The sequence below is a fragment of the Geotrypetes seraphini genome, chromosome 3, assembly GCF_902459505.1.
Source record: "Geotrypetes seraphini chromosome 3, aGeoSer1.1, whole genome shotgun sequence".
In the NCBI taxonomy this organism is placed as follows: Eukaryota; Metazoa; Chordata; class Amphibia; order Gymnophiona; family Dermophiidae; genus Geotrypetes; species Geotrypetes seraphini.
Window position 1 is genome coordinate 229,593,366 of NC_047086.1, and position 136,876 is coordinate 229,730,241.

The 136,876-nt window shown below is 46.2% G+C and overlaps 1 protein-coding gene and 2 non-coding genes across 3 annotated transcripts; all 3 read right to left on the bottom strand.

Moving 5' to 3' along the window:
• Positions 1-49,985: 49,985 nt before the first annotated feature.
• ATP5F1B (ATP synthase F1 subunit beta) lies at positions 49,986-117,432 on the bottom strand. The gene is made up of 10 exons (XM_033939775.1): positions 117,173-117,432; positions 115,889-116,071; positions 115,511-115,685; positions 114,112-114,233; positions 105,653-105,837; positions 92,874-93,032; positions 87,147-87,269; positions 83,046-83,258; positions 73,140-73,341; positions 49,986-50,251 (listed from the first exon to the last, which is right to left on the bottom strand). The coding sequence occupies exons 1-10, from the start codon at positions 117,303-117,305 to the stop codon at positions 50,154-50,156; spliced, it is 1,593 nt and encodes a 530-aa protein (XP_033795666.1). The 5' UTR covers positions 117,306-117,432; the 3' UTR covers positions 49,986-50,153.
• LOC117358338 lies at positions 105,913-105,985 on the bottom strand. Its single transcript, XR_004539032.1, has one exon. It is a non-coding gene; the product is annotated as a small nucleolar RNA SNORD59 (small nucleolar RNA).
• LOC117358339 lies at positions 115,772-115,843 on the bottom strand. Its single transcript, XR_004539034.1, has one exon. It is a non-coding gene; the product is annotated as a small nucleolar RNA SNORD59 (small nucleolar RNA).
• Positions 117,433-136,876: the final 19,444 nt, after the last annotated feature.

Sequence of the window (136,876 nt, forward strand, 5' to 3'; positions counted from 1 at the left end):
GAAAACATTGTTTATGAACAAGATAGCAAATTTTTAAAATAAACTTGAAAACTAAAAACTTGGGTACCACACACTACAACTAGAGGTCATGGAGACTGTTTTGATCATGTTGTTGCTAGGGTGTAGGAGTGAATGGAGTTTTCTCTTTCCCCCAGTTGCCTCATTCAAGTTTCAAGTTTATTTAAAATTTCTTATACTGCCTAATCAAATTTTTAGGCAGTGTACAAAAATAATGCTAGATAGTATACAGAGAAGATACCATAAAATCAGATTTAAAAATTAACAGTGCAAGACTTACAGACATACTCCAAACAAATAGGAGATAGGCAAGAACTACAATCTTCGGAGAAAAGAACACAGAGAAGGGAAAAACAATAGGTAGGGGAAAAAAACGGAAGAGAATTGTTTTAGTCCTTAGGAGGACAGTTATTGTCCAAACGCATCTTGGAACAAGAAGGTTTATAGTTTAGATTTAAATTGTCTTAATGCGGATTCTGTGCTTAAGTAATTGGGTATCAAGTTCCAGAGAGAGGGTGCAGTGACAGCGAAATTATTAAATCTCAAGGTGTTGATTAACTTTAAGGATGGTATGGTGAGGAGATTCTGTGACATAGAACGAAGTAATTTGAATGGGCTATAAGGGATTAGGAGTCTATCAATGAATTCTGGCTGGTTACTCAAACAGATTTTAAAAGTTAGAAGTAGGACTTTGTAGCCAGTCGTCCAGATAAGGGAATACTTGGAATCCATGAGAACAAAGAGTTGCTGCTACCACAACTAGACACTTTGTGAAGACCCTGGGAGAGGAAGCTGGGCCTTGTATTGAAGATGGCAATTTCTAACATGAAATCGAAGGAACTTTCTGTGGGCTGGATATGTGGAAATATGTGTAAGCCTCTGAGGTCTAGAGAGCACAGCCATTCATCTATCTAGGAGTGGGTATAATGTCCCTAAGGATAGCGTGTAAAACTTCTCTTTGACTAAATAATTGTTGAGAGCTCGAAGGTCAAGAATTGGACAGAGGTCTCCCATCTTTTTTGGAATCAAGAAGTATTTGGAATAAAACCCTTGATTTTTCTGGCAAGGGGTAACTGGCTCTATGGCGTTGAGTTATAAGAACATAAGAATAGTCTTACTATAAAGAATTACAAAAAAAAAAAAAAAAAAAGAATAGTCTTACTGGGTCAGACCAGTGGTCCATCAAGCCCAGTAGCCATTCTCACCTGGCCAATCCATGTCCCTAGTACCTGGCCAAAACCCAAAGAGCAGCAACATTCCATGTTACCAATCTAAAGCAAGCAGTGGCTTCTCTCTCTGAAAAACAGACTATGGACTTTTCCTCCAAGAAATTGTCCAAAACTTTCTTAAAATCATCTACGCTATCTGCTCTTATCACAACCTCTGGCAACGCATTCCAGAGCTTAACTATTCTCCCAGTGAAAAAATATTTCCTCCTATTAGTTTTAAAAGTATTTCCCTGTAAGTTCATCCAGTGTCCCCTAGTCTTTGTAATTTTTGATGGAGTGAAAAATCGATCCACTCCACTCAGGATTTTGTAGACTTCAATTATATCTCCGCTAAGTCATCTCTTTTCCAAGCTGAAGAGCCCTAACCTTTTTAGTCTTTCCTCATACGAGGAGTTCCATCCCCTTTATCATCTTGGTCGCTCTTCTTTTAACCTTTTCTAGTTCCGCTATATCTTTCTTGAGATAAGACGACCAGAATTAAATGCAATACTCCAGGTGAGGTCTCACCATGGAGTGATACAGCGGCATTATAACATTCTTAGTCTTGTTAACCATCCCTTTCTTAATAATTCCTAGTATCCTGTTTGCTTTTTTGGCCACTGCCGCATGTTGGGCAGAAGGTTTAATTGTATTGTCTACAATGACACCCAGATCCTTTTCTTAGAAGAGCTGAGATTTCCTGAAGAAGGGAAGTCTGCTGAGAACTGAAAGAGGACTCTCTTGGAGGGTGGTTTGGAGAAGTTTTGTCAAAACGTAGGGAATAACCCTCCTTTATGACTTTTAAGACCCAAGTATTCATTGGGATGAGAATTCAACATTGATGGTAGAATAGGAGATGGCCTCCGATAGGTTGAGGAGGAGGTAGAGCAGATAAGATGCTGGCTATGCCATGTAGCAGCATGTCAAAAGGACCATGTAGACTTTTGTTGATTGAACCTTTTGAAAGCATTGAGTTTTGTCTCTCTTTTGAGGTGGAGCTTTGGAGGATGATAAAGTAGCTGGGTAGCACCTTTTGTAAGAAGTGCATGATTGCTTCAAGTGATAGGATTTCTAAGGTTGAGCTTTGGCAGATTTAGATGAAGACAGAGTAAGTTTCTGTGTAGTTCCTTCCATTTTGTCTCCAAATAGCTCCTCGCCTGTACATGGAATGTTCACTAGGCGATATTGGACTTTTAGGTCTAAGTCTGAAACTCTGAGCCAGGCTAGATGTCTCATGGCTATAGACATAGCTGATGCTCTGGAAGTGACATCGAATGCATCAAAAACTGATCTTGCCATTAACTTTCTAGTTTGTAAGAGACTGTGTGAATGGTTTCTTGAAAATCTGGAAAGTGATCAGGAGGAATGAATTGTTCAAATTGAGTAAGATGTTTTACTAATTGGAGTACCCGGCTAGTAAGCATAGCATTTTGAAACAGGCAGCGCCTCTCTTCCTGGCAGTATGCCCTAGAGCTGGAAGATTTCTTAAGTGCCAACTCAACTATTAAGGACTGGTGTTAAACTGTGGCTTATCGAAGCCTGGGCAAGATTGAACCCTGTACATGGAGTCAATTTTCCTAGGAGGCACTGGAAGCAAGAAAGATCTCCCAATTCTTAAACATAGCTTCCATCACAATTTTTATTTTATTTAAAAAATTTCTATACTGTCTTAAACCTAGACAGTTTACAAAATATTACATACATAACATTTAAAACAAATCAAAAGACAAATGAACATAAGATGATAAAATAGCAATTTGAGAAGTTCCTTGGGTACTTCAAAGTCTAAAGCATCAAGCAGTTCTGCTCTTGGTTCTGTCTTCATCTTTACTGGTAAACCTTGACCCATGAGCCAGTTGCATCTGTAGCAATGTAGCAAGCTCCCATTGAAGCAGCTGTTAGGTTGGTCCTATAGGGATGACATGGTACCGTTTGCTGTACAGCTGGTACCTCTGGTACAGCAGGGCATCGAGGCATTGGTGACCTCGCTGAAGAGGCATGCCTCAGTGGCGACACAGCCTGCACTGATGGGGAGCGATGACAGCATCAACACTTCACATGCATTGACTGTCTCAATTCAGAGGAAGCCTGCGACATTTGTTGCGATGGTGAAGATTGCCTTTTAGCAGGTTTACCCGATGCTAGTACTGAGTCCAATGTCGAGGGAGGCGTCAATGCTGGTATTGCTAGTACCACTGATATAGTCTTGTCTTCCAAAGACATGGACGAAAGTTCCCTGAAAAGTTTCTCCTACTGGAGATGTTGAGTCTTAAGGGAACACTTTTGCAGCTTGAGACAGCGGTACAAGAGTCCACTTGATGTTCCGGCCCAAGACACTAGACAGTACCGTTAACTGTTAACACTGGCTTCAAAGCTCAGAAACTACTCCCTAATAAATTAAAATATATATTAATTCTTCCCAGCCCACAATGGCTCACAGGCATCCAAGAGTCAACTTGGAGAAGCAAAAAATAGAAACAGTAGACAGGCACAGGAAGGACTGGGTGGGAGTCTAGAATGTCTCACCACCTATCTACTGGAAAAGAGATTACCAGGGTAAATATAGAATTTTTCCAGTGCAATAGGTGAGACATTCTAGACCAATATTCTTCAACTGCTGGTCCATGGACTGGTGCTGGTCTGCAGAAAATTCCTGCTGGTCTGTGCAGGGCCAGCAAGAGCCTCCGAAGTAGCTTCCTCCCCTCCACTTCCTTCCCAGCAGCTCTCAGTACTTGCCTGCAGCAGTGCAGCGATTCACTTCGTCAGCCTTGGGGCTTTTGCAGAGTTGCAGCCCGCCTCTGATGATGCAATTTTATCTTTCCTCAGAGGCAGCGCGACCCAAAGGACCCAAGGCTGCCTAATTGCTGCTGGGATGGGACAGGAGAGGAGGAAGCCTCTGTTGGAGGCTGGGAAGCTGCTGGATAAAGGGAGAGCTGCTACTGGACCTGGAGGGGGGGAAGGCTTGTGGGCCGCCCGCATGCAAGTGACTGCATGCACCATGGCCCATCCCTGCTTGGTTGCTGCTGGAAGGAGGGACGTAGCATGCCGGCTGTGGCTTGGTGGCAGGGTCAGCTTCGGAGGTGGTGCAGCAGACAGGCAGGGAAGGATCCCTGGCGGCGACAGCTTCAGTGGCAGCCAGGCTGCATACCCCCAACAGGCAGCCTGCGTATTCCTAAGGGTACACGTACCGCATGTTGAGAAACACTGCCTTAGGACACTCAACCAAGCTAGGTGTTTACTATTATCATCAATGAATCAGGAAATAAATACACGCAAATCTTATGTACATTCCTGTGGATACCTGAAAACCTAATTACTGTATATACTCGAATACAAGTTGCTCCAAGTATAAGACTAGGTACTCTTCCCCCACCCAAAAAAAAAGGTGGAAAAAGGGTTGAATCGAATATGACGGAGGAGGGGGGTTTAATATTCATGTGCCCTGTTCCCTCTCTCTCCCAATGCTCTGCAGGCCTCCACCGAGCCTGCTGTATGACTTGGTGAGCCAGAACAGGAAAGATCCCTCCCATCCTGGCCAACTTTCAATATTTGTTTTACTTCCCTCCCGCAGCATACCTTTTTGAATCCCCTGGTGATCCAGCGGTGTAGCAGGCAGGAGTGAACTTTCTGCACTCCTGTTCTGTGCTGAGCTGAGCACTGATAAAAGAAAACATCGATGAACATTTGGAAAGAAACAAACTTCTGATAACAAGCCAACATGTTTCTGTAGGGGGAGATCGTGCCTAACTAACTTATTACACTTCTTTGAAGGAATTAACAAACGGATGGATAGAGGAGACCCCATAGACATCATATACCTTGATTTCCAAAAAGCCTTTGAGACAAGGCTCATAAACGAGTGTCTACTCCGGAAACTGAAGAACCATGGGGTGGACGGAGACATACACAGATGGATCAGAAACTGGTTGGCGGGTAGGAAACAGAGGGTAGGGGTGAAAGGCCACTACTCGGACTGGATGAGGGTCACGAGTGGTGTTCCACAGGGCTCGGTGCTCGGGCCGCTGCTATTTAATATATTCATAAACGATCTAGAAACAGGGACGAAGTGTGAGATAATAAAATTTGCGGACGATACAAAACTATTTAGTGGAGCTGGGACTAAAGAGGAATGCGAAGAATTGCAAAGGGACTTGAACAAACTAGGGGAATGGGCGGCGAGATGGCAGATGAAGTTCAGTGTTGAGAAATGTAAAGTATTGCATGTGGGAAGCAGAATCCCGAAGTACAACTATACGATGGGAGGGATGTTATTGAATGAGAGTACCCAAGAAAGGGACTTGGGGGTAATGGTGGACATGATAATGAAGCCGATGGCACAGTGCGCAGCGGCCGCTAAGAAAGCAAATAGAATGCTAGGTATAATCAAGAAGGGTATTACAACCAGGACGAAAGAAGTTATCCTGCCTTTGTATCGGGCGATGTTACGCCCGCATCTGGAATACTGTGTCCAATATTGGTCGCCGTACCTTAAGAAGGATATGGCGTTACTCAAGAGGGTTCAGAGGAGAGCGACATCTGATAAAAGGGATGGAAAACCTGTCATACGCTGAGAGATTGGAGAAACTGGGTCTCTTTTCCCTGGAGAAGAGGAGACTTAAGAGGGGATATGATAGAGACGTATAAGATCATGAAGGGCATAGAGAGAGTAGAGAGGGACAGATTCTTCAAGCTTTCGAAAAATAAAAGATCAAGAGGGCACTCGGAAAAGTTGAAAGGGGACAGATTCAAAACGAATGCTAGGAAGTTCTTCTTTACCAAGCGAGTGGTGGACACCTGGAATGCGCTTCCAGAGGGCGTAATAGGGCAGAGTACAGTACTGGGGTTTAAGAAAGGATTGGACAATTTCCTGCTGGAAAAGGGGATAGAAGGGTATAAATAGAGGATTACTGCACAGGTCCTGGACCTGTTGGGCCGCTGCGTGAGCGGATTGCTGGGCATGATGGACCTCAGGTCTGACCCAGCAGAGGCATTGCTTATGCTCTTCCTGAATGGCCATCTTGAGTTCTCATGGCCCAGTGTACTGGGCATAAGCAAGTTTCAAGTTTAATTAATTTTAATGTACCGACCATCGACTTGCATCTGGAAAGTTTACGATGCTAAAAATGAAAAGTTAAAATAAATTATAATAGGAGTGCTGAGCTGCTCGCTAAATGGCAGCTACGATTTCTTGTGGGACTCGTAAAAGCTCGCTCATGCCCGGTACACTAGGTTGCAAGAACTTGAGGTGATCATTCAGGGAGGGGTTCAGCGCAGAAAGCTCACTCCTGCCTGGTATACCACTGGATCACCAGGGATTCAAAAGTTATGCATGGGGAGGTGGGAGGAAGGTAAAAAGAATTGGCAGAGTCAGCCAGGACAGGAGATGGGAAGGGTCCCTCCTGTCTCAGCCCACCCCATCAGGCCATACAGCAGGCCCAGTGGAGGCCTGCAATAAATCCAGGAGGGGGGGTGATGACCCAAATAAAAGAAAAGACCCCCATTTTTTTGGCCAAAAATATCATCTTAGAATTGAGTATATACAGTAGTTACTACACTTGTGCCCCAAGGATCAAACTAAGAACCACTATGCTAGAACAGGAGTACACAACTCAGTTCTTCAGTACAGTATTTGAATACCAGAGCAGCAGACCCTATGGTGGAAGGACTGGAGTAGCAGGGCACAAGATAATGTCCCAAATGGAGTTTCTTAAACTCTGGCCAAGACATGAAAAGTTTTTGTATGCAACAGGACTACGATACGAAAAGAGGTATGGGGAGCAGTAGATGTAAAGGAGGACTATCAGAGCCAGAGGGAAGACTTTGGTTAGGGGAGGTATGAGGATAGGAGATGTTTGCAGCAGTGTAACAGATCATGATTTTTCTTTTCTTTTTTTTTTGGGGGGAGGGGGGTTGGAGGGAAGCAGATACCACATGTAGATTTATAGCCCTGAACCAGCACTGGAAAATCTCTCTCATTGGGGCAGTAAATATTCATTTTTGAAATGGACAACTGTTTTGGAATCTGCCTTGAGAACTGGGAAATATCCACTATCACCTAAATCAGTGCGTCTCAAACTTTCTTGAGCTGGGGCACACTAAAAGGTAGTGGCCACGGCTTGAGGCACCCAAATGTCACCGATGACATCACGTGTATGCGTGACATCATCAAGTTGACATCTGCACATGTGCAGTGGCCCTCCAGATGGGCCCTGAGATGCCAGTATGGGGTGCTAGCAGGGAAGAGGGCCGAAGAGAGGTGCTGGTGCCAACTGATTGCCTACAGCAGTGTTTCTCAACTACTTCAAGCTAAGTACCCCCAAGTCTAACAAATATCAACTGAGTACCCCAACCAGACCTTCCTAGGCCCAACCATGCTCTGCCCTAGAACCCATCCCCTTTACTAATTGTAATGCAATTTTTTTCCATTCATTTTTCATACACACACAATATACACAGCAGATATAAATTCTCAAAACTGACACATTTCAATCACTATATTGAAAATAAATAATTTTACCTATGAGCAATCCTCTGCAGGCTGCTGTAATTAGCTTTAAAGGTGAGACCAGGAGGCCAGGGTGGAAGCTGGAGGATGCTAGAGAGAAAGGGGAAACATGCAAGCCTTTGCGAATCGGGTAGTGCTTGCGCCGCACCGGGTAGGGAAGTCAGCTGGCACACGCCTCTCTTCCTCCTCAGTGTGTCGTGGCATACTTGGAATCTCAGGAAGTACACAAGTGTGCCCCAGCACACAGTTTGAGATACACTGACCTAAGCATAACTAACCTTGAGCTACCATTGAACGATAGAGTATGGCTCATGGTGTGTATCTTAGAAAAAGAACAGCTTTGAAAAGAGAAATCCCCAACTGCTCTTTCACTTTAGGTGCAGAAGATGGAACTTTTTATTTATTGGGGGGGGGGGGGAGTCTTCTGGTTTGGTCCAACACAATCTCTCGCTCAGACCAGATCAAGTACTAGATATATGGTCATATTCCCATAAATTTCATCGATAGCCCTTGTCCTGCTGCTCCCCAACTTCTCACCCAGTTTAAGGAGAAATTAGTTTACCCGCTAATTTTCTTTCTGTTAGCCTGTAGACTGATATAATCCTTACGAATGGGTTATATGCCTCACTGCTACCAGCAAGTGGAGACTGAGAACAAACTTATATATCAGGCTAGATTCCCCCCTAGCAATCCAGGCTGCCAAATACCCAAGCAAAACCTAGGAAAGACTTCAACTGAAAACAGTATAACACTCCGAACAGGAGTGGAAAAACAACAAATACAGTGGTACCTTGGTTTACGAGCATAATTCATTCCAGAAGCCTGCTCGTAATCCAAAGCAACTTTTCCCATAAGAGTTAATGTAAACTAGAACAATTCGTTCCACATCCCCAAAAACTTAATTACCATTAGTGACGCCTCCACCGCTGCCTCTGCCACAGACCTATCCACGCAGCTCCATCAGTTCTCCTCCTCTGCTGCTGTTCACTGCCTCTCACTGTGGGTTGTGCGGGTGGTGATAGTGCGCTGGCTGTAATCATACCGCCGCTGCCACCGAGCTCGGATAGGCACCGTTGGCCCTGCCATTCCCGGACGCTGCCCCCCCAGATGCCACTACCCCCTCTGCTGGGACTCTCAGGTGCTGGCCCACTCCTGCTGGACTCACCCCGACTCCCATGCTCTCCCCGAGGCCACAGGAGCTGCTATCACTTCCTCCCCACCCTCGACCGGCCCTGTCCTTACCCGTGCGCCGCCGGTGTTAGAAAGTGCCTGCCGCCGGTTTGCTGCTGAGCCTTGAGCATCTGCGCATGCTCAAGGCCTTCTGGATCTCACCCTCACCGAGATTCTCATGAGATCTCGAGACTCATGAGAATCTCGAAGATGATGAGATCCAGAAGGCCTTGAGCATGCGCAGATGCTCAAGGCTCAGCAGCAGACTGGCGGCGGGCACTTTCTAACACCGGCGGTGCACAGGTAAGGACAGGGCCAATCGGGAGGGGGGGAGGTGATCGCGAAGGGAGGGAGCAGCGCTGGTGGCTCGGGGGGAGCAATACTGCCGGTTCCCAGGGTCGGGTGAGGTGGGGGCTCGCAAATCGAGTCAATGCTCGGTTTGCAAGTTAGTTTGCTTGAGTGTTTTGCTCTTCTTGCAAAACACTCGCAAACCACGTTACTCATAAACCGAGGTTTGACTGTACTTATGTTTAAATGATTTTTATTGAGTCAAGAGAAATACACAAAAATCAATCAATCCATCCAATAAATGGAGCTCAAACAATTTTCAAATATACAAACACCCTCCAACCCCCCCTTCCGGAGTCCCACTGCTAAGAAATAACAAAGAACTAAACAGTGTACTAGAAAACAGTAAAACAAAGGGGCAGTACAAATATGGAGAACCACACAATCAGCAATTCAGAATCCGACTCCTGGCCACAGGAGTCATGGTGTTCCAGAAGGGTAGCTGTAAAACAGAGGCCACGTGCAGAAGAGAGGTCTAGGACGCTCCGACGTTCCCAGGTAAGCAAAGTAATCATCTGGATCCTCCACAACGACAGTGTAGGAGCTTCTGGCTCCAACCATTTCAGTAGAATATATTTGAGGGCAGACAATTTGACCACCGCAGGAAAGCCTTCGTGCCCGGCTGTCAAGGGTGGTGGGGAGGAACTCCAAAAAGAAGTTCAGGTGAAAAACAGACAGTTATCCTCCAAATATGTCCAATAAATGCGACAGGCTAGTTCAAAAGGCCTGAACCGCAGGGCAAGACCAAAACATATGGCCAAGAGTAGCCTCCAAATGGCCACATTTATCACAAACTGCAGAGGGGCGAAACTTTGCTCGATATGCTCTCCTGGGCAAAACAAAGGTGGAATAACAATTTGTATTGCATTTCAAAAAAATATAAATATTTCTGTAAAGCAGGCAGTCTAGTTACAGCAGTTAAGATAATATCATCAGGCAATACTACATAGAGATCTTGGGCCCCGGAGGTCTAATATCTGGCATAGTCAGGCAATGGGGTCTCATCCTTCAAACAGCGATGATGGAATTTGAGGGGCACCGGCATTTGAGAACCAAGGGTATAGGCCGTAGACAGTAGTTCCTGTCTACCAGTACACAAATTTGTTCTCTGAAGGGAAGCCACATAATGGTGAAGCTGCAAATATGCCAACTGACACAGCTGTGCAAAAGGTTTCATAGTGCCATCCCTATGACCAAATGAAACAGATAGGTCAACCCCTTTGCCTCCCATTGAGTGAACCACGAGACCACCATTCCAGGCAAAAAGTGTCTGTTAAATCTAATAGGCAGAAAGGGGGAATCGTGGGCACTGATGCCTTGAAAACAGCACACCCACATCCAGACCCATCTCAGGGGAAAACACCAGAAGCCCTGGGTGAGGTAGTGTAGGAGGGGAAATGGAATGAAGATAAGCACTGAAATGATCCCCCAGAAAGCAAGCAAGTTCCAAAGTGGTGTTGGGAAAAAAAAAAAAAAATGACGTCCCCCTAAAGTAATCATTGATATGGTGCATACCACATCCAATAGTAAGGTAGCGGAGGTTAAGCAAGGCCAGACCCCCTTAATAGAGTGGGCGTGCCGCTTGCAGAAAAGATAGTCGCGCACGGCAGCCTCTCCACAGAAAATACTGAATGGAACAAATATACTTAGTCTCATCTCGATGTAACAAATACATGTAACAAAGGAAGGATTTGAAAGATATATAACCAAGATGGAATCACAATCATAGTTGAGTAATGCAACTCTGCCCAGGAAAGAGAGGGGAAAGGCGTGCCACATACGTAACTTGGCAGAGAACAAAACAGGGGCCCCACGTTGATAGCGTACAAAGTAGAGATCATGCGGAATTAAGACTCCAAGGTTCTTAAAGGAAGCCTCGGCCCATTGTAGCGGAAACACCCCTCCCAAATGATGGATGGAAAGATGAGACGGTAAAGCGACTGATTTATCAAGATTGATGACCAAGCCGAATAAAACCCATATTCCGCTATCAGGTCCAAAGCCACCGGGAGAGAACGGGCCGGGTTCATGAGTATAAGCAGTAAGTCATCCGTGAACACTAATGTTTTAAGTTCCTGCTCCGCTATACACAACCCTTCCACCTCCGCGAACTTCCGCAAAGTACATAACAGGGGTTCAAGGGTAAGAATGAAAAGCAGAGGAGGCATTGGGCAACCCTGATGTGTCCCCCGGCAGATAGAAAATTTCTCAGAGGGAGTCCCGTTGACCAACAGAGAAGCCATGGGGTTCACATAAAGGTAAGACCAGGAGACATTATCAAATGATTTGGCCGCATCTAAGCTCACGAACAATGTTGAGACCACCACATGTTGAGCATGAGCCAGGGCGAGTAAGATCTTATGCATGTTCAACACCAATTGCCGCCCCGGAACGAAGCCCACTTGGTCCTCATGGATCAACGTAGGGATGTAAGGAAGAAGTCTATTTATCAGAATATGGGAAAAAAGCTTGAGAGCCACGTTGATCAGTGAAATAGGTTGGTAGAAACCTAGGAGATCAGCGGCCTTACCAGGCTTAAGAAGAGCAGATATAAAGGCTTCATTAGAAAAACATGGGAAAGAGCCACACTGCATGGCTTCGTTATAATAAGCAAGTAGGGGACTACAAAGCTGAGTCTCTAAGATAGATAGAATTCCCCAGAAAAGCCATCAGGGGCAGGAGCAGTACTTGCCTTACCCGCCTCGATAGCCCTCTGCAGCTCAGACACCAGCAAGTACTCCCTGGTGTCAACATGAAATCTTCCCCCCTTAAGTTTTAGCGGATGCCCTCTTGTTGCCGTGGGACCCGTAAGAAAAAATATTTCTTCCTCCACTTCAATGCGACCCGTGATGTATTTGAATGTTCTATCATGTCCCCCCTTTCTCTGCGCTCCTCGAGAATATAAGCGCAATCTGGTCAGACGTTCTTCATATGGGATGTTTTAAGTCCTGAGACCATCCTAGTGGCCATTCTCTGGATTGACTCCATTCTCTTCACATCCTTTTGATAATGTGGCCTCCAAAACTGGATACAGTACTCCAGGTGAGGTCTCACCATGGATCTGTACAATGGTAGTATGACTTCAGGCTTTCGGCTGATAAAGCTCCTTCAGATGCAACCCAGCATTTGTCTTGCCTTAGCTGAAGCTTTCTCCACCTGGTTGGCAACTTTCATATCTTCCCGGATGAGAACTCCCAAGGCCCTTTCTGCAGTGGTTCTTGCTAAGATTTCACCATTCAAGGTGTATGTTCTGCATGGGTTTCTGCTCCCAAGGTGTATTACTTTATATTTTTTGGCATTAAAGTTTAGCTGTCAAGTACTTGACCATTGTTCCAACAAAAGCAGGTCCTGTTCCATAGTGCTGGGCCTGGTTGCATTATCAGGTTCTGTTGCTCTGCCCACAATATTGCATAGTTTAGCATCATCAGCAAACAATGTAATTTTGCCTAGAAGTCTCCGAGTTAGATCCCTAACAAAGATATTGAATAGCATCGGGCCCAAGACCGAACCCTGTGGCACACCGCTGGTCACTTTTGACATTTTTGAGGGAATACCGTTCACCATTACTCTTTGAAGTCTGCCGCTGAGCCAGTCCTGTACCCATGCTGTCAGTGTTTTTCCTAGTCCTAACGAGTTCATCTTGTTCAATAACCTACGGTGTGGAACACTATCAAAAGCCTTGCTAAAGTCTAAATACACGATATCCAGGGACTCACCCTCATCCAGTTTTTTTGTTACCTAGTCAAAGAAGCTTATCAAGTTGGATTGACAGGACCTTCCCTTTGTAAAGCCATGTTGGTGGGGATCCCTTACATAAGAACATAAGCAGTGCCTCCGCCGGGTCAGACCATAGGTCCATCCTGCCCAGCAGTCCGCTCTCGCGGCGGCCCAAACAGGTCACGACCTGTCTGAATCACCAGAAGGGGCCCCCTTGCCACCTTGGTTTCCCATTGAAGTCCTATCTTCCCATCGAAGTCCTAACCCTCCGGTCTTGCACATTCATGATCTGGTTGGGTTTCTATACTTATTACCTGGTTAGCTTTCTATACTTGTGTTACATCCCAGCTCCTCCCTCAGTATCCCACGATCCCTTTATCCCTCAGGAATACGTGGCTGTTCTCCATAGGTCCTCTCCCATTGGCGCCCAGATCTTAGATAAGGATGCTGAGTGCAGATACTTACTATTGTGCATGCAGGTGGGAGATTCTTATTATCTTTTGTTAGTGGTGTATGGGCCTAATTCATCTGAATTGCCCGGAGAGAAGACCAAGCCAGTCCCCTATCCAGGACATCCTGCAAGAACTCTAAGATGTTAGACAGGGAAGCGCGAAAAGAGACCACTCCACACGCATTACACCACTCCTCAAATAGACGCCAAACCCTCACATAAGCCCGAGAGGTGGATAGCCTCCTGGACCCCATGAGAGTTGAGATCACTTTATCTGAATACCCCTTCTCACCTAGGTGACCCCTTTCAAGGGCCAAGCCGTAAGACAAAAGGGACCTGGATTGAATTTTGGAATGGGACCCTGAGTCAAAAGGTTGTCAGAGAGGCAGAAGAAGAGGATCTACCATCAGATGCCTCACCAGATCGGCGAACCATGGCAACCTGGGCCAATCCGGAGCCACCAGAACAAGGCCCAGATGTCGAATTATGCGGAGAACTCTGCCCACTAATGGCCATGGAGGGAACACATACAACAGCCCCTCTGTTGGCCATGGTTGAACCAGAGCATCTTGGCTCTTGGCCTGACCATCTCTGTGATGACTGAAGAAGCAGGGCATTTTGGCATTGACACTTGTGGCCATCAGGTCCATGAGGGTCTGACCCCAAGACTACACTATCAACTGAAAGGCCATGGGGTATGACACCATTCTCCGGAATCTAACACATGACGACTTAGGAAGTCCACTTGAACATTCTCCACTCCAGCTATATGGGAGGCTGATATTTATTGAAGACAAGACTCCATCCAGACCATGAGCAGAGCTGCCTTCTGTGCCACCAAAGTGCTCCTGGTGCCCCGATGATTGACATAGGCCACTACTGTGGCATTGTCTGACAGAACCCTGACGACTTGCCTATCAGAAAGGGACTAGAAGGCTAACAGTGCCAGACGGATGACTCTGGTCTCAAAGATATTGATCGACCAAGAAGCCTCCTCCGTGGACCAGATGCCCTGAGCTGACTGACCTAGACACTGAGCTCCCCAACTGAGAAGACTGGCATCCATGAGCAGCACCGTCCATTATGGCTGGTAAAAACTCGCCCTTTGTACAAGATGGAAGGTCTGGAGATACCAACAAAGACTGCGCTGAGCCAAGCCCGGAAGTGGAACAGGATGATCCAGACTGTGTTTCTGAGGCGACCACCTCCGAAAAAAGCACAGTTACTTATCGTAACAGGTGTTATCCAGGGACAGCAGGCAGCTATTCTCACATATGGGTGACGTCATCTGACGGAGCCCCGATGCGGATGCCTCACAAGCAGACTTGCTTGAAGAAACTAGAAGTTTTGAGTCGCCTGCACTGCGCATGCGCGAGTGCCTTCCCGCCCAGCACAGGGCGCGTCTCCTCAGTTCAGATAGCTAGCATGAAAAGCCAACCAGGAGAGGTGGGTGGGTTGTGAGAATAGCTGCCTGCTGTCCCTGGATAACACCTGTTAAGGTAAGTAACTGTGCTTTATCCCAGGACAAGCAGGCAGGTATTCTCACATATGGGTGACCTCCAAGCTAACCAGAATGGGATGGTGGGAGTATTGGCAACTTAGGAGAATAAATTTTGTAATACTGTTTGGCCAGACAATAGTAAAAAGTGAAGGTATGAACCGAGGACCAAGTAGCAACCTTGCAAATTTCATCAATAGGTGTAGATCTGAGGAAAACTACGGAAGCTGCCATTGCTCTGACTTTATGGGCTGTGAATTTACTGTGAAGTGGTAATCCAGCCTGGGCATAACAGAAAGAGATACAAGCCGCCATCCAGTTAGAGATGGTGCGTTTAGAAATTGGATGTCCCAATTTATTTGGATCGAAGGAGACAAAAAGTTGAGGAGTAGTTCTGTGTGGTTTGGTGCGTTCCAAGTAGAAGGCCAAAGCACATTTAGTCCAGAGTATGAAGAGCTGATTCTCCAGGGTGAGAATGAGGCTTTAAAAAAACACTGGAAGTACGATGGATTGGTTGAGATGAAATTCTGAGACCACTTTAGGTAGGAATTTCGGATGAGTACGAAGAACCACCTTGTCATGATGGAACACAATGAATGGTGGGTCAGTAACTAAAGCTTGCAGCTCACTGACTCGTTGAGCAGAAGTGAGAGCAATGAGAAAGACCACTTTCCAAGTGAGATACTTCAGATGAGCCTTATCAATTGGTTCAAATGGAGGCTTCATGAGTTGAGAAAGGATAACATTGAGGTCCTAAACCACAGCAGGTGGTTTGAGAGGAGGTTTGACATTGAAAAGTCCTTTCATGAATCTGGAAACCACTGGATGAGCAGAGAGGGGTTTCTCTTCAATAGGCTGATGAAAAGCTGCAATTGCACTGAGATGGACTCGTATAGATGTAGACTTGAGGCCAGAATCGGATAAGTGCAAAGGTAGTCCAAAACAGAAGATAAGGAGGAATGCTGAGGCTTCTTATGAGAAAAACACCATGTAGAAAATCTAGTCCATTTTTGGTGATAGCATTGTCTAGTGGTAGGCTTCCTAGAAGTTTCTAAGACATTTCTAACAGATTGAGAAAACTGAAGAGGAGTTATCTTGAGCAGTACCAAGCTGTCAGGTGTAGAGACTGCAGGTTGGGATGAAGCAGAGATCCTTGACTCTGTGTAAGCAGAGAAGGAAAAAATGGTAGAAGGTATGGCTCCCTGCTGCTGAGTTGAAGTAGAAGGGAGTACCATGGTTGTCTCGGCCACCGAGGAGCGATTAGAATCATGGTGGCATGATCATTCTTTAATTTGACCAGAGTCTTGAGAATGAGAGGGAATGGAGGAAATGCGTAGAGGAAAAGATTCGTCCATTCTAGAAGAAAAGCATCTTCCTCGAGGTGGTGAGGAGAGTATATCCTGGAGCAGAACTGAGGCAGTTTGTGGTTGTGAGGAGCTGCAAAAAGATCTTTTTGAGGCGTACCCACTGTGAGAAAATGTGTTGAAGAGGGGAAGAATGGAGAGTCCATTCGTGAGGTTGCAGGAGACGACTCAAGTTGTCTGCCAAGCAATTCTGTGCCCCTTGAATGTAGACAGCTTTGAGGAAGGTGTCGTGATGGATCGTCCAGTCCCACACTTCCAGAGCTTCTTGACAAAGGGAGGCAGATCCCGTCCCTCCCTGTTTGTTGACATAATACATTGCGACTTGATTGTCCGTCCGAACGAGGATTACTGTGTCGTGAAGCAGATGTTGAAAAGCATGGAGAGCTTTGAGGATCGCTCTGAGTTCCAACTGATTGATATGACACTGACAATCCATACTGGTCCAGAGGCCTTGAGTACGGAGACCATCGAGATGAGCGCCCCAAGCGTTTGTGGAAGAGTCTGTCATAATGACCTTCTAATGAGGGGGCGTTTGAAAAAGCAAGCCTCTGGAAAGATTGGAAGAGAGCATCCACCAACGGAGAGACTTCTTCAAAGAAGGAGTGACTGTAATGTGTCGAGAAAGAGGATCGCAAGCCTGGGTCCACTGAGATGCCAGGCTCCATTGAGGAACTCTGTGGTGAAGTCTGGCAAAAGGAGTCACGTGTACTGTGGAGGCCATGTGACCCAGAAGCACCATCATGTGTCTCGCTGAGATGGAAGAGCCGGAAGACACTACAAGACAGAGTTGAAGAAGAGCTTCCAAGCGTTGTTGTGGAAGGAATGCTCCGAGTCGGACAGTGTCCAGAACAGCTCCAATGAATTGTAGATTCTGAGAGGGTTGAAGTTGAGATTTGGGAAAGTTGATTTTGAATCCCAAACTTTGTAGGAACCAGGTAGTCCGTTGGGTCGCTACAATAACCCCTTGAGATGTGGAATCTTTGATAAGCCAGTCGTCGAGGTAGGGAAATACTTGAAGACCATGATTCCGTAGAGCTGCTGCTACCACTACCAGGCACTTGGTGAACACTCTGGGAGACGAGGCAAGGCTGAAGGGTAGAACTCTGTATTGGTAATGCAGATTCCCCACCCGAAATCTGAGGTATTGACGGGAGGCCGGATGGATGGGAATATGAGTGTAGGCCTCCTTGAGATCCAGAGAGCATAACCAGTCATTCTGCTCAAGAAGGGGGATAAAGGGATACCAGGGACAACATTCAAAATTTTTCTTTGACTAGAAATTTGTTGAGAGCCCTGAGATACAGAATGGGTCGCAGATCGCCTGTCTTCTTCGGGACAAGGAAGTAACAGGAGTAAAACCTCCTGTTCTGCTGTTCCAAGGGAACTGGTTCGATGGCATGGAGACAAAGCAGAGCTTGAGCTTCCTGAAGAAGAAGGGCGGTCTGGGATGGATTGGAAGGATTCTCTTGGAGGAAGGTCTGGAGGAACCTGAGTGAAATGAAGAGAGTATCCTTCTCTGATGATGGTAAGTACCCAAATGTCTGATGTAATTATGGTCCATCTGTTGTAAAAATGATGGAGATGACCACTGGGGTGGGCAGAGTAGATGGGCCGTGGCCCTTATCTGTCGTCTATTTCTATGTTTCTATGACCTCCTATAGGGGGAAAGGGAGACAGAGACAGAACAGTGGAGGCTATGCCCTGTTGTAAACAGTCAAAAAGGCTGAGAAGCCTTAGGTGCAGCAGAAGGTTGGGATTTCTGTTGCTTCTGAGGTGGCTGCTTTTTCAGAGGAGGGTGAGTATAAGGAGCTGGCTTTAGAGCAAAATGCCTTTGATAGATAACAGCAGGACGTGCAGGCTTGGCAGGTATTGGCTTCAGTTTAGGTATGACAATTGAAGCAAATGAAGTTTCATGGTCAGATAATTTTTTAGTGGCCGCCTCGATGGACTCGTCAAAAAGGTTGTTGCCTTGACAAGGGATGTTAGCCAAGCGGTCTTGAAGATTAGGGTCCATGTCAATGGTACTAAGCCATGCAAGACAACGCATAGTCACAGGGCAAGCAACCACTTGGTCAGGTAACTCAAAGGCATCGTAAGATGATTGCAGGAGATGGAGACGCAACTAAGAAAAAGATGCAATGACTTCTTGAAACTCAAAATGCATGTGATTATCCATATAAGTCAAAAACTTCGGTAGGAGAGAAAGAAGAAATTCAAAATAAGTGATAAAATAAAAATTATAATTAAGGACTTTAGAGGACATCATAGCATTCTGGTAGATGCGACAACCAAATTTGTCCATAGTTTTCCCCTCCCGTCCAGGAGGGACTGTAGCATAGACCTTGGAAGGATGGGATCGCTTCAAGGAAGATTCAACTAGTAGGGATTGATGAGATAACTGTGAGTTGTCAAATCCCTTATGATGCACAGTTTTATACCTCGAGTCCAATTTTCCAGGAACTGCTGGAATGGAATAGGGAGTCTCTAGGCATCGAGTAAAAGTCTGGTCCAAGAGCTTATGAAGTGGAAGCTTGAGACTCTCTGCCGGAGGCTGAGGAAGACGCATGACTTCGAGATATTCCTTAGAATATTTGGAGCCAGTATCCAATTTAACATCCAAGTCTACAGCCTTCTGTCGTAGGAAAGATGAAAAAGATAGCTGATCCGGCAATGCCTTGTCTCGAGAAGGACTCGAGGACGTCGAGGCAGCATGTGTCGAAGAAGAAGCTTAGGCATGGAAAAAAGTCTCATAGGAACCTGGTGACTTGGTCGAGGCAATCGAGGCCTGGAAATCCTCGAATTCCGGCATCGGAGACCTTGAATGAGGAGTCGGTGATCTGGTCGAGGTTGGAGTAGAATAAGGCTTCGAGGAAGATGGAATATCCTGCGAGGAACGATGCCGGGAAGAATGCCTCGATGAAGGCCTCGAATGATGGTGAGAACTGTGTCTAGAACCAGACCTTGAGGATCGAGATTTTGCCTCGGAGACGGAAGCAGCCGATGCCAATGTATGAATAGGACTAGAGGCTGTAGATCAAAGCTCCAGAGGCTTGAAGGAGGAACCTCAATGCAGTCACAAAGACTCTGCTCCCTGCTGAATGTGAGGAATCCTGTCGATGCACTCGCAAAGAATCTGTTCCTTGCCTTTTGTGCTTAGGTGGCAGACCAGACACTCGCAGAGACTCTGCTCTCTGCAAAGAGTGTGACTCCGACTGGGACATAGGAAGCGGCTCAACCTCGCGGGAGTCTGAATGCCCAGGCAGGATAATAGGAAGCAGTTTAGGACCCATAATAGTAAGGTACTGAAGAAACTGCTTCTTTAAAATGGTCTGGAAAGAAGCAGGCAAAGTGGGATCCGCGTCTGAAACCGGGCCACCTGCCTTGGCTGGAGGTTCCTTCGAGGCAGTGTGAGTGTGTTTCGACTTAGTAGTCTTAGACACTTTAATCACCACCATCGGAACCGACTGCTGAGCTACCTGACCTGAGGAAACAGGGGAAGAGACAGCAGATGACATCGAAGAAAGAGCCGCTGCAAACGATGAAGGCTTGATGATGCTCGAGGTAGAAGCAGGAGGCGCGGAAGGAGGCCGAAGCCGAAGACGCCTTCGGAGTCAAGGGATCAGTCGAAGACTCCATCTCGAAGAGCTTGTCCACTTGAATGCAATGACGCTTAAAAGCACGAGGCTGATGTGTTTGGCAAGGCAGGCATGACGTGGGATGATGTTTAGGCCCAGGTACTTGAGGAAGCGTCTATGAGGGTCTGTGATCGAGATCGCGCGCCTACACTTGCTACACTTCTTAAAGCCTGTAGCAGGCCGGGATGTAAGCCGTAAAACAGCCGCTGCAAGGTCGAAGCTCGTGGGCTGCGGCCAAGCGGCCCGTCCCGGAGAATGGACGGAAGACGAAAATTTTTTTTTTTTAACTAGATAAAATTAAATAAAAGAAAATAAAACAGTGATTTGTGAAGAAAAGACACCAACCGCGGTTTGAGAGAAGGCAAAAGAGAACAAAGTTGAACGCAGAGAGTCAAAAACGGACTTCTCGGCTCCGCGGAAAACTAAGAACTGAGGAGATGCGCCCTGTGCTGGGCAGGAAGGCACTCGCGCATGCACGGGCGACTCAAAACTTCTAGTTTCTTCAAGCAAGTCTGCTTGTGAGGCGTCCGCATCGGGGCACCATCGGATGATGTCATCCATATGTGAGAATACCTGCCTGCTTGTCCTGGGATAAAGAACATACTGAAGAGGACGCATGTGGGCCTGTGACCACCTCACTACATCGAGGGAAGCCACTATCGACCCCAAGACTTGGAGGAAAACCTGTGCCCAAGGACATGGGATGCCATAAGCAGGCGAATCTGCGATTGAATTTGCTTACCCAGGCCTCCGGAAAGAATACCTTCCCCAAGGAGGAGTCGAACAGCACTCCTAGATACTCCAGGCGCTGAGATGAAGACCACCGGCTCTTGGAAAGGTTTACAACCCATCCCAGGGACTGCAAACTCCACCACCTGAACTGTGACTCGGGTGCTCTCCTGGAACAACTTTGCTTGAATCGAGCAGTCGTCCAGGTAGGGATGAACTAGAATGCCCTCTTTGCACAAGTCCACTGCAACAACCACCATTACCTTGATGAACGTCCACAGAGCTGTGGCAAGACCAAAGGGAAGAGCACAAAACTGATAATGTTGCCTCAAGATCGCAAAGCGCAGGAAGTGATGATGGGAGGCCCGAATAGGAATGTGCAAGTAGGCCTTGGTCAGATGTACAGAGGTCAGAAACTCCCCTGGCTGAACCGCCAGAATCACAGACCACAGAGTTTCCATGTGGAAGGAAGGCATGTGAAGAGCCCTGTTGACCCTCTTCAAATCTAGGATGGGTCGAAAGGTCCCTTCTTTCTTTGGCACCACAAATCAAGTACCAACCTGTGCCCCACTCCTGCAAGGGAACTGGAACCACTGTGTGGAGCTTTAACAATCTTTGAAGGGTCTGGCGACAGGCCTGCTGCTTCCACACCACCTGCGAGGGAGAAGAGCGAAAACAATCTGGCAAGGAACAGGCAAACTCCAGAGCATAGCTGTCCCGAATCACCTCCAGAACCCACTGATCAGATGTGATGTCTGCCAACTTTGGATAAAAATCCCTCAGCTGGGTGCCCAGCAGAATCAAGAAGGGCACTGGCAAGGAGTCATTGGGCAGGACGGGCAGAGGCGCTACCTGCACCCCGGCGGGCACCATGAAAGGACTGCATACGCTGGAAAAATCTGCCTCTATAGAGCCCAGGAGACTGAAAAGAGGCAGCCCCTCGACCAGGGCGGAAGTGGCCGAAATCATGTCCATGTCCACGAGCAGCACCACCTCGAGTCAGCGGCCTAGGCCTATCCTCAGGCAATCAGAATCAGAATCAGTGAGAGTCTGAATCAACCTGTCCAGGTCCTCACCAAACAAGAAAGATCCTTTAAAAAGAAACTTTGTCAACTTAGCTTTGGACGCAGAATCCACCGACCAAGTGCGAAGCCACAAGATATGGCGAGCTGCCACAGCAAACGCCAATGATTTGGCAGAAGTTCGCAAGAGGTCATACATGGCATCTGAAAGATAAGAAACACCCAATTCAATCTTTGCCACCTCACGCTTAAACAATTCCCAATCCTCAGTTTTACAGTCAAGCATATGTTTGGCACACGCTCGAGCCACCAGCTCACCACACATTGCCGCCTGGACCATCAGAGTTATCACATCAAAACTCTGTTTAAGGGGGACTCCAACTTATGCTCTTCCGGGTCCTTCAAGGCTGCACTGCCCTCAACAGGCACGGTATACCTTTTAGAGATGGCCGAGACCAGCGCATCCACCACAGGCAACTTCAGAGTGTCCCTATCCCCTTCAGGAATGGGATACAGGCGGGCCATGGAGCGCGCAAAATAAAAGGGAGCTTCTGGCACCTGCCACTGTGTGAGCATAATATCCCAAATATCCTGATGCAAAGGAAAAGAGCGGGAAGCAGAGCGGATCCCCTTAAGCAAGAGGTCCACCGTACATGGGAGCTCCAACACGGTGTTCTCAAAGTCAAAACCGAGATCTAAAGAATTAGCTCATGAAGCTTTTCTCGCTGAAAAACGCATACCACAGATGCATATTCGCCAACTGGGGGGTGCTCAAACCCCTCGCTGGCAGAATCTGACCAAGAGGATCCTGGAAATCTTCCCAAGGGTACAGGTCCTCATCAACAACGTCTTGCTCCTCTGGGCAAAAATCCTCATCCCAAGAGACCCTCAGGCGTTTGGATGAGAGAGGAGTAGAGGGGGACAAAACCGCCACTGTATGGGGCCACACCAGGGAAGACGTCAAGGGTAAACTTCACCCCATCAAAACCCCCGGAGTGGACATTGAACCTCCTGCCGCCAGCACATAAGCTTTACAAAGTGCTAACAAATTTAGGGGCCAGCGGCACAAAGAGATTCCCTGCTCCAGCAGGGGACTCTGCCATACCTTGCCCCTGTATTTCCAGAACAGGGGGAAGTTTACCTGAGATAACTGAAATGAAGGAGGCTCCTGCCGAAATTGGACCTGAAACCTCTAAAATTGGAGCTCCTGCAGCCTGCTGCGTCTGCCTGAGACTTTCTTAACGCTGAGGCACCGACCGACGCAAAAATGAAATCCCCAGCCATTCCGGCGGCAAGGGAATCCTATTCTCCCGGTTGGGGAATCCTCCGTGTGGGCGTCGGAGGGAAGCCCAGGATTTCCTGCAATCTGAAGCTGACTCGCGAGGTACATGTGGTGGGGTGCCCTGGCCGCCTGGCATCTGATGCCGATGAGGCTACCCCACAACTCTGGCCTGCACACTTGCATAGGCCGGCTGCGAGTACCTCACGTCTAGAGCACAATGAGTACTTTTCCCTTTAAAAGTGCTCATTGTACCGAAAAGCGCTCTAGCTGCATGGAAAAGTGCTGGTTAGTTGAGAAAACAAAGAAAAAAGGCAGTTGTAAAGGGAAATGAGCCCTTTAGACTGGCACACCTCAGGATTTTTTTTTTTTTACTTAAACAGAACATACTCCACGGCTGACCAACCAGGGAGTCAGGCCACTGGCTGAGGCACCTCTACAAAAATATGGGTAAGTGGAGGAATATGGGAACACTCTAGAGGTTGGATGGATCCCCAAACAGGACATGTTCAAGCTCTATCCGGCACAAAAGGGGAGTCCAAAACAAAGTTCTAACAGTACTAAGAGGGGAGCTGAATTAGTCTTACCGCCTGCTACGGAAACTGAGACAGACTGGATTGCTAGGGGGGAGTCTAGCCTGATATACAATTTTGTTCTTTCTCCACCTGCTGGTAGCAGTGAGGTATATAACCCATTTGTAAGGACTATACCAGTCTACCAGGCAATATAGAATTTTACTTTAAACTCCAGTGTGACTAACTTATTATATTTAATATATGGACAAAGATGTCACTGAAATTCATAAAAACCCTTATCTTCCTTCCAAACTGCTTTCTGTAACATGACCTGGACATCAAAACTGGTATCACAATTTCCTCCACTTCTAATACGCCAATAAGAATCTGGTGCCGTTTTCTGCAGATAAATTCAATGTATATTTTGAATCAAAGGTAGATGTAATTATTAAGGTAGTCTGTGAAAAAAAAAAATCAGGTTGGAAGTGAATGGACGTTGGGACAATTTTGAGAAAGTGCGAGAGGAGAAGTGAGATTATTATATACATGTAGACTAACTTTAACATCAGGCTAGTGGTACTAGAGAAACTAGAAAAATAGAATATGTCCCGTAATCATGCAGATGATGAATCTAATGTTGGAAAAGGGGATAGTACCTGATATGTTAAATAATTGTCCAGCCCACAATTAAGTTTGAACAATTAGGGGTAGAGGAAATTAAGAATTTTCGACCAGTTGCTTCATTACCAGGGTTGTCGAAGATCTTGGAGAAATTTATATATACACAACTGGATAAATACCTACAAATTATTAATAATAATAACTTTATTCTTTTATATCGCCATAACCAAAATTTCTAGGCGGTTTACACTGAAGTCATAATGCCGTTGTACAGGGTCATGGTGAGACCTCATCTGGAGTACTGTGTGCAATTCTGGAGGCCACATTACAGTAAAGATGTGCGTAGAATTGAATCGGTTCAACGGACGGCCACCAGGATGATCTCGGGGCTCAAGGGTCTCTCGTACGAAGAGAGACTGAACAAATTGCAGCTCTTGAGGAACATAGGAAGAGGGGAGACATGATCGAAACATTTAAGTACCTCACGGAACGTGTCGAAGTGGAAGATGATATTTTCTTTCTCAAGGGACCCTCGGCCACAAGAGGGCACCCGCTCAAACTCAGGGGCGGAAAATTTCATGGCAACACCAGAAAGTATTTCTTCAGAGAGAGAGTGGTTGATCATTTTAACAAGCTTCCAATGCAGGTGATCGAGGCAGACAGCGTGCCAGACTTTAAGAATAAATGGGATACCCATGTGGGATCCCTACGAGGGTCAAGATAAGGAAATTGGGTCATTAGGGCATAGACAGGGGGTGGGTAAGCAGAGTGGGCAGACTTGATGGGCTATAGCCCTTTTCTGCCGTCATCTTCTATGTTTCTATGTTAAAAAGAGCTGGACAATCAGCGATACAATAATACAGTAAAAACTAGAAATATTTGTAAAATAGAATTTCAATAATAAAACTCTCATTAAGTAATAAACTTATCGAACAAGTGGTCTTAATTAATTTCTGAAAACAGCTATAGGACAACATAGCTTGCTGAATACATTTACCTAACCAAGATTGTTGCCTATCAGCTTGAAATGATAGGGTCCTATCTAAGGTCTTGTATCTACACCCATTAATTTTTGGATAAGCAAATAAGTAGTTTCTAGTTTCTCTTGATAGTCTATGCAACACAAAATGAAGAAAAAGGTAAGCTGGAGACAAACCAGATATCAGCTTAAAGCAGATACAGGAAAATTTGAATAATACTCTTGCCTCGAAAGGCAGCCAATGAAGTAAATAATAATATGGACTAATATGGTCGTTCTTTTTTAAACCAAAAATCAATCGAACAGCTGTATTCTGACTTATCCTTAATTTCCTTATAATTTTTTGGGTGCTCCTAAATAGATAATAATAATAATAACTTTATTCTTGTATACCGCAATAGATGATGTTACAAGTCTAAAATAGATAAAACTAATGCCTGCACCAATAGATCCTTATCAATATGCATTTCAAAAACAGCATAGCAATAAGACATTACTAGTATCAATGCTTGATGAACTGTGATGTGGATTTCATCATGGAAAATATTACTCGATTATATTTCTTATTATTTCTATCACTTTTGACACACTGAATCACGCTATTTTGCTAGATAGGCTTAAAGACTGTGGACTTTGGGGTAGTTTTTCACTGGTTCCAATCATTTTTATGCAATCGAAAGCAGAAGATTTAATATTGATGGAAAATTGTCAGTTCAAAGGGTGATAATGAAGTCCCAAAAGGATCAACCCTTTTGGCAGTTCTCTTTAATTTATACCTTCTCCCTTTATGTAAGCTGCTGCAGAAACTTGAAGTATCGTATAGATTGTATGCAGACATATAATTTTTCTTTCCAATTAATAGATCATTAACATAATCCATCAGACAGCTAAGTGAGATCATAGTTGAGATTAAGGAGTAGATGACATTAATAAATTAATGCTAAATACTGCAAAAACAAAAGTAATGTGTCTCTCCAAAAACTCTGATATAAATATTCCAGCTTCTGTTACAGTATTGAACACAGTTATGAATTTTTCATCAGCAATTTGATAATTGGGTGTCACTGACTCACAATTGTCCTTTTAAAAGGACACATACAAACAATGATAAAGAACATATATTTCAAAATGCGGCTATTAAGTAATCTTCAATTGTATCTTTCTAGAAATGACTATAAGCTTGTTCTTCAGGCAGCTGTGCTATCTAGTCTTGACTATTGTAATTTGGTACTTTTAGAAACCTCCAATTGCTATGCATGCTCTACAGGTTACCACAATTCCATCATTCAGTCCCATTATGGGGTGGCAAAATGTGGCCAGGTATCGGAATATATTGTACTCTATTGGCTTAAAATGGAATATAGAGTGCAATATAAATTGCTGTTATTAATTTACTTGTGTGTACACAGCTGGCACCAAAATATTTGTTTAACGGTATCGCACCTTATGTCCCACTTCAAAAATTGTATTCTGCAGGACACTCATACCACAGTTACTTACCGTTAAGCACAGTTATTTACCGTAACAGTTGTTATCCAGGGAGAGCAGGCAGCTATTCTCACATATGGGTGACGTCCAGTGTTCCCTCTAAGCGGGCGGGTGTTGTGAGCAAACTTTTTTCACCGTGAGCCAAAAATATCGGGCGCCAGCAAGTTATGAGCCAACTCGCCCGATTCTCCTCTCGCCGCCCTGCCATCTGCCGTACGCCTCTTCCGATCGTGCGCTGTGACGAGAAACGTGTGCGCTGCGATGTAATATTTTGTGCGCCAGCGCACGCCAGCGCAGCTTAGCGGGAACACTGGTTCAAATGGTTTTATTTATTTCCCCAAATTTATTTTTGTTATACGCATTGAAAATATTTGATATTGCGTTTAAATCAAAATCTCAATAAACTTGAAACGAGTGCCCGTGAGATTGTGGGAGGGTTAAATACTCAAAACTTAGAAGTTTTTGCTACGCCAGCTTTCTGGTATCTTTACATACAGTGGCGTACCTAGCATATGTAACATCCGGGGCCCATCATTTTTTGGCACCCCCCCCCATCTGTAAGAAAAACATGATTTTTAGTAACAAACCACACGTCACACATGAGTACCTAGGAAAAGGCAGCATCTTACATATTGCAGTGAGCAGTACATCAATACACCCATTGTAAAACTAAACAAGCCAGACCAGCACAGATCAATCCTACACCGTCAATCCTAACAGAAAACCATGTCTTTCGAACACACAGAACACAGAAAACACCTTCGCCTAGTAAGGAATATGTAATCACAAACTAACCCCTCCCTCTTTTACAAAACTGTAGTGTGGATTTTAGCTACGGAGGTAACAGCTCTGATGCTCATAAAATTCTGAGCATCAGAGCTGCTACCACCAAGGCTGGTGCTAAAAACGCTTCACAGTTTTGTAAAAGGGGGGATAAAATAAAAATACATAGACAAAGGTTAAATTGAACCAGCAAGAAGCTGGACTCTGCATACAATGCTTCACAGAAACAGTGACACATGTCTCCTAAAGCAATAAATAAATAGAAATTTTTTTCTACCTTTGTCTTCTGTGGTTTCTCCTTTCCTCATCTTCTTGTAACTCTCTTCCTTCCATCCACTGTCTGCCGTCTCTCTTCCCCTATATGGCATCTTCTCTCCTTCTATGCCCCTTCCAGAAACTGTATGCCTCCCCCTTCCATCTCTCCTTTCACCCCATTGGTCTGGCATCTCTCTCCTCGCCTTCCCTCTCCCACACCTCTCCTCATAGTCTGGTATCTCCCCTTCCCTGATTCTCTGGCATCTCTCTCCTTTCCTTTTCTTCCATCTTTCGCTCCCCCTCCATGCTCTCACATCTCCCCCTTCCTTTTCCCTTAGACTGGCATACCTTCCTCCTACGCTCCAAGCCCTGGCATCTCCTTTAATTCCCTCCCTCATCTTCCTTCTCCCTCCAGCTGGGTACCGCAACACTCTTCCCTGCAGCTCTGCACTTCCCCACAATTGCCATGCTTCGGTTCCTCTTCTTCCTTCCTTCCTCCCCCCCCCCCCCCGCGGGACCCTGCGGCACCATCAACTCTTACTCCCTCTAATGTCGGCCCTGCAGCTCCAGACTTCCTCGCACCTTCTCCCCTCCCCCTTTGGATCGCTATTATTTTAAATGTTATAGCCGCGGAGCTGTATCCATCAGTGGAGATGTCTAACCTCGGCCTGCCCCGGAACTCTTACTGCAGCAGCCGCCCGTCTAGGCAGGAACAGGAAGTCACTGTTGCAGTAAGAGTTCCGGGGCAGGCCGAGGTTAGACATCTCCACTGATGGATACAGCTCCGCGGCTATAACATTTAAAATAATAGCGATCCAAAGGGGGAGGGGAGAAGGTGCGAGGAAGTCTGGAGCTGCAGGGCCGACATTAGAGGGAGTAAGAGTTGATGGTGCCGCAGGGTCCCGCGGGGGGGGGGGGGGGGAGGAAGGAAGGAAGAAGAGGAACCGAAGCATGGCAATTGTGGGGAAGTGCAATCCCCCCAATGCGTCCCCTTACCTTACCGACGCGTGTGTGCGCTGTGAAGAGAAACTTTGCGCTGCGATGTAATATTTTGTGCGCGAGCGCAGGCCAACGCAGCTTAGCGGGAACACTGGTGACGTCATCCACGAAGTCCGGATGTGGACAGCCTCGCAAGCAGACTTGCTTGTAGAAACGTAGAAGTTTCAAGTCAGCCGCACTGCGCATGTGCAAGTGCCTTCCCGCCCAGCGCAGGGCAAGTCTCCTCAGTTCAGATAGCTAGCAGAGAAGCCAACCAGGGGAGGTGAGTGGGTTGTGAGAATAGCTGCCTGCTGTGCCTGGATAACAACTGTTACGGTAAGTAACTTTGCTTTATCCCAGGACAAGCAGGCAGCTTATTCTCACATATGGGTTACCTCCAAGCTAACCAGAATGGGATGGTGGGAGCGTTGGCAACTTAGGAGATTACATTTTGTAATACTCTCTAGCCAAAATGGCCATCCCATCTGGAGAAAACATCCAGACAATAGTGAGAGGTGAAAGTATGAACCGAGGACCAGGTAGCAGCTTTGCAAATTTCCTCAATAGGTGTAGATCTGAGGAAAGCTACTGAAGCTGCCATTGCTCTGACTTTATGGGCTGTGACTTGACTCTGTAGTTGTAATTCAGCCTGGACATAGCAGAAAGAATACAAGCAGCCATCCAGTTGGAGATGGTATGCTTAGAGATTGGATGTCCCAACTTGTTTGGATCGAAGGAGACAAAAAGTTGAGAAGCAGATCTGTGTGGTTTGGTGCGTTCCAAGTAGAAGGCCAAAGCACGCTTACAGTCCAGAGTATGAAGAGCTGATTTTCCAGGATGAGAATGAGGTCTTGGAAAAAATACTGGAAGTACAATAGATTGGTTGAGATGAAATTCTGAAACCACTTTAGGTAGAAATTTTGGATGAGTACAAAGGACCACCTTGTCATGATGGAACACAGTGAAAGGTGGATCAGTAACTAAAGCTTGCAGCTCACTGACTCTTCGAGCAGATGTGAGGGCAATGAGAAAGACCACTTTCCAAGTGAGATACTTCAGATGAGCCGTAGACATTGGTTCAAATGGAGGCTTCATCAATTGAGCAAAAACATTGAGATCCCAAACCACTGGAGGCGGTTTGAGAAGTTTGACATTGAAAAGTCCTTTCATAAATCTGGAAACCACCGGATGAGCAGAGAGGGGTTTCCCTTCAATAGGCTGATAGAAAGCAGCAATTGCACTAAGATGGACTCGGATCGATGTAAACCTGAGGGCAGAGGTGGATAAGTGCAAAAGATAATCCAGAACAGAAGATAAGGAGGAATCTTGAGGCTCCTTAGCGTGAGAAATGCACCACGTAGAAAATCTAGTCCATTTTTGGTTGTAGCATTGTTTAGTGGCAGGCTTCCTAGAAGCTTCTAAATAACTCCTCTTCAGTTTTCTTAACCTGTAAGAGACATGTTGAGAGGTACCAAGCTGTCAGGTGTAGAGACTACAGGTTGGGATGAAGCAGAGATCCCTAACTCTGTATAAGCAAAGATGGAAAAACTGGTAGAAGACATGGCTCCCTATTGAGTTGAAGTAGAAGGGAGTACCAAGTAGTGCTGCCCGATTCAGGAAAAAAAAAAATTTCGATTCGATTCAGCCTATTGAATTGGTTTTTCGATTCGATTAGTTTTTCCTGCCCAATTGGGTGGGTTTTGTTTTTTTTTCAAACATCCTGGTGGGTTTATTTTACAGCCTCTTCACCCCCTTTGCCTTCTCCTAACCACACTGGCACTGTGGATTAAACAAAATAAACAAACAAAAAAGACTTTTCCTCTCTCTGTTAAATCCTAGCTCATGGCAGGATACACATTTCAAATCTGACATATTGTAATCACAAAATAGAAAATAAAATTAATTTTTCTACCTTTTGTTGTCTGGTCATTATTCAAATTTTGTTGTCTCAGGCTCTGGTTGTCTTCTGATAACTTGCTTGCCAGGGTCTCCTTTCTTCTTTCTCCCTGCTAACCATCCATCTTCCATCTCTGTCCTCCCCTTCCGTTTCTCTTCCCTCCCCAGGTCTGGCATCTTTCTTTTTTTTCATCTCCCTCCACAGATCCACCTTTTCTTAACTACCCTTTCATCCAGCATCTCTCATTCCTTCCCCACCACCCCAGGGTCCACCATCTCTCCCTTTCTTTTTCCAACTACCCAACTATCCAGTAACTCTATCCCCCCTCCACACCATCCCTTGCGTCCAACTTCTCTCCCTTTCTGTTCCTTCTCTCCCTAAATCCCATTGTCCATCATCTCTCCCTCGCTCCCTCTCCTCTATTTTCAGACGCATTTCTTCCTCCCCAAAGTCCAGCATATGCACATTTCTTTGAACCCCCCTTCCCTCCCTCCATGTACTTCTATACCAGGGCCCCCCTCCAATGAAGGTCTGTCTCCCCTTTGAAGGCCTGCCTCCCCCCTTGAAGGCTTGTCCCCCTCCTTAAAGACCTATCTCACCCCTGAAGGCCTGCCTGTCCCGCCCCTCCTCTGATGTCAGAGAAGGGGCGGGACCACGACGGAGGAACCAGCTCCGAAGTGGTACTAAGATCGCTAACACCGCGATCTTCCTTGCAGGCTGTTCCGGCTGGAAGGTTAACAGTGCGGGGAGGCCGGGGGGAGCGGAAGGCCGAGGGGGTGGGAGCAGAAAGCCGGGGGGGGTGGGGGGGAGGGATGCCGACAGCAGCACTTCCTGACTGACCCTCCCACCTCGCCTTCTAAAACAGGTGCGGCAGCTGCCGCTCCTGCTTTAGGGTGCGAGGGGGGAGGGTCAGGCGAATCGGGAAGCTGGGGTATTTTTTGTTTTGAACCGATTCGATTCACCTGGAGTGAATCGGTGAACCGATTCGAATCGTGAATCGGTGAACCGATTCAAATCGTGAATCGGGCAGCACTAGTACCAAGGTTGTCTAGGCCACCAAGGAGCAATCAGAATCATGGTGGCATGATTGTTCAACTTGACAAGTCTTGAGAATAAGAGAGAATGCATACAGGAAGGGATTCGTCCATTCCAGTAAGAAAGCATCTGCCTCGAGTCGATGAGGAGAATATATCCTGTAACAGAACTGGGGCAGTTTGTGGTTGTGGGGAGCTGCATAGAGATCTATCTGAGGCATTCCCCACTGCGAAAAAATGTGATGAAGCGGAGAGGAATTGAATGTCCATTTGTGAGGTTGCAGAAGATGACTCAAATTGTCCGCCAAGCAATTTTTTGCCCCTTGGATGTAGACAGTTTTGAGGAAGGTGTTGTAGCGGATTGTCCAGTCCCAAACCTTCAGGAGCTTCTTGACAAAGGGAGGGAGATTCCATCCCCCCATTTGTTGACATAGTACATGGCAACTCTGTTGTCTGTCCGAATGAGGACCACCTGGTCATGAAGATGTTGAAAAGCTTTGAGAGCGTTGAAAATAGCTCTGAGTTCCAACTGATTGATGTCAGACTGACGATCCATACTGGTCCAGGGGCCTTGAGTATGGAGATCATCAAGATGAGCGCCCCAAGAGTAGGTCGAGGAATCTGTTGTGAGGACCTCTGATGGGGGGCGTTTGAAACAGTAAGCCTCTGGAGAGATTGGAAGAGAGCATCCACCAGCGGAGAGACTGTCTCAAGGAAGGAGTGACTGCAATGTGTCGAGAAAGTGGATCGCAAGCCTGCATCCACTGAGATGCCAGGGTCCACTGAGGAATTCTGAAGTGAAGTCTGGCAAAAGGAGTCACATGTACTGTGAAGGCCTTGTGACCTAGTACCATCATGTGTCTCGTTGAGATTGAAGAGCGGGAAGACACTACATGACAGAGTTGAAGGAGAGTTTCCAGATGTTGTTGCAGAAGGAATGCTCTGAGTTGGATAGTGTCCAGAACAGTTCCGATGAATTGTAGATTCTGAGAGGGCTGAAGTTGTGATTTGGGAAAGTTGATTTCGAATCCCAAACTTTGTAGGAACCACGTAGTCTGTTGGGTCGTTACAATAACCCCCTGAGATGTGGAATCCTTGATGAGCCAGTCATCTCGGTAGGTAAATACCTGAAGACCATGGTTCCTTAGAACTGCTGCTAACACCAGCAGGCACTTGGTGAACACTCTGGGAGATGAAGCCAGGGTAGCACTCTGTATTGATAATGCAGATTCCCCACCCGAAATCTGAGATATTGATGGGAGGCCGGATGAATGGGAATATGAGTATAAGCCTCCTTGAGAACCAGAGAGCATAACCAGTCGTTCTGATCTAGAAGGGCATATAGGGACACTAAGGACAACATACAAAATTTTTCTTTGACTAAAAATTTGTTGAGAGCCCTGAGATCCAGAATGAATCACAGATCGCCGGTCTTCTTCGGAACAAGGAAGTAACGGGAGTAAAACCCCCTGTTCTGCTGTTCCAAAGGAACTGACTCGATGGCACGGAGACGAAACAGAGCTTCAGCTTCCTGAATAAGAAGGGCAGTCTGTGATGGACTGGAAGGATACTCTCTTGGAGGAAGCTCTGGTGGAACCTGATTGAAATGAAGAGAGTATCCTTCCTTGATGATTGACAGCACCCAGAGGTCGGATGTAATTGTCTCCCATCGGTGATAAAAATGATGGAGACGACCTCCTATAGGGGGAAGAGAGGACAGAGACAGAACGGTGGAGGTTATGCTCTGTTTTAGACAGTCAAAAAGGCTGCATAGCCTTAGGTGCAGAAGAAGGTTGAGATTTCTGTTGCTTCTGATTCTGCTGTTTCTTGGGAGGAGGACGATTGTAAGGAGCTGCCCTCAGAGCATAATGCCTCTGGAAAATTGGAGGAGGTCATGAAGGCTTGACAGAAGTTGGCTTAGGCTTTGGTCTGACAATGGAAGCAAAAGATTTTTCATGTTCAGACAATTTCTTGGTGGCTGCCTCGATAGATTCATCGAAGAGGTCATTGCCTGCACAAGGAATGTTAGCCAAGCGATCCTGAAGATTAGGGTCCATGTCAATGGTGCGAACGCCAGGTCAAGCGGCGCATTACTACGGAACAAGCAGTTGCCCTGGCTGACAACTCGAAAGCATCATAAGAGGACTGGAGAAGATGTACGACTACCTCCTCTTGGGAAGGCGGGAGTACATATGCAGTCGGTGTCAGGAACTGGAAAGCCTGAGGATGGAGGTCGGCAGATTGAGGGTCAGGGTCCAGGAACTGGAGGGACTGCGCACCACAGAGGAGACGAGCTGGTCAACCCAGAACACAGATGGAGCAGGCCCCATTGTGGACCAGGTGAGAGACCTCGAGAGATTCATCGAGGAGGCCTATAGGAAGGTGGAGGAACGGGACCAGCAGCTGCACAGACGGATGTCGGCAGATGAGACCCAGGATCCACAAGGCGACACCGGGGAAGGACCTAGCGGAGGAACCACGCAAGAGAAGGAGACCGCGACTCACCGGGACCCCGAGGGAGAGACACCGCACTACACCAAGGACACGGACCTGAGGCAGAGGAGGTTGCTGAGGAAAGGGAAGTCTGCTATTGTGGTGGGAGACTCGATCTTGAGAGAGGTAGACAGTCACGTAGCTGGAGGAAGGGAGGACCGGCTAGTGACTTGTCTCCCAGGGGCCAAGACACGAGACATCACTGATAGGATCGAGAGGATCCTGGACGGAGCAGAGACAGAGGTAATAATCCACGTCGGAACGAATGATGTGAGCCGGAGGAACTTCAGCATGGCCACACTGACTGACCAGTTCAGGGTCCTGGGACGAAAGCTGAAGCGGAGCACACGGAGGATAGCATTCTCGGAGATCCTGCCTGTACCGAGAGCAGATGCAAAGAGGCAGGCAGACCTCCAGGCTGTGAATGCATGGTTGAGGAGATGGTGCCAGGAGGAGGGCTTCCACTTTGTGAGGAACTGGACGTCCTTCTGGGGAAAGAGCAAGCTCTACCGGCGGGACTGCCTGCACCTGAGCACAGCGGGAACTAGACTACTTGCAGCCAATGTGAGGAAGGAGATCGAGAGGGCTTTAAACTGAGGAGAGGGGGAAAGCCGACAGCTGATCTGATGTTGACGCTTCGGACAACAGTATCCAGAACAGATGCTGAACGGGCTGACTGCAGGGAGGAAGCAGAGGGACCGGAGGATCTTATGATCAGACAGCGAGGGAAACATCAGGTAAAGGGAGCTTGCTGGGAGAAAACTAAGGGGCATGGAGACACAGGGGGACTGGGTGGCATGAGGGCGAAACCTGAGGGCAATATAGAGGTACCACAAGGCGAGGGGGATCAAACAGAGGCTCAAGGGATGATAGCCCAGGAGGGGGCCGGTAGGGCTAGAAAACCCAGAGGAAAAGCGGGGAAGTGGGGTGGCGGGAATGTGGGGAAGCTGAAAGCTAAGAGGGTAAAGGCTGAGGGCAAAGCAGAAGCACAAGGAACGGGAGAACTGCCCGAAATCCAAGGGCAGGCGGCCCAGGTACATGCAGAGGTGGAGGAAAAACGACGGGACCTACGGTGCTTATACGCAAATGCAAGAAGCCTCATGGCCAAGATGGGTGAACTAGAAGTCGTTGCCAAGGGGGAGGACCTAGATATAATTGGAATTGCAGAAACCTGGTGGACAGAGGAAAATCAATGGGATGTGGCGCTGCCGGGGTACAAGCTCTACAGGAGGGACAGGACCCACAAGAAGGGGGGAGGCATAGCACTATATATAAAGGACTCTATCCACTTGGTCGGGATGGATATGGCAACGAAGGCAGATGGGCTGGAATCGCTATGGGTCAAATTGCCGGGAAACAAGGGTGCAGGCATAAAACTGGGGCTGTACTATCGCCCACCTGGTACGCCAGAAGGAGTCGGACACGACTTGGAAGTGGAATTGAGACAGGAATGCAGGACTGGAAGTGTAACAGTGATGGGGGACTTCAACTACCCGGGAATAGACTGGAGTACGGGTCACTCCAACTGCACTAGGGAAACAGGATTTGTAGAAGCTGTGAGGGACTGCTTCATGGAACAACTAGTCAAAGAACAGACGCGAGGGGGTGCTACTCTTGACCTCATCCTAAACGGATTAGGGGGGCCTGCAAGAGGGGTAGAAGTGGGAGGACCACTAGGCAACAGTGATCACAACGCGATCAGATTCACATTAGAAAGGGGGACACCCACAGTAAGGAGGACCGCAACAACTGCGCTCAACTTCAAGAAAGGGAACTATGTTGCTATGAGGGAAATGGTGGGGAGGAAGCTCAGAAACATCTTTAGGATGGAGACTGTGGGAAGCGCCTGGACCCTATTCAGGGACACCCTGCAGGAAGCACAAAGAATGTACGTCCCCAGTTTCAGGAAAGGCTGCAAGAACAAGCGATCAAAGGACCCAGTTTGGATGTCAACTGAAGTAAAGAGGGCAATAAATGACAAAAAAGTATCCTTCTGGAGATGGAAAAAGGACCCAACGGAGGAAAATCACCAGGCGCACAGGAAATGCCAAAAGGAATGCCACCAAGAGGTTAGAAAAGCGAAAGGGGAATACGAAGAGGGGCTGGCCAGGGAGGCGAAAAACTTCAAGGCATTCTTCAGTTACGTAAAGGGGAAGCGACCAGCGAGAGAGGAGGTGGGGCCGTTGGACGATGGGGATAGGAAGGGAGTGATTAAGGAGGATAAAGAGGTAGCTGAGAGGTTGAACACGTTCTTCTCGTCGGTTTTCACGAGCGAAGACACATCTAATATACCGGACTCAGAGGAGCTCATGAGTGGGGAACAGGCCGAAAAATTGGAGCACATAGAGGTAAGTAAGGAGGATGTCCTCAAACAGATAGACAGGTTAAAATGCGGTAAATCACCGGGCCCGGACGGGATCCACCCAAGGGTTCTGAAGGAACTAAGACAAGAAATAGCGGGCACAATCCAGCATGTTCGCAACCTATCCTTGAAAACTGGTGAGGTACCAGAGGACTGGAAATTGGCGAATGTCACACCTATCTTCAAGAAGGGATCGAGGGGTGACCCCGGGAACTACAGGCTGGTGAGCCTGACTTCAATTATAGGGAAGATGGTGGAAGCTATGATCAAGGACGGCATTTGCGAGCACATCGAGAGGAATGGCCTACTGAGAACAAGCCAGCACGGATTCTGTAAGGGAAGGTCGTGCCTAACGAACCTTCTGTACTTCTTTGAGGGAATAAGCAGTTGGGTGGACAATGGGGAACCCATAGACATCATTTACCTCGATTTTCAAAAGGCTTTTGACAAGGTGCCACATGAAGGCTGCTTAGGAAGCTGTGGAACCACGGGGTGGGAGGGGATGTGCACAGATGGATCAAGCACTGGTTGTCGGGTAGACTGCAGAGGGTCGGAGTGAAGGGCCAATATTCTGACTGGTGGGGAGTCACGAGCGGTGTGCCACAGGGATCGGTGCTGGGGCCGTTACTCTTCAACATATTTATCAATGACCTGGAAAAGGAGGCAAAGTGCGAGGTTATAAAATTTGCAGACGATACCAAACTGTGCGGTAGAGTTAGGTCCAGGGAGGAGTGTGAGGACCTGCAAAGGGACCTGGACAAGCTGGAAGACTGGGCAAACAAATGGCAAATGCGCTTTAACGTGGAAAAATGCAAGGTCATGCATATAGGGAAAAAGAACCCGTTGTTCAACTACAAATTGGGGGGGGGCATTGTTGGGAGACAGCAGACTTGAGAGAGACTTGAGTGTGCTGGTGGATGCATCACTGAAGCCATCTGCACAGTGCGCAGCAGCCTCGAAAAAAGCCAACAGGATGCTGGGCATCATAAAGAGGGGCATAACAACCAGGACGCGGGAAGTCATCATGCCATTGTATTGCGCGATGGTGCGTCCGCATGTGGAATACTGCGTTCAGTATTGGTCGCCACACCTCAAGAAGGACATGGCGGTACTTGAGAGAGTCCAAAGGAGAGCAACGAAACTGGTAAAAGGGCTGGAACACTGCCCATACGCTGAGAAGTTGGATAGGCTGGGGCTCTTCTCTCTGGAAAAAAGGAGGCTCAGGGGAGATATGATAGAGACCTTCAAGATCATGAGGGGCATAGAGAGGGTGGATAGGGACAGATTCTTCAGACTGAAGGGGACAAGTACGAGGGGGCATTCGGAGAAACTGAAGGGAGATAGGTTCAAAACAAATGCAAGGAAGTTTTTTTTCACCCAAAGGGTCGTGGACACTTGGAATGCACTACCGGAGGAAGTGATCAGGCAGAGTACGGTACAGGGATTCATACAGGGATTGGACGGATTCCTGAGGGATAAAGGGATCGTGGGATACTGAGAGAGGTGCTGGGATGTAACACAGGTATAGAAAGCTAACCAGGTAATAAGTATAGAAACCCAACAGGTCGTGCATGTGCAAGACCGGAGGGTTAGGACTACGATGGGAAGATAGGACTTCAATGAGAAACCAAGGTGGCAAGGGAGCCCCTTCTGGTGATTCAGACAGGTCGTGACCTGTTTGGGCCGCCGCGGGAGCGGACTGCCGGGCAGGATGGACCTATGGTCTGACCCAGTGGAGGCACTGCTTATGTTCTTATGTAATCTGAGTTGTGACAGAGTAGCGATGACTTCTTAGAATTCAAAGTGCTTCTGTATATCTAAATAGTTGAGAAATTTAGGAAGAAGATCAATGAGGAACTTGAGATAAGTTACAAAATGAAAATTATAATTTAGGACTTTGGAGGACATCATGGCATTTTGGTAAAGGCAACGTCCTAACTTGTCCATAGTTTTCCCTTTCCTTCCAGGACGAACGGTAGCATAAACAGTGGAAGGATGGGATCTCTTTAAGGACTCCACAAGCACGGATTGATGAGACAACTTCAAATTCTCAAATCCTTTGCAATGGAGAGCTCTATACCTGGAGTCCAATTTGCCTGGAACCGCAGGAATTGCATAAGGAGTCTCCAGGCATCGTGGGAAAGTCTGAGAAAAAAGCTTGTGAAGAGGAAGCTTAAGTGACTCTGCAGGAGGTTGAGGAAGATGCATGACTTCGAGATAATTAGAGTATTTAGAACCAGCATCCAACTGAAGTTCCATGTCAGCAGCCATCTGGCGAAGAAAAGAAGAGAAAGATAGCTGATCCGCCAATGCCTTGCCTCGAGAGGGACTCAATGACCTCGAGGCAGCCTGGGTCGAAGATGAAGCCTCAGTGGGGAAATAGTCTTCAAATGAATAAGGAGACTTGGACGAGGCAATGGAAGCCGCTGAGTCCTCGAGGTCTGGAAGCGGAGACCTCGATCGAGGAGTCGGTGGTCTGGAAGAGCTGGAAGGTGTAGATCGAGGCTTAGTTGAAGAAAGGCGCTCTTTCGAAGAAAAGCTATGGCTAGAGGTATGCCTCGAGGAAGGCCTCGATCGACGACGAGAGTGGTGCTTAGAAGCAGGTCTCAAGGATCGAGGAGACTTCGCCCTATGGATGGAAGCAGACATTGCTACCAGGGAATGGATAGGGCTAGAAGCTGTAGATCGAAGCTCAGGAGGCTTGATTGAGGAATCTCGAGGCACTCCCAAAGACTCTGCTCCTTGTATAGAGTGTGAGGATTCCTGTTGAGGCACTTGCAATGAATCTACTCCTTGCTTTGAGTGCATAGATGCCAGACCAGACACTCGCAAAGACTCTGCTCCCTGCATAGAAACATAGAACATAGAAGATGACGGCAGAAAAGGGCTACAGCCCATCAAATCTGCCCACTCTGCTTACCCACCCCTGTCTATGCCCTAATGACCCAATTTCCTTATCTTGACCCTCGTAGGGATCCCACATGGGTATCCCATTTATTCTTAAAGTCTGGCACGCTGTCTGCCTCGATCACCTGCACTGGAAGCTTGTTCCAATGATCAACACTCTCTCTGTGAAGAATACTTCTGGTGTCGCCATGAAATTTTCCGCCCCTGAGTTTGAGCGGGTGCCCTCTTGTGGCCGAGGGTCTCTTGAGAAAGAAAATATCATCTTCCACTTCGACACGTCCCGTGAGGTACTTAAATGTTTCGATCATGTCTCCCCTCTTCATACGTTCCTCAAGAGTGTAGAGCTGCAATTTGTTCAGTCTCTCTTCGTACGAGAGACCCTTGAGCCCCGAGATCATCCTGGTGGCCGTCCGTTGAACCGATTCAATTCTGCGCACATCTTTACTGTAATGTGGCCTCCAGAATTGCACACAGTACTCCAGATGAGGTCTCACCATGACCCTGTACAACGGCATTATGACTTCAGGCTTTCGGCTGACGAAATTTCTATTGATACAACCCAATATTGCCTTGCCTTAGATGAAGCCTTCTCCACTTGATTGGCAGTTTTCATGTCTGCACTGATGATTACTCCTAAATCTCGTTCTGCTGAAGTGTGAAGTTTCAGCCCGAGGCATAGGAAGAGGCTCGACCTTGCAGGAGTCTGCAGAATGCCCAGGCTGGATTAGAGTAGCCATCTTCGGTCCCATTTTAGTTAGAAACTGAACAAATTGCTGCTCTAAAATGGACTGGAAGGAAGCAGGCAAGGATGGATCCGTATCTGAAACCGGACCACCTGCTACAGCTATAGGTTACAAAGTGGTAGTGGAAATGTGCTTCGACTTGGAAGTTTTAGAAAGCTTGAGGACCACCGCTGGAACTTTCTGCTGAGCTATCTGAACTGAGGATAGAGAAGACGATACAACAGGTGTACTCGAGGTATGAGCCATCGCAAATGAGGATGATCTGATGAGGCTCGAGGTTGAAGTCGTTTAGGACTCTTGGTAGAAGGTGGAACCGAGGCCGCTTTCGAAGACGAGGGTGTGACTGAAGAGTCCATCCCGAAAAGCTTCTCCACTAAAATCTGACGACGTTTAAGGGCTCGAGGTTGAAGAGTAGCATAGCGCTCGCATGACTTCGGGTGATGGTCCGGCCCAAGGCACTTTAGGCACCAACGGTGTGGGTCCGTGAGGGAAATAGCACACTGGCACTGGCTACACTTCTTGAAGCCCGTTGCTGGCCAGGATATAGGAGGAAAAATAGCCACAGTGAAGTCGAAGCCCGTAGGCTGCGGCCGAGCGGCATGACCCGCCAGTCAAACGGAAGAAAATAAAATAAGATTTTTTTTAAAACTGAAAAGAAGAAAAGAAACAGTGATTCACGAAGAAAATAAACAACAAACCGTGGTGAGAGAAGGCACAAAGTAACAAAGTTAAACGCAGAATCAAAGACGGACTTCTCAGCTCCGCGGAAAACTGAGGAGACTCGCCCTGCGCTGGGCGGGAAGGCACTTGCGCATGTGCGGTGCGGCTGACCCGAAACTTCTATGTTTCTACAAGCAAGTCTACTTGCGAGGCTGTCTGCATCGGGCTCTGTAGATGATGTCACCCTTATGTGAGAATAGCTGCCTGCTTGTCCTGTGATAACAGATGTTATCCAGGGATAGCAGGCAAATATTCTCACGTATGGGTGATGTCACCGATGGAGCCCTGGTACGGACCACTTTAAAAGTGCATCGCCACTTTAAGAGTTTACTAAGTTCACGATAGCCCGCACCACGCATGCGCGAGTGCCTTCCCACCTGACATAGGCACACAGCCCCTTCAGTTATGATAAGCCAGCTAAGAAGCTAACCCGGGGAGGAGGGTGGGTTGTGAGAATATCTGCCTGCTGTCAAGTTTCAAGTTTCAAGTTTATTTAAATTTAATGGTTCGCTTAAAAATTCTAAGCGAATTACATTACAATAAATATAAGGGTAAAAAACAGTTAAGATCATTATTGTGCATTAACAAACATATTCGTGAACACTTAACAAAACAGACACTACTGGAGGGGTTGGAAAAAACATGTGGGGTAAAAAGTTACAATGTTATTGTGTCCACATAGATAGACGAAGAAAATTGGATAGGGTAGGATAGAACGTTGGGATGGGGGTACCTAAAAGTAGAAAATTTTCGGAGTTTATGATATTTTCAATAGATAAAAGAAGATTCCTGCTTAAGGGTTAAAGGAAGTATTAAATAGAAATGTTTTTAGATTAGTTTTAAATAAAGTGAGATCTTTGATATTCCTAATGTAGAAAGGAAGAGAATTCCAGATAAGCGGGGCTTTGACTGAAAAAATATCATGTCGCCTAGTTCCTATTATTTTCAATGATGGAACCATAAGTAGCTCCTGACTATTAGACCGGAGAGAGCGATTTGAGGAGTGTGGAATTAATAAGCGGTTAATGAACTGAGGTTCATTTGTAGTAGTTGTTTTGAAGACTAATAATGCTATTTTGTATATTATTCTCTGGTTAATGGGTAGCCAATGAGATTTCATCAGATATGGAGTCACGTGATCATATTTCTTTCCATGATGTATTAATTTTGTGGCGGTGTTTTGAATTATTTGTAAACGTCTTTGTTCCTTGTTTGTTATGTTTAGTAATAAGGAATTACAGTAATCTAATTTGGATATTATGAGTGAGTGGACTAAAATATTTACTGATTTTGGCTCTAAATACTTAGACATTGAACGGATTAGGCGCAAACGGTAGAAGCAGTTTTTAACTGTGTTGCTAATATGTTCTTGGTAAGAGAATTTACTATCGATGATTACACCTAAAATCTTAAGTGAAGTTGCTAATTCAATTGGTGTGTTGCTAATCGAAAAAGGGATTGATAGTTTTAGGTCTTGTTTTGAAGGGAAAAATAGAGCCCTTGTCTTGGATACGTTTAGTGCTAGTTTGTTGTGTACTAGTCAATTTTTTATTTGTTCTAATTTTTGGTTAATTTGAGCTATGTCATTTGAGTTTTCCGGGTTGAATGCATGAGTCAACTGGATGTCGTCTGCGTAAGCATAGGTGGTAAAACCTATGGATTGGCTTAGGTTTAGTAAGGGGGCTAAAAAAATATTAAATAAAAGAGGAGACAAGATAGAGCCCTGGGGGATGCCATAATTTTGAGAAAAAGGTTTCGAAATTGTATTGTTAAAGCGTACCGTGGAAGTACGGTTAGAGAGATAGGAGGTAAACCATTGCAAGGCTAGGTCGCTAACGCCTATAGAATGGAGTCTGTCAAGAAGAAGAGAATGGTCAATTGTGTCGAATGCGGCTGAGAGATCGAGAGAAAATAAAATTACCGAGTTGTGGTGATCAAGATTGTAAATAATATTGGTGGTGAGCCCAATTAAGGAGTACTCTGTATTATGATGTTTCCTGAAGCCTGTTTGATTGGGATGTAATGCATTGGTGGAATTGGCAAAGTCTAATAGTTGAGTGAATATTACTTTCTCTGTGATTTTTGCTAAGAAAGGAATATTAGCAATTGGACGATAGTTAGAGGGGTCGTCATAGCTGATTTTATGGTCTTTTAATATAGGAGATATTATTGATGCTTTCCAACTTGTTGGTACTGCCCCTGATGAAAGGCTTTTTTTAATTATTGAGTGCAATAGTGGGCCAAAGCAAGAAAAATATTTTTTTAGAATTAAGGGAGGAATGTTCTCAGAGGGGGTGTTTTTTAAGTTAATGCTTTGAAAAATTGATTTTATTTCGTCTAACGATGGAACTTTAAAGTTAGAACACTTAGCGCATGGGATTAGGTTATTAGTGTGTGACTCCGAGGGGTTAATGGTAGGATCAGAGATAAAGTTTTTACGGATGTTTGTGATTTTTTCGCAGAAAGCCTCTGCCATGGTTTGAGCTGAAAGATTTGAGCGTTTATTTTCGTTTTGAGGTTTTGGATTGAAGGATTTTAATATAGAGAATAAGATAGAAGAATTTCTGGCTGATTTAATTTTATTTGAGTAGAAAGTTTTCTTGGACTCATTAATTTTATTTTTATAGTATTGAGATTGTTCTATGAAAGCTTTTAAGTTTACGTTATTTTTGTTTTTTCGCCATTTTCTTTCCAAAGATCGTAGTTGCCTTTTAATTAGTGAAAGTTCCTGGATAACACCTGTTACAGTAAGTAACTGTGCTTTATCCCAGGACAAGCAGGCAGCATATTCTCACATGACCTCCAAGCTAACAGAATGGGCTGGTGGGATTGTTGGCCTTAAGAAAATAGATTCTGCAAAACTGATTGGCCGAAGTGCCCATCCCTTCTGGAGAATTACTCCAGACAGTAGTGAGAAGTGAATGTATGAACTGAGGACCAGGTGGCAGCATTAGAGATTTCCTCAATGGGAGTAGATCTAAGGAAAGCAACAGAAGCTGCCACAGCTCTAACTTTGTGGGCTGTGACATGGCTCTCCAGTGGCAGTGCAGTCTGAGCATAACAAAACGAGATGCAGGCAGCAAGCCATTTGGAAATCATTCTCTTGGAAACAGGATGCCCCAACTTGTTTGGATCAAACAAGATGAAGAGTTGGGGAGAAGTTCCGTGTGGCTTTGTGTGATCAAGGTAGTATGCCATAGCTCGTTTACAGTTCAAAGTATGCAAGGTTGCTTCTCCAGCATGAGACTGAGGCCTAGGAAAAAACACTGACAGAACAATCGACTGATTGAGATGAAAGTTAGAGACAACTTTTGGAAGAAACTTTGGATGTGTACGCAGAACCACCTTATCATGATGGAAAACTGTGAAGGGTGGATCTGCTACTAATGCTTGTAATTCACTGACCCTCCTGGCAGAGGTAAGAGCAATAAGGAAGACCACTTTTCAGGTTAGAAATTTGAGATGAGCTGTGGCCATTGGTTCAAATGATGGCTTCATCAGACTGGAAAGAACCACATTAAGGTCCCAGACGACAGGTCTGAGGCTTGAGAGGTGGTTTCACATTAACACCCTTTCATTAATCTAGAGACCAAAGGATGAGCAGTAAGATGTTTTCCCTGTACTGGTTCGTGATAAGCAGTGATAGCACTGAGATGGACTCTGATGGATATAGATTTAAGTCCAGAGTCAGACAGAGAAAGTAGATAATCCAACACCAACTCCACTGCCAGGGATGTTGGATCATGATGATGAAGGCAGCACCAAGAAGAAAACCTAGTCCACTTTTGATGGTTACATTGCTGAGTGGCTGGTTTCTTGGAGGCATCAATAATCTGACGTATAGGCTGAGAGAGGAGAATTTGAAAATAACTCAGCCTGAGAGAAACTAAGCTGTCAGGTGTAGAGATTGCAGGTTGGGATGCAGAAGCAATTCTTGATTTTGAGTGAGCACAGTAGGAAATACTGGAAGAAGTATGGGCTCCCTGGAACTGAGTTGAAGAAGAAGGGAGAACCAATGTTGTCTGGGCCACCGTGGAGCAATGAGAATCATAGTGGCTACTTCCCTCTTGAGTTTGAACAGAGTTCTCAACATGAGGCAGTGGAGGGAATGCATATAGAAATAGGCTCGTCCAATCCAGAAGAAAAGCATCCGCTTCCTACGGAGAGGAAAGTCTGGAGCAAAATTGGGGCAACTGGTGATTGTGAGGAGCTGCGAATAAGTCCACCTGTGGAATGTCCCATTGAGCAAAGACGGACTGAAGAGTTGTGGAGTCAGAGTCCATTCGTGAGGCTGAAGAATCCTGCTGAGGTTGTCTGCTAGCAAATTCTTCTCCCCTTGAATGTAGACAGCCTTTAAGAAGACTGCGAGCTGTCGCCCAAGTCCAGATTTTCTGGCCTCCTGACACAACAGAAGAGAGCCCGTGCCTCCTTGCTTGTTGATGTAGTACATTGCTTCTTGATTGTCCATGCAAAGGAGAACTTCAGGGCAGAGATGTTGAAAAGCCTTGAGGGCATAAAATATCGCTGAGTTCTAGGAAACTGATGTGAAATTTCCGCTCTCTGGCGGTCCAAAGACCTTGGGTCTGCAGATCGTCCATATGTGCCCTCCAGGCATAAGGAGATGTGTTTGTCGTGATGATCTTGTGATGAGGGGGCAAGTAAAAAAGGAGACCTCTGGAAAGATTGGATGAGGTTATCCACCATTGAAGCGACTGCAGAAGAGATGATGTCACAGATGTGTGTTGTGAAAGACGAACCGTCGCCTGAGATCACTGGGAAGCAAGAGTCCACTGATGAATGCGAAGATTTGTGACATGAACAGTTGAAGCCATGTGGCCCAGAACCATCATGTGTCTGGTAGAGATGATTTGAAGAGGAAGCAACTGCTGACATAGATGAGAGTGTGAAGGCGGTCTGGCGGAAGAAACACTTTCATGAGGGTGGTATCTAGGATTGCTCCAATGAACTGAAGACATTGAGTCAGAATGAGATGTGATTTGGGAAAGTTGACTTCGAATCCCAGTATCTGAAGGAAAGAAATGGTCCGAGATGTTGCTTGGACCACTTCCTGAGATGAAACAGCTTTGATCAACCAGCCGTCCAGGTAAGGAAAGACTTGAAGGCTGTGTGATTGGAGAGATGTGGCCACTAAAACTGGTACTTCGTGAATACTCTGAAAGACGATGCCAGATTGAAGCGAAGCACCATGTATTGGAAATGACAACGACTGATTTGAAAACGCAGATACTTCCTGGAAGCCGGATGAATTGGTATATGTGTGTAGGCTTCCTTGAGATCTAGGGAGCATAGCCAGTCGTGCTGATTGAGGAGAGGATATAGCAGGGCGAGGGATAGCATCCTGAATTTCTCCTTGACAAGAAATTTGTTGAGAGCTCCAAGATCCAGGATCGGTCTGAGGCCCCCGGTCTTCTTGGGAACCAAGAAGTAATGGGTGTAGAATCCCTGGGCCTGCTGATCAAGGGGAACTTCCTCAATGGCATTCAGCAGAAGGGATTGCACCTCCTGCAGAAGAAAGGAAGACTGAGCAGGGTCCAAAGCAGACTCTCTTGGAGGGTTGTCTGGAAGAGTCTGGAAATTTAGAGAGTAACCCTGACAAATGATGTTGAGAACCCAAAGATCTGATGTTTTGAGTTCCCAACGACTAATGAAGAACTGAAGACGACCTCCGATGGGCTGAGGTAAAGGTTGAGAAGTGGTGAGACTGGCTCCGGAAAAACAGGTCAAAAAGGCTGTGTAGATTTAGGTAGTGCAGCCTGTTTTTGCTGTTGTTGACGTGGCTGTTGCAGCTATTGCCTTTGTCTGCGAGGTTGAGATTGAGGTGGATGCAGAGGCTTAGCAGTAAAACAACGCTGATATGAAGACTGTGGTCTGAAAGGGTGAGCCGGGGGAGGTTTTTTCTTGTTTTTCACTAGAACCTCCCACCTGGTTTCATGGGTCGATAACTTTTGGGTGGTGGAATCTAAGGAATCTCCAAAAAGTTCATTGCCCAAACAAGGAGCATTGGCCAGATGATCCTGGTGGTTGACATCCAGCTCCGACACTCTAGGCGCTCCATAGCCACAGACATAGCTGCAGCTTGAGGGGTGAGCTCAAAAGTGTCAACCATATAGTGTACTAAAAATTTTTGCAGCTGTAGCAAACTGGAAATGTAATGTTGGAAAAGAAGTACCTTACGCTCAGGTAAATATTTCTTAGTATGGACACTTGCTTAACTAAGTGTTTAAGATAAAAAGAAAAATGGAAAGTATAATTTCTGGACCGGTTGGCAAGCATGGCATTTTGATATAAATGCTTGCCAAAGTGATCCATTGTCTTTCCGTCTCTGCAAGGAGGAACAGAAGCGTAAACACTGGCCCCTGCAGATTTTTTAAGTGTGGACTCCACCAGGAGAAATTTGTGAGGGAGCTGAGACTTGTCAAATCCCAGAATTGAAGCCACTCTATATAGTGAATCAAGCTTACGAGGAGCCCCAGGGATGGTCAAAGGAGTTTCAAGATTTTTATAAAAGGTCTCCCGTAGAATGTCATGGAGAGGGAGCTTAAGAAACTGCTTAGGTGACTACTCATAAGCTAATGCATCCAAAAATTCTTTAGATTTCTTTGAGTCAGCCTCCAGAGGTATAGAGTCTCTGACATTTCCCTCAAAAATTTGGAGAAAGAAGTCTCATCTGGTTTTTGAGCAGGCTCTTGAGAAGAAGGAACTTGACTCTTCATTAGAAGAGGCCTCATCAGTCAGAACAGGCTCTTCAGAATCTTCCCAGAGACCAGAGTCCTATGTCGGTGGAAGACAATGTCGAGAACCGAGTGCCGATGGTTCAATATGTTTCACCTTCTTGAAGGATTTACCCAATTTGACCAACATCGTCTCAGGAGATGTGAAGAAGAATGATGTCGAGCTGCATCCGACAACGAACCCTGAACCAAGTCCAACGGCACCAATGAAGGCTTTCGGGAATCTGGTGCAGAGACAGTAGGCACTGGTGCCGTAAGGGTCGGTGCTGATAACAAAGGCTCAGATGAGACCGGCACCGGAAGAGCCGGTGTCACCACGACAGGGAGTAAGAGTTGTAACTGCTCCTGTAAACTCCGCTCGCAGCACTTCTTGAATTTGCTGCTTAAGAGTCTGCACCGGTACCGCTGGCTTTTTCGCCGGTACTGTTGGTGCTGCTCTGCGCTCTGGAGATGAGGAGGCCAATGACGAGGCACTCACCTCAATCGAAACCGAGCTTTTCTTAGGGCGCCTTGTGGTCTGCAGGACTTGGCTCACTGCTGAAGTGACCTGAGGACCCAAAGGGGTGGGGGAAGGCTTCTTAGCCGGCTTACTCACTGGATGCGACACGGAGGTAGATTCCAGCGATGTCGAGTGATGTGACGTCGACTTCGGTATGGACTCCGACGTCGGTACCAGTGCCGAATCTCCCTCCATAGTGGAACCGAAAAGTAGACGTTGCTGAATTTGGCAGTTCTTGAGGGTCCTCTTTTGAAGAGAACGGGTGCACGAATCAGCCCTGTGGTCTGGCCCCAGACACTGGAGGCACCAGCGGTGCGGGTCAGTAAGAAAAATAGGGCGAACAAACCGTTCGCACATTTTGAAACCCATTTGTGGACGGGACATTGATGGAAAAATGGCCTCAGCAAAATCAAAAGTTGAGGCTTGGGGCGTGAAGAAGGCCCCGCCGGGCCGCAACCATGAAAGGAAAAAGAAAGCTGACAAAAAAGTCAGAAAAAAAGCCGAGTGAGCGGGAAGACAGCAAAAAAATATCAATGACCGTTGATAAGCGACTTCTTAGCTCTGCAGAAACTAAGAAACTGAAGGGAAAGCATTAACTTTCTTAACTCTTAAAGTGGCGATGCACTTTTAATGTGGTCCGTACTGGGTCTTACGCTCAAACAAGTAAATAAAATCCGGATACTAGGTATCATTTTAGATGAAAATCTTACTTATCATGACCACATTAGCTACGTGGTCAAGAATACTTTCTACAGGTTACGTCAAATCCGCTCTATTTCAAAATTCCTCTGTCCCAAATCTTTAAATACATTAATTCATTCATTGATTATTTCAAAAATTGACTACTGTAATGCTTTATTCAAAAGAATGGCCCAAAAAGAAATTAGAAGATTACAAATTATCCAAAACACTTCCATCAAATTAATTATGGGGGCCAAAAAGTTTGATCATGTCACCCCGTTACTTCAAAAGGCACATTGGCTCCCTGTGGCACACCGCATTCTTTATAAATTATCTTTACTCACCTTTAAATCATTGCTATACAAAACTCCATCATTTATTTACAAAGTTTTAATTCCATATTCTTCTCAAAAAACTTTAAGATCGAATTAACAACTTTTATTGGTTATTCCTACCCTTAAAATGATTAATACACGAAGGCAATATATTTTTACCGTTACAGCACCACAAATTGGAAATCTCTCCCACTTTACTTAAGACAGGAGAAAAATTTTGATAAATTTAAAAGCCAACTTAAGAGCTTTCTTTTTAAAGACGCTTTCAATATCTAATTGAAATGCCAATTGCTCTTTATAACTGCCGTTCATTTTGTTCAATTGTGTATTTTACTCCCAATAAACTATTTCGTTTTCCCTTTCCCTTTGTATATTACCCTTAAATGTTCTTCCTTACCTATCATAAAATGTATTTCGCTCCCTTCTATCCTAGTGTTTCCTGTTGTAATTGGTCTATTTTTAAAAGATTTTTATATTTTTTATATTCTTGTTATTGTTTACCTTATATTTATAGTTTATGTACATCGCTTAGTAACTGTGATAGGCGATCAATCAAATAACGAATAAACTTGAACTTGAAACTTGATGTCATCCATATGTGAGAATATGCTGCCTGCTTGTCCTGGGTTAATTATTTATACCACCAAGGAAAGAATTAAGACTGCAAACTAGAGCAGGTGCTTTTTTCATGTGCAAGTTCTGCAGAATGGAATAAACTCCTGTATACTTTTAAAAGATTGCTGAAACAGCATTTATTTTGCAAAAATGAAATATGGAGGTTGAAAAGTTATTTATTCTGTAGAGGAAAAATGGAATGGTCCAAGGATGATATGTTTTATTGTTTGACTTTATATATGTGCTTTATCATATTTATTATTTATGTGATTTTGTAATACACCTTTGTTAAAGGTGGACTATAAATTTTAAAAAATCCAAAACTATAATGTCAAAATCCTACACAAGGTGACAGCCTTTCACAAAGACAAGTATCAGCGCCAGTTGTTTTCATGTTTGTTTTTATTGGAAATGTTAAATACTCTGTAGACACAGAAGGAGAGCTAGAGCTCTCCCCAGGGAGCTGAACAACACATACAAAGGTGCACCAAAATGACTTTGTGCAAAGCAGAGTGCTTTTAGATGCACAGAGGCCAGCTGGATCAAGAAGTCTTAAGAATGCTCTTCTGCCAACTTCTCTGCCTTTGTCACAGCCTCTTCAATAGGACCCACCATATAGAAAGACTGTTCAGGAAGGTGGTCATAGACACCTGCAAGACAAAGACAGAGGCAATTACTTATAAGAGGTGTCCCCAAACTGCTGGACAGAATGAAAGATTATGTTCTTACCCCAGTAATCTTGTTCGAAGACACAGGATTCTGTACCAAAGCTGTTGTTCTCCCATAGTCGTGAACCTTGCAGAAGGGTGTCACTCATATCTTTTGACTCTTCTCCTTCATCGGTGAAGAATGGCTCCCTTTTTCAGTTAGTATCAAAGCAATCGAACTCCATTGAAACAGAAGAAAAGAGAAAGAGGGGCTTGGAGAACATCCCCGAGACAAACTTCATTTCTGTTCTGCTCTGCAAATCATGACAAAAGAATAATAATTAACATAGAAACATGATGGCAGATAAAGGGCAAATGGCCCATCTGCAGTAACTATTATCTCTTTCTCTCTCCGAGAGATCCCACGTTCCTATCCCAGGCCCTTTTGAATTCAGACACAGTCTCTGTCTCCACCACCTCTTCTGGAAGACTGTTCCATGCATCTACCACCCTTTCGTAAAAAAGTATTTGCTTAGATTACTCTGGAGCCTATCACCTCTTAACTTCATCCTATGCCCTCTCATTGCAGAGTTTCCTTTCAAATAAAAGAGACTTGACTCGTGCACATTTATATTACGTAGGTATTTAAACATCTCTATCATATCTCCCCTCTCCCACTTTTCCTTCAAAGTATACAGATTGAGATATTTTAAGTCTGTCCCTATACGCCTTATGATGAAGACCACATACCATTTTAGTAGCCTTCCTCTGGATCAACTCCATCCTTTTTATATCTTTTTGAAGGTGCGGCCTCCAGAATTGTACACAATATTCTAAATGAGGTCTCACCAAAGTCTTATACAGGGGCATCAATACCTCCTTTTTCCCAACTAGCCATACCTCTCCCTATGCAACCTAGCATCCTTTTAGATTTTGCCGTCACCTTTTCAACCTGTTTGGCCACCTTAAGATCATCACATACAATCACACCCACGCCCCGCTCTTCTATCAGGCAGTCGCAAGGGAAGCCTCAGCCTCCCAGCCCCCCTCAAGAACCGGACATTAGGTGAGAAGCCAGAGAACCCCTAAACAAAGAGGGACCTAAACAGGAATCCCGCAATCTAAACACGTAAAGAAGAGACTGCCAGACCCTTCCTGAGGCCAGCCTGCAGGAAGTCCAGAACATGAGCCACTGACAGTACCAAAGGGTCCACCTGAAACCCCCGCACACCAAGCCTGAAAACACCTCCAGGCTTTCGCTTAGGCCGATACAGGCGATTTCTGCTTGCTCTGCAGGAGCGTGGCGATAACTGCAGAGGAATGACCCCTGACTGTCAAGGCTGCCTGCTTAAGCGCTAGACCATAAGGCCAAAGCGGTCCGGAAGACGCAGACCCCTCTCCGAGGACAACCACACAAGGTCTCGTACCAAGTTCTCCTGGGCCAGTCCAGAGCCACAAGGATCACCGTACTCTGTGAGAGGACACCCTGTGCAGCACTCGCCCCATCATAGGCCATGGGGGAAAGACGTACAGAAGTTCCCTTTCAGGTCAAGGTGGAACCAGAGCGTTGAGTCCTTCGCTGCCGACCTCTCGTTGTCGGCTGAAAAATCTGTCGGCCTTCCTATTCTAAGAAGATGAAATCAGATCAAAGGTAGGACAACCCCAGTGGTGCACTATGGTCTCGAACACCAGCCCGGACAGGGACCATTCTCCCTGGTCCAGAGTCAGACGACTGAGAAAGTCTGCTTGAACGTTGTCCACGCTGGCCACATGAGTCGTGGGCAAGGCCAACAGATGTCGTTCCGCCTAAGCAAAGAGCAACTGAGCCTCCAAGCTCAACAGGGGACTCCTTGTACCCCCTTGACGGTTGACATAGGCAACAGCCGTTACATTGTCCAAGAACACACAGACAGCCTTCCGGCGGAGACACCCTTGAAATCTTAGTAGAGCTAACCAGATTGCTCGCAGCTCGCTTAATGGACCATCTGCTCTCCCACACTGTCCAGTGGCCCTGGACCGGGACCAACATGCAAACTGCACCCCAGCTGGAGAGACTCGCGTCCATGTTCAGGTTCACCCAGTCCAAGAATCGCAAAAGGAGCCCTTTGTTCAGAGTGACCGGGTTCAACCACAACAAACTGCTGCGTGCCGCTGTCAACCAAGGCAGCTTCAGCCTCAGTGCATCTCTCTGGGGATTCCTCCGCATCAGAAGTGAAAACTGAAGAGGATGCAGGCGAGCTCTCGCCCATGGAATCACATCTATGGTTGCCACCATGAGACCCAACACCTAATCGAGGCCAGCAGCGTGCCAGATTTTAAGAATAAATGGGACGCCCATGTGGGATACCTACGTGGGTCAGGGCAAAACATTGGCTAATCTTAAGGGGAGGGTCTATAGAGTGGGCAGACTTGATGGGCCTTGGCCCTTTTCTGCCGTCATCTTTCTATGTTTCTATAGGCACTACCAGGCTAACATGTCCCGAATTGCACTCCTGAGTTTGAGTTTTCTGGATTCTGGTTCAGACCCATGTGGTACCGGATTACCGGTACTCCAAGTCCTGGGTTAGCTCGAGGCAACTCTTCTTCAGATTGATCACTCATCCGAGGCGTTCCAACAAAGACACTTCTTGGCGAACTGCCAAGCGGCCCTGCTCCCACAAGGGAGCTCTGAGCAGCCAGTCGTCGAGGTACAGATGCACAAGCACACCCAGAGAATGCAGATGGGCAGCCACCACCACCATGATCTTGGTAAAAGATCTGGGTGCCGATGCCAAACCGAAAGGGAGTGCCGCAAACTGGAAATGCCTCCCGAGAACATGAAACCTCAGAAACCTCTGATGATCTGGGAATATTGGGATGTGGACATACGCTTCTGTGAGATCCAAGGAAGCCAAAAACTTCCCGGGTGCCACCGCTGCTATGACAGAACACACAGTTTCCATCCGGAAACGCAGAACTTGCAAGAATGTGTTCACTGCTTTCAGGTCCAGAATTGGTCTGCAATTGGAGTCCTTCTTTGGCATGATAAAGTAAATAAAGTATTTCCCGGAGCCCAAGTCATCCCTTGGAACTGGCTCTAAGGACGCCAGATCCAGTAACCAGTGCTCTCTCTGATCTTGGAGAGAGCTGGAACTCAAAGGCCTTGAGCATGTGCAGATGCTCAAGGCCCAGCAAAAAGAAGAGGGCAGATCTTCAGGCACCGGCACCAGCATGTCCTGTGCGTTGGTGCCAGTGCTAGGTGCCAGATGGGGGGTAAGTGATGGGTTCGGGTGGGTGGATGGGTGCGGGGGGAGGATGTCGGATCATGGCGGGGGGGGGGGGGGGCACTTGTACATCGAGGCATGCTCGGTTTCCGAGGCGCCAATTTTGCAAATGTCTTGTTCGTCTTGCAAAACACTCGCAAACCGGTGCACTCGTAAACTGAGGACCCACTGTACTGTGAAGTTCTCTGGAAGGGACGAAAATTCAGCTGTCCCGTTCCCCTGGTCAGACAAGGTCTAGAGCCAGGAAGCGCCTTAGGCTTATGGTCCTGCACACTTGCCATCAGGCCATCCAAACTCTGGCCAAACAAGAGCAAACCTTTAAAAGGCAATTTGCTCAGCGTAGTCTTGGATGAAGAATCACCCGACCACTGGTGAATCCATAACATTCTCCTAGCAGAAACTGAATAAGCTCCCAGCTTAGCAAAAACTTTCAAAATATCATAGAGTGCGTCTGCCAAACAATTCACTCCGGAAACCAGGAAGTTGAGATCCTTAAGGACAAACATGCTCGGGCCACAAAGGAAGTGGCCGCTGTAGCTCGCACTCCCGTCGCAGCGGAATCAAAAAGACGCTTCATGACAAAATCTAATCTTTGGTTCTGGACATCTTTCAGGACAACCCTTCCATCCGAGGGCAAAGAGGTATGTTAAGTGACATGAGCCACCGCCGAATCCACCCTCTGCGGGACTAGGCGCTTGGAAAATTCTGATGCCATGGAATACAATTTAGCCATGGTCCTAACGCACTTCAAGGGACCCTCCAGGGCCTCCCAAACTTCCAAGAGCATTTCCGCCAGATCTGCGTGATCCGGAAATGCAGAGGAAAGTAGGGGCTTAGAACTCATGACGGAACACTCTGCCTGAACTGTGGAGTCTGAATCAAGTTTCAATGTCCACAGGGATTCAAAGATAAGATCAGGAAGGTGACTGGACTTAAAGAGCCTGCACACCGTCTGACCCTCTCCCAGATCGCAGAAATTGGTGTTCTGGGAACCCCCGAGATCTACTAGGCTAGTCACATCAGCAGAACCAGCTGAATAACCGTGCGACAGCAATGGCATAGAAATTGATGCAGGCACCAAGGCAATAGCGGGAAGTTGCTGCTGGCTTTCAGGTAGACCAGCAAGGGAGCAGACTGACATGTTGGAATCCAAAGGCTGAACAGACTGCCGCACCGGAGTCTGAGAGGGAGACACAGACATACATCATACCTGATACATCATACCAACAAATTCCGGTGGAAAATAGTCCCTGGCGGCCAGAGCCAATCTGTGAGACTCAGATGTGGAATGTTTTGAAGACTTATGAGACTTTTCTCCGAAACTGCGCTTGTGTTTCGCGAAAGCGCCCTCCTTGCCCAATTTTGGCGTCCCGGATGCTGGAATCACATCTCCAGCGGAATCGGACAAAAGCAGGGCCTCTCCGGCGTAGGATAATGCGGAATCCACACATGGTTCACATCCCACACGGGCTGCAGTGCACGAAATACACAGCTGCAAAACCACAAGCCATCTGCCAGATTTACGGCATGAATCCATGCCATCCTGTCCCAAGGTGGCTATCTGTGAAATTTGGAGCAAAAATGAAGCTTCTACGTCCAAAAAATATAGTTTTAAAAACTTTAAAAAAGATCCAAGATGGCCACCACGGTTGCCGATTTTGTCTGAAAACGCCCATTAATGCAAAAAATTGCAATTTTAGGATTTTACAGGTGAGGGGACTAGGGCATGCAGGGAAACCACCCAAAATCTCAATTTGAGCACCCCCCCAAAATCGGCAAACTCTGACTCAAATATATCACAGAGGCATGTGCTGCAGTGAAAGTCTATGGCAGCCTGCAATACACAGTATAAGCAAGGAGATCAGTTCAGTACCTCAGGAGCTGATTAAACTGGATTTTTTCAGGTCTTCTGACTGCTTCACCTTCCCTGCCACCCTAGATCACGATCACCAGGACCCCTCAGGGAAATCAGGGAAGATACGCAGTGCGGTTCCGATCTTGGTGTACCTCCACAGCAGCCTGCCCTCTACCCCTTTGAGGACGAACCAGGGGAGAGATGGCTCCCAATCTCGGAGACCCGATCCAATCTGCAGGCAGTCCAGAGGGCTTACTGCAGGTTAAGCTTATACAGTACCCTCCAGAAGCAGACAAAATTTTAAAATGTCTGCAATCTCCCGCCGAAGGATCACTTGCACAGAATTGATCCGCAGTATGTAGGCAAACCCGCAAAATAAAAACAACCAAAAAAAAGACTAGAAATTGAAAACAAATCATGAGTAGAAGAAACTGATTTCAACCATGCAGAGAAGCTGTAGGTACAAAATTGGGCTTGACAGGAAACTCCCAGGCAGGTAGCCCAAAAGTGAGGAATCAAGTTTTAGTAGCCCTGCAGAAGAAGCTACTAGACATACAAGAACCCTCGAGTTCAGCCTCCAGAGGGATTGTACAACAATGTTTAATCTGAAAAGAAATAAAAATGCTTATCTCATTTAATGTTCACAGCCCACTGCAGATGATTCCTGGGTAAAACAAGGGGTTTTGAAGCAGACAGAAGCCTTTGAAAAAAAAGAGATTGATAAAAATCGAAAATAGCCTATAGAAGCTTTGCTGAAAAGCAAAAAAACACGTCGAAAAATTTGTTTTAGAGGTGAGGGAACCTAACTCACCCCAGAAACCTTCGGATCTACTTTTTCCTTTTTCTGACTCCACAGGTACTCAGAGATTGGTCTGCGAGCAGCAGCCGGCCCTCGTGGAGTAAGCCCAAGAAGGGGACCTCTGGGCATCGAAGCCGTGAAGGGAAAAAAAGACTCAAAATAATAAAAAGGAAGCAGAGCAGATCAGAACACAGCTTCTCAGTTCACTTACAGAAGGAAAAACTGAAGAGAGCACTGGTGAAAGAGGGGAGTTGAAAGATTTGAGTGACACCCTTCTGGAAGATGTGCGACTATGGGAGGACAACGGCTTCAATACAGAATCCTATGTCTTTGCAACAGAAAAGCCTCCTTAGGGATGGAGGCTGGAGTTAAAAAGCTACAGAACAAAACATTTAGCAAAACTGAATGTATCGCATAAAACATGCCCAAAACTTGTTCCTAGATTACAGAAGTCAGCTTGCTATAGTAATATATTTTTAACATAAGGTTTTTACTTTGCTAGTATCTTTTCTATTAAGACAGGTATGACATTCTGGATGGATGGGTAATATCCCATTGCTCACAAACCATGTAGAAGGAATCCACTCCAACTTCTGAATCCCTCCTACGTTACCAGAGGGCTCTGCTGCCCCCCTTCAGTTAAGTTCCAAAGCAGGCAATAACCCCTTCTAGAAACTAGAGTTGCATGGGGACAATCAAACCCATCCCAATAAGTTCAGATATAGTTATTTCACTTAATTATGCTACTGAATTAGAGGTTCTGGTAGAGACATTTACAAATAAGCAAATTATTCAGTATTCTCCCTAGCGACTTTTAGCCGGGCGCTTCGCCCAGCTAATTTAAGTGAGCGCCCGTCTGTGAATTTCAGACAGACAGTCTGGAACGGCACTTGTTAAATACTGAAACCACAACTACCCTTCAAAATCTAGTTGACAGGACAGTACTAGCTACAGCGGTTCTCATTACAAGAGCTCACAAATCTCTCCACTTTATTGGGCTACTTTTTGGCTGGGTCCAGACCACCTATTTCCGAGGGTTTTTTTCATTGGTTCAGCTGCAGCACAACAGACCAATCACAAACGACCTTAGAACTCTGAGGTCGTTTGTGATTGGTCTGTTGTGCCCTAGCTGAGCCAATGAAAATTCCGGTGCCGCGGCAGGAGCTTCAACTTTGAGAAAGAGCTGTGCCGCCATCGGTACGGGAAGAGCGCCAACACTAGCAAGCCCGCTATGGCCAAAGAGGAGAGCAAAAAACCTTTGGATAGACCCGCGCCGACTGGAAGCACTAAATTTACAACCCATGGAGTGGAGAGGTCCTGGGGGATTCCCGTCATCCCCGTTCAGCTCTCTAGTGGGGAGAGGAAGAGGAGGAGACAGAGATAGAAAAGGACATTGAGGAGGGGTGGGAAAGTAGACTTAAACCAAAAAGGAGGGGGAAGACAGGGCAGATGCTAGACTAGAGGGGTATAGAGGGAGAGAAAGAGACTGCAGAGAGGGGAAACACCCTGAACCGAGGAGAGAGATATGCATATACCAGGTCCTGGAGAGGTGGAAGACAGTGAGAGAGATACAGAAAGACCTGAAACAAAGGTGGGAGGATTCGAAAAGTTAGCAGAAGGAACATAGAGGGAGAAACCTGAAACAAAGGGGAGGCAGAAGAGAGGGGGGGCAGATGTTGAACTTGGGGGTGTATAGAGGGAAGAGAGAAAGAGATTGCAGAGAGGTGGAAAGATTCTGGATCAAGGAAGGAAGGAAGGAAAGAGAGAGAGAGAGAGACACAGAGATAGAGACAGAGAGAGACAGACAGCGAGAGAGAGAGACAGACAGAAAGAGAGAGAGAGTCAGAGAAAGACCTGGAAGAAAGGAGAACAAATGATGGGGATGGAGGGTATTTGTAAGCAACAGAAAGACAGAGGCCTGGACCAAAGGGGCAGACTGGATGGGCCATTTGGTCTTTATCTGCCATCATCTTTCTATGACATGAGGCAGATGCTGGACTATGGGAGATGCAGACAAAGAGACGGGGTGGGGGAGACCCTGAGGAAGAACAGAGAGATGCAAGATCATAACAGAGGAGGGAGAGAAAGGGAGACATGTTGACAATAGGGATAGAGGAGAGAGGAAGGAAAGTTAGACTCATGGAGGGACAGAGAGAGATGTTGGTTGGGTAAGGAATAAGGTTCGAGGAGGGGAAGTGTGCAGGAAGAAGAAAGAAAGAAATATTGGATGCACAGTCAGAAGGAAGTGCAACCAGAGACTCATGAAATCACCAGACAACAAAGGTAGGAAAAATGATTTTATTTTCAATTTAGTTATTGAAATGTGTCAGTTTTGAGAATTTATAATCTGCTATCTATATTTTGCACTATAGTTGTTACTGAAGTGACATTGCATATTTTAGTCATCTGCCTTGACTGCTTTGAAAAATAAAACAAATATAAATAATTATCATTTTCTCTGCATACAGTGTGCTTTGTGTTTTTTTAAAAAAAAAATTGTGGCTACCACTGTGAATTAATAAGATTATATTGTGTATGAATGGAAGAAATTGCATTACAATTAATACTATTATAAATGGGGGTGGAGTAAGGGGCAGAGCTTGGGCTGGGGTACTTAGTTGGTATTTTTGTTAGACTTAGGGGTACTTGACTTGAAAAAGTTGAGAAACACTGGTCTAGGTGACTATGGAGTTCACGCAGTAAGGGCCACAGTAGCTTTGTATAAGGAGCCCTAAGGCAGGAACTACTGTCTCTGTGCTGTCTTAAACAAAAACCATATTGCCGGAGATGCAAAGCATTAACTGATTCAACATGAGTTTGAAGTTGGTTGAATATCACTCTCTCAAGTACGGTAGCTTTGAAAGAAATGGAAGGTTCGATACTGGCCAGTAGTTATTCGGAATAAAAGGATCTGCATTACTTTTTTACAAGGTTGGCTTAAATGCTACTGAACACTGCCTAAGTGTCAACCTTTAAAAAAGGGAGTCATATTGAGCATTGGAAAATAATAATAATAATTAATAAAAATAGTGCAAATTTAATTTTCCCCACCCGGCAACTTTTTCATGCCACCCGGCTGGAAAAAATTTCTGGGGAGAACACTGTTATTAATTTGGAAGTATTAATTGAGAAGAATACATACTTTGTAAATGGGTCTCTGCCAGAGCCTCTAATGTAAATATAAATACTCCAGCTAATGAGGACCCTCAAGCTATGTAATAAGAATGGAAAAATTATGTTCTTACCTGTTAATTTTCTTTCCTTTAGACGCAGAAGATGAATCCAGAGACTAGTGGGATAGCACACATCTACTAGCAGGTGGAGATAAGAGAACTGATTTGCAGGTGTCCTCTTGGATGGAACATCTCCTGGCCAATTAGAATCGCTCTTTGACCAAGCATCAGGAACAATGCAAGTGCATAATAAAAACTTCTTTCCCATATGTAAAAAGAATATAACCAACTTGAATAACAAACTTGAAGCAACAACCAAACAAACCTACGAGGGGAACAACAGCAGATATCAACACCAGGTGGGGCTCTGGATTCATCTGCTGCATCTAAAGGAAAGAAAATTAACAGGTAAGAACATAATTTTTCCTTCCTTAACAGCAGCAGCAGATGAATTCAGAGACTAATGGGATGTAGCAAAGCAATCCTCAATTTGGGTGGGAAGCAAATGCTGCCGCTACAATGACCAAAGCACTAAAAGCTGCCTCCGCGTGCGCTGCCACATCCAAGTGGCCACTCTACAAATTTTCTCCAAAGAAAATTCCCTGGACTCATCCCAAGAAGTAGCCTTTGCCCTGGTGGAATGAGCATGGAAAGCTTCAGGCAATCTCCTGCCTACCAACAAGTAAGCAGCAGCAACAGCCTCCTGGACCCAACGAGCTACCGAGGCTTTGGAGGCTGCTAAACTCTTTCTAGGTCCCAAAAACAGCACAATGAGTGATCTGTACGCTGAAAGTCATTAGTCACCTGAAGATAGTGCAAGAGAATTCTACGCACATCAAGCAAACGCAAGGACCGAAACCTCGACCCCTAATCCTCTTCCCTGAAGGATGGAAGGAAGATGGACTGACTGACATGAAAAGGCAAGACCACCTTAGGAAGAAATGAAGGAACCGTCTGAATCGAGACTCCCGAATCCAAGAAACGTAAAACTGGATCCCTACAAGATATGGCCTGCAACTCAGATACATTGGAGGACGCCATAGCTACCAGAAAAACCGCCTTTAAGGTCACATTTATAAGTGTCGCCTTATCCAAGAAGGAATTTCAGACTACAAGCCTGACATGGCTTATGCAACAGCAGGTGAATGCAATTCACCCCCTTCAGGAACCGAACCACATCCAGCTGCGAAGCCAAAGAAGAATTCAATACCTTCCCTCTGTAACAGGTGATAGCCGCAACTTAAACTCAAAGAGAATTGTAGGCTAACCCTTTGGATACCCCATCCTGCAAGAATGATAGAATTTGGGAAAGGGAAGCCCGAAGTGGGGAAACACCCATCTGACTACACTAAGAATCAAAAACTCTCCAGACCCTGGCATAAGCTGTGGATATAGATCTCTTTTTTGCCTGCAGAAGAGTAGCAATAACCTGCTCTGAATATCCCTTACACCTTAGTCGCGACCTTTCAAGAGCCAGGCCATAAGACCAAAGCAGGAGGGATCTTACATTTAGATTGGCCCCTGTGTAAGTCCGGAGTCAACAGAAACCGTAGAGGATTGCCCCGCGACAGCCCCATCAGATCTGCATACCACGGACGGTGCGTCCAATCCAGAGCCACCATGATCACTGAGCCCTGGAATCGAGTAATCCGATGCAACACCCTGCTGATCATCGGCTAAGGAGGAAACACATACAGAAGTTGTTGTGGAGGACAAGGAAGAACTAATGCATCCATCCCTTCTGACGACCGTTCCCTGTGCCTGCTAAAGAAATGAAGAACTTTGGCAGTGCGAGCCTAGGCCATGAGATCCATCTCCGGGAAACCCCCATTGGTGCACAATGAGCTGGAACGCCTGCTGAGACAGTTCCCATTCTCCGGGATCCAGCATATCTCTGCTGAGAAAGTCCGCTTGACCATTAGCTGTCCCCACAATGTGAGCCGCCAGCAGAAAAGGGAGAAAAGTTTGTGCCCCCTTGCCTGTTGATATACCCGGCTGCCGTGACACTGTCCGAAAGAACCCTAGTCGGCCGGCCCTGAATCAGCGGTTGAAACTCCTGAGCTAGCCTGATCGCTCTCAGCTCCAGAAGATTGATAGACCATTGAGCCTCCTCTGAGTTCCACGTGTCCTGTCAGGGTGGCGTCCACGTGTGACCACCAGCCAGTTTGAGGTTGCTAATGGCATGCCCTTGAACAGATGTTCCATATCTAAATACCAATGCATGCTGTGTGAGGCTTGCAAACTCCATTTCAGCCGCCGCTCGTACTCCTGAGACACTGGTGACCACCTGGATAGAAGAGACCATTGCAGAGGCCTCATATGAAAGCGAGCCCACATGATCACCTCTAGAGTTGCCACCATGGAACCCAGGACCTGAACATAATTCCAAACTCTTGGCCAGGGAATCCACAACAGAAGATTGATCCGAGACTGCGACTTCTTGCCCCTGTCCTGCGGCAGAAAAACTTTCCCCTGGGCCATATCGAATAGGACTCCCAGATGTTCTAATGACTACGAGGGTATCAAGGAACTCTTTTGAAAATTAATGACCCATCCAAGAGACTAAAGTAGGAAAATCACCCTCTGCGTGACCCGTACACTCTCTTGACGTGAAGCAGCCCGAATCAACCAATCGTGCAAGTAGGGGTGCACCCGACAAAGGAATGCCGCCACCACTACCATTACCTTCGAAAGAAAGATATAGTGGTGCTAGAAAAGGTTCAAAGAAGAGCGAACAAGATGGTAAAGGGGATGGAACTCCTCTCATATGAGGAAAGACTAAAACGGTTAGGGCTCTTCAGCATGGAAAAGAGACGGCTGAGGGGAAGATATGATTGAAGTCTACAAAATCCTGAGTGGAGTAGAACTGGTACAAGTGGATCGATTTTTCACTCTGTCAAAAATTACAAAAAATAGGGGACACTTGAAGTTACAGGGAAATACTTTTAAAACTAATAAGAGGAAATTTTTTTTCACTCGGAGAATTAAGCAAGCTCTGGAACGCGTTGCCAGAGGATGTGGTAAGAGCAGATAGCGTAGCTGGTTTTAAGAAAGGTTTGGACAAGTTCCTGGAGGAAAAGTCCATAGTCTGTTATTGAGAAAGACATAGGGGAAGCCACTGCTTGTCCTGTATTGGTAGCATGGAATATTGCTACACCTTGGGTTTTGGCCAGGTACTAGTGACCTGGATTGGCCACCGTGAGAACGGGCTACTGGGCTTGATGGACCATTGGTCTGACCCAGTAAGGGTATTCTTATGTTCTTAATGCTGCCTGAGAATTGCAAATCACCGATAGCGGTGGTGAGATGGCCAGATGGGAATATGTAGATACACTTCCTTGAGGTCTAGCACCGTGAAAAATTCCCCTGGCTGAACTGCCGCAATAACGGACCTCACCGTTTCCATCCGAAAGTGTCTGATATTGAGGAATTGAGTGACTCTTGAGATCCAGAACCGGTCTGACAGATCCCCCTTTCTTGGGAACCACAAAGTAAATGGAATAATGTCCCTGGCCCCTTTGCTCTGGAGGGACCGGAACCACCGCTCCCAAATCCAACAGCCCCTGGAGCGAATTTCTCAACGACTCCATTTTGGCTCCTGAACACAGGGACACCAAGAAAGAGTTCTCCTCTCCCATTGCAGATTCTAACTTGTAACCTTTGCAAACTATATCGAGGACCCACTGGTCTGATGTTATTTTGGCCCACTCCGCCAGAAAGGAGGACAGCCGACCCCCTACAAAAATAGCAGGAGCCAATACCCTGTTATTGTGCATTGTGTGCAGCCTGGGGACAAGCTGGCTGGGAGGAAGAAGATTTGGAAGGCCAAAAGAACTGCTTCTGAGAAAACTTGGATCTTGAACTGTATGAGGCATTATACGAAGCACTATACACCGGCCTATACCGCTTGGTATCTCGAAAACGAGGCCTGGAAGGCGTAGACCTAACCAAATTCTTTGGCTTGTCTTCCAGCAACCTCCGAGACTTGGAATCACCAAAATCCTTGACCTATTTATCCTAATTCTCTCCAAACAACAAACGGCCTTTATAAGGAAGGCAAACCAAATCAACTTGGAGATCACGTCCACTGCCCAATATCTAAGCCACAAATGTTGCCTGGAAACTACAGATAGACATCTGCTTAGCTGACGCTCGCACAACGTACAATGCATCCGCCAGATATGCCAATCCTGACTCCACATCTGGGAACTCAGAAGGAAGCGCTGCCCCTGACTCCACCAGTCCATCTGTAATCTGTTGGACCCACTGAAGACAAGCTTGTGCCGCATAAGAACTGCACACAGCAGCCTGAAGAGTCAGAGCTGCCACATCAAACTTCAATGCCGACTCCAGCTTTCTGTCCTGAGGATCCTTAAGCGCTACTTCCCCTCTACCAGCAAAGTGATCTTTTTAGTGACCGCTGCCACTAAAGCATCTACCATGGGACTCCTAAACTTGTTCAATTCGCCCTGAAACAGAGGATATAATTGCTTTGGCTACCCTGAGAATTGCCTCAGGCATGGACAATTGTGCCGAAATTAACTCTTGCATGGTCTCATGCACCGGAAAAGTTTTAGGAGGCCTCCTAGTGCCAGCTATGAGGGGTTTGGCCGTGTCCGAAACACCCAGATCTGTCTGAGAAATATTAAGGGACTGAAACACCTTAGAATGAATAAGGTAAGCTCTTCCCTATGAAAGAAGCGAAGCGTAGAGAGATCATCCACCTCTGCCCCCAAAACCTCATCCAACTCCCAATCCTGTCCATCGGGATCCCCAAGGACCCAGGGAGAGTGAAAGATCAGAGCTTGAGCACTGAACCTCCTCAGCAGCAGGAACCAGTCTGCGCTGCTTGGCCACCTGCTGACTCCCTCCCAACTCAGTCCGAGGAAGGTAGCAGAAACCTGGGCCAAGCTACCCCCCAGCCTGATCCGAGTTTGCCTTTTGCAGCAAAAAAGCCTTATACAGCAAAAGGACAAATTCCGGGGAGAAAAGCAGAGGCCCCGACTGCAGCACATCAAAGTTCGCAGCTCCGTGCATGACCACCGCCCCACAAACAGACACCGAAGCTCCCTGAATACTAACCACTGCCTCTGAGAGAGCGAGAACTAGAAGGCCTTGAGCATGCGCAGATGCTCAAGGCCCAGCCCAACCAAGAGGAAGGATCTTTGGGCACCGACATGTCCTGTGCAATGGTGATGGTGCCAAATCGGGGTAAGGGATGGTGTTTGGGTGTGTATGGGATGTCGGATGGCAGTGGGGGGGGGGGGGGAATGGAGCAGCACCGGTGGCCTCGGGGACAATGATGACGACGACAAATCAAGCGAATTTCCATTCATTCCTATGGGGAAACTCGCTTTGATATATGAGCAATTTGGTTTACAAGCATGCTTCTGGAACGAATTATGCTCGTAAACCAAGGTAATAAAATATATATGCGATAAAACTGACATATGACTAATCCTCAGAAATATACCATGATGTGGACAATAAAGAGCATGAATAGTTCATCGACTTTACCAGAAATAGCTAAAGTGTCATATACGAATAGTTGCATCTTAAGGAATTTTCTAAACCTGCCTTTTCCACAGCAATTTCATATCTGACCCAACAAGGAGTTCCATAACTTAACTCCTGCACAGCAGAAAGTCATTTTACCGGTCTCAACAAGTCTCAGTTATCATTTTTTTTAGAGCTGAGCAAAGTAGCAGTGACTACTCAGAATATTCCTTGCTAACACCTCATAAGAGGGAGGGTGTATGAGCACAGAAAGGACCAGATTGAGATCCCAGGCTGGAACCGAAGGCCAAAGCAACTTAGCCACCCTCAAAAAGTGAACCACATCCACATCCACAAGGGAAGCAAGAAATGGAAGCCCAAGGAAGTCAGAAGGTGAGCTTTCCGGTCTTCTGTATCGGCTGCAATATGTATGACTACCTCCCTTCGGGGATCCAGGCATACATTTGCAATCGATGCATGGAGATGGATAGCTTGAAATGTCAGGTAAGACTATTGGAAGGAACAGTGATGGAACTCGAAGACAGAATCCGAGCACAGGAGAAGATGCTAGTGGAGTACAGCCCAAACGACGAGGTCAAGGAACTAGAAATGTTCATAGAGGAAGCTCATCAGCACCACGTAGAGATCCCAGGGCTGGAAAACTGTACTCAGGAAACCGATGTGAGGAGAGAAGACACCCATGCAAACACAGAAGAAACCGAAGACGAGGTAGGAGACAACCGCACAGTAGTTGGAATAGTGAGAGCACAGGAAGACATCGCCCCACCCAAAGAACAGGAAACAATTTCAAGAGTATCATTGGAGGAAGAAGACTGGCTCTACTCCAAGGACGTGGACCTACGCCCCCCAAGGAATCCCCGAATAAAGAAGATGGGGATCATCGTAGGCGACTCCATTATACGACATGTGGACAGCCACACCGCAGGAGGAAGAGAGGACAGAGTCGTCACCTGTCTGCCTGGAGCAAGAGTGAAGGATGTGACCAACAGGATCTCCAGGATCATAGATGGCGCACGGGGAGAGGACACCGCTGTGCTTATCCACGTGGGAACAAATGATGTGAGCGGGCGGAAGTATGACAGGGAAGAGCTGAAGGGCCAGCTCCGCTCACTCGGAAGAAAACTGAAGATCAGGGAGGTGAAGGTGGCCTTCTCTGAGATCCTCCCAGTACCAAGAGCGGATGGAAAGAGACAAGGGGAATTGCAAGTAATCAACGCCTGGATGAGACGATGGTGCGAAGAAGAAGGCTTCGACTTCGTGCGCAACTGGACGGCGTTCTGGGGAAAAAGCAAGTACTACAGAAGGGACGGACTACACCTCAACAAAGAAGGAGCAAGAGTTTTGGCAGGCAACATGAAGAAGGCAATCGAGAAGGCTTTAAACTGAAAGATAGGGGAAAGCCGACAGTCGACCACCGGTCGATGGCACGGATAGCAGGATGCCCCGACGAAGAAGCCAAGGAAAACTACTCCTACACAAGAGAAGACGACCTCATGGCAAATAAGGGAGAAAAAGCAGGAAGGGACAATTCAGACACAGGAGGGGACGACCACACAGCAAACAAGGGTGATAACACAGGAGCAGTAAAGGATACCGTAATTGAAACTACAGGGACGGCCAAGAGTAGAAGGTCCAAAAAGGTAACACGAAGGGAACTTAGATGTATGTATACGAATGCTAGAAGTCTAGGTAACAAAATGGGGGAACTAGAGACAATAGCAAGACATGACATATTGGATATCATCGGCATAACAGAAACATGGTGGAATGAAGAAAACAAATGGGACACAGTACTACAGGGATACAAGCTGTATAGAAGAGATCGAGTAGGGCAGAAAGGTGGAGGTATTGCTCTATATGTTAAGGAGGGAATAGAGTCTGTTGAAATGGTTACAACAGAAATGAAAGAGAAGCTTGAGTCACTCTGGATCAAGATTCCTGGTCAATATGGCGCAGATACGAAAATTGGCCTTTACTATCGTCCCCCAGGACAGGCGGAGGAAACTGACTCAGAAATGATGGAGGAAATCAAACAAGAATGCAAGACAGGCAATATAATTATATTGGGAGACTTCAATTTCCCAGGGATAGACTGGAAACTAGCAACCTCCAACTGCGGCAAGGAGGCCAAGTTCCTGGAGGTGCTAGGGGATTGCTTCCTGGAACAAATGGTAAAAGAGCCGACAAGAGGCAACGCCACCTTGGACTTGGTCCTAAATGGCCTCACGGGACCGATAACAGAAGTGGAAGTCATGGTTCCACTGGGAACGAGTGATCACAATGTAATTAACTTTAAACTTGACATCGGGAAAGGGAAACATGCCAAAACCTTAACCACCACCTTGAACTTTAAAAAGGGTAAATACGATCACATGAGAGCCATGGTAGAAAAACGACTCGAAAAGAAGGTGGACAAACTTGAAACGGTAGATCAGGCATGGTCCCTACTGAAAAATACTATCACAGAAGCACAAGATCTCTACATTCCGAGGATTTCCAAAGATCGGAGATCAAAGAGCAAAAGAGAACCGGCATGGCTTACCAAACAGGTGAAGGAAGCCATAAAAGAAAAGAAGGACTCTTTCAAAAAATGGAAATACATAAAGACAACCGAAGCCTGGAACAAACATAAAGATGATCAGAAGAAATGTCACAAGGCGGTGAGGGATGCAAAACAGGAATATGAGGAAAAAATAGCCCAGGAGGCAAAAAACTTCAAGCCCTTCTTTAGATACGTGAAAGGGAAAAAACCTGCAAAAGAGGCAGTCGGACCCTTGGACGACCAGGGAAGAAAAGGGTACATCAAGGAAGATAAACAAATCGCAGACAAACTAAATTCTTTCTTTGCGTCCGTCTTTACGAAGGAGGACACCTCAACAATACCTGAAGCGGAGAAAGTGTTTGCAGGAGAAATAGAAGACAGCCTCACCACAGTTGAAGTGGACTTAGACCAGATATACTATCAGATCGACAAACTTAAAAGTGACAAATCCCCTGGACCAGATGGAATTCACCCGAGAGTCTTAAAGGAATTGAAGGTTGAAATCGGAGAGTTATTGCAAAAACTTGCAAACCTGACAATCAGAACTGGACAGATACCGGACGACTGGAGGATAGTGAACGTCACCCCAATTTTCAAAAAAGGATCGAGAGGGGAACCGGGCAACTATAGACCTGTGAGTCTTACGTCTGTCCCCGGCAAGATGGTTGAAGCACTGATCAAGGATAGCATGGTCCGGCACTTGGACGCACACGACTTGATGAAACCCAGTCAACATGGATTCAGGAAAGGGAAATCATGTTTGACGAATTTACTCCAATTTTTTGAGACCGTGAACGAGCAAATTGATAGTGGGAAGCCGGTGGACATAATATACTTGGACTTCCAGAAAGCGTTCGACAAAGTTCCACACGAAAGACTTCTCAGGAAACTACAAAGCCATGGCATAGAGGGGGATATACAAAGATGGATAGGCAAATGGCTGGAAAACCGAAAGCAGAGAGTGGGCATAAATGGGAAGTTCTCCGACTGGGAGAAAGTGACTAGTGGTGTACCCCAGGGCTCGGTACTTGGGCCGATCCTTTTTAATATTTATATCAATGACCTGGAGGAAGGAACATCCAGTGAGATCATCAAGTTTGCAGACGATACAAAACTATGCCGGGCGATCAGATCGCAGGAGGATAGAGAGAAACTCCAGAGCGACTTGTGTCGGTTAGAAACATGGGCGGAGAAATGGCAGATGAAGTTCAATGTGGAGAAATGCAAGGTAATGCATTTAGGCAATAAGAATAAGGAATACGAGTATACAATGTCAGGTGCAACTCTGGGGAAGAGTGAACAAGAAAAGGACCTGGGTGTAATGATAGATAGGACCCTGAAGCCGTCGGCACAATGCGCGGCAGCGGCAAAGAAGGCAAATAGAATGTTGGGCATGATAAAGAAAGGAATCTCGAGTAGATCGGAGAAAGTTATAATGCCGCTTTATAGGGCAATGGTCAGACCACACTTGGAATACTGCGTCCAACATTGGTCTCCCTACCTAAAGAAGGATATAAAACTGCTGGAGAGGGTGCAGAGACGAGCAACAAAACTGGTGAAGGGTATGGAGAAACTGGAATACGAGGACAGACTTATAACACTAGGATTGTTCTCCCTTGAGAAAAGGAGACTGCGTGGGGATATGATCGAGACCTTCAAAATACTGAAAGGAATCGACAAAATAGAGCAGAGAAGATTATTTACATTGTCCAATTTGACACGGACTAGAGGACATGAAATGAAGCTAAGGGGGGACAGGTTCAGGACTAATGTCAGGAAGTTCTGCTTCACTCAGAGAGTGGTTGACACCTGGAATGCCCTCCCAGATGAGATTATTGCGGAATCGACCGTCCTAGGCTTCAAGAGCAAACTAGATGCATATCTCCTTAAGAGAGGCATGTAAGGATATGGTGGACTATAAATTACGACAGGTGTACACCTGCCAGGGCCTCCGCGTGTGCGGATCGCCGGACTTGATGGACCGAAGGTCTGATCCGGAGATGGCATTTCTTATGTTCTTATGTTCTTAGATAAGAAGTTAAACGCTTACCCTAAAGCAACCTGCGAAATACAGACAAAGCTGCAAGCTGAACCCGGAGAAAAGACCAAGCCAGGCCCCTCTCCAGGCCATCCTGCAAGAACTCTAACGACTTGTTCCTGGCCAAATCCAATAGATCGAGAAGAATGAGGCTAGAGTAGAGTCCACTGGAAGGCAGCAGACAGACAGATCAAGAAGAATGAGGATAGAGTCCGTCTGCTGCTTTCAAAACTGTTGATCACCACCTCCTTCTCAACATGTCTTCGCTGGGATTCCAGGGTTCTGCTCTCCTAGTTTTCTTCCTTTCTCTCTCATCTTACCTTCAGCGAATGTTATGGTGGATCCTCTGCCGCCATCCCACTGTCTATTGGCATACCCCAAGGCTCTGTCCTGGGCCCTCTCCTCTTTTCCCTATATACCCACTCTCTTGGTACACTGATCTCCTCATGGTTTTCAATATCACCTCTATGCCAACGACTCCCAGATCTACCTCTCCATGTCATATATCTCTGCAGGAGTTCAGGTCCGAATTTCAGCCTGCCTGTCCAACATTGTCGCTTGGATGTCTCGCTGCCATCTCAAACTGAACATGGTTAAAACTGAACTCCTTATCTTTCCACCTAAACCCGCCGCCCCCTCTTGCCATTCTCTATTTCTGTGGATAACACTATCCTCTCCTCCCTGTCTCGTCGGCTCGCAACCTTGGGGTGCTTTGACTCCTCTCTCTCCTTTTCTGCTCAAATTCAACAAACTGCCAAATCCTGTCGCTTCCTCCTCTATAATACCAAAATCCATCCTCTTCTCTCTGAACACATGACTAAAACCCTTGTCTACGCTCTCATTACCTACATCATCATTAGACTACTACAACGTACTTGTCTCGGGCCTCCCACGCAACCATCTCTCTCTTCAATCCGTTCAAAATTCTGCTGCGCAACTTGTATTCCATGAGAGTCGCTATTCTCACATTACTCCTCTCCTCAAATCACTTCATTGGCTCTCCATCCATTTCCGAATACAGTTTAAACTCCTCTTGCTGACTTACAAGTGAATTCCCTCTGAAGCCACCTGATATATCTCTTCACTTATCTCCCCCTATGCTTCCCCCCTGTGATTTTCGCTCATTGGGCAAGCCCCTCTTATCTGTACCCTTCTCTTCCACTGCCAACTCCAGACTCCGTCCCTTCCTTCTTGCGGCACTGTATGCCTAGAACAGACTGTCTCAATCAATGTCATGCTCCATTCCTGACAGTGTTCAAATCCAAGCTAAAGGTCCACTTTTTTGAAACTGCTTTCAACTCTCAACTCCCACTCACTGCTGTCAGATATCTATATCCACTATAATCTCCCCAACCCTGAAATGTCCTGTCTAAATTAGATTGTAAGCTCTTCTGAGCAGGGACTGTCTACTGTATGTTAAAATGTACAGCGCTGTATACGCCTTTCAGCAATATAGAAATAAAAAATAATAGTAGTACTAGTAGTAAATCACGCAAACACCCCTGAGCAACACCACCATGCGCAGGCGGGCGGGCACAGTCTTCAGGAAGACGGGGCACCTTGAAGTCTGTTAATGTCTGAACCAACTTGTCCAAATCTTTGACAAACAAAAAAGACCCCTCAAAAGGGAATTTCATCAGTTTAGCCTTAGAGGCTGCATCTACCAACCAAGCCCAGAGCCACAGGGTATGATGAGCAGCCACCCCGAGAGCCATTGACTTGTCTGACACTCGCAACAGGTCATACATGACATTAGAGAGATAAGAAGCACCCATCTCGATTTGGCTACTGCCTGTTCCACCAAGGACTATTCATCAGACTCAGTCAAGGACACGCTTGGCCCACCGAAAACATGCCCAAGCCGCAAGACTGCCACACATTGCTGTCTGGACTGCTAGGGCAGTGACATCAAAATTCTGCTTAAGGAGGGACTCCAACCTACACTTCTCAGAGTTCCTCAAAGCTGAGTCGCCCTCAACAGACACTGTATGCTGTTTCATGATGGTCAAGACCACCTTGTCCACTACCGGTGACTTCAAGGTATCCCTATCCCCCTCTGGGATAGGGATACAGGCGAGCCATAGAGCGCGCTAAATGAAAGGGCGCCTCTGGCGCTTTCCACTGTACAAGCACAATATCCCGAATATCCTGAAGCATAGGAAAAGAGTGAGATGCTGAGCGAATCTCTCGAAGCAGAAGGTCCACCACATGTGGTGGCTCCTTCGCGTCTTCCTTGAAACGCAACACCGTGGAGACCTGAAGAATAAGATTCTGGAGATTTTCCCACTGAAAGATGTGCACCACCTACACATCCTTACCAGTTGACGGAACTGAAAAACTTCCACCAGCGGCATCCATCCCCCTGAGAGGATCCTGGAGGTCTCCCAAAGGGTCCAGGTCCTCATCAAAAGAAAACTGCTCCCAATATAAAAAATCATCGTCCCAAGAGACACTCAGCCACTTGGACAAGAGGAGGAGACAGGGACAAAACTGGCACTGAGGGAGGCCGAACTGGAGTGGATGCAGAGGGAAAAAAAACCCCGAGACCCCCAGGGCGGAAGTAGGACCCCCAGCCACCTGAAGATAAGGCTTGCATAAGACAAAAACAAAAATCAGGGGAAAAGCCCCTGGTGGCCCAATGGGATTCACTGAAAACACAGAGGACCCAGCAGAAACCTGCCCATCTCTCCAATTGGGGGGGAGGTCACCCGAGTCTGAGGCTGCAGACAAAACAGAGGCGCTTCCTGCCAAAATCAGAACAAAGCCTGCCGAAAAACACGCCGCAGCAGCTGTAAGGGAGTCCCTGACCATCGGCGGCTGGGGGAAACCCTTTATGGGCTGTGAGGGAAGCCTGGGCTTCCCCGCTGTCAGCTGCCGGTGTGCGAGGCACTCAAAGGGGATCCTTGGACGCTGGCACCCAAAGCCGACAAGGATTCCCTTTTGCAGCGGCCGTAATACTGGGAGCACAGGCCGGCCGCATCGACCTTGCATCTGGAGCACTTTTTCCCTTTTAAAGTGCTCATTGCACAATATGCAACCTAGCCAAGGGAAAAATTGCCGGTTAGCAATAAAAAGCAATAACAATGAACTGAAGGCTACCTTCAGACCAGCCTTAGGATTGTTTTTTTTCTGTCAGAACAGACTCCACTGGCTCTCCAAGCAATATGCCTTGCCAGTTATCGGTGGCAAGGCTTACAGCAGTGGCACCTCTATAAAATTTTGGGGGAGGTGGAGGAAAGGGGGAGGGGAGGAACTCAACTCGTGACCTGTCGAGTGTGACACCCCTGAGGTTGGACGGACCTCCAAAAGGGTCCCCCCAAGCTTAGTCTGGTGACAAGGAGCACTACACAAATTCCAACAGCCCTACACTGACCACTCTCACAGCTTACCACACCTGCTGGAGACTGAGAACAGAAGGTTATATTGAGGGAATCACAGCTATTAGTATTACAGCCAAAAGTTTTGTCTCAGTCTCCACCTGCTGGCCATGGTGAGCTATTACTTATCAGTGAATTGTGCCAGTCTGGAGAGGCGCTAAAGAACTTCAGTTACGACAACTTGCTATTAATTGGTTATTTCCTCTCATCTAGAATTTTAGAAAATGTATCCCTTTCTAGTTCATCTTTTTTTTTTCACTGGAATTGGAAAAGTTAGTTGCTACAGAACTAAACTTCTAGTTGCCAACAGCTAGGCTGGGAACTCACCTGTCAGGATTTGTTGGAATCCTTTGATAGTTTCCTTCAGTGGAACCAGTTTACCCAAATGACCCGTGAACACTTCAGCCACCTGGAAAGGCTGGGATAAGAAGCGCTGAATCTTACGAGCACGAGCTACTGTCAGCTTATCTTCCTCAGACAGTTCATCCATACCCAATATGGCAATAATATCCTGCAGGGACTTGTAGTCCTAAATGAGAGGGTAAGGGGAACAGAACCATTAATTACTGTGTACAATACTGCAACAACAGAAAAGCCTCCAGCATAAACTTCCCCATGTCCTGCCACAGTCATGCTTGTTGCAGAGATACAACAACAAATATCACTGCCCAAGGATCCCAATCAGATGCATCAACCCCTTTTTCTTGGAATTCATTTATTTTATTTAATACATTTAAAAGGACCATTTTGTATAAAAAGGACATCCAAGTCAGAACGTTCATAATTTCAGTAGTATTTTACACCCTACTGCCGAATGCAGAGCCTTTTCTAAAATAGCAAACATATGCAATCCTGCAGGTACTTAACACTTACAGCATGAGCACATGCAGAAAAAAGCAATAGTTCAGTAGATGCCACATGTTATGACCATTTTAAAACCTATACATAAAAGGACACCTATTAACTCAGGAAGCCACTTTTTAAAGTTTGGAAGCAAAATGAAAAGTGGTTAATTGAGACGCATTACCTACACCTCCCCCTCCATATTAGCGGAACTCATGACTTCGGTTATTCGCAGGTTTTGTCTGGGTGACCCATCCCTGCCTCCTGGACCTCTCCACTTACTTTTTACAGCCTGGTGGTCTAGCGGTGAAGCAAGGCAGGAGAAATCTTCCTACACTCCTGCCCTGAGCATAACTGGGAACAAAAATGGCTGCCGTTGAATTCTCATGGTCTTGCAGAAACTCACAGCAGCCATTTTTGTTCCCAGCTCCTGCCCTGCTTCACCGCTCGACCAGAAGTCTTTAAAAACTAAGTACAGTGGAGAAGTCTGAGAGGCAGGGGTGGGACAGAGTCAGCCCTAAAGTTAGTCACAATTTTTTGTATTCGCAGCCCAGCTTTGCCCCTAACCCCCGCGAATATGGAGGGGGATGTGTAATTGCTAGTGAAAAGTCCTAGCTAAGATAAGTTCTTTATTAAAATCTGTGTAATTAACAGTGAAATTTAAATAAGTATTACAGTCAACTCAGCTTAAGTGCACGCCCTTCGGACTGGATCATCATGTGCATTTAAAACAGAGTGTGCGCTTAATAGGAGTACCACTTTTTAGTTATGAAAAATCACAGTACGCTGTAGTCAAAAGCAATAAACCTTTTATTCAACCAAAAACACACTAAATACAATGTAATACAGTTCATAGAAACAGTACTGTTCGGTCTAATGCAATAAACCTTTTTTTAAACCAACATTTTACTGAAATAATCAGTCACTGTTTTCTGCACGCAAATTGCACGATTCAGGCTGTGTATTTGACTACTGATGCTGTAAAACTGTCCATAGTCGTGACAGCCATTTATCTCCAGATAACAATGCAGTGTGTGTAGGGACTTCAGCACATCCAAGAAGGAAACAATCTCTGCAGGTGGTTCATTAGTCATGATGACAGCAACAGAATCTCTGTCCTCATCAGATTCTTCATTGTCTGCAGTGTCCTTTATGACTGTACAGATATCGGAATTAGTGCTGTCAGATGATGTGGGCAGATTGTCAACAGCAACATACAGTTCAAACTCTTGTGACGAGAGTCCAACTGGGAGTTCAATGGACGAAGTATCAGCTTCAGTTGTCTCATCAGATGCATGAACGAGGCTCGCCCGTTGATAGCAATTTGAAATCATTGATGATAAAAGACTCGACTCCATGCCTCCTGTACCATATGAAGAGAGTCAGGGGGCCAGGGATTATATTTGTTACTTTTAGCACTTATTTATGTACAGCATTTTAACACCACTGAGGTTACCGAAATCTAAACTACTCAGCCACTCAGCAAATCCAGCAAACTCAGATAAGTGATATATGGATAAGTGTGACATTGTGGATTGAATGGTTACAGAAGCTTGACAATCTGATGAGAAGGTATAGGAGGCAGATTGTAATGCTGTGTGATAACTGCGCAGCACACAGCAATGACGTAAAATAACAGACATCAAACTCGTGTTTCAGCCACCAAACACAACCTCTTTGATCCAGCGATGGACCAAGGGATAATCGCAAACTTCAAACGTCATTACAGGTCACTTGTCCTCAGATATGTGATGGCAATGATTGATGCAAGCACAGAATCCAGCCCCTGAGTTGCTGAGTTTGCAAGAAAAATGGCAGTGCTTGACTCTCAACAAACTGATAGGGAGATAACTCATATAGCACAGTTACTTACCGTAACAGGTGTTATCCAGGGACAGCAGGCAGATATTCTTAACACATGGGTGACGTCACCGACGGAGCCCTCGGTACGGACCTTTTTAACTAGAAGTTTCTAGTTGGCCGCACCGCGCGTGCGCGAGTGCCTTCCCGCCCGACGGAGGAGAGCGTGGTCCCCAGTTAGTGTAAGCCAGCTAAGAAGCCAACCCGGGGAGGTGGGTGGGACGTAAGAATATCTGCCTGCTGTCCCTGGATAACACCTGTTACGGTAAGTAACTGTGCTTTATCCCAGGACAAGCAGGCAGCATATTCTTAACACATGGGTGACCTCCAAGCTAACAAAGAGGGAGGTGGGATGGTTGGCCATTAGGAAAATAAATTTTGTAACACAGATTGGCCGAAGTGTCCATCCCGTCTGGAGAACGCATCCAGACAGTAGTGAGTAGTGAATGTGTGAACTGAGGACCAAGTGGCCGCCTTGCAGATTTCCTCGATGGGCGTGGAGCGGAGGAAAGCTACAGAAGCAGCCATAGCTCGGACTCTGTGGGCCGTGACAGTTCCTTCCAGTGAGAGACCGGCCCGAGCGTAGCAGAAAGCAATACAGGCAGCAAGCCAATTGGAAAGTGTCCGTTTGGAGACAGGACGACCCAAACGGTTGGGATCGAAAGACAAAAATAGCTGAGGGGATGTTCGGTGAGCTCTGGTACGATCAAGATAGTAAGCAAGGGCACGCTTACAATCCAGCGTGTGCAACGCCTGTTCCCCAGGATGCGAGTGAGGCTTAGGGAAGAAGACGGGCAGCACAATGGACTGGTTAAGGTGAAAAGCCGAGACCACCTTGGGAAGGAATTTAGGGTGGGTACGCAGAACAACCTTGTCATGGTGAAAAACAGTGAAAGGTGGGTCGGCAACCAGTGCATGCAGTTCGCTAACCCTCCTGGCAGAGGTGATGGCAATTAGGAAAAGCACCTTCCAGGTAAGAAGCCTGAGCGAAGTTGTGGCAAGAGGCTCAAACGGAGGTTTCATGAGAGCTGAGAGAACCACATTCAGGTCCCAGACGACAGGAGGAGGCTTGAGAGGCGGTTTGATATTGAAGAGCCCTCTCATAAATCTGGAAACCAGAGGATGAGCCGTGAGGGGTTTTCCGAGAATAGGCTCATGAAACGCAGTGATGGCACTGAGGTGGACTCTGATGGAGGTAGTTTTGAGGCCAGCATTGGACAGTGAGAGCAAATATTCCAAGACAGTTTCCACCGCTAAGGAGGTGGGTTCCTGATGATGCCGGAGACACCACGAGGAGAATCTGGTCCACTTCTGATGGTAACATTGGAGAGTGGCCGGTTTCCTGGAGGCGTCCAAAATGAGGCGGACCGGTTGAGATAGATTCTCCGGAGAGGTCAGCCCGAGAGAAACCAAGCTGTCAGGTGGAGCGAAGACAGATTGGGATGCAGTAGAGACTGATGCTGCTGCGTAAGTAGAGTAGGAAACACAGGAAGTAGAATGGGTTCCCTGGAGCTGAGTTGGAGCAGGAGTGAGAACCAGTGTTGGCGAGGCCACCGAGGTGCGATAAGAATCATGGTGGCGTGATCCTTGCGGAGTTTGGACAAGGTCCGCAACATCAGAGGAAGTGGAGGGAAGGCATACAGGAACCGATCCCTCCAATCGAGCAGGAATGCATCCGGAGCCAGACGGTGAGGAGAGAAGAGTCTGGAACAGAATTGGGGCAGCTGATGATTGTGAGGTGCTGCAAAGAGGTCCACCTGCGGAGTGCCCCATCGAGCAAAGATGGATAGCAGAGTCGGAGGGTCCAACGTCCACTCGTGAGGTTGAAGGATGCGGCTGAGATTGTCGGCCAGAGAGTTCTGTTCGCCCTGGATATAGACCGCCCTGAGAAAGAGATTGCGGTCCGTGGCCCAGGTCCAGATGCGCAGAGCCTCCAAACAAAGGGGGCGAGATCCGGTGCCGCCTTGCTTGTTTATGTAGTACATGGCGACTTGATTGTCTGTGCACAGGAGGAGGACTTGAGGACAGAGAAGATGTTGGAAAGCCTTGAGGGCGTAGAACATGGCTCTGAGTTCCAGGAAATTGATGTGATGACGACGCTCCTGTGGGGTCCAAAGTCCCTGGGTGCGTAGATCTCCTAGGTGAGCTCCCCACGCGTAGGGGGACGCATCTGTGGTGATGATCATAGAGTGGGGGGGCAGATGAAAAAGTAGACCCCTGGAAAGATTTGAGGAGTTCAACCACCATTGGAGAGATTGCTGAAGAGATGATGTCACAGAGATGGGATGAGAAAGAAGATCCGTAGTCTGTGACCATTGGTTGGCTAGAGTCCACTGAGGCGTACGAAGGTGGAGACGTGCCAGAGGAAGGACATGCACCGTCGAGGCCATGTGACCCAGGAGGACCATCATCTGGCGGGCAGGAATGGAGGGATGCATGAGCACCTGACGGCAGAGATGGAGCAGGGTCCGCTGACGATCGGAGGGGAGAAAGGCCCTCATTAGCGTGGTGTCCAGAACTGCTCCAATGAATTGAAGTCGCTGGGTGGGAAGCAGATGCGACTTGGGGTAGTTGATCTCGAACCCCAGGAGGTGGAGGAGAGAGATGGTGTGATGAGTAGCTTGTAGCGCGAGTTGAGATGAAGGTGCTTTCACTAACCAATCGTCCAAGTAGGGGAACACCTGGAGGTTGTGAGACCTGAGGAAGGCCGCTACCACTATAAGGCACTTGGTGAAGACCCTGGGTGAGGAAGCGAGGCCGAACGGTAGCACCTTGTACTGATAGTGGTGGTGCAGTACCTGGAACCGCAGGTAGCGGCGAGAACTCTGATTGATGGAGATGTGAGTGTAGGCCTCTTTGAGGTCCAGGGAACATAGCCAGTCGTGTTGAGAAAGAAGAGGGTAAAGCGTGGCAAGGGAGAGCATTCTGAACTTCTCCTTGACCAGACACTTGTTGAGGTCCCTGAGATCGAGAATGGGACGGAGGTCTCCCGTCTTTTTGGGAACCAGGAAGTAGCGGGAGTAGAATCCCTGACCCCTTTGATCTGGAGGTACTTCTTCGATGGCATTGAGAAGGAGGAGGGATTGAACCTCCCTCAGGAGGAGGGGGGTTTGAGATGAGTGTGAAGCAGACTCTACGGGAAGGTTGTCCGGTGGAAGAGTCTGGAAGTTGAGAGAGTAGCCGTGGCGGATGATGTTGAGGACCCACTGGTCCGACGTGATGACTTCCCAACGGCTGGAGAAAATGGTGAGACGACCCCCGATGGGCTGTGGAAGAGGTAGCAAGGGTGGATGACTGGCTATGCCCTGGAGAGAAGAGTCAAAAGGGCTGTTGTTTAGCAGGCTGAGGAGGCTTAGAGGGTTGAGTGGCCTGAGATCTAGCCTGGGCATGGTGTTGCTGTTGACGGGGTCGCCGAGATTGCTGGGGAGGCGGATTGAGTGGCCTGGCTGAGAACCTCCGCTGATAAGATGATTGAGGCCGATAGGGTCGGGCAGGCGGAGCCTTCTTTTTCGGCTTGATCAGGGTGTCCCACCTGGTCTCATGGGCAGAGAGTTTCTGGGTGGTGGAATCCAGCGACTCGCCAAAAAGTTCATCCCCGAGACAGGGGGCGTTGGCCAGACGATCCTGGTGGTTGATGTCCAGGTCGGAGACTCTGAGCCAGGCCAAGCGACGCATGGCTACGGCCATGGCAGAGGCCCGAGAGGTGAGCTCGAAGGAGTCGTATATCGAGCGGACCATATACTTGCGCATTTGGAGAAGGCCAGAGATGTGTTGTTGGAATAGCGGGACCTTGCGCTCAGGAAGGTACTTCTGGAGGGCAGACAGTTGTTGGACCAAATGTTTCAGATAGAAAGAAAAATGGAAGGAATAGTTGTTTGCCCTGTTGGCAAGCATGGCATTCTGGTAAAGCCTCTTGCCAAACTTGTCCATGGTCTTACCTTCTCTGCCAGGAGGGGTAGAGGCATAGACACTGGAGCCCTGAGTCTTTTTTAAGGTGGATTCAACCAGAAGGGACTCATGGGGCAATTGAGATTTGTCGAATCCAGGAATAGGGATGACACGGTAAAGGTTGTCCAGTTTACGGGGGGCTCCCGGTACCGTGAGGGGACTTTCCAAGTTTTTGTAAAAAGTTTCCCGCAGGATGTCATGCACGGGAAGCTTGAGGAACTCCTTAGGAGGTTGCTCAAAGTCTAAGGCCTCTAGAAAGGCTTGAGACTTCTTTGAGTCAGATTCTAGTGGAAGAGATAGGGCAGCAGACATTTCTCTCAGAAATTTAGAAAATGAGGACTGCTCTGGTTTAGAGGTGGCATCGGGTGCCGATGGTTCCTCATCAGATGAGGAGGGATCCTCTTCGGTACCGAGAGGAGTTTCCTCCCATAAGTCAGGGTCCCTGACCTCTGGTGCATGTCGAGACACCGGGGTGGAGGGCGCGGTATGGCGAGTCTTGGACAAAGACTTTCCAGAGCGCACCGAAACGGTACCAGGAGAGGACGACCGGCGTCGATCTCGGTCCCGGGAAGAATGCCGTACCGCCTGGTGCCGAGGAGGATCCAATGTGGCATGGGAATGAACCACCGGATCGACATGGAGTTGTTCGGCTGAAAGGATCGGCATGGAGGTGTTTACCGGTACCGAAGGGGTGGACACCGGGGGCTCGGTACGGGGCTCGGGCCGGTCTGGTACCGGAAGGAGCGGTGCCAGGATAGTGGGCAACAGGTGTTCAAGTTGTTGCTTTAACTGTTCCTGGAGTTGAGCTTTTAAGATGGCCGAGATACGGTCATCCAGGGGTGGCATCGGAACCGCTTTCTTTTTCTTCGGTTCCTTGGATTCCGCTCCACGCCCTGGCGATGAGGAGGCCGATGACGAGGCACTCACCGAGATCGGGGCGGAGCGTTTGCGGGACCGGTGCGATGCCGGTAGGGCTGGTGTCGCCACCGTAGCCGGAGGGCGCTCGAGGGAAGAGGAAGGCTTCTTAGCCGGCTTACCTGGCGCCAGCGACGCCGATGTGGGGTCGGTCGGTGTCGAGGTCGACGGAGCCGATTTTTGAGGTACCGCCGTTGAAGACGAGGAGTCCATCGCCGACTCGGTGCCGAAAAGAAGAGTTTGTTGAATTCTTCGGTTTTTAAGGGTTCTCTTTTGAAGAGTGGCACAGCGGGTGCAGGAGTCCGCCCGATGCTCCGGACCCAGACACTGCAAGCACCAATTGTGTGGGTCAGTGATGGAGATCGGGCGTGCACACCGCTGGCACTTCTTAAAACCGACCTGCGGGGGCATGAAGGGGAAGATAGCCTCCGCAAAATCGAATCCCGAGGCCTGTATACTGGCAACAGGCCCCGCCGGGGCAAAAACGGAAAAAAGGGGAAAAAAAGCAAAGTTTTTTTTTTTTTTTTTTGACAAATCAAAGTAAAATAAACCCGAAGGTAAAGAAAGAAAAATAAGGAAAAAAAGCGCGAGCGGGAAGGCAAAAAAGTGGTTTCAACGGCCGTTGAAAAAACACACGCGTCTTCTTCGCTCCGCGGAAACGAAGAAACTGGGGACCACGCTCTCCTCCGTCGGGCGGGAAGGCACTCGCGCACGCGCGGTGTGGCCAACTAGAAACTTCTAGTTAAAAAGGTCCGTACCGAGGGCTCCGTCGGTGACGTCACCCATGTGTTAAGAATATGCTGCCTGCTTGTCCTGGGATAATATTCTGTGATGAATATGAATAATCACAGCTCTCAATTAAAATTAAAACCTTATTGTGAAGTGCTCAGACCTTATACCCTTTGATTCAGTGTTATCACCGAACTGGGGTTAACACAGGGACCATCATTGACTTCACTGTCCCTAACCCGACCACAAAGTATAAACAATCCAGTAAATGATTAAAAATGTATATGTTTTTGTTGCTTTCATATTCAACAAGCAGGCGTTTAATGTTTTTGAAGCACTGAGGATTTTGATTCTTCCTACCAGTAGTTCGAGCTTTTCACTACTATCCATACTGCAACTGAGCAGCAATGTCAATCACTCCTTTGGCACCTTGAAGCCAACAGCTTTGCTGCATTTGAACGCCAATGTTGGCACACCAGTACAGGCCCATTTCATCGGCGTTGAAAACATCACATGGTTCAAATCCACCAATGACTGATGGCAACACTTCCATGACCCTTCTTTTTGCACCAAACTCATCTGCGTCTTGTTTTTCCATGCTGCTTCTTAAATGTTAATTACAAAAACTTTCCACCTCTCTAACCATCCGTTTGTTGCTTTGAAGTCTTCTACACCCAGTTCTTCAGATAACTGTGCCGCTTTCTCCATCAGCAGGGGTCCACCGATTGGCAGTTGTCGACTTCTAGCTTCAGCAAACCATCGCAGCAACACCAGTTCAACGTCTCCAGCCTTCCCAATTCATTTCCGTTTTCTGGTAGGATTGCTGTTTGGCCAGTCTTTCAATATTGCTTGCTCTTTTTTGTCAATCCGAGAAATCTGGCTAGTATGAACGCTGTAATGTTTTGCAATAGAGACCTGACTCTCCCTTTGGTCAAGTCTCTTTAAGACAGGGCTGCCCAAGTCCAGTCCTCGAGATCTACTGGCAGGCCAGGTTTTCAGGATATCCACAATGAACATGCATGAGAGAGATTTGCATATCAAGGCGGCAGTGCAGGCAAATCTCTCATATGCATGTTCATTGTGGATATCCTGAAAACCTGACCTGCCAGTAGATCTCGAGGACTGGACTTGGGCAGCCCTGCTTTAAGACATTGACACGTTCAGCCAAAGACAATGATTTTTGTCCATGCGACATCATGGTGTAGTTCCGAAAGCTCAAACACCTGGCCAGGCCTAGGCTGAGGTTCCAAAACATGTGGCTCATCCATGTCAGAACGTGATTGCATTTAACAGGAGTTAACGTAACGTGAAAGGCGACGCCATGTTGCAGTTCCGAAAGTTCGAACACCAGACCAAGCCTAGGCTGGAGTTCCGAAACACGTGGCTCATCCACGTCAGAATGTAATTGCATTTAACCAGAGTGAATGTAACATGAAAGAATAGAGGTGGGACCCAAGACATCAGTGCGCACAAGCAGATTGTGTGCCTATCAGAATTGCAAATATCCAAAGTTTAGGTGCGGATAATTGAAGCATGCGCTTAACCGACGTGCACTTAGGTGGAGTCAACTGTACATACAATTTTGGCCAATCCAGACCATATCCTCTTAATCTCTGCATCCTGGGGATCTACAATTGTAAAACAGCAGCTTTCTGAAGTTGCCATTTCCACATATATGCAGTCTAAAATTTCTAATGTTTCCACATGCAGATACTTCTGGAATGGCTTTTTTGTCCTCTCTCCCAAATGCATGTTAATGATATTGAAGAAAATACTCAAAATCATTTCAACTTATAGATAAATATCTGATAACTTATAAAGTTTAACTTTGTAAAGCATGAAAGTGATTTGTCTTTGTTATCCTATTCAAGTTATATTCCATTTGCATAGAACAGGGGGTGGGGGGAGGGAAAGAATAGACAGCTTAAGGTTTCTTACCTGCAGTATTTTTTGCACACCACGGGCAACTTCATAGTGCTCCTGCCCTACAATATTTGGGTCCATTATACGAGAAGTAGAATCCAGAGGATCCACAGCAGGGTAAATACCCAATTCTGCAATGGCACGTGACAACACTGTGGTGGCATCCAAGTGGGCAAAGGTGGTGGCAGGAGCAGGGTCAGTCAAGTCATCAGCAGGTACATAAATAGCCTAGAACATGAACAAGAATTACTTCACAAAGCATAGCCCTGGCTCTAAAAGATGTCAGTCATAGGCACAATAAAAAGCCTAAATCCCAGGGGAAACAAACACAGGACCTAGAGGGACAGCACCCTACTCAGAAGGCACAAATATTTGTGTCTTCCAAAAACAAAATTGAGAGCCTTGACTTACAGACTGTATAGTATGTTTACAAGATCTTTCCTCACCTACTTCGTCTCTGCTCACCCAAAGACATTTAGGCCACCAGTATCCTGCTTGAGATTCCAGCTTGGTCAGTACTAGCTGCTGGACTGCCATCTTGAGCCTTTACTCCCCTATATTCTATTTCTTTCTTTTGTGCAGCTACTGCAATAAATGTCCTTGACTAGATATGCCCTAGGGATCTTACTGGAACCCTGAAATCAAAGGCCCTAAATGCTGTCACCTTAAATTCCTCAGTCTTTTGCATTCATATTGATTTGTATATCACCTTGAACCTAATCAGGTGTAGAGTGACTCAAATATTAGATCAGATTAGATGTCATTAATGTATGTGGGACAGACTTATCCTATCAGTTTTGAATGCTAATTCCACAGCATCCCAACTAGCTCAGGGAGTAAAATAACAATTTAAAACTAGAGAACATGGGGATAAGAACCTGTGGAAATAAAAATTATCACATTTACCATGGATGAAGAAACAGAACTTTATCACAGGAGCAAGGCTTTTTACCGTTTCCATGGGACAGTAAACAAAAAACTCCTTTGATCACCACTCCTGCAAGTCCAACATAGGTTGTCTTCCCCCCACCCTCACCTCACAGTATTGTACCTTATAAAGCTTCCAGGATCTCCCTCTGCTGATCTCATCTCCTATAAACAGAACGTTGCATCAGAAGGAACGGCTTGGAAGAGAGAAAGCGCTAAGGGGATCCTGTTGAACCTCCATGAGATAGATACTGTGGGGGTGGGGGAGAGGAGGCGACAGCTGGAACTGGAAGGAAGTTAAGAAAGGCACTGAACCAAGGGGATGAAGAGGAAGGGAGGGAGGAAGAGGAGAGAAGCTAGACACGGGTATACAAAAATAGAGGGAATATGCTGAACACATGGGGCATAAGGACACAGGAGTGATGCTGGACACAGGGAGAGAGGATAGGACAGAGTGGTGATGAAAAATGTGGGGAGATGAACACGGGAAAGAATATGGACACAGAGATAGAAGATGGATGGTGAGCATGGAGAATAGTGTCAAATGGGCAAGAGACCCTGGTGAACAAGTTAAGAGAAGACCTGGGGAAGGGGGAGGAGAAGTGAACAAGTTAAGTGAAGACCTGGGGAAGGGGGAGGAGAAGTGAACAAGTTAAGCGAAGACCTGGGGAGGGGGGGGGGGAGAGAGAAGTGAACAAGTTAAGCGAAGACCTGGGGAGGGGGGGGAGAGAGAAGTGAACAAGTTAAGCAAAGACCTGGGGAGGGGGGGGAGAGAAGTGAACAAGTTAAGCAAAGACCTGGGGAGGGGGGGAGAGAGAAGTGAACAAGTTAAGCAAAGACCTGGGGAGGGGGGGGAGAGAGAAGTGAACAAGTTAAGCAAAGACCTGGGGAGGGGGGGAGAGAGAAGTGAACAAGTTAAGTAAAGACCTGGGGAGGGGGGAGAGAGAAGTGAACAAGTTAAGCAAAGACCTGGGGGGGGGAGAGAGAAGTGTACAAGTTAAGCAAAGACCTGGGGGGGAGGGGGAGAAGTGTACAAGTTAAGCAAAGACCTGGGGGAGGGGGGAGAAGTGTACAAGTTAAGCAAAGACCTGGGGGAGGGGAAAAGTGTACAAGTTAAGCAAAGACCTGGGGGGATGGGGAGAAGTATACAAGTTAAGCAAAGACCTGGGGGATGGGGGGAGAAGTGTACAAGTTAAGCAAAGACCTGGGGGGAGGGGGGGGGAGAAGTGTACAAGTTAAGCAAAGACCTGGGGGGAGGGGGAGAAGTGTACAAGTTAAGCAAAGACCTGGGGGGGAGGGGGAGAAGTGTACAAGTTAAGCAAAGACCTGGGGGGGAAGTGAACAAGTTAAGCTAAGACCTGGGGGGAGGGGGGGAAGTGAACAAGTTAAGCTAAGACCTGGGGGGAGGGGAGGGGAGGGGGAAGTGAACAAGTTAAGTGAAGACCTGGGGGGGAGGGGAGGGGAGGGGGAAGTGAACAAGTTAAGTGAAGACCTGGGGGGGAGGGGGGAAGTGAACAAGTGAAGACCTGGGAGGGAGGGGGGAAGTGAACAAGTTATGCAAAGACCTGGTTGAGGGGGAAGTGAACAAGTTAAGCAAAGACTGGGGGGGAAGGGAAGTGAACAAGTTAAGAGAAGACTGGGGGGGAAAGAAACCAAAGCCTGGGACAAACACGATTTTGAAAAATTAATTAAAACGGACAACGAATAGGTAGAATTATTTTTTTGTGTTGAATGTCAGATTTGAAATGTGTATCCTGCCAGAGCTAAGGCCCACGGCAGAAATTTGGGAGGGGACCCCAAAGCCCACTACCAGGCCATGCCTTCTTCAGCTTCCATTAGACTTAGACCACGACGGAACGTGATATAGGGATGATCATTAGTGATGACATGAAGGTTGCCAATCAAGTGGAGAAGGCCTCCTCCAGGGCAAGGCAAATGATGGGTTGTATCCGTAGAGGTTTTGTCAGCAGGAGACCTGAAGTCATGATGCCGCTATACAGGTCCATGGTGAGGCCTCATTTGGAGTATTGTGTTCAATTCTGGAGACCACACTAATGGAAGGATGTGCTGAGAATCGAGTCGGTTCAGCGAATGGCCACTAGGATGGTCTTGGGGCGCAAGGATCTCACGTATGAAGAAAGGCTGAATAAATTGCAGCTGTACTCACTTGAGGAACGAAGAGAGAGGGGAGACATGATTGAAACGTTTAAGTACATCACGGGCCGTATCAAGTCGGAAGATGGTATCTTCTGTCTCATGAGACCATCGACCACCAGAGGGCATCCTCTGAAAATCAGGGGAAGGAAGTTTCATAGAGACTATAGAAAGGACTTCTTCACCGAAAGAGTGGTGGATCATTGGAACAAACTCCCACTGCAGGTGATTGAGGCCAGCAGCGTGTCAGATTAAGAGAAAATGGGATATTCACATGGGATCTCTAAGGGAGTAAAGTCAGGGGGCGGGTATTTGGAATGGGCAGACTTGATGGGCTATAGCTCTTTTCTGCCGTCATTTTCTATGTTTCTACCCCTCTGGCCAGGAGGTAGTTGCCCTAGTTGCATTTCAACACCATTCCTAGCAGATGTAATCTTTATATTTTGCACAGTATAAGAGGAAATGTTTCTGTTGCTTTGGTGTTGAACTACATTTAAGATGTGGTTTCTTGGGATCTGGGTTTAATTTGTTTTATCATTTTGGTCAGCTATTATATATTTTGGTATTTGTGTTGTGTGTGACACAGGTATTCTGTTAGCATGAATTGTCTACGTAATCTTCAGTAGTAATCTGGCTTCAGTTTCTCAGACAGTGGAGGGGAGACGGGGGTTTTGCCGATTCTTGTTCAGTATTGCTTGTGATATAAAGAAGTTATACAGAATATTGTTTCTTTTTTTAAAAACTTTAATAAAATGGATTTAAATATAAAATCATAACTGTTTGAGGCTTGTGAAAAGATGGTATCAATCTGAGCTCAAGGCGACAGGGCAGGAACGGGGCCAAACTTTATCCCCATGTCATTCTTTACTCAGAACTTTAAAGTACTGTACATTGCCATTCAGCAAACACCACACTTGACTTAACGTCTTTTCCAAAATACTGTGGAACAACTAACACATTTTACACCAATAGTAAATGCTTTTTCCCACCTCTGAAGCTCCTAAATTAGTTAAACTTTCACCCCCACAGACTTACCTGCACTGATGTGATGGAGCCCTTCCTTGTGGTGGTGATTCGCTCCTGCATGGTACCCATATCTGTTGCCAGGGTTGGCTGATATCCTACAGCAGAGGGGATACGGCCCAGCAAAGCAGACACCTGAAACCAGGCAGAAAAAGCAATAGATAAACCACAAATTCCAATGTCTCCAGTTAACATATTTTTCAATTTTTTTATTTATAGTTTTACAAAATTATCTTACAATTACCATATTACAAGTTGATTGTAACATGCAAACTCATACACAAAATAGAAGGACCCCTGATCAGTGGTTTCATGCTATTAAAGAAAGCAGAAAGGAACCGTAGAAATAAAAAATTACATGAAAAAAATTCTAAATATATAACCTTGTAAATATACTCGAGGCTTCCTCTCCCCCCCCCCTCCAACAATGGCCAGGGCTAATCCTGATATCACAGAAGCAGAATGGCCAGAATCAGTATTAATTTTTGTGCTAAAAGATATACTAGCCAGGGAAGAATTATAAGCTTCACTTTCCTCTTGTCTATGAAGATGAAGCCCCCTCCCAAGATCAGTAGCTCTGCTGCAGAAGTCCACCTCCCAGACACCATCTTATCATTCTCCCCTCCAGTTAACACTTTCAAAAATTAAGTCTAATCAAAGACAATGAAAAATGTGAAAACTAGCAACTGCTTAAGGTCTAGGACTATAATTAGTCACTATATCACACCTTCAATTCTGGTCGCTGTATCTCAAAATAAGATAATGAGAAGGTTCAAAAGAAGAGCGACTAAATGATAAAGGGGATAGAACTCCTCTTGTATGAGCAAAGGCTAGAGCAGGGGTGTCAAAGTCCCTCCTCGAGGGCCGCAAACCAGTCAGGTTTTCAGGATTTCCCCAATGAATATGCATGAGATCTATTAGCATACAATGAAAGCAGTGTAAGCAAATAGATCTCATGCATATTCATTGGGGAAATCCTGAAAACCCGACTGGATTGCGGCCCTTGAGGAGGGACTTTGACACCCCTGGGCTAGAGGCTAGGGTTCCTTGGCTTGAAAAGAAATTACTGAGGTGTAAAATTCTGAGTGGTGTAGAATGGCTAAAAGTGAATCGATTTTCCATTCTTTCAACCATTACAAAGACCAGGGGAGACTCAATGAAGTTACATGGAAATACCTTTTAAAACAAATAGGAGGAAATATTTTTTTTCACCAATTGAATAGTTGATCTCTGGAACTCGTTGCTGGAGAATGTGGTAACAGTGACTGGGTTTAAAAAAGGGGTGGACAAGATCCTGGAGGAAAAGCCCATAGTCTACTGAAACAGACATGGGAGGGAAGCCACTGCTTGCTCTGGGACTGGTAGCATGGAATGTTATTATCTGGGTTTCTAAAATAGCAAAACTGACCACTTATAACCATATCCAACCCACAATACAATCACTCTATATCAATAAAAGGGGGTCTTTGTGGATAGTAAAGATGTCTAGCATTTAAATCAATGTTAATAACCCACATATATATTATTGCACAAATACATTACATCCTGCTCAAGCTGTTAAGACAGCAACCCAATACACGAGAAAACTCTAAGTAATATATAAACTAGGAGGTTGAAATATCATAACTGGGCAAAAGCCGCATAGAACCTCTTATAACATTTATGTTATTTCAGGTCCTTACCTGAATGGTAAATGCCAAATAATCCTCTACGTCAAACCTCCTTCCCACCCTTAAGCAATTTGACTTAAACTTTATTTTACAAATAAGCTAAAACGCTGTCTGAAAAAACGAGGGAACAGCAACACTTATCCAAATGGCTAGACTGCCAGGTCCAACGTTGGTACGTGTTTTCATTAAAACATCCTGTGCTCAATTAAAAACACGTACCAACGTTGGACCTGGCAGTCTAGCCATTTGGATAAGTGTTGCTGTTCCCTCATTTTTTCAGACAGAGTTTTAGCTTATTTGTAGAATAAAGTTTAAGTCAAATTGCTTAAGGGTGGGAAGGAGGTTTGACGTAGAGGATTATTTGGCATTTACCATTCAGGATAAGGACCTGAAATAACATAAATATTATAAGAGGTTATATGCGGCTTTTGCCTGGTTATGATACTTCAACTTCCTAGTTTGCCGTACAGTGAGAGATTGGAGAAACTGGGCCTCTTCTCCCTTGAAAAAGAGACTGAGAGGGGACATGATTGAAACATTCATGAAGGGACTAGACTTAGTAGATAAGACAGGTTGTTCACCCTCTCCAAGATAGGGAGAACAAGAGGGCACTCTCTAAAGTTAAAAGGGGATAGATTCTGTACAAACATAAGGAACTTCTTCTTCAACCAGAGAGTGATAGACAACTGAACACTCTTCCGGAGTCTATTATAGGGGAAAATTCATTTTTCATCTTACAAGTGCACATTACATCATTTAAAACTTTTATACATCACTTGAAAATCTTTCTATCATCATCATAAATACATAAATTTATTCCCTTCCCACCCACCCTTCCCTCAATTATTTCAATCAAAAATATCATATAAATATTATAATCTTATTTATTTGATTAATCTTTAAATAAAATTTCATACCAACCCCCTCCCCCCTATGTATAAATATACTGTCAATGGAAAATGATGTCTACTCATTACAATAATTTGCCAATGGCCCCCAGATCCTTATAAAATTATTATAATTCCCTTTCTGCAAAGCAATTATTCTTTCCATCTTATAAATGTGACACAACAAATTCCACCAGAATGTATAACTAAGATTATTATAATTTTTCCAACTGTTGGTAATATGGCGACTCCTGTCATAATCAATAAAAGTTTGTTCTTGCTTGATGAAATTTGACTTTTTGTTCTCATTGACATACCAAACAGAATAGTGTCATATGATAACGCTACATGGTTTTCTAATAAACAATTTATTTGAGACCAAATTGATTTCCAAAAGGTCATGATACAGGGGCAATAAAATATTAAATGATCCAAAGTCCCTGCTTCCAGATTACAGTGCCAGCAACTATTAGACTTAGAGCTATCTTAACTTTTGTAAACGAACTGGGGTCCAAAAAGCTCTATGTAACAAAAAGAATCAAGTTTGTCTCATAGATGGACACTGTACATCTTATTCTTCAAGACCAAATTCGTGGCCATTGAGATGCAGAAATTTGATGCTTAATCTCAATGCTACAAATGTCTCTAAGACTAGTCTTTAGTTTTTTATTCATATATCCAGATATTAATTTATACCACTGTGCGGCCTGGTGTCCCAGGAAATCCGCCTGAAAGCATAAGAACTCCAGACTATACTGATTATTAAGATTTTTCCATTCAGGGAACCCCTCCTGAATAGCCTGCTTCAGTTGCAACCATTTAAAACTTTGTGATTTATTAAGACCAAATCTATGTTGCAACTGTGAAAAATCAAGCAGTTTACCATTTGAAATAACATCATTTAAAGTTCGTATACCTGCAATAATCCAATGCTTCCATACGATTTGAAATCCGCCAATTTGAATCTTGGAGTTTATCCATAAAGATTGATTTGTTGATTTATTTATTGGAATAGGTGTTAAAATTACTAACGTAACGGAATATTTTCCATGTATCGATCAATATTCTGTTCTCTTTATATTTCCTAGGCATTTTGATACTGAGAACATGAGATAAAATTTAGATGAAACAAGAGACGCCGCTCTAAATACAACCAATCCAGGGCGTTTTCCATGAGTTCTGGGAGGACCCAATACATACTCTGGCGTAAAATATAGGCTTGATGATACCTATAAAAAAGTTTGGAAAATTTACCCCACCCTCCTCAATTGGCTTTTGTAAAGATACTAAAGCAATTATAGGCATTTTACCCAGTCAAACAAATTTTGTAAGAATACCATTTAGCTTTTTATAAAAGGACCCTTGAAAAAAAACTGGTATCATACTCATTTGATAGCAAACCACAGGCAATATCATCATTTTAATAGTTTGGACTCTCCCCCACCAAGAAAGATGTGAAGGATTCCATTGCTCACACATTTCTGTTACTTTTTTTAATAAAAAAAATTTTCATTCTTTTCATTGTGTCTTCTAGTGTGTTTTTATCCTAATACCTAAATATTTTAATCCATCTTCTTTCCATATGAATGAGAAAGAATCAAACAATCCTTTAGTACAATGCACATTAAGAGGAACAATTTCTTACTTACTCCAATTTATTTTATATCCTGAAAATTTTCCAAATGTATCTAAAAAGCATGGAATGGTAGTTTCTGGATTTCTCAAATATAGCAATATATCATCTGCATAAGCTGAAACTTTATATTCCCAATCTGAATAGGGAATACCCTGTATCCTCTTTGCTTGTTGAATAGCTAATAACAAGGGTTCTGATACAATATCAAAAAGTAAAGGAGATAATGGGCAGCCTTGTCTAACCCCCCTCCACAAATTAAAACGCTCAGATAAATATAATCTTGCAGCAGGGGAGCTATACAAAGCCTGAATCATTTGTATAAATCCCAAACCAATCTAATGCTTGATACATAAAAGTCCACTCAACCCTATCAAAAGATTTCTCTGCATCTAAAAATACAGAGAAAGCTGGATCTTTCATGTCTTTTGTTAAATTTAACATATGAAAAGCCAATCTGGTATTATTAGAGGAATGTCTCTTAGCAACAAATCCTGTTTGATGCATATCAATAATAAAAGGGAGAGCCTTAGCTAAGCGTAAAGCCAATATCTTAGCCAAAAGTTTTCCATCAACATTTATTAACGAAATAGGCCTGTAGTTTGAAACCAAAGTGGGTCTTTGTTTGGCTTTGGCAAAACGACTGTTAATGATTCAGCCATAGTACCTGTAATGCAACCCTTAGTTAGTTGAAACTGATATAAATTTAGTAAATGAGGTAATAGGGTAGTTTGAAATGATTTCTAAAATTCTACTGTGAAACCATCACCACCTGGAACGGATCCAATTCTAAGAGACTTCAATGCTGTTTCTAATTCTTTTAGTGATATAGGCTCATCCAAACTACTTTTTATATGTTCAGGAACCTTCGGTCCAATAATTAAATTTAAAAATTCTAAACCATCTCTTTCCCTGTCTTCATAAGGCTCAGAAAAATATAGGTCTTTATAAAAATTTAGAAACTGACTTAAAATATTTCCAATTTGATTATGCCTAATTCCTTTCTCATCCTTTATTGCAATAATTTTTGTCCTTCTTTTCTTTGCTTTAAGGTAATTTGCCAATAATCTTCCCGTCTTATTTGAGTTTCCATAATACAGAGTTTGTTGAGAGACACTATTTTCCTTAATTTAAATTCTTGAGCCTGAAATTTACCTGTCTACCTCTCTCCCTCCCTCCCCAGCAAGGTAGCGATTGGCTGGCCCAGAACATCCTCTCGGACGTCAGCATTGACGTCGGAAAGACTTCCTTTCGGCTTTAGCAACTGCAGCATGGTGGTAAGAGCAGGGGAAAGGAGGGAGGCTTTTTTTTTTTTTGCGCACCTGTCCCTTGCTGCGATCGAGCGGGTGGGGACTGCGCGATCCTTTAATGCCTCACTGTGGAGACAAGTCCATTCACCGCTCCACTGGGCGGTGAATGGCCTTGTTCCCGTCCCTGTAGAGGCCACTATTTTTTCTTCCCCGTTTTGGCGGGTTACCCGTGGCTACTCGCGGGTAACAACCACCGTGTCATTCTCTACTCTGAAGTACTCAGCAGCATATACATTTACCTCAGAGCCTGCCTGGGTGAACCTGAAGATGTTGTCAATGAAGAGAAGCACATCCTGCCCCTCCTGATCTCTGAAATATTCTGCAACAGTAAGACCTGTCAGAGCAACTCGAGCACGGGCACCAGGGGGCTCGTTCATCTGTCCATATACCAGAGCTACCTAAAACAAACATACACAAGACAGGTATAATGTTCAGTTATTGGAGGAAAGCCAAAGTACAGCACTGAAATATGGTTCTGCCTCTCTCAATTTTAGATAAACAGTAAATGGGGGAATGGGAGCAGCATCTTTTTCCCTGCTACCCAGATCCTTCCCCTCTCCATATGTTCACACCATGTCTTCGGTTGCTAACCCCGCAGCATTAGGATCAAGCTATGAGGATTCAGCATGTGGCACACTGTTACCTTTTCCACAAGGATCTACTGTTAGCAAGGAAATTAACCGTGTGCCACAGACTCCGTGAATTAACTGCTGGTGGGCGCTATACTAAAGTTCTCTTTCAACTTGATGTTTCTAAGCAGAAAGCCCTGTCAAAATTTAGTACTGAGGCAGTCTTAAGTCTTATACATGAGAAATACATCAAGATTCTGGTGTATGAAAGCAGCACTGGGGAAGGGGGGGGGGTCAGTCCTGGTGTATGACAGCAGTGCCAGTCATCCTGAGAAGTGAGGAGTGGGAGGAAGCAATGTGCCGACAGTCAGAAGGAGGAAGAACAGTAACACACCAATGGTCATTGGAGGAGGGGGGGGAAGGGGAGGGGGCTCAAATATAAACCAAAACTCCCATTTTGGGGCATTTTTTGGTCCCAAAATCTTGGTTTATATTTGAGTATATGCAGTATGCTTAACATTTTTTTTTGGAGAAGTATTTTTTGCTGAAAGTTATAAAGAACAAGGTTTCTATACGATATACACCAAGACATTTGATTATTTGCTTGAGCTAATCAGGGCCGAGTTTGGCAGGTTATGCTACTAAAAGCTGGTAGTAGTCTGCTGGTTCACCTTAACATTACATGGTGTTAGCACTTCTACCAGAGTGAAAATGGACTTAAAAACAGCATGTTTAATAATGTTGCTCTGAGGAAGTAAGGAGAAATAGCACAGTTACTTACCGTAACAGGTGTTATCCAGGGACAGCAGGCAGATATTCTTGACTGATGGGTGACGGCACCGACGGAGCCCCGGTACGGACAATTTTAGAGTGATTGCACTATAAGAACTTGGAAAGTTCTGGCATGCCGCACCGCGCACGCGCGAGTGCCTTCCCGCCCGACAGAGGCGCGCGGTCCCCAGTTAGGATAAGCCAGCTAAGAAGCCAACCCGGGGAGGTGGGAGGGACGCAAGAATATCTGCCTGCTGTCCCTGGATAACACCTGTTACGGTAAGTAACTGTGCTTTATCCCAGGACAAGCAGGCAGCATATTCTTGACTGATGGGTGACCTCCAAGCTAACAAAAAGAGGGATGGAGGGAAGGTTGGCCATTAGGAAAACAAATTTTGCAAAACAGATTGGCCGAAGTGTCCATCCCGTCTGGAGAATGCATCCAGACAATAATGAGATGTAAAAGTATGAACTGAGGACCAAGTAGCAGCCTTGCAGATTTCCTCAATAGGAGTGGAACGGAGGAAAGCTACAGATGCTGCCATTGCTCGGACTTTATGGGCCGTGACAGAACCTTCCAGTGTCAGTCCGGTCTGAGCATAACAGAATGAAATGCACGCTGCCAGCCAATTAGACAACGTACGTTTAGAAACAGGACGTCCCAATTTATTCGGATCAAAGGACAGAAAGAGTTGGGGAACTGATCTGTGGGGTTTCGTACGCTCTAGATAGTAAGCTAGAGCCCTCTTACAATCCAAAGTATGTAGAGCTTGTTCCCCAGAATGAGAATGAGGTTTTGGAAAGAAAACAGGCAGAACAATGGATTGGTTGAGATGGAATTCAGAGACAACCTTAGGGAGAAACTTTGGATGTGTACGCAGAACCACCTTGTCATGGTGAAAGACCGTAAAAGGTGGATCTGCAACCAGTGCATGAAGCTCACTGACCCTCCTGGCAGAGGTAAGAGCAATAAGGAAAAGTACCTTCCAAGTGAGAAACTTGAAAGAAGCGGTAGCCAAAGGTTCAAATGGAGGCTTCATTAAGGCGGAAAGAACCACATTGAGATCCCAGATAACAGGAGGGGCTTTAATAGGTGGTTTCACATTGAAAAGACCCCGCATGAACCTGGACACCAGGGGATGAGCTGATAGAAGTTTTCCATGGATCAGCTCATGAAAAGCAGCATTGGCACTGAGGTGGACTCTGATGGAAGAGGACTTAAGGCCAGAGTCAGACAAAGAAAGCAAATAATCCAACAACGTCTCCACTGCCAGGGAAGTTGGATCAAGATGATGATGAAGACACCAGGAAGAAAACCTCGTCCACTTCTGATGGTAACATTGCAGAGTGGCTGGTTTCCTGGAGGCATCTAGAATGGAACGAACAGGCTGAGACAAAAGCGTATCATGAGAAGTCAGCCCGAGAGATACCAAGCCGTCAGGTGCAGAGACTGGAGGTTGGGATGTAGAAGGGTCTCCTGATGCTGTGTAAGCAGAGAAGGATACAGTGGAAGAACAAAAGGTTCCCTGGAACTGAGTTGAAGTAGAAGGGAGAACCAATGTTGCCTGGGCCACCTCGGAGCAATCAGAATCATGGTGGCTCGTTCCCTCTTGAGCTTGAATAAGGTTCTCAACATGAGAGGCAGAGGAGGGAAAGCGTACAGGAACAGATTTGACCAGTCGAGGAGAAATGCATCCGCTGCCAGACGGTGAGGGGAGTAGAGTCTGGAGCAGAATAGGGGCAGCTGGTGATTGTGAGGAGCTGCAAAGAGGTCTATCTGAGGAGTGCCCCATTGAGCGAAGATAGACTGTAGAGTTACAGGATCGAGTGTCCACTCGTGAGGCTGGAGAATTCTGCTGAGCTTGTCCGCTAAGGAATTCTGTTCTCCCTGAATATAGATAGCTTTCAGGAAGAGATGGTGATCTATGGCCCAAGTCCAGATCTTCTGTGCTTCCTGGCACAAGAGGCGAGAGCCTGTCCCCCCTTGCTTGTTGATGTAGTACATGGCTACTTGATTGTCTGTGCACAGCAGAAGAACCTGAGGAAAGAGAAGATGTTGGAAGGCCTTGAGGGCATAGAACATCGCTCTGAGTTCCAGGAAATTGATGTGATGCTTCTTTTCCTGGGCTGTCCAAAGACCTTGAGTCTGGAACTCGTTCAAATGAGCTCCCCATGCATAAGGAGAGGCGTCGGTGGTGATGACTAGTTGATGAGGAGGTTGATGGAACAGAAGACCTCTGGATAGATTTGAGGATACCAACCACCATTGTAGAGATTGACGAAGAGATGATGTCACAGAGATGTGTCGTGAGCAAAGATCCGTCGCTTGGGACCACTGAGTAGCAAGGGTCCATTGAGGAGTTCGCAGGTGAAGACGTACGAGGGGTGCGACATGAACTGTGGATGCCATGTGACCCAAGAGTATCATCATTTGTTTGGCAGAGATGGAATGTTGAGGAAGCACCTGCTGACATAGAGACTGAAGAGTCTGAAGACGGTTGGATGGTAGGAATGCTCTCATGAGGAGTGTGTCCAATATCGCTCCAATGAATTGGAGTCTTTGAGTGGGAATGAGATGAGACTTGGGTAGATTGATCTCGAATCCCAATATTTGTAGAAACTGGATGGTTTGGTTGGTGGCCAGGAGAACTGCTGGAGCGGATGTGGCCTTGATTAACCAGTCGTCCAGGTAAGGAAAAACCTGAAGGTGGTGAGAGCGTAGAAAAGCAGCTACCACGATGAGACATTTGGTGAACACCCTTGGAGAGGAAGCAAGACCGAAGGGCAGCACCTTGTACTGGTAATGACAATGATTGATCATGAAACGGAGATACTGTCTTGAGGTTACATTGATTGGTATGTGAGTGTATGCTTCTTTGAGATCGAGGGAGCATAGCCAGTCGTCTTGGTTGAGAAGAGGATAAAGAATGGCTAAGGAAAGCATCTTGAATTTTTCCTTTACCAGATGTTTGTTGAGATCGCGAAGATCTAGAATTGGTCTGAGATCTCCTGTTTTTTTGGGGACTAGAAAATAACGGGAGTAGAATCCCTGCCCCTTTTGATCTAGAGGAACTTCTTCTATAGCGTTTAGAAGAAGGAGGGATTGAACTTCCTGAATGAGGGCAGATTGAGGACTGTTCAAAGCAGACTCTTTTGGCAGGTTTTGGGACGGAAGAGTCTGAAAGTTGAGAGAGTAGCCGTGGCGGATGATATTGAGGACCCATTGGTCCGAAGTGATAACTTCCCACCGGCTGAGGAACAGAGAGAGACGACCTCCTATAGGTTGAGGCAGGAGAGCAGATATAGGAGTACTGGCTATACTTTGGAGAAGTAAGTCAAAAGGGCTGTGTCTTCTGCTGTGGAGTTGGCTTCACAGGCTGCTGTTGCTGTTGTTGTCTGGGAGGCTGACGCTGTTGCTGCCGTTGACGCCTGGGTTGCTGAGCAGTTGTTGGTAATGGCCGAGCTGTGAAGCGGCGTTGATAGGCTGACTGTTGTCTAAAAGGCCTTGTTGGGGGAGGCTTTTTCTTATTTTTAAGAAGGGTATCCCAACGTGTCTCATGAGCAGACAGCTTTTGAGTAGTCGAATCCATGGATTCCCCAAAAAGCTCATCCCCTAGGCACGGGGCGTTGGCTAACCGATCTTGATGATTAACATCAAGTTCAGATACCCGAAGCCAGGCCAGGCGACGCATTGCCACAGACATTGCTGTCGCTCTGGAAGTAAGTTCGAAGGTGTAGTAAATGGACCTAACCATGAACTTACGCAGCTGAAACAGAGAAGACAAGCAATGGTGGAAAGATTGTTGTTTCCGTTGAGGAAGGTATTTCTCAAAGGAAGCCATGGTGGTAAGGAGATGTTTCAGATAGAAAGAAAAATGAAAGCCATAATTTCCAGCTCTATTTGCCAACATTGCATTTTGGTAGAGCCTCTTACCAAATTTGTCCATGGCTTTACCCTCTCTGCCAGGAGGTACAGAAGCATATACACTGGCTCCTGAAGATTTTTTAAGGGTGGATTCGACAAGTAAAGATTCATGAGGAAGTTGTGGTTTGTCGAACCCAGGAATGGGAATTACTTTGTACAGAGAGTCTAACTTACGTGGGGCCCCTGGAACCGTTAAGGGAGTCTCTAAATTCTTGTAAAAAGTCTCCCTCAAGATGTCGTGAAGAGGGAGCTTCAAAAATTCCTTTGGAGGTTGGTCAAAGTCCAGGGCGTCCAAAAAAGCTTTAGACTTTTTGGACTCAGCCTCCAAAGGAATGGACAGAGAATCACACATATCTTTCAGGAAACTGGAGAAAGATGAAGTGTCATGCTTAGAGGACGGGTCATGTACAGCAGACTCCTCCTCATCTGAGGAACATTCTCCTTCAGAGAGAAAAGGCTCTTCTGAATCTCCCCACAGATCAGGATCCCTGACATGGGAAGAACGATCCCGAGACTCAGGGGTAGATGGGTCTACATGCCGGGTCTTGCGCACCGACTTACCCGATCTCATCGATACCGACCCAGGCGATGTAATCGGTTGCACCGGAGCCGAAGTCTGCACCGATTGATGTTGAGCTCTCGGCTCCGGCGCAAGAACTGGCATCGACACCGATGAGGTGGAGTGAATCGGTACCGAGGGAGTGGATACCGACAGCACAGGTTGTTCCACTATCGGTACCGGCTCAGTGCGGACCGGCACCGGAAGGTTCGGTGCCAGGATAGTTGGAAGGAGCTTTTGTAATTGCTCCTTGAGCTGTGCCTGGAGAATGGCCGTAATACGGTCATCAAGGGATGGCACCGGTACCGCTTTTTTCTTCTGCGGTACCTGCGGTGCCGCTCGACGCCCCGGAGATGAGGAGCCCGATGTCGAGGGACTCACCTCAATAGGGGCGGAGCACTTCCGCTGGCGCCTCACAGTCGGCAGGATTGGACTCACTGCACTCGAGACCGGAGGACGCTCCAGCGGGGAAGGCTTCTTAGCCGGCTTACCTGCATGTTGGGACGCCGGCGCGGAGTCTCGCGGCGTCGAAGAAGAGGGTGCCGACTGAACTGGTGCCGAAGTCGGAGTCGATGGAACGGGATCGGACATCTCGGCACTGAACAGTAATCGCTGTTGTATTTGGCGATTTTTCAATGTTCTTTTTTTAAGTGTGGCACAGCGGGTGCAGGTGGAGGCCTGATGCTCAGGACCCAAACACTGTAAGCACCAGTTGTGTGGGTCCGTGAGAGATATGGGCCGAGCACACCGCTGGCACTTTTTAAAACCTGGCTGAGGGGGCATGAACGTGAATACCGCTTCAGCCAAATCGAAGGCCGAGGCTTCGATGGTGGCAGAAGGCCCCGCAGGGGAAAAGTCAAATTGAATCAAAAACAAAAGAATTTTTTTTTTTTTTTTTCACAAAAATGAAAGAAAAAAGAAAGAGGCAAAAGCCAAAAAGGTTTACGCGAGCGGGAAGGCAAGTCAGAAAAATTTTCAACAGCCGTTGATAAAACGCGTCTTCTTAGCTCCGCGGAAACTAAGAAACTGGGGACCGCGCGTCTCTGTCGGGCGGGAAGGCACTCGCGCGTGCGCGGTGCGGCATGCCAGAACTTTCCAAGTTCTTAGAGTGCAATCACTCTAAAATTGTCCGTACCGGGGCTCTGTCGGTGCCGTCACCCATCAGTCAAGAATATGCTGCCTGCTTGTCCTGGGATAATAGGTTTTTACTTGCTAATTGTCCCAAGTACAATCAGTCTGACAAATAGCCAAGCAGAACTAAGAAACTAACAATTATAAACAGCAACATCACTCACAGAAGGAAAATAGCAACTAACAGAGAAAATACTGTTGCATATCGAGTAGAACAAGAACCTTCAAAAAAACATCCCCACAGCTACGCCAGACGAACCAAACACTGCTGTTCTTATAATCTCCAACAACCCAGACAAAAAGACACTGCAGAAAAAATATACTCTTTGTGTAAAACACATCAAATAAAAACAACAGGGCAGAAGCTGTGCCAAGGGACTAAAAAGGAAAGAACCTAAATTTCTCCTTCTTTATCGTTCCTTCAGAACGGCACAGAACCGATGGGATGTACCAAAGCAGTACCTTTCATAGGTGGTTCTCCCAAAAGGCCACAACAAGAACATGCTCACCGAACACCGCGTTCCAACGTGCCTGATCGTCCACATGGTAATGTCGCACAAAGGAATGGAGAGAAGACCAAACTGCAACCTTACAGATATCCACCGGAGATACAAAAGAAGATTCAGCCCAAGAAGCTTCCTGACCCTTAGTGGAATGAGCTTTAAGAAAATCCAGAAAAGGTTTCTTTTGAAGAAGGTACGCTGAAACAATAGCCTCCTTGATCCGTCGTGCAATAGTAGCCTTGGAAGCACCACCCTACCTTTCGAGGGGCCTAGAGGACAAAAAGATGATCAGACTTCCAGAACTCTTGGGTCCTCTGAACATAAAAGTGAAGAACACTATTGACATCCAATTTGCGCAACTGTCTTTGCTCCAAAGAGCCCTACTCCCGACTACCCAAGACCAGGAGGACCACAGACTGATTGACATGAAAGGGCAAGACCATCTTCGGTAGAAAGGAGGGAACTGTCTGAAGCACGACCTACTCCCTAGAGAACTCTAGGAAGGGAGGCCTATATGAAAAAGCCTGCTGTTCAGACACGAATCTCACGGAAGTAAGGGCCACCAGAAAGACAGCCTTCAATGTGCAGAAGCCAAAAGGCTCAAAAGGAGGCTGCACAGGCACGGAAAGAACCAGATTGAGGTCCCAAGTAGGAACTGAAAGCCGCACTGGAGGTCGGAGCAATTTTGCCACTCTCAAAAACTGAACCATATCCAGAAGCCAAACGCTGACTGGGCAACAAATTGCAAAACACTGACAAAGCTGCAAGCTGAACCCAGAGGGACGACCAGGCAAGTCCTCTGTCCAGACCATCCTGCAGTAACTCCAAGTTATGAGGCAAAGAAGTGTGAAGGGAAACCACACCATGCGTGGAACACCACTCCTCAAAAAGACGCCAAACTTGCACATAAGCCCGATAGGTGGAAAGTCTCCAGGAACCCAAGAGGGTGGAGATAACCTTATCTGAATAACCTCTCTTACTTAGACATTCCCTTTCAAGAGCCAAGCCATAAGACAAAAGGGACCTGGATCAAACATTAGAATGGGACCCTGAGTCAGAAGGTTGGGCAAGAGGGACAGTGGAAGAGGATCTGCCATGAGAAGACGGACCAGATCTGCGTACCACGGGCGCCTGGGCTAATCCAGAGCCACCAGGATCACGCAACCGGCATGCCGAGAAATGCAAAGAAGGACTCTGCCCACCATCTTCCATGGGGAAAAAACATACAGGAGGCTGTCCTTTGGCCAAGGTTGCACCAGAGCATCCAGCCCCTCGGCTTGGTAATCTCTGCACCAATTAATCAACTCAAAGGCCGTGGGACCAAGACACCACCACGTGACAAATGAGGAAGTACGTCTGGCAATCTCCACTCCCAGCTATGTGGGAAGTAGAGATGTCCATAAGATGAGTCTCTGTCTCAAGCCATGAGCAGAGAAGCTTCCTGCACCACCAGACGACTCTTGGTTCCCCCCCGACAATCAAAGCCTGAACCAACTTGTCCACCTCCTCCCCAAACAGGAAAGAGCCACGAAAAGGAAATTTATTAAGCTTAGCCTTAGATGCCACATCCGCAGACCAACCTTGAAGCCACAAGATACTGCTAGCAGCCACTCCGAGAGCTACGGACTTGGCTGAAGCCCACAACAGATCATACAAGGCATCCAAGAGATAAGTACCTAGCTCAATTTTAGTAACCTCCTGATCCACCAAGGACCAATCATCAGACTCCTGGGTCAAAAACTCACTTGGATCACTGGAAAACAAGCCTAGGCCACCAGATTGCCACAAATCGCCACCTGGACTGCCAAGGCAGTTACGTCAAAACTGCTTAAGAAAAAAGACTCCAACTTACGATCCCGAGTGTCCTGCAAGGCCAAATCGCCTTCCACCCGCACCGTATGTCTATGCGTGATAGCCGAGACCACCGCATCAACCACAGGAGATTTAAAGGTATCCCTATACCCATCAGGAATGGGATAAAGCTGTGCCATGAACTGCCCCAAACGAAAAGCCGCATCCTGCAGCTTCCACTGCGCATACACTACATCCCAAATATCCTGATGCATAGGAAAAGAACAGGAGGACAATTGGATCCCCCGAGGTAGGGGATCCACCACACGCGGAGGCTCCTTTGCATCCTCCTCAAAGTGCAAAACCGACAAAACCTGAAGAATAAGCTCCTGTAGCTCTTCCTGGTGAAAAATGTGCACCACCAACACATCCTCACCAGCCAGCGTCTCTGCAAAACACATTTCCGTGTCATCCCCCCTCCCCAAGAGGATCTTGGGGGTCCAAGTCCTCATCAGGCAAAAACGCATCTACACACAAAAATATCCTTGTCCCACAGCTGCTTGGACAAGGGGGGGGCTGGGCCAGAGTCGAGGGCCAAACAGAGGTGGACATAGAAAGCAATGCCCCCAAACCCCCCTCCCCCCTGAAAAACCAGAGACACCTCGGGAAGAAACAGGACCCCCAGCCACCTACAAATAAGCCTTATACATGGCTAAAACAAAATCAGGGTCAAACCCCCCTGGTGGAAAAGCAGGACTCACTGCCAAGGCAGGAGAAAGCAGAAACCTGTTCCCATCTCTTTAAGACAGGGGGAAGGTCATCCAAGGCTGCAAGCAAGATGGTGGAGCTTCCTGCCAAAACACCCACTGAAAAAACCCTCTCCTGAGGCTTACAGTGGCAAAGAGGCCTGAACAGACCCAGCTGCTAAAACAGGCAAGCCAGCAGCAACGAAAAGGGAGTCCCCAGCACTATCACTGTTAAGGGAAACCTTATTTCCCTGACCGTCGGTGACTGGAGAAATCTCTTTGTGGGAGGTAGGTGAAGCCCGGGCTTCCCCACCACTGCCTGCTGCTGACGAGCGGTGCACGTGTGAAGAACCCTGCTTGCCAGCACCCGAAGCCAACAAAGATTCCCCTTTGCAGTGGCCAGTGCACTTATCGGCCACACTGACCGTGCACCTGGAGCACAATGAGCACTTTTTCAGCTTAAAAGAGCTCATTACGAAAACCGTTACAGGGAAAAAGAAAAGTGCTGATTAGCAACAAAACTCAATTAACCTTAACTGAAGGCTTCCATTCAGACTGGCACTGCCTCAGGACTTTTTTTTCTTCTTAAATACAACTTTAAATACTTGAACAGATCCCACTGGCTCTCAAAGCTATATGCCTTGCCTGTATTTGGTGGCAAGATTTACAACTGAGGCACCTTTAAAAATAAAATTTTTTTATAGAAAAGATTTTCAAGTGATTTGTATGAACCTATTGTTGTATTATTGTTCACTTGTTGTGAGATATAAAAATGAATAAAGATTTGGGGAAAAAATAAATAAAAATTTTGGGAGGTGGGAGAAATGGGGGGAGCAACTCAACCCCAGAGATTGGACCAACCCCCTCAAAAGGTCCCCGAAGCTCAATCCGGCACTACAAACAAGAACAAGAAGGCCAATATAAATAAAATCCAACAGCCTAGGTAAAGACTGCACAGGCTTACCACCTCCACCTGCTGGAGACTGAGAACTGACCGATTGTACTTGGGACTGCACAGCCCATTTATACTACAGCAAAGTGTCTCAGTCTCCACCTGCTGGTTGAGATGCATTATAACCCATCAGTGCTGTGGAGGATGATAAAGAAATAGAAAATTGTTAGATATTAAGCACAATAGCTTTTTGAAAAGAACACAAATGGTTAAATGTTATCTTCCATTGGGCTGGGCACTTGCATTTTTCAGATTAATATTTTGGGGATTATTTCAGTCAAGTGCTTTTGAACTGGATTTAAAATGTTTGAGAATGCATCTTAAGCACAATAACTTTGAAAACATCTGCTTTTTTCATTGTAATCCATGGTTTAGGTAGATCTTATGTCAGACGATTGAAAAGCTGGGCCTTCACATAAGCATAATTAACATAAACCAAGATTTCTTCATTTGATAATATCAAACTTTTAATTAAATGGAACTAGTTTGATATACTTGACAGGGAAAGTGAAAGAATAGCTGTACTAGATTTGGTTAACAACAAAGGAAAGAAATCCAACACAATCTGCAGTAGAGAGCTGCATGGGAACGGGGACGACGGGGACTCCGCAGGTTCCCCCTTTGGGTCACGGGGATCCCTTGGGGACACCCCCTAGGGTCAAGGAATCCTGCAGGGTTAGATGGAAACTCGAGCCATGAGGCTCGCCTTTTTTTCCTACCTGCCCTGCCGCAGCACACAGCCGACCGGAAATCTTCCCCGATGTCAGCGCTGTCGTCGGAGGGAGGGCTTAAGCAAAGCCCTCCCTCTCTCCGACGTTAGCGCTGACATCAGGGAAGGCTTTCGGTCGGCTATGTGTGTTGGGGCAGTGCAGGCAGGAAATAGAAGACGAGCCTCATGGCTCGAGCTCCATTTGACTGGTAATTTGCTTAAAGATGAGGGCTGGGAGGCGGAACACAAAAGGGGGGAGGGAGAGCGTTTTTGGAACTTTTATTAGGCTAACCTGATACATTTGTGGCTCATGTTGGAGTTACATTCTTATAATGGCTCCAAAGAAAGCAAGAAATGTAGCAGATTAAGCCAATGTAATGGAATCCCCGATTCAAATGTGCTTGTGTCTGGTTAAGCTGAAATGGTGATTGAGAATTTAACACACCTTCTAGCTGGCCTGTTCTGCTGAAAAGGATATTAATTGCTATTAAGAAACCATGAGTTGCCTTCTCGTCCACCTTCCCATGCTTGTCATGCAAAAGCAGCCAAAGGTTGAGAAATTATTTTATCCTCTGAACCTTTAACCAGAGGGGAGTCCCACAGCTCTGCCGCACCGAGGACAGCTTTGTAAGATAACCCTTGAATTTTGGAAGCCCTCCCCTATGTTTTTTCAAATATGGTTGCAGCTCTCTATTCTGAAGTTTATAGGGACGGACGGGGACTGAGGGGATTCCTCGCAGGGATGGGAGGGATTTTGACGGGGACAGGTGTGATTTCTGTCCCCGCGCAACTCTCTAATCTGCAGTGAAAAGAGCACAATCCAAAACCAAAAGAGAACTGCAGACAAATGTACAAAGATGCAGGCTAAATTTATTAAACCAAAATCATGAATGCGGTTATGTTACCACCTTGTACCAAACCGAGGGACCCAAGACGGTCCGTGTTTTGGTTGGGGTCCCAGGCGGATAAGGTTTCTAATAAAACCGCAAAACGAACACTTAGTCTGATAGAATCGTGGCCACAGCTGAGCTCCAAGAGTTTCTCTTACTGGTTGTTGCCGCGATTCTATCAGGTTAACTGTTTGTTTTGCGGTTTTATTAGAAACCTTATCCACCTGGGACCCCTGATGAAGGCGTGTTTACCGAAACACGGACCGTGTCGGGTCCCTTGGTTTGGTACAAGGTGGTAACATAACCGCATTCATGATTTTGGTTTAATAAATTTAGCCTGCATCTTTGTACATTTGTCTGCAGTTCTCTTTTGGTTTTGGATTGTACTAGATTTGGTAGCAGATAAAAAAAAAATTCATCTTTATAACCATAATCTTTTCCCGAAGAGGTCAGATCTAAGAGAAACACTCACCTTGGATGATGTGTCCTTCAAGTTAATGACACCAGATTCAATCATTTCATGGTACAAGTCATTACCCTCACGGGTACGCTCTCCAACACCAGCAAAAACAGAGTAGCCACCATGTGCTTTAGCCACATTATTAATCAGTTCCATAATTAATACAGTCTTGCCGACACCAGCACCACCAAACAGCCCTGTGTTAGAAACAATGCTGGTTTAAACAATCAGTAAGAACCAGGCACATGTCTTCATCATAAATTTGTTCTTTTCCTTCTCAGACCAAAATGCTGACTTCAGCAAACTCAGAAGAACGAAAGTCAGTGTCAAAATCATCACTGAAGGACACAGAAGTATTTAACGAAAGATTAGGCTCTTAGCTCGATCTTGTTTCTGTTAATATACACAGGAGTCCGTACTTTAGCTGTTGATTCCCCCTAACTGCTGATTTGCAGAAGGGTGTCACTAAGATCTTGAACTCCTCCCCTTCTACAGGGGGAAGAGGTCCCTCTTCAGGCGATACCAAAGCAACTGAACGCTACTGAAACAAGAAAAGAGAAGGAGAGGCATGGGGAGCTTTCCCGTCAACATTCTGCTCTGCTCTGAAACTTAAGTAATAGAACAATGATCAATAAACAGTTAACAATTTAACACTGAACAAACTAAACTAAACTAAACTAAACTAAACTAAACCTTAGGTTTGTATACCGCATCATCTCCGCAAGCGCAGAGCTCGGCACGGTTTACAGAGGTTAGGAGGAAAAGGAAACTACAAAGATGGATATGGGAGAGGGAATAAGAAGATAGGGAGGGAACAGGGTACTAGAGAACGAGGGGTGATTATATTTTTGAAAAGAGCCAAGTTTTCAGATGTTTACGGAAGGATTGGAAGGAGCTAACATTTCTGAGCGGGGATGGGAGGTTGTTCCAGAGTTCTGTGGTTCTAAAAGGGAGGGATGTTCCAAGTTTTCCCGCGCGGGATATACCTTTTGTAGATGGGAAAGATAGTTTCAGTTTTTGGGAGGATCTAGAGGAGAGTGGGTTAGAGGAATTCCAAAGGAGTGGGATAACGGGGGGTAGGATGCCATGTAGAATCTTGAAGGATAAGCAGGCACATTTGTAGAGGACTCTGGAGTATACTGGGAGCCAGTGAAGCTTGGAGAGGAGAGGGGAGACGTGATCAAACTTGCCCTTTGTGAAAATAAGCTTGGCCGCGGCGTTCTGAATTAGTTGAAGTCTGTGGAGGTTTTTCTTAGTTAGGCATATATAGAGGGAGTTGCAGTAGTCCAGTCTGGAGAGGATGGTGGATTGAACGAGGATGGCGAAATGAGAATGGTGAAAGTAGGATCTTACTTTCCTCAACATATGGAGGCTAAAGAAGCATTTTTTTACCAGGGAGTTGAGGTGATCACTGAAGGAGAGGGAGGCGTCTAGGATGAAGCCTAGGACTTTGCTTGAAAACTCGAGCTGGAGAGTGGGGCCGGAAGGTAGTGGAATGGAGGAGGGTAAATGGTCTGAAATAGGGCCGAGCCAAAGTAGTTTTGTTTTGGACTCATTTAGTTTCATTTGTACAGATTGGGCCCAGGATTGGAGGTTCGTGATACATGAGGATATGTTTTCAGTGAGGTTAGAGAGGTTCGAGTCGGTCTCAAGGAGGATGAGGATGTCGTCAGCGTAGGAGTAGAGAGTTTCTAGGGGGGATAGATGAAGTAGTTTCAGAGAGGACATGTAGATGTTGAAAAGGATAGGGGAGAGGGGGGAGCCTTGCGGGACTCCACATTTCGGCTTCCAGGGGGGGGATGAGGTACCGTTTGTGTTTACGGTGTAGGAGCGGAAGCGTAGGAATTTCGAGAACCAGTCTAGGACAGTGGAGCTTATGCCTATTTCGGAGAGTTGGAAGATTAGGATGTCGTGGTGAACGACATCGAAGGCTGCGGAGAGGTCGAATTGAAGAAGAACAGCAGATTTGTTACGCGATTGGAGTTGTTGCACTTTAGAGATTAGTGAGGCCAGGAGGGATTCGGTGCTGAAGTTGGGTCTGAAGCCGAATTGGTGGGGTAGGAGGATAGAGAATCTTTCTAGGTAGGAAGAGAGTTGGGTGGATATGATAGATTCTAATAGCTTGGTTAGGAGAGGGATATTTGCTATAGGGCGGTAATTTGATGGAATGGAGGGATCAAGGTCGGCCTTTTTCAGTAAAGGGGACAATGAAATGTGTCCCATGTCGGGGGAGAAAAGGCCCGATGTTAGGGCAGAGTTAATAAGTTCAGTGAGGGAAGCGATGGCCTGTGTAGGGATATTCTCGAATAAGTAGGAGGGGAAAGGGTCCAGCGAGCAGGTACAAGTTTTTAATTTGAGGCAGAGTTTGGAGACTTGTGGTTCGGAGACAAGCTCGAAGGAGGTCCAGGATCTGTCGGCAGGGATGGGAGTGGATACAGGTGAGGTAGGGTTGAGATCAATAGAGGTCAAGGAATTATAGGAGACTGTGGGGGGGAAGGAGCATCTTAGGGTGGTAACCTTTTCGTTAAAGAAATTTGCAAGGGCATCGGCTGATAGAGATGGTGGGAGCAAAGATAGGTCATTTTTTTTTTGTAGTTAGTGAGCGCCAGATGTTGAACAGCGCACTGGTCTGGTTGTTGGATCTCGAAATCTTATCTCCGAAGAAGTTTTTCCTGGCTTTTTTTAATGTTGAATTGTAAAATTTAATATTAGCTCTCCAGGTCCGTCTATCTGAGGGAGATTTATGCACGAGTAGCTAGGAACCAATCTGCTAAGTGAAATTAGTAGGGGCTAGAAACCCCCCCCCCCAAAAAAAAAAAAGGAAAAGAAAAGGGAGCTCCCTGTTCCTGTAGCAATGTCTCAGATGAATCTTAGGTACAGCAGAAGAGGTCCCGAGACGGACACTAAAGGCACCAAAGGCAGAAGTCTGGCAAATCAAAAAAGTCCACAAAGGGTGGGCTGTATGGACTCCTATGTATATTAACAGAAACAAGAATATTGAGGTAAAAACCCAATCTTTTGTTCTGTTACATATACTTTAGCTGACGCACCAAAGCAGTGCCAAACATCTAGGGAGGGACAGATGAGCATGCCCTCAGAACCAAGGACCCGAAAGCAGCATCTTCTCAAGCCGCCACATTATACTTTTATGAAGTTCTACAGATTTCATCAGGGAAGCTGCTACACCTTTTGTGGAATGTGCTGTAATAAGTATAGGAAGCTGTTTCCCGCAGGTAATGTAAGAAGATGAAATCGCCATGCGAATCCATCTGGCAATGGCAGCCTTGGAGGCTGGCTTGCCACATCTCGAGTGGCTGGTCAGTACAAAAATGATCAGAAAGTCTGGAATCGTTAAGTCTTCTCCAGACAGATTAAGCAGGGCTCTACGCACATTCATCTTCTGCAAGTCTAACCAGTTTTGCCAAACCCATAGGATGAAAGGCAGGCAAACTAAACTCCTGACTGACATGGAAGGTAGAAACTACCTTTGGAAGAAAGCAAGGTACTATGTGCAGAGAAACACCTGACTATGAAATGGAGAAAGGGTTCCCTAAAATTCAGAGATCCTTCCCACTGAGACTATGGCAATCAAAAACAGTCTTAACCGTAAGGTCCAACAGGGAAGCTTTTATCAGACATTAATACAGAATCAAGAATATACAAGGAAAAAAATATATATACCAATGGTATCAATGCAGGAAACAAAGAGTCCAATGTTAATAATCAGTGCAGGAAGCAAAAAGAGACATTATATAGAACATAGGATAGGTCCTTCAGGACCACATTGATGTCTCAAGACAAACTGTCTGTGTAATGGGGGTTACAATCTGAGCGCCCCCCCCTTCAAAAACCAAGTGACATCTGAGTGAGATGCCAGAGACTGCAAAGCCTGAAAGCATGAGATACTGGCTACCCACACTTTGAGAGACAAAACCGCCAGGCTCTTTTCAAGACTGGCTTACAGGAATGCAAGGATCACTAAAATGGGAGCCCTCTCAAGCTCCACCTGCTCCTTGGTGCACCATAATGGGAAGGTCTTCCAGGTCTTAGCGGAAGTCATAACCGTCACAGGCCTCTTTGCTCTAAGGAAGAGTCATAACCATAACCTCCAAGTAACCCTTCTGTATCAGGGATGTGTGCTCATGAGCCATGCCATAAGTTCATAGCGTTCTGGATTCTCTTTGGGAACTGGACCTTGACTGAGGAGCCCCAGATGAACCAGAAGTTTCAGGCATCTACCTCTCTGCAGACATACCAGATTTGAAAATCAAGGCCTACAGGGCCAGTATGGAGCCAGCAGAATCACCGGCCCCTGATGGTTCGCTAGCCCATGGTGGAAAAACGGAGAAATCGCTCTGTGGGCCAGGGATAACTAGAAGTCTAGCCCTACGCTTCCCTGTTTGGCTTTTCTACTGTAAAGTGAACTACCTTTGCATTCTTCACTGTGGCCATTATATCCATGTCCAGTTTGCCCCAATTCTGAAAAATGGGTGAAAATGCTCTCTGGGACAGAGACCACTTCCCAGGGTCGAGAGTCTGTCTGCTGAGAAAGTCAGCATGGACATTCTCTACCCCTGCCACATGGGCAGCTGAGAGGGCTTTCAAGTGAAGTTCCACCCACTGGAATAACATCCATGCTTCCAGGCGAAGGGGAGCGCTTCCGGTGCCTCCTTGTCTGTTTCCATAAGCCATCATGGTAGCATAGTCTGAAAACACCCTAACTGCCTTTCCTGACAAGAAGGTTTGCAGCTCTAGCAAGGCCATTTCCAGACAATTTATGGAAAACCTGTCCTGGAGGGAGTGACAGTGGCAGACAGCCCCCCCAAGCTGCTGTCAGTCATGCGTTGAATCCAAGAGGCATACCCCTCAACAAGGCCTCCCCCTGTGCTTTGCCTCCACAATCCAGGGGAGCTGAACTTGCAGGGAGTGGCGTTACAGAGACCACCTGGACAGAAGGTAGTACTGGAGTGGGCACATATGAGCTCTTCCCCAAGGAACAACCTTCAGGGAGTTTGCCAGTGAGTCTAGCACCTGCAGGTAATACCAGGCCATGGGGCTTGGAAAAGCCAAGATCTCTGTGACCTGCTTCCTAATCTTCTGTTTGGATGGCTCAGGAAGAAAAATATGGCCCTTTGCCGTACTGAATTGCACTCCCAGAAATTCCAACTTCCGGATCGGACAAAGGAGATTTGTTTGCAAGTTGACTATCCAACCCAGGTTCTGTAGGAGGCTTACCACCTGAACTGCATGCTCGCTGTCTTCTAGAGAGGGGGTCCTGATCAGCCAATTGTATAGGTAAGGATGCACCTGGACACCTGTCCTGCAAAGGTCGGCTGCTACAACCACTGACACCTTGGAAAAGATGCAGAGAGCTATGGCCAAACCAAAAGGGAGCACCACCAACTGGAAATGTCCCTGCAGAACATGAAATCTCAGATATTTCCAGTGATCCAGAAAGATGGGTGTGTGAATATATGCCTCCATCAAATCCAGAGGCAAGAAATTCTCCCAGAGCCACCACCGCTATGACAGAGCGGACTGTTTCCATACTAAAGCAGGGGACTTTTAGGATCTTGTTTATTGACTTTTAATCTTCAGTGCCTTTCTTGGGCACTATGAGTATAAAGAGTATCTGCTTGAGTCCAACTCTTTTTCAAGAACCGGTTCTATGGCATGAATGTCTTAAAGTCTCTGAATGGATGCTTGGACTCCGATCTCCCTCTCTGGCTATCTGGTTGGGGAGTCGAGGAACAGATCGGGGGGGGGGGGGGGGTTCGAGAAAACTTGATCTTGTACCCCTCCTGAATAATGTCCAGAACCCAACGGTTGGACAAAATCTGTTCACATTCCTTCCAGAAAGATGACAGTCGCAGGAAAAATGTCTGTGCATTAGTGCACTCATAATGGAACACAGAAGTAGAGGGCTGCTGGGCAGAGCTTCAACATAGAGAGGGTGTCAGAAATGACATGGAAAACGAAAGCCGATTTGATAAAGCGACACTGAGAAATCATCAGTGATCCCCCACCACTCCTGCCCCCTAGCTACTGGACCCCATCAGGGATATCAAATCATTCACAGACGCAGAAGAGCCATGCAACAATAAAGGCATGGAAAGGATTTCCAATCATCCCAGTCCTGCTCTGAAGGATCACAGACACATGGAGCCAGCGTAGTATGAGGCGTAGACACCTGGCTGGATCCCTCTCAGGTGGAGCCAGCGTGCCCATAGGCAATGCATTGCTTCCTGGTCTTGTTAAGTGGACTTTCCATAAAAGGCTGGCAAAACTAGAAAAGCTTTGCATCGGAGGACCGGAGGCTCCTTGTACAACCCCAGACTGGGGAATACAAGATTCATTTGCATTTCACCCCATCGCTACCCAGATCTTCTGAGAAGGATCACTTCCCCTTAGGATTTTGGTAATTCCAAGGCTTTGGAGAACTGAATAGAGATCGAACCTGAACCTCCCGCCCCTTGAAACACAGCTGCTCCTTAACCGGTAAATCTGTGCAAAACAAACACAGGATCCAGGGCTAGAATGGCCTGGGGCATCCATGAGAGGTGAACTCTAGGCAAATCGAGTGATTGTGAGGCAGAAAAAATGAAGTTTAAAAAAGTGATTGCTAAAAATCCAAGATCAGGAAATTCACGCCAAAAATGGGCCATTGGAGCTAAAAATAAAAAATAGCAATTTTAGGGTTTTGGAGGCAGGGGAACCAAATCCTAACCTCAGAAACCCTTCAAAATTAAATTTCCAAACTCCCCTCCCCCACTTGATTTCTGGTACCTGTCAGCTTGTAGCAGCCTACCTGCAGGGAAAGGATTTCTGCCCGATATTGTCAGAACTCAACCATCGACGGAAATCTTCTGGCTGCCAGTTGGACAGACTTTGACCACAGACTCCTACCCCCGAAATTCCTCACAAAGCGACAGTGTGAGAAATTTCACAGTTGGCTCTCTGATATTCAGAGGTTGAAACACAGGGGCCCCACAGCCTGCGGCGCTCAAGCCCCTGATTAAATCAGCAGGCGAGCAACTCTCATGGAATGAACCCCGAGCTCCTGAAGGGACACAAAGCAGGCTGGCTCCACAGGTAATCGATGAGATTCGCCTGGGAGCAGCAGTCCATCTACACAGGACTGTGTCCTTTCCCTGGCAGAATAAGCCCAAGAAGGTGACCTCTGAGCTCCGAAGCCACAAAAACTGACAGAAATGTACCTGAAAACAACAAAATGAAGCAGAGCAGATCAGAACAGAACAAACCTTCTGCGTTCACTTTCAGAAAGAAAAACCGATAGGGTGGGGGGGGGGCTGTTCTCAACTGCAGAATGGGAGGAGTTCAAGATCTTAGTGACACCCTTTCTGCATATTTTCAGTTATTGGGAATCAACAGCTAAAGTACAGACTCCTATTTATATTTAACAGAACATGATCTGACATGGGATCTCATTTCCTGAAATGGAAGCTAGCTGGGTTCTAACTGACTTATCTCCAGTGTAATAGAAGCATTTCAAGGTTCAATATACTCACAGCTAATACTCTATTACACAAAGCTTTGGTTAAAAAAAAAGTTTACAAAGCAGTTCATTCACCAAAGTCCAAGTCTATTTTATTCTGGAGTGGAGAAATGGCCTACTTGTTGAAGCAGCTGCCTCAACACCCTGAGGTTGTGAATTTGATCCACACTGTAGCTCCTTGTGATTCTGGGCAAGTCACTTAACACTTCATTGCCCTAGGTCAGGGGTGTCAAAGTCCCTCCTCAAGGGCCGCAATCCAGTTGGGTTTTCAGGATTTCCCCAATGAATATGCATGAGATCTATTTGCATGCACTGCTTTCATTGTATGCCAATAGATCTCATGCATATTCATTGGAGAAATCCTGAAAACCCGACTGAATTGCGGCCCTCGAGGAGTGTCTGACACCCCTGCCCTAGGTACAAAATAAGTACCTGTCTAAAATATGTAAACTGCTTTGACTGTAACCACACAGAAAAAGCAGTATACAGTGTTTCCCCGCAAATTCGCGGTTCACAAATCAAGGACTCACTCATTAACAGTCTGCTCATACCGCCTCTTCCTGTAGTAAAGTCAGGCTATACCAATCAGGAGCTGCATGTCAAAGCAGCTCCTGATTGGTATAGCCTGACTTTAGTACAGGAAGAGGCTGTCAGAGTAGACAGTGAGTGATTTTCTTCACCCGCTGGTGCTCCAGTTGCCCTCTCCTGCTATGCTGCGGTTTTTCAAAATTCACGTGGGTTCCTTGAACGGAATCCCTGTGAATTTCGGGGGGTGGGTGGGGGGGGAGGAGAGGGAGGAGTACTGTATCAAGTCCCATCCCCCTTCTTGATTCCCTGATCTTTGACACGCTGTAGTATATTACTACACCACTTCTGACTGTATTTTAATTTCAGCATTCCAATTTTCTAAAACAATAAATTAAACACCAACATCACAAATTTTCATTCGACGTACCTATTTTACCACCTTTGGCATAAGGTGCCAGTAAGTCAACGACCTTAATGCCAGTGACTAAGATTTCCTGCTCTACGCTCATCTCCACAAACTCAGGGGCTTCAGCATGGATGGCAGCAAACCTACAAAAGTAGAACAGCACAGTCAGAATACAATAAGCATGATCAAGTTGCTCATTTCACATCCTAGATAAGTGAACACAGGTCCAGCCAGGAAGCTAGTAGAAAGGCTCAGCAGCTATAAAAGGGCCATCATTGAGCACAGATAAGAAGGGTGGCTGATCTAAATAGACACAAGATGATCAACCACAGCAAAAGAGGGACCAGTATCAGAGACTCCCAGAGAGTGAAGAAATAAGATGAGGGGTGGGATAGCCCTACTTTCACAAACAGCAGGCTAACAGAAGCCCTACCCACAACAAATAAAGATAATCATTAAACAATTTTCACCTTTTGTGTGTTATGACCAACTGTATTGGTTAGATAACCGTTAAGTGACGAGAGGATTAATCACAGCAACAGAACTGCATCAACACATTAAGGAGTGAAAACTAAACAGGTACAAGACTTTAGAACTTAAGTTGCAAACAAATGGAGAACTTGAGCAAGTAATAATATAATTTAGCATTATGGGTAAGCCAGGGAAAGATGCTGTATGGCTCCATCTCACTTTACAGATAGAGTTAGTGTTATTAACATCCCCTTTAGTGCGGTGGTTCTTTACCCAATCCTGAGGACATACCCAGATAACTTAGTTTTCATGATACCACAATGACATACTGTACAAGAGAAATCTGCATGTACTGCCTCCAGTATATGCCAAGTTTTCTTATAGTAATTATGGGTATCCTGAAAATCTGACTGGCTGGGTGTTGTTCCATGGACTGGGTTCAAAACCTGTTTTAGAGGTAGAGGAAGATGCTGCTGGGCAACCCCTTTCCTAGATAAGGTATAGCTAGACTCTAGCTGCACAGGTTTTGCCTCCTACACCGACAGTGGGGTTGGAAGCATAAACACATACAGATGTTCCATTTTATGTATTAACATGGAAAACTACTGTGACTGTCGCCTACCAATTAAACCTGCTTGCATAGGGAACAGTGTAACTGCTATTCAAAGGACACAGGCTACAGTGGAACGTGGTAGGCTCGCTCAGGTATACCAGGCCAAAGATACAGCGTAACTATGTTAAGAACAAAAGCCCCCATAAGGTGTTGCTCTAGGGCCAAAACAGGAGGTTAAAAATAAAACTCTGCAGATCAGACTAATAGACATCCATATATTCCCTAATAGTTTAGTTAGGAAGCAGATAGCCCTACTGAACAAGCACAATCAGTTCAATAACTAGAAATATTTTTCTGAAAGATTGAAAATGACTTGGGTCAAAGAAACAAACATACTGTTTAGTTGTTATTGGACCTCTTTCATCAATGGGTTCACCAATGACATTCATGATTCTTCCCAGTGTCTCAGGACCAACTGGGATTCTGATAGGCGTCCCAGAGTCCAGGACCTTCTGACCTCTCACCAAGCCTTCAGTACCATCCATGGCAATGGTACGAACTGTATTTTCACCTAGAATGATGTAGAATAATAGATTATGTACATAAAATGTATAGCAAGTCCCACAGGTACAACCTCTCATCCATCCCTAACCACACACTTCTCAGATCAGCAGTGGCTTCAGCTAACTCAGAAGAACGAAAGTCATACTAGTAGATCATCAGAGAAGAATGCAGTCTTGTTTTTTTACATAAACACTTGTATTAATAACTCACCCAAATGTTGAGCAACCTCTAGGACCAGCCTGGTATCTCGACCCTGCACCTCCAGTGAATTCAGGATAGGAGGCAGCCCTTCATCAAATTGGACATCCACCACAGCACCAATGACAGCAACAATTCGGCCAGTGGCATTACTAGCTTTGGCTGCAGGTGATGTCTGTGCTGCATAATCCCTCTCTGGGAAAGGGAAGGGGGGAGAATTGTGAAGAGATTTAATTCACATATTTAAAAAAAGTACTCTGATATAAATAAGATTACAGTTACATGATACATATGTAGAGCTGGCTCAGCTTATGGGCCAGGTAAGGCCCTGGCCCAGGGTGCTGGTGATAAAGGGCATCCAAATCCCAGTTCAGAATCTCTTCCTCACTCTTCCCTCCCCTCACCCCTCTATTGACCACAAGGGAGAGATGCCAGATTGTGAGTCAAGACCTCTGTGTGCCATTTATCACCAGAACTAGCAAGGGGGAGACTAGAGATAGAAGGGAAGCTGTTAAATCATGAGTGGGTAGGGGGAGAACCAATGCCATAGTTGGCTCAGGCATTAAAAAAATAGGTAGTAATTCTCCATGGGAGAATCAATGCAAAACAGTGTCTATACGGTTTAGCAAACTAAAGGTTGGCTTCAGCAATTGTGTACTCTATTAGAACGTGATTCTTTGCTGTACACTGATAATTTATTTATCATATCACAGATACTGGTGGACTCCTGAGGCACACCTTTCAGCCAAAACACGGCTATGTTGGCATCTGAATAAAATTTATGAATATAGGTTGGTTGGTTTCCACTGTTTGCCAAAGTTGTCTCACTCACCACAGTCCCTTGAGCCAACCTTGTACACATTACAAAAGTAAAAGCCAAAAGTGTTTATATATTAGTTACCTATATTTATACTTAAGTTGGTTTGTTTGCTTTTTTTTTTTTTTTGGGGGGGGGGGAAGAGGGGTTCGGTTTACTAAGTTGCTCTCCGCATTTATTAACATAACCATTCTGCTTAATCTGCAATACATGCAACCAACAGAAGTGAAGCAGACTGAAGGCCAAATAAGTACCCGATTGCCCTCCAGGCCTCCCCTCCCTCCAAGCGGGGCGCTCCCTCAGCAGTACGGAGTCTGCATTCAAAGGAGCAGTAAGGAAACCCAGAGAAAGAAAGAATCCGCTGACCTCAAGCCCTTCTACTGTCTGCCGCCCTAGAGATGCCCCAGCGACTCCTGCCCTCCACTCGACCTCAATGACAGCACGAGGTCACGGGCCGCCACTCCGCCGCGCTCACTTACGTGTTCCCAGCACCACTGATGCTGCTGGCGCTCCATCCCGCAAAAACAGCGGCAGACGGCGCAACGCTGAGCCCGAGGCCCCTCTCAACGCACGCAGGGCCCCGACCGAACAACTGCCCACAGCCCCCAACATGGCGACACCGGCTACAAGGCAGAGCACCGACTAAGAGCGAAGCAAAGCAAAGCAGCGCATGCGCTCCAAAGCCAAGTCAGCCGGACGGAATGCGTCACTGGGCGAGTACCCACCCTCCTATTGGAGGGAGAAGGCGCCATTCACTACCGCACAGTAAGCCGCTGAGGTTCGAGATGGTATAAGGGGGGGGGGGAGGATAACTCTGAATTGTGATTGGTTGAAGGGAACCCAGAGAAAAAGGAACAAGGACGGGAGGGGGGTTTGAGGAAAGAGGTATTTCTTGGTACTGCAAATAGGACGTGGGGATGACCTCCACAGGTTGTCCTTCATCGTTGACTGTCACTGGTTCATCGTAGAAGAGAGGTTCTACTACTACTACTAATCATTTCTATAGCGCCGGCAGACGTACGCAGCTTTATTCGCGTCTATGAAACTTGATTATATGTAAAAAAATAAATACTGTATAGTGCTATACAAAGCCATACTCACATACCATAATAATAAATTCCAAACAACAGAGCTGTTATTACCATCGTTTTATATTTATCTAAACTAGACCAGACTTTTAGTATATTGCAGGATGCTCCCATCCTATCAGCTAATGATAATAACTTAAATTTATATTAAATATTGCTGATATAACTTTGCAAACCTACAACCAAAAGACATTATTAGTAAGTTGACACTCATATATAAGATATAATGTCCCTTAGAATGATTTGCAAGACCAACATAAATTATCAGACGCTATAGAACCCAATGCTGGAAAAAAAAAAATATAAAGAGTGCATAATACTAGCAGAGGAAAGTAGGTTAAACTTAGTTCAAAATAAGGCCCAGGGGAGGTGAGGGTCCACCCCAGCCACCAGCATCCCTCCTGTCTCTGCCCCTCCTCACCACACATGCACCCCCCTTCCCTCCCCTCCCCTCATACCCCTAGGAGAAGTTGTTGCTCCCAGCAGTCAATAACATGCTCTTCACAACCCCATTGGCTCTCCTGCTGCTGTCACTTCCAGGTGCCACAGTTAGCAAGTGACAGCAGAGGGAGAGCCGATGGAGTCACGATGAGTTTGTGGTTGACCACCAAAAGCAACCACTTCAACTAGAGAGGGAAGGGGGAGTGCATGCGGCAGGGGGTTCAGGGGAGGGGCACCTCTCACTCTCACTCTCACGCCCAAGATTGCTGGAGCACTATTCACAAGATATGTTCTTATGTTACTTCAGAAGCAGTCTAACACTAGCCTTACTGAGTCAGACCAAAGATCCATCAAGCACAGTAGCCAGTTCTCATGGTGGCCAATCCAGGTCACTAGTACCTGGCCAAAACCCAAAGAGTAGCAACATTCCATGCTAGCAATCCAGGGCAAGCAGTGACTTGCCCTATGTCTTTCTCAACAACAGACTATGGACTTTTCCTCCAGGAAATTGTTCAAATCCAGCTAAGCTATTCACTCTTACCACAACCTCTGGCAATGCGTTCTCGAGCTAAATTATTTGCTGAGTGAAAAAAATATTTCCTCCTTTTGGTTTTAAAATTATTTCCCTGTAACTTAATCAAGTATCTCCTAGTCTTTGTGAAAAATCGATCCACTTGTACCTATTCTACTCCACTCAGGATTTTGTAACTTCAATCATATCTGCCCTCAGCCGTCTCATATGAGAGTCCAATTCCCTTTATCCTCTCGGTTGCTCTTCTTTTAACCTTTTTTAGTGCCGCTATATCTTTCTTGAGATAAGGAGACCAGAACTGAACGCAATACTCCAGGTGAGGTCGCGCCATGGAGTGATACAGAGGCATTATAACATTCTTATCCCCTTCTTTACAAAGCTGCACTAGCGATTTTAGCGCTGGCCACCATTGTAACAGCTCAGACGTTCATAGGAATTCTATCAGAATCAGAGCTGTTACCGTGATGGCTGGGACTAAAAACACTAACGTGGCTTTTTAAAGAAGGTGGTTAGTCTTGTTAACCATCCCTTAACAATGTCTATAGTTAAGAAACAATATGATCCTTATTAAAAAATAATCTCAGTAAATGCATTTATAGGTTTCTGCATATTAAGAGATGATAGAACATCAGCACAAATAATATTGCAGTTGTAGCCAACTGAACTGTTGACTACTTGGAAATGAAAATTGTACAATGTCTGAAAAGATTTTAAAGTTGCATTACAAATTATGGGGCTCATAATTAAAAAAAAACCCCGTCTAAAAAGTGGCCTAAGTGATCAAAAAGCCTGATCGTCCAAGTACCCATAATCAAAGCTGGTTTTAGACATCTTAGGCCTTTCCCCTGCCTCTAAATGCACAGAGAGAAAGGAGGCGTTTTTAGAGGTGGGGAAAGGGTGGGCGGTGGGCCGACCGACACCTAAGCGTACAACAGGTATAACCAAATGTTTTGACAGGTTGCCTAGTCGGGACTTATACGTTTTGACTTAGACCAAGTTAAAACAGGTATAAGTACTGAAAAAGGGGTCGCTGAGCTGATGGTGGCTGGCACATCAGTTCAGCGGCCCGGCAACCTACCCACCCACCCCCACCGTGGCAGGAGAGATGCCTCATCTCCCCTACCGCGATGTGATCACCTCTCTACCCGAACTGCCGCGACTCGCGGCAGGAGAGATACCCAATCTCTCCTACCTCGGGTTGTGGCAGTTTGGTTAGAGGAGTGATCGCATCACAGCAGGGGAGATGGGCAATCTCTCCTGCCGCGATACATCACCCCCCCCCCTAACAACATCGGGGCAAGAGGGAGCCCAAGCCCTCTTGCCCTGTCGACAGCCCCGATTCAATCGAGCAGGAGGGAGCACAACCTCTCCTGCCCAGGCAGACCCCTACCCCCCACCCCCACTAAAATACGGGCAGGAGGGATCCCAGGCCCTCCTGCCCTCGAATTCCCTCCTGAACCCCCGATCAGCCCCCTGCCGACCTGTGACCCCCCTACCCCCAATCCGTACCTTGACATCGTTGGATGGACGGACAGGTGCCAAGCCTGCCTGTCCGGCAGGCCAGCCAGCTCAGGAATGGGGCCGGTTGGCCCAGGCGGCTCAAACCCCGCCCACAGGTGGGGCCTGAGGCGCCTGGGCCAACCAGAATAGGCCCAGGAGCCTTAGGCTCCTCCTGTGGGAGGGGCCTTAAGCACATAGGCCGGGTTGGGTCCATGTGCCTAAGGCCCCGCCCACCATGTGACTCTGAGCTGGACAGTGAGTTATATTTAGATAATATTGCGGTCACTAAGGCTTCTGCTCATCAACAGCAGATGTTAAGCTCCCCTATTACAGAAGATGAAGTCTACTACTATTAATTATTTATATATATAGCGCTACCAGAAACACGCAGCGCTGTACAGAGTCACAAAGAGTAAGAAAACCATCCCTGCTCAAAAGAGTATACAATCTAAATAGGCAAGACAGACAAACAAGTTGTCATGGATACAGTTAAGGGGAACGGTTAATCAGCTGGCTGGGTTGGAGGGCAGAGGAGTAGGGTTAGGGATTGAAAGCTATATCATAAAGGTGGGTTTTCAGTCTGCTTTTAAACAAGGGAAGGGGCTTGACGGACAAACTCGGGTAATTTATTCCAGGCATAGGGGGCAACTAGATGAAAGGAACAAAGTCTGGAATTGGCAGTGGAGGTGAAGGGTAACATTAAGAGTGACTTATCTGAGGAATGGAGTTCTCTGGGAGGTGTATAAGAAGAGAGAAGTGAGGAGAGATATTGAGGGGCAGCAGAATGAACACACTATAGTCATTCATTCTAGTAAATTCTGAAATAACACCAGTTTTAACCAATACATTTAATGCCTTTGTCCAGTAGGGATCTTTACCACACATAAAAGCACATATAATAGTACTTTTGAAACCCTGCCGAGATCCTATCATCCTATTTCGCTCTTAAAGCAAAATTGTTTGTACGGATCCTGGCTAATCATTTGACCTGTGTCCTCCCTCACCTGATAGCAGACCCCCACGTCGTTTTGTTAAAGACCGCAAAGTACTGCATAATATTCAGCACATACTTACCTCTATGGAATATGTAACACACCATCATTTGCCATCCCTGTTAGTGAGCTTCAGTGCAGAAAAGGCTTTTGACAGGATCTCTTTAAAGTTTTTGAATGCCACTTTACAGCATTATGGTTTAGGGGGTTTCTTCTTTGATGCCGTTTCTGCGCTTTACCATTCCCCTCTGGCTTCTAGTTAAGTTAATGGAGTCTTAGCTCCCTTTGAAATCAAATGGGTCCTCGTCAATTATGTCTGTTGTCACCTTTATTGTTTAACACTAGACCCTTTGATACATGATATTTTAGACTGTGTATATCGGGAGGGGTCCTCATACATACCTCTGAATTTAAGGTGTTGGCCTTTGTGAATGATCTTCTGGTCCACATCATCGATCCAGAGCCGTCTTTACGAGCCTTGTTGATAGTAATCGCTGAATATGGGGATTTCTCAGGATTCAAATTGAATTTGGATAAATCATTGGCTCTTGCTACGCACAATACTATGCGGGAGGGCTGGAGGGGGCCATTTCTGTTTACATATTTAATCATTCCAGTATCTTGGGCCTCAATTAACATCCTCTATTTCATACCTTAAGGAGACTAACCTGACTTTGGTGATGAACTATACTCACACTCTCTATGTCAATGACAAACTTCCCTAATCAAAAAAATGATGAAATTGAGAAATGCTTTTGCTTTTCTATATTTCTTCTAATCTACTTCTTTGTCAATCTTTTATCAATCAGACTGGAGGTTTCTTTATCCCCTATAAAAAAATGGTTTGAAAAAGTTTTACTAATATCAGAGAAAAAGTAAAAACCATTGATAAAAGACTGACAAAGAAATAGATTAGAAGAAATATACAAAAGCAAAAGTATGTCTCAATTTCATAATTTTTTGATTAGGGATGAACTATACTCGCCAGTGTTTGGATAATTGGAAATTCTTTCCTCTTTCTCTTCATGGTAGGATTCATCTATTCAAGATGATGATTTTCCCAAAATGGCTTTGTTTTACAACTCTTACCCATCCGGGGGGGGGGGGGGGGAACCTTGTATGACTTTTAATTTCTTGCTGGGTTCTTGGTCTCCTGGTGGTATGGGTATTCCGGATATGCAGTTATATAATCAGGCCTGCTCACTTCGCTATCTTGGGGACTGGATTTTGGATCAAGAGAAGTATACCTGTTTTGACTACGAATTGACCTTCTATATTCCATGGCACTTGAACTCTCTCCTCTAGGCACCTAGGTCTTCTCTTCCTGTTCACTTGCATCCTAGTTTACTCTTGGGTTCTTTACAGGATGCTTGGAGAACGTTAGTGGTATTGTGAGGTGGGGGATGCCTGAGGTTTCTGACCAACTGCTTATCCAGGTAATCTCCAATTTTTACCTAGCAAGAACCCCAGCTTTCAGAGATGGGCCCAGGAGGGCTTGACTTTGTCATCACAGGTTCTCCAGGCGGTTGGTTCTCTATCACCCTAGTTGGACTTTCAATAGAAGCACAGGATCTTGGTCCAGGATTATTATGTGTAAGTGCAACTACAGCATTATGTACACTCCTTGAATGTGACTGGGTTGCAGTTTGGTTTGGGACTCAAGCTTAAGGGATTTTTTGATAGGTTTGTGGATGAAGATCTCACAATTGCCTTATTACATAAGGCTTTGTACTCTTTCCCCCAGCAAATCCTGGGAAGTTTTATGTAGCCAGTGAACACTGGACTTAGGTTTGTCACCAAAGGACTTAGATGTGGGATGTCTTATTAAAAACGTATTCCCACCCTTTCTGTAAATGCTGACTTACGCAAATGTCAGTTAGTATTCATGCTTATTTCAAGCGTGTTCAGTTGTTCAAATCTGGGTTAGCAGATTCTTCTCAACGCAAAAAATGTCAAAGGGAGATAAAATATTTTTTCACACTTTATGGAGTTGTCCTGCAGTCAAGGCTTTTTGGTTACGAGTGGAGCACTATTTGGAGTTATACCTTTGTCTCTGGAAGGGTTTATTTTGGATAGATTTGAGGCCTTCCACACTCCTGCTGGTTCCCACAGGCTTTTAGTTCGGAAAGCTGGCTTGCTAGCTAAAAAAAATAATCTTAGGGGTTTGGACTACCATAACAACCCCATCTTATTGGGCTTGGCGTAACCGTTTCCACAGCTTAATGCCTTGAAAGGAGGTCAACTGCATGGTTCCTTTAGACGGAAGATTTTCCTCCAGTTCTGGGATCCTTATATATATTCCCTACCACACAGGGCTTGAAGTTTGATACTAAATTCATTGTAGACACCTGAGGTGGATTTAGCTATGACATATGGTGGGGCCCAAGATGGAACGGACTGATGAGCACCAGACCCAGTATGCCAACCCTATGCTATGTATGCTTTTTCCCTTGCTCTTTAGTTTTGTTGTTGGTTTTGGTTGGTTGGTTTGTGGGTGGGAAGAAGGGGGTGGGGTGACAGCTTGTTTTCTCTATATTACCAGCTGATTGCATATTTAGCTTTTATAGGGTCCTCTTTGTACTTCATCTATGATCTTATTGCTTCTAGAGGGGATGGAGAAGGTGTGTGATATTGTTCATGTAAATATGAAGACATAGTTGTTGTAGTGAGCTGTTATTTATGGTTGCTCCTCCGTGTTGTCTTCAATACAAATTGTTGAAACTTAAAAAACAAACAAACAGGCATCATACTGAAAATAAAAATTGTAGGCATAAGCATAATTTTTATGGTTTCTAAATGACCCAAGTTAAATATAAAGGACTCCAGGAGTTCAGTGATTCTATAATTGACTTTAAAATTGTTTTAGAATTTACATCCATTGCTGCATCCAAATTCAAGCGCACTTCTAAACCTAAGTATTTTAATCCCTTTGTAAACCATACTAAGCTATATGGCATAATACAATCAGGTTGAGCATGCACATTTAAAGGAAGAACTTCTCTTTTGTTTATTTATTTAATAACCTGAGAATTTGGCACAGTTCTATGAGTTGAAAGAAAAAGTAGTGAATGTAGAAGCGAGGAAAAAAATATCATCATCCACAGAAGTGGCCATTTTGATTTCCAAATCTTTAAATTGAATGCCTTTAACCTCCAGCTTGCTCCTAATTGCAATTAGAAAAGGCTCAAGAACTAGAGCAGGAAGCAGAGGAGACAGGCAGCGTTGGTGCCGAGCACCGAAGGAAGTAGGAGGACAGTAGGCTCGGGGTAGCGGCGAGAGTTCGCTCCACCCCCCCCCCCCCCCCCGTCACAGGCAGCGCCAGACTCCCCCTTGAAAAGGGGAGGAGCCAACGGCGACCAGCCGTTCGGCGCGCGGTAAAGGCGCTCACCTTAGCGAGAGCGCCTTTGCGAAGGGCCTTGCAAGGGACGAGCGCTACTCTCAAGAACACCAGAGGAGAACAGACCGGTAAGGAACCGACAAGCACAGAAGATAAGGAAGAGACAGACACAAAAGAAACCAACCCGCACATACAATCAAGGTGAGGTAGAGCAGAGACAGCACACACGAGAGAGACAAGGCAAGCAACACAAGGAAGCAGCAGGCAAGGGACACAAGCACACAAAGGCACAGGCACTGTAACACAAACAGACTCACTCAAATAGGAAGACTGCAGTCAGGAAGTCAGAAGGTAAGGGGGAGGTAGGATCAGTAGGAAAAAGAGCAGCAGTAGGTCACAACAAATCACTCAGACAACCCACGAGTGAAGCACGAAATGGAAGCCCAAGGAAGTCAGAAGATGAGCTTTCCTGTCTTCTGTATCGACTGCAATATGTATGACTACCTCCCTTCGGGGATCCAGGCATACATTTGCGATCGATGCATGGAGATGGATAGCTTGAAATGTCAGGTAAGACTATTGGAGGGAACAGTGATGGAACTTGAAGACAGAATCCGAGCACAGGAGAAGATTCTAGTGGAGTACAGCCCAAATGACGAGGTCAAGGATCTAGAAATGTTCATAGAGGAAGCCCATCAGCACCACGTAGAGATCCCAGGGATGGAAAACTGTACTCAGGAAACCCAAGTGAGGAGAGAAGACACCCATGCAAACACAGAAGAAAACGAAGACGAGGTAGGAGACAACCGCACACCAGGAGGAATAGTGAGAGCACAGGAAGATGTCCCCCCACCCAAAGAACAGGAAACAATTTCAAGAGTATCATTGGAGGAAGATGACTGGCCCTACTCCAAGGACGTGGACCTACGCCCCCCAAGGAACTCCCGAATAAAGAAGATGGGGATCATCGTAGGCGACTCCATTATACGACACGTGGACAGCCACACCGCAGGAGGAAGAGAGGACAGAGTCGTCACCTGTCTGCCTGGAGCAAGAGTAAAGGATGTGACCAACAGGATCTCCAGGATCATAGATGGCGCACGGGGAGTGGACACCGCTGTGCTTATCCACGTGGGAACAAATGATGTGAGCGGGCGGAAGTATGACAGGGAAGAGATGAAGGGCCAGCTCTGCTCACTCGGAAGACAACTGAAGATCAGGGAGGTGAAGGTGGCCTTCTCTGAAATCCTCCCTGTACCAAGAGCAGATGGAAAGAGACAAGGGAATTGCAAGTGATCAACGCCTGGATGAGACGATGGTGCGAAGACGAAGGCTTCGACTTCGTGCGCAACTGGACGGCGTTCTGGGGAAAAAGCAAGTACTACAGAAGGGATGGACTACACCTCAACAAGGAAGGAGCAAGAGTTTTGGCAGGCAACATGAAGAAAGCAATAGAGAAGGCTTTAAACTGAAGGACAGGGGAAAGCCGACAGTCGACCACCGGTCGATGGCACGGACAACAGGATGCCCCGACGTAGGAACAAAGGACTACTACTCATACACAAGAGAAGTCGACCTCACAGCCAACAAAGGAGAACAAGCAGGAAGGGACAACTCAGACACAGGAGGGGATGGCCACACAGCAAACATGGGAGATAACACAGGAGCAGTAAAGGATACCGTAAATGAAACTGTAAGGACAGCCAAGAGTAGGTCCAAAAAGGTAACACGAAGGGAACTTAGATGTATGTATACAAATGCTAGAAGTCTAGGAAACAAAATGGGAGAACTAGAGACGATAGCAAGACATGAGAACATGGATATCATTGGCATAACAGAAACATGGTGGAATGAAGAAAACAAATGGGACACAGTACTACAGGGATACAAACTATATAGAAGGGATCGAGAAGGGCAGAAAGGTGGAGGTATTGCCCTATATGTTAAGGAAGGAATAGATTCTGTTGGAATGATTACAACAGACAGGAAAGAGAAGCTGGAGTCCCTCTGGATCAAAATTCCTGGTCACAATGGCGCAGATACAAAAATTGGCCTTTACTATCGTCCCCCAGGACAGGCGGAGGTCACTGACTCAGAAATGATGGAGGAAATCAAACAAGTATGCAAGACAGGCAATGTAGTTATATTGGGAGACTTCAATTTCCCAGGAATAGACTGGAAACTAGGAGCCTCCAACTGCGGCAAGGAGGCCAAGTTCTTGGAGGTGCTAGGGGATTGCTTCCTGGAGCAAATGGTAAAAGAGCCGACAAGAGGCGACGCCACCTTGGACTTGGTCCTAAATGGTCTCACCGGACCGATAACAGAAGTAGAAGTCATGGTTCCACTGGGAACGAGTGATCACAATGTAATCAACTTTAAACTTGACATCGAGAAAGGGAAACTTGCCAAAAACTTAACCACCACCTTAAACTTTAAAAAGGGTAAATACGATTGCATGAGAGCCATGGTAACAAAACGACTCGAGAAGATGGTGGACAAACTTGAAACAGTAGATCAGGCATGGTGCCTATTGAAAAATACTATTGAAAAATACTATTACATTCCGAGGATTTCCAAAGATCGGAGAACTAAAGGCAAAGGAGAACCGGCATGACTTACCATACAGGTGAAGGAAACCATAAAAGAAAAGAAGGACTCTTTCAAAAAAATGGAAATGCACGAAGACAACCGAAGCCTGGAACAAACATAAAGATGAACAGAAGAAATGTCACAAGGCGGTGAGGGATGCAAAACAGGACTATGAGGAAAAAATAGCCCGGGAGGCCAAAACCTTCAAGCCCTTCTTTAGATACGTGAAAGGGAAAAAACCTGCAAAAGAGGCAGTGGGACCCCTGGACGACAAGGGAAGAAAAGGGTACATCAAGGAAGATAAACAAATCGCAGACAAACTAAATTCCTTCTTTGCGTCCGTCTTTACGAAGGAGGACACCTCAACAATACCTGAAGCGGAGAAACTGTTTACAGGAGAAATAGAGGACAGCCTCACCACAGTTGAAGTGAACTTAGATCAGATATACTACCAGATCGACAAACTCAAGAAAGGTTTTCCTAAGACAAACACAGCAACAAGGGTTCTCAACTTTAGAGGCACAGACTTCAACCGCATGGGAGATTTTGTCCATCAGGAGCTACATAAAGAAACAAAATCTGACAATGTGGAGGACATGTGGACGTCTCTGAAGTCCATACTACACGAAGCAACAGACCGATACATAAAGACAGTAAGTAAACGCAGGAGAAACAAAAGACCCCAATGGTTCAGTAAAGAAATTTCAGACCTAGTTAAACAGAAAAAAGACGCATTTATCACCTACAAACACTTAGGCAGAGAGAGGGCAAAAGAGGACTATCTAGAGAGATCTAAAGCTGTCAAAACAGCAGTCAGAGAGGCCAAACTCCAAATAGAGGAAGAGCTAGCACGGAAAATTAAGAAAGGGGATAAATCTTTCTTCAGCTATATTAGCGACAGGAAAAGAAATAAAGATGGGATAGTACGCCTGAAGAAATCGGACGGTAACTTTGCGGAATCAGATTCTGAGAAGGCAGAACTACTAAACCAATACTTCTGTTCAGTGTTCACCCGCGAAATGCCGGGAGCTGGTCCACAGCTGCAGAAAGGAGATAACCAGAAAGACCCGTTTCAAGATTTCGAATTTACGCCCAGTAGCGTCTATGATGAACTATCAAGACTCAAAGTAAACAAAGCCATGGGACCGGATAACCTACATCCCAGAATGCTCAGGGAGTTAAGGGAAGTCCTGGCTGAACCATTATCTGTTCTTTTCAATCTTTCCCTAAGCACAGGAAGAGTCCCCTTGGACTGGAAAACCGCTAATGTAATCCCACTCCACAAGAAGGGCTGCAGGACAGAGACAGCAAACTACAGACCAGTGAGTCTCACGTCTATAGTGTGTAAACTCATGGAAACACTGATCAAACAGAATATTGACACAATCCTAGACGAAAAAAAAACTGCGTGATCCACACCAACACGGGTTCACCCAGGGAAGATCTTGCCAATCTAATCTGATTAGCTTTTTTGACTGGGTTACTAGACAACTGGACGCCGGAGAGTCACTGGACGTGGTATATTTGGACTTCAGTAAAGCATTTGATAGCGTCCCTCATCGAAGATTACTGAACAAGCTGAAATCGATAGGATTAGGAGACACTCTAACTACATGGGTTGGGGATTGGCTGAGCAGTAGACTTCAGAAGGTGGTGGTGAACGGTACCCCATCCGAAGCATCAGAAGTGATCAGTGGAGTGCCGCAGGGCTCGGTCCTGGGCCCAATTCTATTCAACTTATTCATAAGAGATATGACGCGGGGACTTAGAGGAAGGGTATCACTGTTCGCCGACGACGCCAAACTTTGCAACATAGTAGGCAGAAGCTTGTTACCTGATGATATGACACACGACCTACTGCTTCTGGAACAATGGTCGACTACTTGGCAGCTAGGCTTCAATGCTAAAAAATGCAAGATAATGCACCTGGGTAAGAGAAACCCGCGCAGAACTTATGTACTAAATGGTGAGACCTTGGTTAGGACCACGGCGGAACGTGATCTAGGAGTGATCATTAGTGAGGACATGAAGGTTGCCAATCAAGTGGAGAAGGCTACCTCCAGGGCAAGACAAATGATGGGATGTATCCGCAGAGGTTTTGTCAGCAGGAGACCTGAAGTTATGATGCCGTTGTACAGAGCCATGGTGAGGCCTCACTTGGAGTACTGTGTTCAGTTTTGGAGACCACACTACCGAAAGGACGTGCTGAGGATCGAGTCGGTGCAGCGAACGGTCACCAGGATGGTCTTGGGGCTCAGGGATCTCACGTATGAAGAAAGACTAAAGAAATTGCGGCTGTACTCACTTGAGGAAAGAAGAGAACGGGGAGATATGATTGAAACGTATAAGTACATCACGGGACGCATCGAGACAGAGGAGGATATCTTCTGGCTCATGGGACCCTCGACCACCAGAGGGCATCCACTGAAAGTCAGGGGAGGGAGGTTTCATGGCGACTCCAGGAAGTACTTCTTCACCGAAAGAGTGGTGGATCATTGGAACAGACTCCCACTCCAGGTGATAGAGGCCAGCAGCGTGACGGATTTTAAGAGAAAATGGGATACTCATGTGGGATCGTTAAGGGAGTAAACTCAGGGGGGAGGGATACTTGGAATGGGCAGACTTGGTGGGCTATAGCCCTTTTCTGCCGCTTTTTTCTATGTTTCTATGTTTCTAACTTAAAAGTGACAAATCCCCTGGACCGGATGAAATTCACCCGAGAGTCTTGAAGGAATTGAAGGTTGAAATCGGAGAGTTATTGCAAAAACTTGCAAACCTGTCAATCAGAACTGGTCGGATACCAGACGACTGGAGGAAAGCGAATGTCACGCCAATTTTCAAAAAAGGATCGAGAGGAGAACCGGGCAACTATAGACCTGTGAGTCTTACGTCTGTCCCCGGCAAGATGATTGAATCACTGATCAAGGATAGCATAGTTCAGCACTTGGACACACACGACTTGATGAAACCCAGTCAACATGGATTCAGGAAAGGGAAATCGTGTTTGACGAATTTACTCCAATTCTTTGAGACCGTGAACAAGCAAATTGATAGTGGAAAGCCGGTGGACATAATATACTTGGACTTCCAGAAAGCATTTGACAAAGTTCCACACGAAAGACTTCTCAGGAAACTACAAAACCATGGCATAGAGGGAGATATACAAAGATGGATAGGCAAATGGCTGGATAACAGGAAGCAGAGAGTGGGCATAAATGAGAAGTTCTCCGACTGGGAGAAAGTGACTAGTGGTGTACCCCAGGGCTCGGTACTTGGGCCGATCCTTTTTAATATTTATATCAATGACCTGGAAAACGGAACATCCAGTGAGATCATCAAGTTTGCAGACGACACAAAACTCTGCCGGGCAATCAGATCGCAGGAGGACAGTGAGGAACTCCAGAGCGATTTGTGTCGGTTAGAAAAATGGGCGGAGAAATGGCAGATGAAGTTCAACATGGAGAAATGCAAGGTAATGCATTTAGGCAGTAAAAATAAGGAATACGAGTACAGAATGTCAGGTGCAACTCTGGGAAAAAGTGAACAAGAAAGGGATCTGGGTGTACTGATAGATAGGACCCTGAAGCCGTCGGCACAATGCGCGGCAGCAGCAAATAGAATGTTGGGCATGATAAAGAAAGGAATCTCGAGTAGATCGGAGAAAGTTATAATGCCGCTTTATAGGGCAATGGTCAGACCCCACTTGGAATACTGCGTCCAACATTGGTCTCCCTACCTAAAGAAGGATATAAAACTGCTGGAGAGGGTGCAGAGACGAGCAACTAAACTAGTGAAGGGTATGGAGAAACTGGAATATGAGGATCGACTTAAAACACTGGGATTGTTCTCCCTTGAGAAAGGAGACTGCGTGGGGATATGATAGAGACCTTCAAAATACTGAAAGGAATCGACAAAATAGAGCAGAGAAGATTATTTACATTGTCCAATTTGACACGGACAAGAGGACATGAAATGAAGCTAAGGGGGGGCAAGTTCAGGACTAATATCAGGAAGTTCTGCTTCACACAGAGAGTGGTTGACATCTGGAATACTCTCCCAGGGGGAGATTATTGCGGAATCGACAGTCCTAGGCTTCAAAAGCAAACTAGATGCATATCTCCTTGAGAGAGGCATATAAAGATATGGTTGGCTATAAAATAACTTACTCATATAGAGAAAAATACCACTTAACATGATATATCCACTGTGTAGGAGACTTAGAGGAGGGCCTCAGATTCGGAGCATACGCGTAGTCCTATCACAGACTCAACTGTCAGCGTATTTCTATAGCTCCATGCTTTAATACGTGGGCACGTGGTACCATGGTAACACGTGTCAAAGCATAACGTCGGAGACGTATAAAATGGATGCCGGTGCCATTATGCTACTGTTTGTAAAACCTGGGAGTGATAAAGTATTGAGTAAGTACCGTTATATATCTTGTTTAAACAACATTTTTGATGTGATATTAATGCCTATATTTTATTATAGATGTTTGCTGGCTATTGGCCCTGACGCAGTGGACTAATAACGGTGTCCACGAAACGCTGGCCGCGTCGGCTTAGCCATTAAATAGGCTAAATAAAGAACCTGACGTGGAAGCCTTAAAAAAGAAAAAATAAGAAAAAGCAGATTGAGATAAGTGATTTAGCTGCCTAGTATATAAGGATACACTGTGAATAGGACTGAATTTTAATATCTTAACTTCACCTTTAAGAGTCTTGAATTTTAGTCACTACACTTAAGGTCTATTTATTAAAAAGTTTCAAAAAATTTAATTGGGGTATGGGCCTATGACTGGAGCATGGAGCTATAGAAATACGCTGACAGTTGAGTCTGTGATAGGACTACGCGTATGCTCCGAATCTGAGGCCCTCCTCTAAGTCTCCTACACAGTGGATATATCATGTTAAGTGGTATTTTTCTCTATATGAGTAAGTGATTTTCTGACCACTTGGGTTAAGTATATTTAGTTTAGTGGCTATAAAATAAGCCAGGTGTATACCTAGCAGGGCCTCCGCGTGTGCGGATCGCCGGACTTGATGGACCGAAGGTCTGATCCGGAGATGGCGCTTCTTATGTTCTTAGATTAAGAAGCAATGGGGAGAGATGGCATCTTTGCCGAGTTCCTCTTTTAAGTGAAAAACACTTCTGAAAAGCAATGTTACTTACCGTAACAGTTGTTATCCAGGGACAGCAGGCAGCTATTCTCACTAATGGGTGACGTGATCCAACGAAGCCCCGATGCGGATGCTTCACAAGCAGTCTTGCTTGAAGAAAACTCGAAGTTTCGAGTCGCCCACACCGTGCATGTGCGAGTGCCTTCCCACACAGACCAGGGCGCGTCTCCCCAGTTCAGATAGCTAGCAGAGAAGCCAACCCAGGGGAGATGGGTGGGACGTGAGAATAGCTGCCTGCTGTCCCTAGATAACAACTGTTACGGTAAGTAACATTGCCTTATCCCAGGATAAGCAGGCAGGTATTCTCAATAATGGGTGACCTTCAAGCTAACCATAGTGGGATGGTGGGAGAGTTGGCAACTTAGGAGAATAAATTTTGTAATACTGTTTGGCCAAATTGTCCATCCCGTCTGGAGAACGTATCCAGGCAATAGTGAGAGGTGAAGGTATGAACCGAGGACCAAGTGGCAGCCTTACAAATCTCCTCAATCGGTGTCGATCTGAGGAAAGCTACAGAAGCTGCCATAGCTCTAACCTTATGGGTTGTGATTTTTTTGTCAAGGGGCAATCCAGCCTGGGCATAGCAGAATGAGATGCAAGCCGCCATCCAGTTGGAGATGGTGCGCTTGGAAACGGGGTGTCCCAACTTGTTCGGATCGAAGGAGATGAAAAGTTGAGGAGCAGTTCTGTGAGGTTTAGTGCGTTCTAGGTAGAAAGCCAAAGCACGCTTACAGTCCAGAATATGAAGAGCAGATTCTCCAGAGTGAGAGTGTGGCTTCGGAAAGAACACTGGTAGAATGATGGATTGGTTAAGATGAAATTCCGAGACAACTTTCGGGAGAAATTTCAGATGGGTGAGGAGAGCCACCTTGTCATGATGGAAGACTGTAAAAGGTGGGTCCGCGACCAAGGCTTGGAGCTCACTGACTCGTCGAGCAGAAGTGAGGCCAATGAGGAACACCACTTTCCAAGTGAGATACTTCAGGTGAGCCTTGTGAAGAGGTTCAAATGGAGGTTTCATAAACTGTGAGAGAACAACATTGAAGTCCCAAACCACTGGAGGCGGTTTGAGGGGAGGATTGACATGGAAAAGATCTTTCATGAATCTGGAAACCACAGGATGAGCAGAGAGGTTTCCCTTGAAGAGGCTGATGGAAAGCAGCAATTGCACTGAGGTGGACTTGTATGGAGGAAGATTTGAGCCAGACTGAGACAAGTGCAAGAGGTAATCCAAAACTGAAGGCAAGGAGGAATGTTGAGGCTCCTGGCGCTGAGAAACACACCAAACAGAGAATCTATTCCATTTTTGGTGGTAGCATTGTCTGGTAGCAGGCTTCCTTGAAGTTTCCAAGACATCCCTCACAGGTTGGGAGAACTGTAGAGGGGTTACGTTGAGAGGAACCAAGCTGTCAGGTATAGAGACTGCAGGTTGGGGTGAAGTAGAGATCCCTGATGCTGTGTAAGCAGAGATGGAAAAACTGGTAGAGGGTATGGCTCCCTGCTGCTGAGTTGAAGTAGAAGGGAGTACCAAGGTTGTCTGGGCCACCGTGGGGCAATCACGATCATGGTCTGACTTCAGCTTGACCAGATTCTTTTGAATGAGAGGAAATGGCGGAAACGCATATAGAAAGCGATTCGTCCAGTCCAGGAGGAATGCATCTGTCTCGAGGCGCTGAGGGGTGTAGATCCTGGAGCAGAAGTGAGGCAATTTGAAGTTGTGGGGGGCTGCGAAGAGGTCTATCTGAGGCGTTCCCCACAGGGAGAAGATATGATGAAGGGATGTGGAGTTGAGGGTCCACTTGTGAGGTTGTAGAAGACGGCTCAATCTGTCTGCTAAGGCATTGTCCGCCCCTTGAATGTAGACTGCTCTGAGGAAGGTGTTTTTCGAAGTCGCCCAATCCCATACTTTCAGAGCTTCCTGGCAGAGGGAGGCCGATCCCGTGCCTCCCTGCTTGTTCATATAGTACATGGCGACCTGGTTGTCTGTACGAATGAGGACAACCTGGTCGCGAAGGAGATGTTGAAAGGTCTGGAGAGCGTTGAAGATCGCCCTGAGTTCTAGGAGATTGATGTGGCACTGGCGGTCCGTGCTGGTCCAGTGACCCTGGGTGCGGAGGCCGTCCAGATGAGCCCCCCAAGCATAAGTCGACGAGTCGGTTGTGAGGACTTTCTGATGGTTTGGAACAATAAGCCTCTGGAGAGATTGGAGGATAGCATCCACCAGCGAAGAGACTGTTGCAGAGCAGGAGTGACCTGGAAGTGTTGAGTCAGAGGGTCGGACGTCTGGGATCACTGAGACGCCAAGGTCCACTGAGGCGTCCTGAGGTGAAGTCTGGCAAACGGAGTCACATGTACTGTAGAGGCCATGTGGCCTAGCAGGACCATCATCTGTCTCGCCGAGATGGAAGGACGAGAGGACACTGAATGGCAGAGGTGAAGAAGAGCCTCCATGCGTGGGGGAGGGAGGAACGCTCGGAGTTGGGTAGTATCCAGGATTGCCCCGATGAAGGGGAGAGTCTGGGAGGGCTGTAAGTGGGATTTTGGGAAGTTTATCTCGAATCCCAGATGTTGTAATAACCAAATTGTCTTCTGGGTCGCGAGGGCGACTCCCTGAGACGTGGAATCCTTGATGAGCCAGTCATCCAGGTAAGGAAACACCTGGAGACTGTGGTTCAAGTTTCAAGTTTATTAGGTTTTTATATACTGCCTATCAAGGTTATCTAAGCGGTTTTACAATCAGGTACTCAAGCATCAGGTACTCAAGGGAACTATCTGTCCCGGTGGGCTCACAATCTATCTAACATACCTGGGGCTATGGAGGACTGAGTGACTTGCCCAGGGTCACAAGGAGCAGCGCAGGGTTTGAACCCACAACCCCAGGGTGCTGAGGCTGTAGCTCCAACCACTGCGCCACACACTCCTCCTTCCTGGTTCCTGAGTGCTGCGGCTACCATTACCAGGCACTTGGTGAAGACTCTGGGGGATGAGGCCAGGCCGAAGGGAAGTACTCAGTATTGAAGATGAAGATGTCCCACCCGGAATCTGAGGAATTGGTGTGAGGCCGGATGAATGGGGATATGAGTGTAGGCCTCCTTCAGATCCAGAGAGCATAACCAGTCGTTCTGCTCGATGAGGGGATACAGGGATGCCAAGGTCAACATGCAAAACTTTTCTCTGACCAGAAACTTGTTGAGCACCCTGAGGTCCAAGATGGGTCGCAGATCGCCAGTCTTCTTCGGGACAAGAAAGTACCGGGAGTAAAACCCCTTGTTCTGTTGGTCCCGAGGGATCGGTTCGACAGCTCTGAGCTGCAGCAAGGCCTGGGCTTCCCGAAGAAGAAGGGTGGTCTGCGTCAAGTTGGAAGGATATTCTCTTGGAGGATGTTCCGGAGGAACTTGATGGAATTGCAGGGAGTATCCCTCCCTGACGATGGAGAGGACCCAGAGGTCGGAGGTAATCGTCGTCCATCGACGGTGGAAGTGATGGAGACGATCTCCAATCGGTGGTAAACTTGAAAACGGTAGAACGACAGAGTTTATGCCCTCTTTGAGACAGTCAAAAGGGCTGAGGAGCCTTAGGGACAGCAGACGAATGTGGCTTCTGCTGTTGCTTTTGAAGATGCGGTCTCTAAACAGGCTGGCGTATGGACGGAGCCTGTTTAGGTGGGTAACGCCGCTTGTAGATTAACAGTGGGCGTGATGGATGAGGAGGAGCAGGCTTGGGCTTCGGACGCAGGATGGACTGGAAGGACTTTTTGTGGTCCGAGAGCTTCTTGGTAGCCGCCTCGATGGATTCGTCGAAGAGGTCGGTACCAGTGCATGACACATTGGCAAGCCTGTCCTGGAGATTGGGGTCCATGTCGATGGTCCTAAGCCACGCCAGCCGGCGCATAGCCACCGCGCATGCTTTGGCCCGAGCCAAGAGCTCGAAGGCATCGTAGGAGGACTGCATCAATTGAAGCCGGAGTTGGGACAGCGAGGCCAGAACCTCCTGGTACTCAAACTGTGCTCTGGGATTCAGATAGGGCATGAACTTCTGGAGTACAGACAGGAAGAATTCAAAGTATGTGATGAAATGGAAGTTGTAATTCAGAACTCTGGAAGTCATCATGGAGTTCTGATAAATTCTCCTGCCAAATCGGTCCATGGTCTTACCCTCCCTACCAGGTGGTACGGCGGCGTAGACCTGGGAGGGATGAGACCGCTTCAGTGAAGACTCCACCAACAGGGATTGATGGGAGAGTTGGGAGCCATCGAACCCTTTGTGGTGCACCGTGCGGTACCTGGCATCCAATTTTCCTGGCACGGCGGGGATGGAGTAAGGTGTTTCGAGGCACAGCACAAAGGTCTGGTCCAGCAGCTTGTGTAAGGGAGGCTTGAGGAATTCAGCCGGAGGTTGAGGAAAATGCATAGTCTCTAGGTATTCCTTCAAAAATTTAGACCCTGTGTCCAGGTGTATGTCCAAATCAGTTGCCATCTGCCGGAGGAACAAGAAGGACAACTGGTCAGCCAGTGCGGGGCCTCG

Bases quoted from the DNA above. Each gene is read 5' to 3' on its own strand.
- ATP5F1B (XM_033939775.1), bottom strand. From the start codon at position 117,305: ATGTTGGGGGCTGTGGGCAGTTGTTCGGTCGGGGCCCTGCGTGCGTTG. The intron at 115,686-115,888 runs GTGAGTTATTAA...ACATCATTCTAG, and splicing joins AGAGGTTGCTCAACATTTGG to GTGAAAATACAGTTCGTACC. The intron at 83,259-87,146 runs GTAAGTCTGTGG...TTCATGTTCTAG, and splicing joins GCTCCATCACATCAGTGCAG to GCTATTTATGTACCTGCTGA.